General features: G+C 37.9%; 1 protein-coding gene and 1 long non-coding RNA gene across 2 annotated transcripts; both read right to left on the bottom strand.

Annotated features, from left to right (window-relative positions):
• Positions 1-34,786: 34,786 nt before the first annotated feature.
• ek1 (eph-like kinase 1) lies at positions 34,787-98,275 on the bottom strand. The gene is made up of 17 exons (XM_084103287.1): positions 97,998-98,275; positions 84,959-85,023; positions 83,194-83,863; positions 69,670-69,825; positions 69,202-69,555; positions 66,294-66,406; positions 64,266-64,428; positions 61,546-61,654; positions 52,832-52,899; positions 52,053-52,178; positions 51,730-51,915; positions 46,324-46,385; positions 44,977-45,186; positions 42,436-42,585; positions 41,096-41,289; positions 39,714-39,851; positions 34,787-38,670 (listed from the first exon to the last, which is right to left on the bottom strand). Exons 1-17 carry the CDS (start codon positions 98,083-98,085, stop codon positions 38,568-38,570), a joined length of 2,955 nt encoding a protein of 984 aa, XP_083959413.1. The 5' UTR covers positions 98,086-98,275; the 3' UTR covers positions 34,787-38,567.
• A 10,605-nt stretch (positions 98,276-108,880) lies between these two features.
• On the bottom strand, positions 108,881-110,048 carry LOC311075739. The gene is made up of 3 exons (XR_014604572.1): positions 109,906-110,048; positions 109,662-109,761; positions 108,881-109,507 (listed from the first exon to the last, which is right to left on the bottom strand). It is a non-coding gene; the product is annotated as an uncharacterized lncRNA (long non-coding RNA).
• Positions 110,049-113,399: the final 3,351 nt, after the last annotated feature.

The following is a 113,399-nucleotide window of genomic DNA, read 5'->3' as shown; positions in this document are numbered from 1 at the left end:
CAGTGTCACACTCATTCTGATATGCTGATCAAGAAACATTTATCAACATTGAAAACGCTTGTGCTTCTTAATATTTTGTGGACATTTTATTTAATAACATTTTATTTGAAATGGAAATCTTTTTTAATATTTAAGATAACGTTGAGATCTTTTAACATGGAGATCTTTTTTATACCATTTAACAAATTACTTTACTGACATTTTTTAAAATTGTATTGCATCCTGCCTGAATAATTTTTTATTTTATTTTTATCTTACTGATGCCAAACATTACAATGATAGTGTGTTTGTGTGTATGTATATATATATATATATATATATATATATATATATATATATATATATATATATATATATATATATATACACATACATATGAATATACAATACATAATTTTTATATATGAATCATCTTATAATTAATTCAGTAGGGCAGATGTTCATGTGTGACCTATTATTAAATTATATAAAGTTTTGTCATTTTTATGAACGTTTTTATTCAGTTAAAGGGGCTATGTGTAGTTTTTCTACTAAAATGAATCCTTTTTTTTTATTGCCTGTGTGTGAAGGGGTAGTAATCTCACATTAAAATGATCCACTTGACGGGTTTTGCTATTACCTCTGAAAGTAAGTATTCCTATTTCTATGTGAAGGCTCCGGGTCGGATTTACCGCAAAATCCAGTGACGTAACTGAGACCTGCATGCCCGCTCCCGAGCCTCTCGCCTCGTCTACTGACTTTGCACTCAACAGCGACGACACTGCAACTTATGACATGGAGTCTGCTAACACTAAGAAATGACCTGCACAACACAGACTCCAACACAAACTCCACATAATGATAAAAAACAAAAAAAAGTTGTATCTGCTGAAGCTGTGAATCGGATCAACTTCGGACGAAAACACGGATCAACATCGGCAGGGCTTTTGAATCAAGGAGAAACCTCCACTTTGTATTGGTTGCAATCTGAAACATCACCTCTAGAGGCCGCTGAAAACTACATATAGCCCCTTTAATTTTTATTGTATAATTTCAGTGTACCCTGTAGTGTAGGTGTTTTGTCTTTGTGTGGATAACAATGTGCTCTGAAGTATTACTAATTCTGGAATATTAACATTAATTTAATGAAATTCAGTTAGGACTCCATTTACAACACTCTTTAATGCGTCCCCTAAAACACTTTAATCTCAGGAAACCCAACAACACTGTATGAAAGTGTTGGAACCACCACAGGTTTCCGCTCCGTGTGTGATTCTGTTTTGAGTTTATCAGCAGTTCTCTCCTGAGTGTTAATTATCTTTTGGAGGATGTGTGACTGTTGGTGTTAGTGTTCCATGAACTGTGTTATGACTTGAATATTTCCTGTGGAAGACAATTTTGTTTGACTTTCTGCCTGTCTCAGATTTCAGTGACAAACAGTAAGAGACTCAGTTAAGAGTCTAGACTATATTAGATATTCAGTCATGTTACAAATTTGTTTTTAAGTTTGAGAATATCAGTTATTTATTTGCCTGTCCAAGACAAATTTCTCAGAGCAATCTTACCAGGCCAAATAAAACATTGTTATACTATATAGTTAATATATAATGATTATCATTCAAAATCACCTCAGTGAACAAAAACAACAACATATAGTCAGATGTGTGCTTTTCGCAACAACAACAAAAATAAAGAAATGAATAAACCATTGCAAAGCTCTTTCTCCCTGGCGCCAAACCCGTCTCTCTATCCTCCGTCACAGTTTCTCTTCCCCTGAGAGCAGAGCTGAAATCATCAGCTGTTCCTCTGAGAGTTTCAACACTCACTTCTGCACTGAGATGCTGTAACCACAGTGATCCAGCCCAGCAGATGCACAGGGATGACCACTTACCTCACTGTTCTTTATATTGTTCTTTGTGTTACCCGTGGGATTGGATTTTGTGTTGTGTGGGAAACAAAAGACCAACATGGACTTCACAGGTTAGTTCGGACTGCAGAGGACGCAATGTTGCTGTCACAGTTTCATCACTTCTCTTGCATATGTCCATTAAAAGAGCAGGAGTGGACTAAGTTAAAGGCAAAAAGTAAATACAATATAACTAATCATAAAATAATTAAGCATTTAGTATAGAATATGATCTTATCTTTTAAAAGGTAAAACTGAGACCTACACTATTGCAGGTTTGATACTGTGTTCCCAGACAGCAACATAGTGTCGGGCCAGATCCGACCCACATGTGGAATCCACATGTACCAGATGTGGCCCGGATCTGGGCAGACGCTATGTTGCAGTCTGGGTTAGGCCTCCACTTGATGTCCGATGTAAAATTCTCAAATCTTGATGCAAAACTACTGTATGGATATTAAAATAACAAATAGATGGAGGCTGGAGCTGTGATAGTGGGTAGTGCATTTGTTCAAGACACATACTGTGCTCATGAGTGTTGTTAAAATTGAATGTTATACATTTAATGTGTCATAAATTATTTATGAGGATAATATTTGAAGGTTTGGGGTAGAAAAGAAATTAATACTTGTATTAATACTTTTATCAGGATGTCATTCAAGCCAACCAAATCCAGATCTGTAGTGCTAAAGAAGGGCAGGATGGTGGAGAAGTTTCGTTTTATCATCTCAGGAACTCAAATCCCTACACTGTCTGAAAAAACAGTAAAAAGCATGGGAAAGATCTTCGACAGCAGCCTCAGAGATACAACATCCATCAAAAACACCTGCGAGGAGTTGGAGAGGTGGCGAAGAATGTGTAAGAAAATTTAAGGCATGGGTGTACCAACATGGGATTCTGCCAAGGATACTGTAGCCTCTGCTTCTGTACGAGTGTCTGATTTCCACCATCTCAGAACTACGGCGGCGGTGGTGGAGGAGAGGTCCAGCAAATCAATGGGAATGGCACGTCAGGGTGCCTGGACTAGATGGGAACAAGCTGTGGAGAGGAAGATCACGTGGACTGACCTCTGGCGGGCAGAGCCACACTCTTGAGCACATTTTAAGCTGCTGCCCAAGAGCTTTGGGGGAAGGTCGATATCGCTGGCGGCATGACCAGGTGCTCAAAACAATTGCAGAGAGCATGCAGGTTACTATCAGTAGCTGCCGGAGGTCAAAGCCCTCCAAGCAAACCGTCAGCTTCCTCAGGGTCAGAGAGAAGCCAGAAAGATCTTCCAGGATAACATCAGGGCTTCTGAACACTGCACAGGATTGGCAGCTGAAAGTGGACTTGGGCAAACAGCTTAAGTTCTCCCAGCACGTCGTCGAGACCACCCTGAGACCTGACATTGTCTTGGTATCTGAGGCAACAAAGAACCTGGTCATGTTGGAGCTCACTGTGCCATGGGAAGATCGTATGGAGGAAGCCTTTGAGAGGAAGAGGGAGAAATATGATGGCCTCGTCAACTGCCACAACCAAGGCTGGAAGGCAAGGTGCTTACCTGTGGAGTTGGGGTGCAGGCTTTGCAGGGAAGTCCCTCTACGGGGCCTACACTGCACTCGGCATCACAGATGAGAGAAGGAGAAGGGCTATTAGCAATAGCACAGAGGCTGCAGAGAAGGCTTCGAGGTAGCTCTGGATCAATAGAGCGGATCCGTGGTTAAATGCTAGGGCACAAGCTGAGGCCTGATCAGCCTTAGCTGGGTCGCCTGAAGGAGGGTGTCTGATGTTTCGAAAGACCCGAAACACCCAATGAGATCAGGAACATCACTGATGATGTGCCCTAGCTTAGCATCAGAAGATGTATCATTAAAAAAAAAAAAAAAAAATCATAATTAAGTGATGGTGCCTTAAATTGATTAATATAATTGATCAATATAATAAATATATTGATATAATATTCTATTTCAAATAATAAATGCTGTTCTTTTGAACTTCATCAAAGAATCTGAAAGAAAAGTCTCCACAAAAATATAAAGCAGCACATTGTTTTCACTGATAAAAAATGTTTCTTGAGCAACAAATCATCATATAATACATTAGATTGATTTAGGGTCATGTGACACTGAAGACTGGAGTAATATGCAAACAATTCTGGTTGTGCCATCCTACATTTAAATATTAATAATATTTGACAATCTTACTGTTTTTACAGTATTTTTGATCAATTAATGCAGCCTTGGTGAGAATAAAGACTTCTTCTTCTTAAAAAAAAAAAAAATAATCTTACAGACCCCAAATTTTGATATAGGCTGCACACGTTTAGAATAAATAAGCAAAAATCCAAGAAATGTTACAATAATACCTGTTTTCCTCTATCCAAGCACCAGCTTTCTGTCAGATAGGCCTAGGTAATGTCAAGTCAAGTCACCTTTAATTATATATAGCGCTTTTTAGAATATACAGATTGCTTCAAAGCAGCTTTAAAGTGATAAATTATTCAATGATGCAAACAGTTCCTTTCCGCTGTACAACAGCTTGAAAAAGAAAATAGTGTCAGCTGAAGTCAGTTCAATGTTGTTTCAGTTCCGTTGATAATGATCATCAATAGTGATAAATCAAGTAGAAGAAAGGGACTGATATGAAAGTGAAACTAAGGGTGTAAGAAAACACGTTCACAGAGGGAGGAATATTGTAGCAGTGTGTGTATATTTAGCCCCTTAAATCATATTTGCCTTGTTTTCCTCACCAGAAGCCTGCCGGCTGTGGCGTCCCACGAAAGATTGAATTTCCTCACACAGATTTTGTTTTAGCTTCAAACCCCCTCAAGAACATAAGACTGCAGAACATCTCACTTCTCCATTCAACACAACCAAAATGGGCTGTTTCAAGCCATTGGTTAAATTGAAATATATATTTAAGCTTGAGTGGTTCTGCATGTTCTGCACACTTACCGGTGTAATGAAGTCAGGGAAAACTTACTAAAACAGTTAGTTCAGAATCATGTGCCTGCACTGATGAGCATCAGACCCACGAATTTCAACCCTAAACGGAAAAAAGCTGTGCTCTTTACGGACACTAGAGGGCACTAGAGGACAAATAATGGAATTAATTCTCATGTCATGATTGGTTTGTCGTCATTTTTTCTATTGTTAATCTTTTATCTGAATGTTTGTGAAGGTACACATCTGTATTTGTCAGGTTTCAGTCTATGTATATATTTGTGTTGTGTAGGAAAACAAAGCATCTGAATTCCTGCACTCTCAGAGAATGAACTTCTCAGATGTTGATGAAATGTAATGAATAGCCTACTGTCCATTTGTTTCCATACATCCGCCATCTTTGCTTTGTCCTTTGATCCGGATATTCTATAGCCTAATTACAACCACTAAAAAAACTTTTGGTTATAAAAAACAAGTAGACCTACACCTTAACTAGGATCAACAACCTACCTACCTACTAATACCTAACAAGTAGCCTACCTACTAATGCTCAACCAAATGTTTCGGATCTGATGGCTTCTAGCTTCCATAGTCACATGGGATAGCATAATATCGCTGGAAGAGTAGGTTATTTCAATACTGCAACTCCTAATTATCTAACTTGCCATACCGTGTAGTAAGTATTCATATGCAGGGAGTCTGTATGGGTTTGTGTGATGTGAAAATTAAGACTTTCACTTCCTGGTATTGAATTGAATTTAGCCTACTTGACCACACAATTCTAGATGGACGTCACATGAGTTCAATTATGGTAACTTCCAGCTCATGTAAAGACAACTATATGATTGTTTGTCTTGAATGTCCATAAGATGGCGCTGTATGTTCAGTTTTGCCGTTTTTCTTTACTTTCTTTTGTCATGTTCTTCACTTACACTGTCTCCTTGGTTACCAAGTACTTTTGATAAAACCTAATAGACTTAAAAACTTAGGTTTAATGTAAATGATTGAGGATGTATTGACTCATTTTGAACATAAGTTACACAGTGTACCTTTAAAGGGATAGTTCACACAAACATGACCAAACAGTTGACGGACCCCATTGACTTCCATAGTATGGGGCCATTGGGGGGAAAAAATACGGTTACACTTTATTTTAAGGTGTCATTGTTACAGTGTAATTATATATTTAAGTAATATTAAGCAACTGCATGTACTTACTATAGGGTTAGTATAGGATCAGGATTTGGTTGAGGGTTAGTTGCATGTAATTATGCATAATTTATTGTCATTACTATGGTAAGTAACAAGGACACTGTAAAATAAAGTGTTACCAAAAATACTATGGAAGTCAATGGGGCACATCAACTGTATGGTTACCAACATTCTTCAAAATATCTTATTTTGTGTTCAACAGAAGAAATTCAAACAGGCTTTGGCATTGGAAATTTCAGATTAATTTTCAGTGAATTGGTTCGTTCTAAACATCTCACACTCTCCTTTTCGAAACTGTAATACATAGCCTACTTTGGAAGATTTTTTTATTATGTGTGAGGCAGTGTGTTTATAATGTAGCTATTTAGTCAAACTATCTAGTTTGATACTGCCCCCCTCTTTGTTGATTTATTCAAAACCCATCAAAATTTGGCTCTAATTAAATTATAAATTATATAATTGGATAGTTATATTTTTATTTATTAAAAAATAATTGCCCCTTAAACAACTTTTAATTAGCTAGCAAGGCTGAAGATTTAAAGGATAATCAGCAAACACTACAGTGCATTTTCCCATTTGTGAATAAATGCCCGGTCCATCAAAAAAATCAAGGACACTGCTGCTACCACAAGTGCATGCTATTACTGTACACCTGCAATTGCATGTTGATCTCAAAGCTAATTCACAAATGAGCCTGCAGGACTCCAGACTTGATACAGGACTCCAGAATGATACATGTATCTTCCCTCGATGGCTCCAGTATCTGTGGTCTCTGTTTGTAAACCTGCTGGGTTAATGAAGAATAAGACACGGGAAGATTCATCAGCGCTGTTTGTGCTTATCAAACACTATTAGATTAATGTGGTCCATTCAGCTGTCCATGTCTGCGATCTGCACTCCCACTTATTTAAGAGGAATTTAAAGCCTCAACCAAGCTATGTTATAGAAAAAGTGACAATGCATTCATTTTCATAAATCTTGGATACTGGATAGTGATTTAAATGTCATATGGCCACACCAGGTAACAGATAAATGTCTTAGCTTGTATGTAACTGTTAACAAGCATGAAACGTGAATCAGTATAAGTGCAATTAGAGTATTCAGTAAAAGAAAAACTGTTGTGAATAACTTGACTCTCACATTTAATGAAGAAAACATGGGTGACATTTACATGCAAAATCCATTACCATGATGCTAGGGATTTGTGTGTGGTTTCCAGGGCGTTAGGTCATGCTTAATAATGTGTTTGAGTGTTTTTTTAGCGTGTTGATTTTAGGTTGCTATGGTGTTACATACTGGCAAAAGACTGAAGTGCAATATTGTGGCCCTTAGGCCCCATTTATACACAAGAAAATAATTCATGATCAGGTCAACAATTAACAATTTAAGCTAGCTCTTTAAAAGGGTTAGTTAACCCAAAAAGTGAAAATTCTGTCATCATTTACTCACTTTCTTGTTCCAAACCCCTAAGACTTTCATTTATTTTCAGAACACAAATGGAGATATTTTTAATGAAATCTGAACGATTTCTGTCCCTCCATTGACAGCTATATGCAACTACCACTTTGACGCTTCAAAAAGTTCATAAAGAGGTTGTAAAACTAATCCATAATTGAACAGTTTAGTCCACATTTTAGAGACAGGACTGCTTTATCTGATGAACAGATTGAATTTAGGCTTTTATGCACAGCACATCATTCAGGGTTCGAAATGAGGGTCCCGGACCCTCCATAAGTCATTAGGGACCCCCCATAAGAATTTATTTTTGGATTTTGGGGGGTCCCCGACAAATATATTTTAACATTAAAAATGATTGTGAAAATTATAGGTCTTTAGTGATGCTTTATATTTATAACAGTAATTTATTTATTTCCTAGCGCGAGGCAGCAATCAGGGCAGCTATTAGCCGAGTGAGTTCCTATACAGCGTCACAGATTGTTGTTGTGGTGCTCCCGCAGACACGTAGCCTACTGTAGCTGAACGCGGCAAAACGAAACCCCACAAAGAGTGAAATCCTGAATGAAAATCCCGTAAGTGCTTCGATTATCTCCATAATTGCTTAGTAAAATATTAGGAGTTCAAGTTCCTATATCAAAAGTTGCATTAACTAGATACCCAGTGTAATGATTAGAAGAGTACGTTTGTCAACGTTTCTTGCTAGCTGTAAGTTATGTGTATGAAGCCAAATGATCTGCCAGCTAACAGCAGACCTAGCAGCTAGTTATTCAAAGCTAGCTTAACAACCTACTTGTCCAGTCAGTTATTACGAAAGATAACCAGGACTTAATTCAAGTCTGCGAGTTGATTAAAGTGAATGTGATTTGAGCATGAATGAGTATGTACATGAGAGCTTGGTAAGCTATCTAGGAAGCTAATATTATTTTTCTTAATTTAGAATCCTGCATCATGGAGAGAAAAAGAGGAAAAAGAAAGATCACTGACTTTTTTCAAGGGTAAATTGTGCTTATGTCATAACATGGCTGTTGTTGGGGGAAATTGAAGATATATTGGTCAACACTTATTATTCACAGATGTCTTCAGTATATAGTGTAGCAAGGTAGTCTTCAGAATTTTTAATAATTTAATAATTAAATTTTAGGGGACCCCCCCAAGAGTCCCAAGTCATTTCGAACCCTGACATCATTCATCAACGCACACATTAGTTATGATAAACAGAAGCTCAAGCATGTTAGCTTGGAAGGACTTGAGGGTGAGTAAATAATGACAGAATTTTCATTTTTGGTGAATCCCTTTAACTGTAGTTTGCATTTTTCTCCATTCTATTATGGAATACTGGCATAAACATGTGGCCGGATAATTGTGGCAAAACACTGGTAAAATCTTTATTTCGGTCTAGACTAGCAGTAGCTGATATTCTGGTCAAACGTGTAATGAGGCTGAGCTCGCCTCAGCACTTACCTCTGGATTCAGACCTGCATTACTCACATTTCAATTACAGATCACATTACTCCCATCATACCTTGCTAGAATACCAATTCATGGGATGATTACCTTTCTTCTTGCCTATCATCTGTATAAATAAAAAAAAGAGACTTTCAGACCAAACAGCTACTCATGGAGTTTCTTGTCTCCTGAGTGTTGAATGGTTTAGCATTTTTTAGCAGCCATATAATGGTACATGCACTTTTACAAGTTGATTGTACTGAAATGTGTGTTGGCAGTGCCTGTACACAACCATCATAAAATGACAAAAATCCATCCAGTGTTTTTTTTTTAAATCTTCTTATATGTATCCTCCTGTCTCAAATCAAGCTGTTCGATATTGTGACGTCACAATATCGACGCCCTTCCCACGATGGCTGATTGACAGCAGCGTTTCAAACACAGACCCGCCCTCGTGAGCGAGCTGTCAATCATAGCACGCGCCGACTGGTGCGTTCATTGTTGATAGCTGGAGTGCTGAGCAGAATGGCGTCTAACGATTGTGGTGTTCTGTTCTTGGGTGTAATAACGAACACAGCAGTCATATTGATGATGTTTCTAAATCCGTACAGCTGAAGACGCAGTGGCTGAGTTTGTTTTCGAAGGGAATATTCCCCACGATCAACGTCAATGCTGTCATGTTTGCGCGAATCATTTCACCAGACTCAAGACTGCTTTACAAACGAGGGACAGTATAAAGCTGGTTTTGCTAAGAAGCTGCTCCAGAAAAAAGGATCAGTACCAACTATTCGTGTTCCTGCTGAACCTCCAGAAGAACAAGTGAGTGTAACGCTTTATTGACCTTTATATTAATCTTTGCAAATAGCTTGCACGCTTCACGATGAATGTGGCTATTTTTACACTCAGTGTACATTATGGCATGTTTTCTATGTACGACGTTCTCAATATACTGTAATTCATAATCCCACGTTTATAATGAACAACGCATTATGGTTATTGTGTTATTGTGTAAAAAACGGTGTACGCACAGAACAGAGGGGCGGGGTGAGCAAAGCTCATTATCATTTAAAGACACATGCACTGAAACGGCGTGCTGAAAACAGAGCTGTTTTTGACCAGGTAAAATGAGTGTTTTCTTACAATACTAATGAGAATTTTTAATTAAAGTATATTACAAACTTTTAATTTAGACCCTAAAGAATCATATTAGCTTGTACAAAAATGACATTATATGACTCCTTTAAAGACATTAAAGATGAGGGACAGAATGAGAGAGAGAGAGAGAGAGAGAGAGAGAGAGCTGTTATGTATTTTAGTCCTCATTCTGAATCTCCTCAGAGAACAAGAACTGAATTACAATGAAACCCACATAATGAAATTCATGTAGAATTCTGTGATATTACAGTATCAAGAACTGTATTATAGATTTCTTGCAAAGATAAACACACACATTTGTGCTTGGTCAGTCTGATGAATATAACTGGATCTACTGGACCAATACAAACTGCCCAACAAAATTCATAAAGTGTTCTATTATATAAAATATGGCTGAATTTACATAAAACAAATCGAAAGCACTGTTCCAGACCACATTGTGGTTCCAAATACATAAAATGTGGTGCATGTCCAGTCAAATGCATAAAATTAAAATTAGATTCTTAGATGAAAAAAAAAAGTATCATGGTTTCCACAAAGAATATTATACTTCTGCTGCTTAATATTTTTGTGGAAACTGTGATGGGTTTATTTTCAACACTGATTTAAGAAATGTTACTTGAGCACCAAATCAGAAAATTAGAATAATTTCTGAAGGATCATGTGAGACTGAAGACTGGAGTAATGATGCTGAAAATTCAGCTTTGCCATCACAGGAATAAATTACATTTTAAAATATACAGTAATTTTACATTTTAATGATATTTCACAGTATTTTGATCAAATAAATGCATTGGAGAGCATAAGCGACTTTAAAACGTTAAAAAGAAAATTGACCTTGACTTCAAACGTTTGTGTATATGCCTGCATGAATCAAAGGTTTTCTTTTAAGACAAACCTCTGCACCAAAAACTCAAAATATTTAAGGCAATATTAGAGGAATAAGTGAGTGACAGCAAGACATTTCAAAGAGATTCTCCTAGAAATTAAGGCACAAAAGAAGACATTCTTGAAAACGACTGTTGTTGAATAAAGAGTGAGAGGATGTGCGAGGTGTCAAGAGTGTCGCCTTATACACTGCATGCGGAAGATGATGGTGGTGACAGATCGGAAAATGAACGCTCAGAGTGTGTGTTTGTGTGTTTGTGTGTTTGTGTGTTTGTGTGTGTGTGTGTGTGTGTGTGTGTGTGTGTGTGTGTGTGTGTGTGTGTGTGTGTGTGTGTGCGAACAGCAGGTGGGTTCATGATGAGGTCTGGGTCAGCTCACTGTCTCTCAACGGAGAGCTTAAGTTTGCCTTTGGGGAAAGTACAAATCTCTCCAGCACCCCAAGTACATTTTACATAACTCATTCATTCTGACATGAAATGCCCTTCTGCAAGACACTGAAAACGTCTGCCACTGCTACAGGTCTATCCGTGACAAGCATGATTATATTTCAGTTATATTTACAAAAACTCAGTTACTTATATGATAAATAATATATGAAATGCATGGAGGGATTTCACTGCCAAAAAAGAACAGATCTACAACCAAATATAAACAAACTAAATTTGTTTGGTTTCATCAAAGTCAGTGAGGTCTTGCTGAATCTGTGTTTGCCATGTTTTCAGAAGGTTTTTATTTTGTTCTTTGGACCACTGGGGAATATGACCGTATGACTGCGTGTGTTTCTTGACATTGATATGCTCAATAATTTATTAATTTGGTGCTGTTATTTTTGTTCACAGTTTGGGGAACACATATTCACTATTAACTATGACTTTTGCCTCGATGAACTCCTAATTTACTGCTTATTAATAGTAAGGAAGTTGTTGTAGTGGTTTATGACACTTATGTTAAGTTTATGCCACAAATGTGGCTGTTATGAAAGCACAACTCAGGAGAGTATAACAAAAACTGTCTTTAATTATTAATATTTCAGCAGGAGAATGACAAAAATCCACTTGAAACACAACCACATTACACAAAGACAAACCGTAAACAGACAGAACTACTGATTCAAATATACAGTAATCAAGGTAAAACAGAAAAGGTGAAGGAACTAATTAACAATCATGGGAACAAACAAGGAACTAGAGCTCAGGCACCTACAAAACTACCACCCACCTCCTCTTAAAAGTCATCTAAGGATCAACTTTGTTGATGCTGGACCAACATCCCAGCAGGCGCACCATGTCATAAGACGTTGATTTTTGGTTAAATTTTGGTCGCAACGTCGGTTGGGTCAACATCATTTCAACGACTAATGCTGACGTCAGCTGACGTTGATATTTTGTTGTTTTTAGGTTGTGTTGTAAAGTTACCAAAATCCAACGTAGAAATCCAAAATCCAACCTTTGACGTCATAATAACGTCCACACAACGTCAAATTGTAACATCAAGACGCTGATCTTTTCTTGGTTGTGGTAATAACTAACCAAAATCCAACGTCAAGCCACCGTCTTAAGCCAACATCATATTGACGTCAAAAACTGACATTTAGTCATGAAGTATTGTGACCAAAACACGTCTCCTAAACTTCATAATGGTGACATCCACACAACGACAAATTCTAACATCATTAGACGTTGATCTTTTGTTGGTTTTAGGTTGTTGTAATAACTAACTAAAATCCAACAAACATCTCAAACCAACATCATATTGACATCATATACTGACATTTAATCATGAGGTACACTGTGAAATAAAAAAATATAATTTTTACATAACCTTCTTTTTTTTTTACTATTAAAAAAAAAAAAAAAACTATTTTAAATTAGAAGACAAATGTAACTTGTATGCAGTTATGGCAGTGTTTGCAATGAGTATTCCTATAATCTTTATATTGTGGAATGTAAATATATCTGCATAGCACAGTACTACTTAGTTGACATTTTGATAAAGTGCATGAATGAGGAATAAAGAGCGGGACATGCATGATGTTAAATTGAGTTAAGAGCAATAGACACAGAAGTCCGGATGTATCATTATTGTAAAATAAAATGTCTCATATTGGGAATTGTGAAAAACACTGTCATGAACACTAGTTCAACAGAGAGGACATGAAACCCGATCGTCAGAAACCAACATCAGATTGACGTTGGGTTCTGACATCAACTCGATTTTCAATTTCAACCAAAATGCAGCATCGGTCCAATGTTGGATGTTGACGTCAGAACCCAACGTCTGTCTGACGTCAGAATTATGAAAAACACTGTCATGAACACTAGTTCAACAGAGAGGACATGAAACCCGATCGTCAGAAACCAACATCAGATTGACGTTGGGTTCTGACATCAACTCGATTTTCAATTTCAACCAAAATGCAACATCGGTCCGATGTTGGATGTTGACGTCAGTCTGACGTTGGGATCTGACGTCGACCCAACTTTTATTTCCAGTCAACTGGAATTCCACTGGAATTCCAAACAACCAATCAGATTTGAGGGACAAGTTTACAGTTTATTTAAATTTTAGGCTTCCAACCAGGGTTAGGTGATTCTACATCAGTGTTATTCACCTTTCTTTTCCCTCTGATTTTAGGGATAAGTTATGGGTAGGGTTAGGATTAGGGCTAGGGACAGGGTTAGGACTATATTTTTGACCAGGAATGTTGTTCTAGGATCAACAAAATATGTTGATCCAGGAACATGTCTTACTTGGCAAAATCACGGTGACCAATGAAACACCTTGAAATGCTGAAGGGCAAGAATAAGGTCAAAGCTCCATTTCCCATGGTGGAGTATCAGTGTTGTGTAGAGTTAACTTCTTTGAATATCATATTTATGAATATAGGATTTATGCATTTCTATGTCAACACTAGCAATGCCAAAATTAATTTGCAGCAGTCAGGTGGTACAAGCAAGAGCTCTGTAAGTTGTTTACCTTGATTATTATTGTAATGTTATGTGCTTTGAGACATGAAGTAATTTAGCGCCATCTCTTGTGATGCTTTGCAGAATCTGCTGTGTGCTTTCCTGTGTTTTGGAGGAGGCATGGCTTGGGAGAGCACTCTGAAGGGAGGGTGGGATCTCATGCTTTCAAAGCTAACTTGCTATTGCTAGCCTCTCCGCAATTGCCTATCCTACCTTAAACTCTACATCATGTTAATGGAATGAATTATCAACATTATATTGAAATGTTTCTGGAAAGAAGCTGTAAGGAAATAAAGACAAATAAAATAAAATAAATAAAATAAAAAAAACACATCAGGGGAATAATGAACAGATTCTCTAATGGTTATTTTAGAAAACCGCATGTGCCGTTTTAAGGCATGGGTGTCTGCCAACTTTCCTACAAGATGGAATTTCAGCAGCAAGTGGCAAATGTCTTTGTTCTGTCATGATCTGACAAGCCCCACTAAAATGGTTTTAAATTACAACATGCTCGAACAACCTGTGAAAAAGAGGTGATGTGGCTGACAACAATTTTATCAGCATGGTTCCTTCTCTGCGGTTCCTCACAGAGACCTTATTGCCATGAAGAGCATGTGGCAGAGAGAGTGGACTCGGCAGGCGGCCCCATCTGAGAGGAGGACGGGTGGCAGGGATGCCCATCCTTTGAGATGAAAGCCACTGCTTTACTGATTAAACTTCGCAGGCTCCAGTTCGGTCTCAGTGACGCCATGTCAATTACCCACAACTCTTTCCACCACCTGCCGTCTTCTATCCTCAAATTGCTTGTAATTAATGCAATTTTCCTCATCTGGCAATGAGGAAGCCTCACATCATTAGCTCATGCTCAGAGAATTGGGCAGTGGATTTAGGTAATGTGCCCTTTGTGACTAGATCTGCTATTCAGTCCTGCTGTGTTACCTACATGCCGAACAAAGGTAATTTAATCAGTCGAACACATCATTGTTTGGTCGTTTTTTCCACTCTTTGTTGTTAGAAGCTGACCTAAAAGCCTCTATTGATTTGAAAGCTGATGACGGTTTATTATGCCACATTGTCTAATGGGTATCACAGCTGTCTGGCGTCTTGCGTTTTAGAATGACATGTTAAACACATTGATCACAAGCTTATTGATCTTGTTTGATCAGTTTGCCCAACAAAGCAAAGCAAAAAGTAGCACATGGTGTTATATTTAAATGAGCAGTATTGAAATTACAACACCAGGAGAACAGCTTGAGTTTTTCTGTGCCTATAGGATGACCTATGACCCTGGCCTTGCGTTGCAGTGTTTCAAGGCACTAGCATTTGCCTAAGTTGCATATGTCCTTTACAGGCCAGTGGTCTCAATACTCATCTACCTTGGGTCAGTCAAACAATAAATCAGGAGCAAGATTATTAAACTGTTATTAAACTGTATTAAACTGTTTCTGAAGATTTTAATACAGTTAAACTCTTCAGAAACAGTGCCAAGGTCATGAGTTTGATTCTGAATGCTTGAACTGATGAAATGCATTGAATGCTATTTAAGTCACTTTAGGTAAAAGTGCTTGTCAAATCTGTTGAAAAGTTTAGGCTCAGTAAGATTTAATTTTTTTTAAAGAAATGAATACTTCTATTCAGCAAGTATGCATTAAATACATAAAAAGTGACATTTATAAGGTTAAATGTTTGGAGGTCTTTAAAATTGCTGGTTAGCAGGTTTTTTCTTTTCTTTTTCACAGCATAAATAAATGATTAAGCTAATATGCTAACTGCAGAGGCTGTATGAGTTGAGACTTAATCAGTGGAGTTTTTTTTTTTTTTTTTTAACAAACTGCCTCTCTTAGATCCGCAGAGACAATGAGCATATTTACCACACTGAGATGGAGGATTCCCTCTGAGCTGTCTCAGATGACAAATCAGGTTCAGACGTTCTCCACGGGGCCAGACACGAAGCACTTCATCATGCCAAGAATTACAGAAAATAACAAAAAGAAAAAGAAAAAAGAAAAACAGAGAGTGAAAGGACACTACCATATTCAAAATCAAGTATAAAGTGAGCTGTGAAAACACTTTAGTGTCGGCTGAACTATTCATAAAACGATGTAATGACATTCTTATTCAGATGTGTAAGCTCTCATTTTTAACATCAAAAAGAACAAATAGAGAATCTAATTGCTTGAAATCCCCTTTCTAGACTTCCTAAAATGTTGGATTAATAGTGCATATAACCCTTTTCATCTTTCATTTTATAAGTATTTTACAAGAGTAAAACGGCAGGGATCATTTTGAGATGATTATGTTCATTTAGGCTCAGACCCACTGAAGATTGTCTTTCATCAGTGTAAAGAACTGAGGTGTCTTTAATGTGTTTCTGCATTTAAATACATATGGACGGAACACAACTGAATAGAACTACTAGGGTCAAGACACATTTTTAAAAGATAAAAAGAAAAATCACATTACGATTACTAAAGATTTATATATCTTCACGATTCAGTCAAACACTGCAACAATAATATGAGTCCTCCGATGAATACATACTGTACATAACTCCATCCATTTCTTGTTTTCCCTTAATCCAAACATGCACACACCTTTTCCTTTTAAACATATCCTTATTCACATTCATGACGTTAGAGCAGCTGATAACCGTCTGTATCAGTGTCAGAGGGAAAGGTATTGCATTTCACCTCTTGATAAATGCAGTCCTGCATTAAATTTTTCTCAAAGGCAGAAAACTATTACACATCAGCACCAATCATCAAGGTATCAAGGGATGACTGAGAATGTAATTTCGAAAGAGGTAAATGTTTGGCATTATCTGAGCTTATCCAAAGGGATTCATCTACAGAGGGAAAAGAAGCCCTTCTAAAACAGAAAGCAAATATTGACATTTTCAAGGGAAAACACTGATGGCTGTCCAGGTGTTTGATTTATGCTTGACTTGCCTCTGATCAATGTGAGATGTCCCCTGTGTCTCTGTGCTTTGTTTCCTGAAAAATGCCATTATGACTTCCAGCACCAATCACAATCAGCTTCTGTATTTATTGTGTTTTCAGAACCAGCTAGAACTTTTTTTTTCTTTTTTTAAATGACCTATTATGCTTTTTTACATTTTCAACTTTCTTTTGAGTGTAATCCTTAGAGTGTTGCTGTTTGAGCATGAAAATGGTCTACAAAGTTAAAAAGCACAAAGTCACTCCAAAGGTAGTTATTCTCTATATCAGTGCGCATTGTTTCTGAACTCCCTGAAACGCCTCGATAGTCTTGAGTTTTCTTCTTTCGTCACAATATTCCTCATTTAAATAATTCCCGCCCATGCAAGGCATAAGCAAATAAGTGTGTTGTCCCCATGTCCAAAATATGCTGTTTTTTTCCACCCTGGATCTAATGCAGTTATGGTAAGGGGTTGACCAATCATAACACACTGGTCCAGCTGACCAATCAGAGCACACTGAGCTTATCTCAAGGATGGGCTTTATAGAGACAGAAACTAAACAGAGCGTTACTGTCAGACTGGGAAGAAAGGTGTTGCAACAGTGTAAAAAAAAATGTAAAAGTTTTTTTTTAAAGCATGAAAAGCTTAGCCTAGAAATCTAGACGCACCCTAGCGGCAGCAAAATGTATTTTGCAGCCAGGGCAGTCTAGCAACTCTCCATTGACTTTCGGAGCTGCAAAAACCTAAATTGGGTCAGGCCAATCACGTCGTGTATAGAGTAGGCGGGGCGGGCTTAACATATGACGACAGAGTTGCAACGGTTACCTGCTACTTGAAAAAAAAGAATGACGGCTGCTGCTGGCGAACATCTTTCGAATCGGCTTTGTCCGCGACTCTGGAGGACTTGGAGTTAAGTTTTTCTTTGAGAAAAGAGCATAGAACGGCACTTAAGTCATTCTTAAAAAAAGGAAGATGTGTTTGTAGTTTTGCCGGCCAGATATGGCAAAAGTTGAATCTATCAACTAGCTCCGCTGTTGGGAAAACACTCTGGTTGGTTGAAGCGCTGTCCTATTGCGTGCAGAGGGTATCTGAAAGACAGCAGTTTATCCCGCCCCTCGGATTGAGCCGTGTCTATGGTGAGTTGCCAGACCCAACATCTTGATGTAAGTCTGGCTTGCCAGGCTATGAAAAGCTAGTAGACCTCAAAAACATTTTTTTAAAAGATGCTCATGCGCAAGATGCTGAAATAGTAGTAACACATGCACAAAAATGCATAGCACATAAAAATAAATACTTAAATACATTTTTAAATAAATACTTTTTTATTACATTAATTACACCTTTATTATATTACCGTATATTATATCCTTTCTGTGTTTTTATTTGATACTTTTCAGTTCTGAATAACATTAATTAATGTTTAAAACTATGGCCTATTTATTTATTTATTTAACTTGACTCGTTGCATATTTTGGATGATTTAAGATGCATTGCAGATGAACAATACAAAAATTATATCTCACAAAAGAAAACGCTCACATCGCACATGTTCTATCAGGGAACAGATGTCTGAGCAACATCCATTTTTTTTCTGTCAAGGTTTTAAGATTACCTGTCAATTCCACGGATTCTAAACCTATCTGGAGCATATTGTGGACAATACTATGTCCTGTCTACAGACAAAGCTTGATGAAAAAGCCAATCCAGGACAACAGATTGATGAGGTTCCTCCCACAGGTTCCCACCAGCTCCCTGAAAACGCTTTTATCAGACAGTGCACCGGTGGTCTGACAGGGACAGACAGCTCTTCGGCAGTCAGCCTGGGAGGCTGATGAAAAGGTTTGTGAGATGACAAAGGCAGCGGAATAATATTTGATGCCCTAGTGACAGCCAACAGTGTGTCCTGGTGAGATTTCAAGGTGATTTCTGCAAATGAGGACTGACCGAGAATTTCTCCATCTTGAAATAGCCTGGAGACCAACTCCATGGCTGTTTGTTAGCTGAACACCAAACACTCACTTGAAATACTGGTTTCACTTTATTTTGATGGTCCCTTTAACACATTCTGTTGACTATAAGTAACGTTGCACCTACATGTCTACTAACTCTCATTAGAGTGTTAGTTAAGTATTAATAGACTGGTAGGGTTAGGGTTAGATTAAGTTGACATGTAGTTGCAAAATTACTTATAGTCAGTAGACTGTCTGTTGGAGGACCATCACAATAAAGTGTTTGCAGATATTAAGCAGACAGTCTACTTATACTCCAATGAAAGTTAGCTGACATATAGTTGCAAAGTTACTTATAGTCAACAGCATGTTCAAAAGGGACCATCAAAATAAAGTGTTACCGAAATGTATGAATACAAATGGACCAGCTTTCTTGTTTTATTGCATCTTATAGCATTTGTATACACATGACCAACTTGCTGACTCTCTGTCTGGTGTGTGTCTACAGGTGGTGTCAGTCTGTCTGCAGTAATGTAGCTCATCTATCGAGGCCAGATACACCAGTCTGAGACAGAAGATATAATCTAAGACCTTCTGTGTGCACTGATGGACTGAATAAGCAGAATGGATCAGCTCCAAATGGAAAGCACAGCGATGGAATAAACCTGCCAGCCCTGCACCCATCAGATCTGGAGCCAGGACATTAGTTTGATAAGGCCTGGACAGAGACACATGTAGATAGATTGGCAAGGCCGAAAAAAAAAAAAAAAGTGTTCTTCGGCGATGGACCCAAGAGATAGTAACAGAACATTTCCTGCATCATAATTATCTGCATGTAGCTGTAGCATAGACCAGGTACAATTAAATACATATAATAAACAACAAAATGTTCAAAATATGGTGACAAGCACGTGCCTTGTCTTTTCTGTCATAAAAAAAAAATCTAATATTCAAGAAACACTGTATAAAATGCATTTTCCATAACCTTTTATTATGTTTATTAAAGGAATAGTTCACTTAAAAATTAATATTCTGTCATCATTTACTCACCCTCAAGTTGTTTCAAACCTGTATGAATTTATATCTTCTGCTGAACACAAAGGAAGTTTCTTTGTAGAATGTTGGTAACCAATTTTTTTTTTTTTTTTTTCAGGTTTGAAACAACTTAAAGGTGAGTAAATGATGACAGAATATTAATTTTTAAGTGAACTATTCCTTTGAGGATTTTTAACTTTTAACTTTAACTTTTTGGTTTTGAATTTGCTATTTGTTTGTATTGATTTTTAAAATGTAATTTAGCATTAGTGCAAAGTCTAACAAGAGTGAAAAAAGCTAAACAAAATAGAAATAAATTAAAGTATACTTACAATTTTTGTTGTTCGTGTTAGCAAGGTTAACATAACTCATCATAAAAACATAAAAAGGGAATGTACTGTGGGAATGTACTTTCAATGTCAAACTTCAGTGTAAGAAAAGGCACAAGGTGATTTTCTTGCCATGGTAAATAGGTTAATTTGGTCTATGAAAAATGTTTCTGGTGTTATGCTGTTAAATGTTCATGCAAAAGATTTCCATTGAAAATCTTTTCATAATGTATTTAATTGAATCTGATACCCAACCCCTAAAGGGTGGTGTAAAAAAGCGTTCTCTCGCAAAAAAACTATTGCATTCCCCCAAGAGAGGTTTGCGAGCGAACGCAAAGTTTCTCTGGGAAACGCAAACATTTTGCGAGCGAACACAAAGTTTCTCCAGGGAACGCAAAACATTTGCAAGAGAACGCAAAAGCATTGAAATATAATTTTTCCTCCAATCTCATATTGTAAACCCGAATAAGTTGATCGATTGCCTCCATTTTATTAAGTTTTGAAATTCAAAGTTTAAGTAAGCAGAACTGGCAGATTTTAAGTTTGTACTTAAACATTTAAAGTTAAGAACAATTAAAATCGGAGTACACTAGTTTATACATTTAACTTAAAACCTTCATGTAATCTCAATGTGAACACTTTCATTAGTATAACTTAGGCCCTGTCCCAAATGGCACACTTCATGTGCACTTTCGGTCTTGTGGACTTACAATGGCTGCCGCGTACACGTGTCCGTTAAGCCCGTGAGACCGCAGTGTGTCCCATTTCTCATTTTTAGATCTAAGAAGGGTGCTCGCGAGCGCCCCCATGTGGTCGATTTGCACCCTTGATGTGCACTTTTGCCAAGCCCGCGCTGATGCGGGCTCCGCAGCTGACTTCTTCCGGACAGTCAAAGCGGCATTACGTCACGAAAGTGCGGATTCAGAGGAAGACCGCGAGTGCTTAGGGTTCCATTTGGGACAGGGCCTTAGTTTTAACAAGCTAGTTTGCTAACATACTATTATGTTATCATGCTAACAATAGTATGTTATACAGCACTTGCTGCATGAGTGCAACAATATAAAGATTTTATTTGCTCTCAAATCAAGCCGCATGCACCACTTGTCACCATGATGGTAACTATCCTAAAACCAACATTAACAAAAATTCTTCTAAATTAGCATAACAAAACAATCAATATTCAATCTCCCACTTAACATTAATCTTGCACAAAAAACACACATTATATTACACTTAATTTTAGCATTTACTCTCCCATTCAAGTGCCATCGGCAAAGCATGCTGGGAAATAGACATCCCAGCCGTTTCAGTTAAACTTAAGTTTGTTTAAATTAAAATAAATCATTTCATAAAACTCAAAACAATGAAACAGTTCAGTTTACTTACAATATATCAGTTCTGTGAACTTGAAAGAAAAAGAAAGTGCTAAATACTCATAAAAGTTAATTTGACTGAACTAATTAGTTTAATTTAAGTTTGTCCTACTCAAACCAATTAATTATTTTGAGCGAGGGCTCCGTAGATCCGTGGTATGCATTTTGTTTAAATAAAATATTAAAACTAAATGTTTTCCTTTCCTTTTTTTGGGAGAATGACCCTAATATTACTAGTCAGATTTTGGACACCAACTCATTGTTATTTTGTAAAAAAAAATCCCATTGTGAAATAGAGCAGCCAACATGAATTTTCATTAGATACAGAAGTGATAAATATCCCATTCGAATTAAGATTCCATCTCTAGCTAACGAGTTTAATATAAACCCCAGCAGAGTAAAGATCTGCGTGTGAAAGCCCTGATCTCTGCGCTGGATCAGAACGAAGGCCTCCCATCTCGTCCCTCTAATTGCATCAGTTTTTATAATCACGTTTAATGGGCTGTAGAGAGAGTCCTGTCACTGACCTTCTCAGACCTCCTCCCTTTCTCATTAAAGCAGACAGAGAAAGAATAACCAAGTCTCTCCTCTTCTCCAACACACTCTGCCAACAGTTAAATTTAGCAGAATGTTATTAAAGCCTGTCATTCAAGTTCTCTGTTTGTTTTTAGAACTGCATTCCCATCAATACTGCTGACATGATGATATTATATTATCACTGAGGTAACAAAATTGATGTAGACTTTATCATGTTTATAGTCCAAACAAGAGAACGCATGTCTTGAGGATCACGCTAATTGTGAATAGCAGCTGCTGAAACAGTGATTTATTGCCAACCGTGGACGACCACAAAACAATAACCGCCATATCCACGGCTCCTGCGGATTTTATGGAAGACACAAAACATGTTCTCTACATTTATATGGATCTATAAAAAAAACACATTCACCTTCAGAACACTTATTATTCACACAGAAGCAATATTCTGGTTTTATATGCTTACATTCACCAGTTATGTAAGATAGTTGTCACATTTTTAATCCATTTATTAAGTAGGGTCCATTAAAATATTACATTTCCCTATTTGGCAGACTCTTCCCAGACAGCAACATAGTGTCGGGCCAGATCCGGCCCACTTCCGGTACGTGTGGAATCCACATGTATGTGGCCCGGATCTGGCCTGACACTATATTACTGTCTGGGTTTCATCCAAAGCGTTTTCATTTTTTAGTTCAAGTTTGTTTTTGTTTTTCAGTTAATGCATTCCCTTGGATTTTAATCCACTGCCTTGTCATTTTAATGCCATGCTAGTCTACTATTTGAGCTACAGGAATACATTTATGCAAATAATTTTTTTAAAACACGACAACATGCACCTATGACAATATAAAAAACATGCACTTGCATGATTAGACGTTTGACTCAAAACGACCAATAAATGCTAAAATATAGCCCTTCTCAATGTGATAACTAGCCCCAGTCTCTGGTAGTGCATAATGCTAGCAACAGCACGGTCATGGGTTTGTCATATGATTAATCACAATTATTTCACCCTGTGCAACTAATTGAGGCCCAACTTGCTCGGGTGTCTAACTAATACTCAGACATAATGTTCGTTTTTTGAAGACACATTAGCTCAAAAGGAGCTTTTTTTTATGGATAATTGCTTTCAGGCTAGCTCTGTGGGCCGATCCACTAAACACCCGCACACTTTCATCCATCACATCACAGTCAAGATCCTAGTTTATTATTCCCCCTTTTCTAATTTTCCCTTCACCTGAGGGGTTAATCTCCTTCCGTAGTTCTAATGGAATCCTAACAATTACACAGTCTGCCCCCTACCAACAGCCACCTCTGCGTTTAACACTTCATGGCTTCAAGGTGACTGTTGATTATTTTCTGTAACCCCCCCTTCCAGCCTTTTCTTTTATGTGTGCGTCAGGGCGAGGAGAGAAAAGTGTCTATCATATGAAATCAGTTTTCCTCCTCCCAGTTTGCGGGTCAGCAGTCCCACTGGAGCGGGCGTATTACATAAATTAAGTTTAGGCTCAATTTTCTTTGCCCTACAAAGAATAGGTCACCTTGAACAAATTCAGCTCAAACTAGCATGCAAGCTAATAATCGGCGTGTCTTGCCAAGACAAATGGAACGCCAGTAAACTCGACTTTATCCATTTCACCGCCAGTCATAATTCCTCAGCCAGGGTTTACCACCCGAGGTCCTGTCTGACATTATCTTCCTTTTATGATGACTGAGTATTCAGGTTGTGAGCTACACCGACGGAGGAAGGATGAGATTTCCAGATGTGTCATATATTTGTGCTGTTTTCTCATGGGTCTTGGAAACCTGAGACCTTCTCATTAATTTTGGAAATACCAAATAAATCAGCTGGGCAGTCCGGAAGTTGCAGTATAGTGGACAGAGAAATCCGACTGACCTTTATAGTCACCATGCTTCATTGCAGTGAATGACTTGTGACATTAATCTGCCGAAAGTCTGCTAGGGAAAAATTGGATGAGGTAAATCATTAAAAGCTTACAGTGATGGATTTCTGAAGGGGCTTTACTCTGATTCGTCACACTAGTAGAGCATCCTTGCCTTGGTAAACACGTTAAACAGTGAGTTAGAGAGAAAGAGAGCGATGGACAACAGGAAGAGATGACGGCTTGTGTATGCATCTCTCTCTTCTTTACTCGAACAGTCATCATAGTTCTAGAACTCCATATTATATATATATATTATTATTATTATTATTATTATTATTTTATATTATAAAACATAAAACATATATTATTTATACTGTATATATACTGCCATTACAAAATGTGGGGCCAGGTGTATTAAATTGATCCAAAGGGACAATGTAAAGTGGATGTGTAAAGTGTGTACACTTTTGCAGGTCAAATACTTCATGCTGCACAGGATGTAAGATTACTGTCTTACTGATTCAATAAAGTGAACATCCCTACTTTATTACATCCATGTTATTTATTTGTTTTGAATGATAACTGTAACTGCAGAACAGGTACAATAAACCTGATACGGGCACAAACAAATCCAAGACAATAATATCACAAAGCAGTGACTAAATTCCCTCTGCCGTACAGAAGGCTCAGACAATGACATTTCAGAAGTACGGTCAGTGGATTAAGAAGAACAGATATTGCATTTTACAGCGGTTAAAAGAGGAGAGTGCTGTTTATGATTTCCATAAATATATCTCAAAGGGGTCACTGTAATATCGAATGAGGCAAAATATTCCTCTCGTGCCTTAGAATGCCTAAGTAACTTCGCTACAAGTTTCGATCAACAAGTACTATAAGAGTGAAAATGCTGCAGAGCGCATCACAGTCACAGCCAATCAGAACTTATTTGATGAATTAATTTGGGCCAATGATATTTCACTGTGGGCGGGGAAATAGAAACCAAAGGCAAAAGGCAACAAACAGAACATTGTGTTCTTGAGTGAATGTTGCTGTAAAAAAAAAAAAAAAAAACTCCATACTCAAGGGGGCGATAGAGTAACCTTAAAATTTTTGAGCAATTACACTGAATGAGTTCTTATATGTTGAGTTCAAATAATATCCTAGCCAGCTATGAATACATTGTTAACCAACTTTAATTTAACAGCAGTTTTCACTTCAAACATTTGCTCTAGCATGACAGTTGTTGACGTGCAAGAAAAAACTGACTGTAGAAAAAAGCAATCAGAGCTAATGCTTGCTGATGCAACCCATTCAAATAAAAAAGCTAGCCTTTCTCTCTCCCTTTATTAATAGGGTTTTTGTTTGCAAACAAATCAGTATATTTGAATGAATCTAAAGTTAATTATTTTAGTTCACGCACTGAGTCATATTATTCGTTCACTGAACCAAACCGAATGAACAGCAACATTTCATTTGTCAAAAAACTGTGAAATATTGGGTCTCATTCATAATTGTGTGGATTATTCCATATTTGAACATGCAGGAGATTTTCCAATTTTTTTTTATAAAATTTAATAGGAAAGTACACAGTATGCGTGCTTAGTAAATAACAGCCATTGGATGTGAATGAACGGGATGAACTGCTTTATCTTGTTTATAAATGAATCAGGCATCTAGTTTATGGATGAACATCTACATAAAACTTATTTCCTCAGCCTCAGTGCATTCACACAGAAAAAAAAAACTGCAGTTCTAGTGCAGTGAAAAGCCATGGTATGTCTCTATCGACCTCTGAGAACTGCAATTTGACAGACAGGTAAAGATGTAAACAGGCTTGATATTTGCTCATGATTCATTCTTCAATGCCAATACCAACAGCTTGTGATTTTTAGCAAGCCAGTCGTCTTGGACACAATCATCGCCTTGCACATATACGGACCCCAGATCATGAAAGCGTTGAGCCATGTCATATGCGAAGCAAAGGCAGCCACACAGACGCAGACGCATGCCTCAATGGTGTATGAGAAGGGTGTTTAAAATGCAAACTTTTAAAAGGGCAGCACAGTAAATATCCTCTGCGGAGCGCTGATAAGGTCAACTGTCAATCTTCAGGCACCATGAGGCAGAGAATGTGAAAATGGGACAATTCATATCCCCTCTTTAAGCTGTCATAGCAGGGCTTGTCATGCATGCCATTACATGGGGCCAGACTGTAACAAGCTCCCTGGGATGTAAAAAGATATGCACATAATAAAAGCGCCCTCGCCAGTCTGCCAGTGATTGACTGTGAGTGCAGCCGTGGGCGACACAGGGCTGTGCCCACCTATGGCTTGTGAATAGTTTTCTATTTATAACGATATGGAGCCTACTGTTTTACGGCCGTGTAGAGATGGGATTTGGGGCAGGATAGCGCACAAACACTCACAGGACCGTCTTGCAGGAGCCGTGAGAGAGATTTCGATCCACAGAGGAAGAAGGGGCAAGTTCTCGCTTGAAAACGTTCACTTCTTTTGCCCTTTTAAACACACGCTCTAACCGCGTGCTGTAAACGTGCATGGTTAGAGAGGGTTCGAGCTTTGAAAAGTGAAGATGATGAAGATTATTCATGCCTGCTGAAACTAATTTGTCCAGTGGATATGAAGGCCACAGATCTGTGATTTCTAACAGGGCAACCTGTCTGGCCAAAATAAAGCTGTTTTAGGCATCACTGATTCCTTTTTTACTTCTGCCTTCTCACAATGTCCAGCTGAGGCCCAATCTTATCCATTGTATTTCATATGTATATCCATCAACAATATTCAGATAATAATTGCATATATTAATTTATTAATAATAGACCATGGTGGGGGTGGGACTCAAATTCAAATGTGTCAGCAATCGTACTGGTTAAAAATGTGTGTACTGACGCCTAGGAAGTTATAAAAGCCAGCCAATAACAGAGTTTGAGAAAGTGCTTGGCTGCATCCGAATATGCATACTTCCCTACTATATAGTAGGAAAACATTGTGTGAAAAGAGTAGTATGTCCGAATTCATAAAACTAGAGGCGAAAAGATGATCTGCAATTTGGCGAGATTCTGAGGTTCGCGTATAGAACATACTATTTAATGGTCGTGAAGTAAGTACTTTTTCAAAAGAAGTACATACTCATGCAATTTTAGTTTTCAATGCAGGATCCATCAGCGAATGGATCAAATTTAGCTGGTTAGTATGGCCTTGTTAGTGCACCATGATAAAAGTTGAAACTATATAATTTGGTTCTAAAAAGCATTTTTGTCCATTGACAACCATTTAAAATTAGCCATTCAAATTTACATTTGGCAGACTTTTTAATCCAGTGACTTGTATTGCATTCCAAGTATATTTTCTCAGGAATCAAACCATGTGAAAAACTGTTTGTATTCTCACTAAATAACTGCATCACTATTGCTAACATTTCATTATATTATAGTAGATGTTTTACCAGTACCTGATTCTTTTCTAAGGCTTTTAAACACGAGAAATGAAGCCATCCAGCATTTTCATGACACTGTAGCTAGTTTTCACATCTGGATGGTTATGAAAATAGCATATGTTGAATATGCTTTATTGTTTAGAATAGCATGCACCAATGAACTGTGCACAACAAGATGAAGGACATATGTTAATGTAAATAGGGTCAATGATTTCACAATGTCTTTAACTTTGAACTTTCGTCTAGTGTCAGATTTGCACGTTCAGGCTCAGTGGTCATGCAGAGGCGCAATCTGTTAATTCCTCTGTAATGTGAAAACGGCTCCTGTTGTGGCATCAGACCCCATATATTTCATTAAACTGTCATCAGGCTTGAAACACAAGCCTGAATCGCAAGGCGCCGTCTAATTCTGCCCCCCTCCTGTCTCCACTGTCTATACTCGCTGTCACTGATATTAAACAAATATTTTCACTCTGGTTGAGGGAAATCTAGCAGCAGCAGGCCGAATTCAATGCGGCTTTGTGTTGGAAGAACGAAAGCCAAAAGAAGGGAAATTAGTTTTTAGGTGTAAAAACAAGATGGAGTGAATTGGCTTCCAAGGATCACTGTTTTAATTTGTGCAACGGTATTTATATTGCATTTTTATCATTGCATATGTTTCCCAACACACCTTGGATTGGTAGTAAAAAAAAATGTGCTTGCTCTCTTTTAATTAGAGCTGCCAATCAATACAAATTTAATTTAATGACAAATACCAAATTAAATATATTAATTGCCACCCAATAAAGATGATTCAAAGACATTGCATTACTGTGGCAGACAAAAGCATTGAATGGACATTGCAATTTAAAGTATTATCTTTGTATATATATATCTTCATCTTTATTGATGCGTAACTTAAGCAGCATCCGTCTTGAGGAGCCCTCCAGCAGTCTTCCTCACGCTGTGCATCACCAGCAGACGATTGTGGCCCTATCTTTATTTATTTAAGCCTCATAATGAATTCTCGGATGGAAGAGACACAAATGATGATAAATTCCTGCCTCTGACTTTGTGGTAGTGCCGTATTTACCAGAAGTCAATCAATTTGCCATAGCAGCGCGTCGCGGAGGGAATGCATTGTGGGAGAAGGAGCAGAAATGGAGATTGATTCTTAAAGGGTGACGCTCTCTCAATCACCCAGCTGTTGCAGATACAGACTAAAGGATGATGGATGACACTGCGTCGTTGGCTGGCCGGTGTGTCCAGTTAGGGCTAAAGAAGCACACCTGTTCTAGTTTTAATCCTCCCTGTCCAAGGAAATTGATTGTGAGGTTTTCTGTTTATCCACGAGGAAAAAATGGGACAGACCTTAAAACGGTGGTCAGCCTCCATCCTCAGTATGTCAGACTAGGATTTGTGACCTTTGTTGTCACATAAAGAAACTAAATGGCAATGTTAGCATTTAAATGGCAGGTTTGCAGTTAATAGGGAAAATCATTTTCAAATAAAAAAATATTTTTATCAAACTTTGTGCAGGGAGAAATTTCAATCTTTTACAGTCTCTGAAAAACGTTAGAATAATTTTTTTTTATATCATGCAATGTGGCCAAAAGTGATGTCCGGAGGGGATATTTGTTTTCAATGAACCTGCAATTTTGATAAAACCACCAAAATATGAGGAAAAACTTATTTAAAAATGATCTGACAAAATTATTTGGCAAAAAAGGCAAACTACTGCTACAGGGTTTATTTTACTATGCAAAACAATGCATAGAAAATGACAGCCTGGCCAAAAAATTATATCCACATAATTTGGCATGTTTCATTGCGTTTTCACAAATAAAACAATTGACTCCAAGCGCAACTATACACAATACGCTTACAAAATCGTTAACACATTTTTAATTATATTTGAATGAAGGGTGAAGATGTCAATTTTCTAAGGCCGGACATCACTTTTGGCCTCTAACTTTGGCTTATTGGTTTTATTTGCTAAATAAAATGCAATGGTTCTCATTAAATGAAAAATTTGTCAAATGGAACATAATAATTGGAGCCTTATTTTAGCATGACATTTAATCCGTTATTAAAGTGTGTTCCACAGAAGAAAGTTGGTAACACTTTATTTCGATGGTCCACTTTAGTCATTCAACTTACTACAGTATAAGTAACTTTGCAACTGCATGTCAACTAACTCTCAGAGTATTAGTAGACTCTAGGTTAGGGTTCAAGTTAGTAGAATAAGTTGGCACGTAGTTGCAAAGTTACTGTTGGGGGAGTATCAAAATAAAGTTTTGGCAGATATTAAGCTGATAAACTACTAATACTCTATTCAGAGTTAGTTGCAAAGTTACTTATAGTTAGTAGAATGTCTCAAGTGGACCATCGAAATAAAGTGTTTCCAGAAATTCATGGTTTGGGAAGGAAATGAGGGTGAGTGAAATATATGAGAACTATCCCTTTATGCCAAAATGAGCAGAAAATATCACATGGCAGAGCAAGACAGACTCTAACAAGGGAAAATATGATCAATATTTCCGACCTCCTGGACTCGCGTCAATTCTGAAAGGTCAGAGATCAAGTAGGCTTGAGTTCTCTCGTTAAGACGTCATTAGCACTTTAAGTGGAGCATCATTGTCTTGTGTCTCTCCATTTCTTTAAGGTTAATTGAGTGAGGGCATGTCCTGTCACTGAGCTCAACATTAATATATTCTTTTCTTAACACCGCAAATCTCTTGAGGAAGAGAGCAGGCCCTCCAGCACACATTTTAATTATATTAGAATAACTGTGATTGATGCTTTTTTTAAAATTGAGACCCACGTCGAGACTTAATGTCAACATTCATTAAGCAGCCTTGCATTTCAATAAGCAAATATTTAACCTGGGATACGCTTTCATTATTAACTAATTCTGACCAATCTAATGAAACATAATTTGTTCTTATTCCTCCTTTTCTTTTTCCTTTCTCTTCCTTTGTAATTTTGTTATGTTTTCAGGACACTGAAGCATCTAGCTCTCCAAGTTCTTCAGTTGTACAGTCTGGATTTGTGGTTTAATGGCAGCAGAAACAGAGGCAGCCTAAGGCATCACAGATGTGTTATAAGCGGCTCCAGAGAGCCAGACCACTGTCAGAGCCCACCCAGCCCGCAGGTGCACATCCACAGACACACACACAGCTGCCAGAGAGAGCTGTCATTATGAGAGAAAAGAGAAAGCAAGAGAGAGACATATGGAGAAAGAGTGGAAAAAGGTCTATGTTCACGATGAAATGGCATACCGTTCACAAAAACCCACCAATAAAACTATTCTAACTTATGTACATACACGTACCTTGAAAAGAGACATGAACATTTAGAAATAAATGACAAGTGAAATCATTTCATACTAAAATTTTATTAAATAAATATTAATCTAATATATTTAAAAGGTGTTAATATTATATATACAACTCATACACGTACTGTATGTACCGTGCAAAGACACATGAAAAGTTAAATATTACTGAGATTTTCAGTTATTCTAATATAATTAAAATATGTGACACTGGACCACAAAACCAGTCACATGGGTTTTTTTATTTTTTTATTGAGATTTATACATCACCTGAAAGTTGAATAAATAAGCTTTCCATTGATGTATTGTTTGTTAGGATAGGACAATATTTGGCTGAGATACAACTATTTGTAAATCTGGAATCTGAGGGTGCAAAAAAATCTAAACACTGAGAAAATCGCCTTTAAAGTTGTCCATTTATGTGTGCGATTGTGCTGCATTCACTCACAAAAATAAATATTTGATATATTTACGGTAGGAAATTTACAAAATATCTTCATGGAACATGATCTTTACTTAAAATCCTACAGATTTTTGTCATAAAAGAAAAATCAATAATTTTGACCCATACAATGTATTGTTGGCTATTGCCACAAATATACCCGTGCGACATGTGACTGGTTTTAAGTTCCAGGGTCACATATCAATAATAACTTAATATAACTATAATATATTTGTGTGTGTGTGTGTGTGTGTGTGTGTGTGTGTGTGTGTGTGTGTGTGTGTGTGTGTGTGTGTGTGTGTGTGTGTGTGTGTGTGTGTGTGTGTGTGTGTGTGTGTATTAAATGTGTGTATTAAATATTAAATGTGTATATGTATATATATATATATATATATAGGCTATATATATATATGTATATATATGTATATATGTATGTATGTATGTATGTATGTATGTATGTATGTATGTATATATATATATATATATATATATATATATATATATATATATATATATGTGAAGAGTTCAGATGCAAAAGCCTCTAAGTGCCATCTGAAATTTTCCTCTAGAATGATCATTTTTATCAAGCTTGTATATTTAAGTTCAATAATTTCACTTAAATGGCAATGCAAATTACCTATTAATTGTCATTTACGTGAAATTACTTAACTTAAATATACAAGCTTTATAAAAATTATCATTCTAGAAGAAAATTTCAGATAGCACTTAGAGGCTTTTGCATCTGAACTCTTCATATGTGTGTATGTGTGTATATATATATATTTGTGCATACTGTATTCTTATTTTTATATGAATATATGTAAGCATCACTGTATAACCCACTCTGTACATTTTATAGTAGAAAAATAGACGTGCACTACTGAATTAGGGAGCTGATACACCCATAGAAAATAAACATAACAATACAGATGGTGCGAGGACCCTATTTGATTGGCTCCATTTATTCACATTTTAAATTGACATCTGGATAAAAATGCCTAAACCTTTGGCAATTTAATTTAATCAAAACTTTAGTCAATTGAATCAAATGCAGATTACATTGGAGTATTCTGAGCAGTGTGTTCTGTAGTATACTGTATATAGTGTTCTATGCATACAAAAAATGCATAGGCTACTCTGCACACTATACTATATAGCCCTTCTGCAGATATGGGTCTAGTTTGCTATTTTGAGCATAGCCAAATAGAAGGTTTAGTATTCTATGAACAGACTTTGTTCACAACAGTTCTAAATTAAACATAGGAAATTGTGTTGTCTTACAGACTAGACAAATGAAATACACATTGTTACCAGATATGTCAGTCTGATGCAATTTTATGCAATGTGTGTGTGCACTCAGCAGTCGAGAAGAGCTTTTTTTGTGCGTCACCTGTGAGGACAAAGAGTGGACTGCTTAGCTCACGCTTCACGCTTATATTGGTTTTAATCCCCATGACTTGATGGACACTGCGAGATGAAGGCAACTCTCACATACACAAGAACACCACTGGATACAAAACACGCTATCATAAATCACAAAGTCTCAGGTTGCTTTTTTCAGCTAATCCTAGCCTATTCTCACATTTGTATTCCCTTGCAGTCACACAAACTGAATTTATTCGATTGGTTCTTGCCATACATGGAGTTGCTACAGATTGAAAAATGAGAGACTTGGGTGTCTTTGTTGTAACCATGGCAACATGTACATGTCCATGCTGTTAACATGTAGACACTCTTCTTGTGCTTGTTATTGTTCAGACAACCATGTCTTATTTTCAAAGCAACTCTCTCTTAAATTTCGACTCACAACTTTCTATTATACAAATACGTTTAACCCAAAATCACACGTTTTCAGGCTCAATTTACATTTATAGGCATCAAAGTATGCACCAAGTACATATCCACACAATTTGAATAAAGTACATATACATCATTTTAATCATAGGCATACTTCTAATGCAAAGGCTGTTCCAAGAACCTTTTTGAATTCGATGTCAGCACCACATGTATCCTTTGCAGGTAAATCAATCCCAGAATGCACTGCAACATGCACAGTAAAAAAAGTGAACTTTCAATATATCACTGTTTAATTCAGTACAGCAAAGTATAGGTAAAATATCTGTATCTAATAACAAAGTGGTCTGTTTCACTGATTATGTGTACTTTGTATTTTTTTGTGGTAACTAGAGTGTGTTGTTGTTAGCTTAGCAACATGCTAACATTAGCCAATGCAACTGTTCTGTTTGTAATCATAAAACCAGGAAGACAATCAGCATTTCCAAGCCTGGATCCTCTGGGTTTTCAGTTGTTTATAATTTATAGCGGCTAATGTTAGCATGCTACACACCAAAAACATGAATTTTGAAGCTGCTGTATAAAAAAAATGCTAACAAGTTGTTATAAAAAGGACTGAAATTACCACAACATATGTTTACATGCTGGGTGAATCAGACAAGCGTTGTTGTCAGTGTTTATAGCAGCAACCTACGCATCCAATTCCGTAGTAAGTGATTAGGTTGCTGACTATATGCTAGGATTTGGAACAGAGATATTGACTCTATAGCTGCTGGTTTTATTTTGCAGCATTAATTAAACACTGTGCTGTAATCAAATAAAAGGTGGAAATCATTGGCTGCAGTACATGACAAAACGAAACAGCTGTGGAGGAGCTTAAACTGGGAGAAGTTAAGGAGGCAAAACCCTCACTGCCATTCACCGAAGCCCCTCCAGATGGTGGCCCACTGTTTGAGCAGAGCATGATGGGAATAGCAAAGACCTCTGCTGTGTTTGCTTTCAGTTAGCATGGATCTCACGAGCGTATATTGGAAGAGGTAGAAGGGAAGAGAAGAGACAAGCGTCTGACAGTCTGTTTACCTGTGTGTTGATTCACTATCGCTCTGGGGAGTCCAGGCTCAGGAACCATTTTCTGGTGACAGATGTTCAATGTTTTCTTTGAAAATGACCTTTCATTTCATTCCTTTCATTCCTGATTTTTCTGCATGGGTGATGCTTTAAATGAAACAAAGTATTATAATTGCATAAAATATACACTGTAAAAAGTGATCAGTTGACTTAACTTAAAAAAGTGAGGAAACCCGTTGCCTTAAAATTATCAAGTAAATAAACTTCCTGTGTAATTGAAAAAAAAAGAAGTTATGTGGTATTGTCAAATTTACTTCATAATTTCAAGGCAACAAGTTTCCTCACTTTTTTAAGGTAAGTCAACTTATCACTTTTTACAGTGTATATATATATATACACTGTGCAAAAGTCTTGGGTACGTTAGTATTTTCACAAAGAAATGTGGTTTTAAGTCAGTTATTTATAACTTTTGCTGTTTTGTGTCAGTAGGAAATATTTCTAAATGGCACTTGGATCAATATTTTGTTAAATAATAAAAATAAAAAAACATTAATAGCTTTATAAATGTGGTCTGAATGTCCATATATATATATATATATATATATATATATATATATATATATATATATATATATATATATATATATATATATATATATATATATACACACTAACATATACTAATACATACATAAATTCACATTAATTACATTATAGACACAAACGAGAACAAAAGGCTAAAAATATTAACATATTTATTGGACAATGTTCAAAATGCATACAATTCAACAAGAGCTTTATGAAATAATAACCAAACCGGTACACAAATCATCACAATTTTGAAAATTCTAAACAAAAGATACACAGAAAATTAGAGGTAACATATTCAGGTACTGACTGAGGAGCTGGTTTGCTAAAGTCAATGACTCAGTGACCCTTCATCGAGTTATCTGATCGTGTATCCATTACTGACCCTGTACAAGCCAGAGAAGCTTTTTACACTCAGGGCTGAAGTACTCCAGTTTAGAAGTGGGTGGCAAAGTGCATCACATGTGTACACCTCAGCGTAAGTATACCAGATATGATTCAATTATGTAATGCACGGTGCGGTTACTCGTACAACAAAGCAACAGTCCTGACTGGCTGAGTTATAGAGGCCGACTGAAAAACCATCCAACGATTTCGTAATACTGATACTTTCGGACAAAAGAGAGTGGCCTCTTACAGATTAATTGACGACTTCCAGACACATCATTAATATCTTTCAAACAGCGCTGCACGTCTCGACCGCTGAGTGACATATATTTATTATTCTCAGTGCTAATCCTGGCTGATATTCAAACCTGGCAATCAAAGTTTAAGAAGTTGGGTGTTCACTATCGGTGATGTGTCTTGGCTAAAAATGTCTAACCAAGGTCCTGATGCAATGTGCAGGTATAACTCGGTAACAGTAAGTGTGGACTTTGTAAACTGCCAGACCAAAGTTTGCATGATAATAACAGTACTTCAACAAATGGAACACAAACAACTGCATTTATTATTTAAAAAAAAAAATCAAAAGGAATGTCAAAAATGCTTCAAGACAATGTTTACTGCATCGAACTGCAAAAGTTTGTGTGCATGTTTGTGTTGTGTAAATAGTAGGCTATAAACTAAAAACATGAAAAATGAGAACTCTGAAATCATTCCAAGAAACCCAGGATTCAAAGTGTATCGTTTTGGGTTGGAAGAGGCTTTTTGCAATGCTTCATTAAATTATTCGCTGTTATTGTTGCCGCATGGGAAATTACAAATCTGAATAGGCACATATGTTTCAGTAATCTGACAATTAGGAATAGCTCCTAATTAAGAATTACTAAAAGCACAGAGCAGATGTGCCCATTATTACAATTATAACCTTGACTTGCATCAATAAATATTCGGAAGAAATAAACATTCTTCGTTATCCTTTCAATTAAACTGAACTCAATGAGCTGAAGGAACACTTTCCCGGAGAGGTCACAGAATGAGAGAATAACACTGTTTTTGTTGCCTCTGCATCATTTAGAATGTGTCTGCCAACATTATAATTACTGTATATGAAATAAATATTATTTAGCATTTTACTTACCAGAATGCTCAAGATTGGCTTATTAAATCATTACCGTTTCATCTAAATACTTTGCAACTGCACTGCAAAAAAAAAAAAAAAAAAAAAAAAAAATAAATTAACTAATTCAGTATTGTCTTGTTTTACAATAAATTGGTTGATTTCATAAACATCCTAAACCCAGATATATTAATAAATATAAAATAAGATACACTACCATTGAAAAGTTTAGGGTCGGTAACATTTATTATCTTTTTGAAAGAAATATCTTATACTCAACTAGGGCTGCATTTATGTGATCAACATTACAGTAAAAACAGTAACATTGTAAAATGTATGCAATTTAAAAATCTGTTTTCTGTTTTAACACGTTAAAATGCAGTTTTGATCAATTAAACACAACCTAGCTGAATTATAAGTATTCATTTCTTTCAAAAAATCTAGTGGAGATTGTAGAAAATAGTGTTTCAGGGGATATATCATGAATGAAACATTTTTTACCCAATTGACAAACTTTAAGCATAGACTCCACTAAAGTTTCTTAGAATCATGCAAGAAATTTTTTTTGGAAAATGAGTCTTATATTATTCTTATGTTTAGTCTTTTTTTCTTTCTTTTTTTTACTGGAAAACAAGACAAAATGTAAAAATACCAAAGGTAAATGAAGGACTTATGATGACAAAACATAAATATGAACACTGAAACTGAAAGGCATCAAACAGAAAGTAAATCCGTAGACGACAGAACCGAGTAGGCAGTTCTGTCTGATCTGCTGCCATTTTGAATTGTGTATCAGTGAAAAAAAAAAAAAAATCCTGAGAATGCTTAGCTTTACCCAACACCATAAAGCTAAATTATCCATTACATTCTACAGCCTCACAATCCTTGTCTGTTCAAAGCTAGAGTTGAAGGTTAAAATAAGAGTTATCACCTTGCCATAATTTACAACTGACAAAAACCTTCAAAACACTAAGTCATTACTGTACAAATACAATAACCAACACTGTACAATGTCTCGATTTCTACTGCAATACAATCTTTTCTTCTTCAATCACACCATTTCCAAGTGCAAAACAAAGCACTGCCAAGAAACATGGGGCGAGAAACCAGAAAATGGAGGATGAACTTATTTTTAGAGCACCAGCATCTGTTGCGGACAACTTTTTACACGGGATTGTGAACATGGTGCATGGAATTACATGGAAATTGTATGCTAAAATGTTTAAGCTCCACCATTTTGTTATCAAATCAAATGGAAATGTAATCTGAAGGTACCAAGCACTCGGTAACCATCAGAGCGCTACGCTAAAAGGGTTCCAACACAAATACAGGTTCAACAGTCCACCGAGTGCAGCTCCATCAACACCAGGACGATTTAGGGATAAAGTCTGCCTCATTAAATGCTCAACACATATCCTGTCTCCTTCCAACAAAGATGTCCATAACGGCTTACGTTCGTGATGAAATGCATTTAATGAGGCGAAATACTTTAAATATGCAATGAAATTAGAAGAAAAGCCACATCAAATGGATCAAGTGGCTCCACAAAAACGTTTTGAAAAAGTCAGAAAGCTGCTGCCAGTGTGAAGGAAGGACGACATCTGCCCTCTTCATGACATCGTCACGCTGTCCTGTCTCTGGAGCCACAATTACTTTGCATTCCTTAAACGTCTCTCGTTTCTCTGTTGCTATGCATCGGATGTCAGAACTTGTCAAAAGTGACAAGCGTGGGCTCTCGAACCTCTGGGTTCTCTGCGGTGGAATTGACATATTCCAAAGACGCTGCCGAGGGCTTGACGGGAGCAGGCCGGAGTGGCATTTGGGGTCAAGGAGCGGCCCTTCTACGTACTGTTTAAATGTGTGTGTATGCGTGAAAGAGAGATCAGTGCTTCATTGCTTTCTAAAGGCGAGCTGTCTTTGCTGAATGCTTCTAAACTATTTCCACATACACAAGTCTTCAAGGACATCTCGCTGAAGGTTTCCTCATCCTCGCGGTTCACATTAAGTGTCTTATTGAAGTAAATCGTACTGATATCACTCGCAAAAAAAGATTTACAAGACACAATCGGTGTTTCTTCTCAAGGTCTTTCTTCTGTACAATGAGGAGTGGAGCGTGATGTTCACAGTGCTGTGCTGTCACATGGTGTTGATTCTTGTCCTTACTTCACTTGGATCAATAAATATCCACTTTTAAAGTCCACAGTCTTTGAACATCCAGAGTGATCTACTGCCTTAGAAGATTTCTAGATGCTGATCACAAAAGGGAAGGTACTCGCCCATTCTCCTGTAGGGCTGAGGAACTTCAGTGCTGGTAGAGAGATAAGACGGAGTCATTTTGCAGCAAGACGCTTCCATTGTGGCAAGATCGCTCCCAATCTCCTCTTCGGTGGAAGCGGAACAAGTCGAGGGCGTTGAGGTGAGGCGCTATACCTGAACTTGAGTCCCATGCTGTGCCTGAAGACACTGGATACTAGATAGGATCTTTTTCTGATGGCCTGCCAGTGCTACTCCTATCTTATCCAGTTCACTGTGAGAGAAACGGAGAGACAGAAGAAAATACCTTAGCTAAGGGTGTCTATGTTTAGAATACACAACATTACTCAAATTGATATCTTGCACTCTTAAAAAAAATAAAGGTTCTTTATTGGCATCTATGGTTCCATGAAGAACCTTTATCATCTATGGAAACTTTCCATTACACAAAAGGATATTTACAGTGGGAAAAGGTTCTTTAGATTTTTTTAAATGTTTTTTACACTAAGAAAAAAATGGTTCTTTTGAGAACTGTTCTCTGAAAGGTTCTTTGGGGAACCAAAAATGTTTCTTCTATGGTGTCACTACCAAAACCCCATTTTGGAACTTTAATTTTTGAGAGTGTACATGGAAGCAGAGCACGCATATTGTACTGAACGATACCAATGCATACCACTCAACCTTCCATTTCCAGTGTGATTAAACATAACTACATTGATTTTACATACAATTCAATTCATACAATACATACAACATACATTTTTACATACAACTGAATTAAAATGTATAACAACTTCCAAGTTCCTAGTCAATAACTCGTAATGAGGTCATGTGACAATGTGGTATACTACTGCTGCATACTTATTTTTGATCATACTGCCAAAATGTAAATAATTATACACGAAAACGCAAAACAATTATACTTATTTTTGAGATAACTGGTTGCCACTTTAACATTTTATGTTTAATGAAGTAAACATGCAGCGCAATGAAGCCATATCACAACATTATAGCAAAATATTGTTTGGAGCATTTAACATTACATATATTGCATACTCTTTTACATAATTCTTGTAATTCTTGACAGTATATGGTGTATAATTAGCAGTAAGTAGTTATCTAGTACTCAATTTCAAATATAGCTGGTATTATCGTAACGCCATACTACTGAACTATTTTTTTTGCATTATGTATACTGTGCACAGTTTGATTCTCAGTATGCAGTAAGCTGATATACCATTGTGAACAGTCTCTTGAAATGCAAGCAAACATCTCATAATAACATAAATGTGAGGTCTATGAGTAGGTGTTGTTTACCTGGAACTGACATACAGAACCGACTCCAGGGTGACGTAGCCGGCACTACAGAATTGTTCCTTATATTGACCCATTTTAATCAAGTCCAGCCAGTCTTCCACTGTGTTGACCCCCGTGTCAGGAGTTACTGGGTCCTCCCTGTGGATGGAGGAGGAAGTGCAGTTAGAATAACAGCCTTATATACTGTACCCATGTCATTTCACATCTAGCATAACATATGCCAGAACTGCCTTGAAGAAAGCCTTCTATATTGATCTGTGGTGATGTCTGATGTACACTACTAGTTTAATGTTTTTAAAATGCTCAGTCACCAAGGCTGCATTCATGTGATCAAAAATACGGTAAAAACAGTAATATTGTGAAACATTTTTACAATTTAAAATAACAGTTTTCCATTTAAATATACTTTAAAATGTAATTTATTTCTGTGATTGCAAAGCTAAATTTTCAGCATCATTACTCCAGTCTTCAGTGTCACATGATCCTTCAGAAATCATTCTAATATGCTGATTTGTGAGCATTTCAAAAACATTGACCAGTAGTGTATGTATCCATTTTTTGCTGTGTTTTTGGTAAAATTTCATTTAGATTTCTACAAAATCCATGCTGTTTTATCAGCTAATATTTTTAACAGAAGTGTTGCCATGATGTGAGCATTTGTAAAATCACTCACAAACACAAATTACAGTTTCAAGAGTAAGAAACCAGCTTGTTTTCTATGTTCGAGTGTGTGTACTTATCAAGCTTATCAGAAGCGTATCATTGCCTGGACATGTAATGTTTTCCAGATCCAGAAGGGAGGCAGGTTGCACCAAACCATGTCTCTGTCACTCTCTCCCTCTCTGCTGCATAGCGTCCAATATAGCACACACATTGTGTAGCACCAATATAGCACTAAACCCATTTAATTTAATGGTAGGGACATGGGGCAAGGGCTTCCCAGTGGTTTGTGGGAAAATTCAGTTTGCACATCCGGCTTTAATTGTGGCAAGCACAGTCGAAACAATCCAGCGCCCATCTGCCTCCTATTTGGCAGCCCTCAAAATGCAGCAGAAGGATAGACAAGCAATCAGATATCAGCCAATATCACCTCAAACCCCCCTCTCGACTGAGAGAAACATGCACTGGAAGGAAGAAGTTTGTACAGATGTACATCTGGCTTCAATCTAGATTAGCCGGATATCGGTTTCATTTATTTTGAGCTTATTGGATTTCTGCAAAAAACACCTCAGATTTTATCACACACCTGAGAAACATCATAACACTCTTCATCGTGAGCTATATATTACACGCCGTTTGTGCCGAACAAACCGAACTGCACACATCCCAACGGATCACCTCTATTGAATTTCGATATAATTCGCGGAGGGCATTTGGCTCACCAGATTGCAGAGTTGGCCAGCTGTTTCAGGCTGCTTGGATTCCGGATCAGCCTGTCCAGGGTGTTGACAATCTGCTCGAATTTGGGCCGATCGCTGCGGTTCTTTTCCCAGCAGTCTAGCATGAGCTGGTGAAGCACCACCGGACAGTCCATTGGAGCCGGTAGCCTGTAGCCTTCATCTATTGCTTTTATCACCTGGAGGGTAGAAGATTCCACATTAAAACTCATACATTTATTAGCAGCGTATATGCTTCATGAATACTGAGCAGATTTATTCATTCGTTTAATGCATTTGGTTTTTATGTGGGGTTAGATTAATTCATTTTTTTACCCATCTGTGACTTGAACTGAGAATGATATTTCGAGCGAGACCGTCTTTGTTTGCGCAAAGAGGAGCTTTTTAATTTAGTCTCTTTTATGAAATGATACCGCCGTAAGGAAAAGAATAAACTATCCTGATGCAAACATTCGTATTAACTCTTGCCTGGAAGACTGTAACCGTTGAAACGCACCATTGCCTGTTACCATGGCAAAGGAAGGAAGACAGATGGATTTTGTGGTTTACGCCATGAATGGAACTTTCGAAATTCCCTTCCCTCGACACAATAAAAGTGCATCCGCTAACAAGCATGTAAATGTTTTTGTGCTCCAGTTTAACATGACGAGTATACAGTCTCGAATCATTCCCAAATGTCTCAATCTCTCTCCCATGCAGCTTCTTTCCAAATCCCAATCAAATCTCTTCCCAAGGTGAAGATAAATAAATGAAAATGGTTTCTGGTGTGGAAAATCTGCCAAGAACTCACTGACACGGATTCAAATTCCCTCTTTTAAAGCGGCCTGTGAATTGAAATCTGGAAATGTTCACCCTCCAGATGCATTTCATCTTTTTACCTTTTTTTTTTTTCTAGTCCCACTGAAGTTCTCTGGCAAAGGTCTTTTATTACAAATCGATGAGGATTGTCACATTAGAAAAAAAGAAGAAAAAAAAAAGCTGGCCAATGGCAATGGTTACCAGTTAACAAAAATAAAGACTCTTTGTTAATTGAAAGAAAGCTTAAATAAAACTTGAATTTATGAAAAACTAAAAAAAAAATCTAATAAAAATGCAACAACAAAAAAAAGTACATGGCAAAATTCCAAAAATTGTAATTAAACTTAAAATGAAAACTGAAAAAAATATACAAATAAAATCTTATTCAAAAAACCTATAAATATTATAAAGGTATATAAATAATACTCTAAAATAACACTGATGGTTATACCTCCTGATGTTTTTATTTATTATAAGACCTTTGTGCAATGCAACTGTGGTAACATTTAAATTCAGAATTTACTCACGTCCTGATTGGACATTTCCCAGTATGGTCGTTCCCCATAGGATAACACCTCCCACATGACAATGCCGTAACTCCACACGTCACTGGCTGATGTGAACTTCCTGTAGGTGATGGCCTCACTGGCTGTCCATCGAATGGGAATCTTACCCCCCTTAAAAAAAACAGAAAATCAGAGGTTAGCAGTTTTAGGAATTAGCATCGCTACAAATTGCAAAACTATTAAGTGATCACCAGGGAGCTACTAGCATTGCTAGCATTAAAATCATGCAGCTTTACAGTAGTGAAGCTATTTTATTTATTAAGTTGTAGAACAGCTTAAACATAAGGGGCCCTATCTTGCACCCAGCGCAATTGACTTTGTACACTGACGCATGTATCATTCCTATTTTGCACCCGCGCAAAGCGCGCTTTTCCCTCCACAGAAGCACGTCGCTAAACTAGGGAATGAACTTGCGCTCCCTGGGCGGTTCAGCGCAAAAAAGGAGGCGTGTTCCGGCGCAAACGTTCCTTCATGCTATTTTGCAGGTTTAGAAAACAATTGCGCCACTAACCAGGAAAAAATAGTTTAAAGTCAGTGGCGCGTTGCGCATGTTATTCATATGCTATTTTAAGGGCGCATGCTTGGCCATAATCAATGTAGCGTGTGCACAACGCGCATACACTTTGATTCTCTCATCTACACAGAAGCAGCAGTTTTCATTTTTGCAAATCATACATTATTATGATAGATAGATAGATAGATAGATAGATAGATAGATAGATAGATAGATAGACAATTTATTATAAAAGCATACATCTAGCTTACACATTTACCCAAATTATCATACGCCTTTTTAACCGAAGTTAATTTGGGTGGGTTTCTCCATCCCCAACGTCCCTGACGAGAGCGTTGCTCTCCTTGGCTGTGAACCGCTCCTGGCGCGCGTCTGGCAAATCCGCCGTTATAATAGGAATCCGCTTTAGAACAAAGCGCGTCTGCTCTTAAAGGGAATGTGAGATGACGCTCTGATTGGTTTATTTCACGTTACGCCCAAACCACACCTATGAATAATGAAGCTACTTCAGACCAACCCATTTTAGATTTGCGCCTGGCGCAAGAGTCATTTATCCCGCTGGGAAAATAGCAACAGCGCCAAGACCCGCCCACAAAGTTACTTGCGCTTTGCGCTTTGACACTTGCGTTTCAGATCGTTAAAATAGGGCCCAAGCTGTTTTTTTAAATGTAAATATGCAATATGGCCACTGTGGTAAAGGAAGTCCTGTCTTTCAATTAAGGGGTATTTGTCATGCTCAAACAGCAACATTAGACACTAAAGAAAGTTTCAAATTTTAAAAACCACATTGAGGCTTCTTTACATTTTTTACTGTCTTTAGTGTGTAATGTTGCTGTTTGAACATGAAAAAGTTCTGCAAAGCACAAAGCCACTCCAAAGGGCACTGTAAGCACTGTTTCTGAACTCCCTGAAACACATAGATTGTAATCTTGAGTTTTCTTTCCGAACATACATGTCACAATATTCCTTATTTAAATAATTCCCGCCCAAGGTATACGCAAAAAAAGGGGGACGAGACCCGGTTGAGTTGTGATAGTAGTGTGTTGAAACTCGTGGTTATGGTAAGGGGAGTGATTTTTCTGAAACACGCTCAAAGCGGTTGACCAATCACAACACACTGGTCCTGCCGACCAATCAGAAAACATTGTGCTTTTCGAAAAAAGGGGTTTCATGGAGACCAGAACTAGATAGGGGTGCATTTCCCATACAACGACGTAACTCGCTGCTTAACTACCATAGTACAATGCAGTGTTGAAGAAATCAACTAGCTAGTCACGACTGTTTCCCGAAACCATATTGTCGCAAATTGGTCATTCAACCACGGTGGTTAATGATGTCACGCACCTGCTGGAGTAATAACTTCTTTTAATGAACCTGTTTGAGATCGAATAAATACTAGACCATTTGCTATAAATTACGGACATGGCATAGTTGGGTAACGATGCTTTTGGGAAACGCACCCCAGAGTGTTAAATGTGTGAAAAATAAGGTGTTTTTTGAACATTCAAGCATGAACACCTATTCTAGTAGACCCAAAAACAAAACTTTGAAAAAAGGGCATAATAGGTTCCTTTTAAAAGATACATTTATTGGTAATTTTGCTCTAGAATGCTGGTCCAAACTTTATTTTTCATTTTATACTGATCTTCCAGCAAAACCATGTACAAATGCATTCATAAGCAGTAACACACACACACACACACACATGCATACAAACACACTGAGTGGATGTTTAGCCATCCATCAGTCTGGATAGCTGCTATGACAGTCCTGCGTGACCTCATTTCCAGACTACAGGTCAGCAAGAATATATCTCACAGAGTCTGTTTTTTTGTTTACACAATCAAATGATATTTCTTTAAAAAAAATAAAAATAAAAAAATAAACCAGTTAACATATCACAACAAAAACATTGCATAGTAAATCCAGTTAAAATGAGACCAGTACCCAGAAGAGCAAACATCCAGAGCAGAAGCATGATCTCTCACCCGTGTAGTATACGCCGCCTCTGGATCGTCCTCCAGCACTCGTGACAGCCCAAAGTCAGACACTTTACACACCAGGTTTCCGTTCACCAGAATGTTCCGTGCTGCCAAATCCCGGTGCACGTAATTCATCTCTGAGAGGTACTGCATCCCCGCGGCTATCCCACGCATCATTCCCACCAGCTGGATCACCGTGAACTGCCCGTCGTGTTTCTGAACAAAATCAAGAGTTCTCATGTCAAAAACTCATCCCTGTGGCCTTATTTTCTGCCGTGTTCAACCTCTGTGGATCCTGGCACAGTCGGTCAGGTTGGAATTTGTCTCGTGAGTAATTCATAATTCATTGGCTCCCTAATTAAAAGTGTTGCTCACATGTTGCAGGGCATGAGCGATTAACTGCAATGACTGTATAATCATTCAGGCTTTTTATGTGAGCAATGGCAAGTAAGTAACCAACTAACCAAATTATGATGTTTCATTAAACCCTCTGGCAAGAAAACAAAATGTTTTGATTGTTAACTACTGTTGTATGGTAATATTGGGGCAATAACAGGATGCTGTTGTGTTAGTGCAGTGTTTTCAAAAAGAAATTGAGAGAATGGTACTATATAATAAAAGAGAGAGAGAGAATATTTTTATATATGTCAATTGACAGAATATTTTGAATCCAATTTGACATTATGGCTTCATTCTGCTTTTTAAAGATGGGTATTTAATTTAAACCTAACATTAAGTGGGTGGAAGAAAATATACACTGCCAACCTAATACAAAGTAAATACTTTCAAAATAATATTTCAATAATTTGCTTTGACTTTAGTATAATGATAAAATAAAGCCAATGATTTAATTTCAGAAATAATGTTGCCTAATATATAATATCGTTCTTAACATTTTTCTCACATAGTATAAAAGGGTTCATATACACGGAAAACATACATCTGCCTTAATATTATAGGAAGGGATATTTTCATAAACTATTTGCCATCAAAAAGTTTAAAAACCCCTGTGGCTATAGTGTCTCCATCAAGCTTCTAATCTAGCTTGACCAGCTTTATCAGAAAGACCATGCTGGTCGACTATCTCCACCAGATAAGATTTGCTCGTGAACATCATGGTGCACCAGCAACACAAACGCCAAACCAGCATAAATCATGGTGGTCTAAGCTGGGTAGGAGAACACATGCTGAGGGACACAAAGAAAAAACAGGCATCGAGAGGTGTGAACACTCGAGTTGTCAAGCCTGATCTGGAAGAGCCAGACGATTGCTTTGTGTTCCTGTGATATTTCACAGCATTTCCTTTGGTGCAAATTGGCCTTCATCATTCGCACCAAAATAGAGGATGCTCACCTTCAAAAAAGTGTCCAGAGATCCATTTTCCATGTACTCTGTCACTATCATCACAGGCTTACCTAAGGGACAGAAAACAAGGAGACAAAATGGGAAGTGTGAAATATTGCTGAAAATAGAGAGAGAGTCGAAGCGAGAGAAAGACGTTTCATTTTTTTCACGGGCGTGTTAGAAAAGACACAACGGAGAGGCAGGAAGAGGCTGGCGCTTTGTGTCCTATATTTAATTCATTTCCAAGTTGACAGAGAAAAACATGCAGATAAAGAGAGCGGACACCTCCCCCACTTCCCGAGACTTCACAGACCCTTGTCCCAGCTTTCCTTTGCCTCTACCTGCTGCCTGTTACTCATAGTGACAGCCCCTAATCAAAGCTCTCAATAACAGTCAGGCAGATAATTAGAGCGAGCTGTCCACTGAGAATATCTTTGTCCAGAAATACCTAAAATGGTAATGAGTTCCTTTCGGAGGAAGGATGATGAAGGGGGTGTGGTGGGGGTTCTAGGGAGTGCTGTGATTAATTGCCCTGAGGGTGGTGGTGGGGGGGGGGGGGGGGGGGGGGGGGGTTGATGAAAAATAAGAAGGGGTGTAAAGATCTGCTAATGGGAAAAGTGTTCACCTCTCCGCTATGTTGCAGACACAGCTGCAAGAGGCACATATGGGGATTTCGCACCTGCGATGCTCAAAGTGATTAAAAATTCTCCCCTGATTCCACCCGAATAGCACACTGTCAATCAGAGAGACCCCCTTCTCGCCTCGCATGCTAAAGAGTGCAGGCTAATCTATCCTGATTATCAGAGACGCTTGATGGATGTTACATACGGCAGAAACATTCACCTCGGGGCACCAGGCACACATCAGTGTGAGAGGACGTTTAACCCTAGAGATGCTCACCATTTATTTGAGAAGCCCTTTATGTTGTGCCTATGAGTGGACTGGTAACAATGTGGACTGGTAACCAAAAGGTTAAACGGTAGGTGATCCTTGACGTATAATCATTATGATATTGAGGGAACAATGTAGCCATAATTTGCTCCATGAGGATTGTTTCTGTAAATTAGTGTAAATTTGGACAAATATCTATATTTATTTTTGACTTTTTTTTAGATAAAAAAAAAAAAAAAAAATTCAGGTTAATAAGTTAATATGCATGCATTTTCTAAATAAAAACAACTTAAACGAATAAATGAGTAAAAACAATTAAATTTAAAATAATTTTTTATTTTGCTACTTTATTATTGAGGTAAAAGGTGACATTTCTTCTTATTTATTGCATATGTTATTATTATTATATGTTATATTGTTCCTGTAAATTTACAGGGTATTTTTTTTCTTTTTTTTTAGCTTAAAATAATATAAATTAAATAGAATGAAAAAATAACAGAAAATAAAATCATGATGGTCCAGTTAATATGCATGCATTTTCTTATTAAATAAATACATTCTTTATCAAAATAGTATAATAAAAGTATATTAGCAGCTGTGCTTTAATTATTACGTTATGCTTTAACTATTAGACAGGATATGTTTAATGGAAACGTTGCATCAGCTGTTACTGCCATTGCGCTGTGACGTTTGCCCATTTCTAGCTGCAATACACGAAGTAAAAAGAAAATGTGAGTAGAAGACCTTGAGGACAAAGTTAACAAGACATCAGCCCTGTCGATTTCAAGACACAATTTAAGCCTGCAGACTGGAGATTTGCGGGTGAGGCTACAAGCAAAGAGTCAATGGTTTCATTATGGCTTTGTAATTTCTACTTCAGCAAAGCACAAAGAAATTGAATCCAATAAAACCCCATTCAGCCTAACAAGCTATTTATAGCACCAAGGCTTAAGATGTTACTGTTTGTGGTTTCAAGCGAATGGGGCTTGCACTGTGTGTCCTCACTGCCACTGTAATTTAATCACAAATGTATTGGTCACGCCCTTTAGAAATGATGTCACACGATAAGCGTGGTGAAGGATATCCGAACAGATCGCGCGTTAGCTTATCAACGTGGGACAAATTACTTTGACAGTGAGCTAGTTGGATAACATGGCTTCCTTGCTTGCCTTAACCTACAAACCTTTGGCCAGAAATGAAATACAGACCGCATTCAAACATAAACCACAACATCTCTCTGACATTGCCGATGTTCGCACTATCAGATCAAACTGGCGTGTATTTCCGTACTCTAGCCATTCAGCTTCTTAAGAAATGGCTGACGGTTCTACTGATAAGTTTGTTAATTAAATTACCTAACTTATCCATGCGCTCACATTTAAGGGTGATTGATGTTGCAGCAGTTTTAGGAGCGCTCCAATTAGACACCATTCACACACACACACACACACACACACACACTCAAAATGCCATGATTAAAACAAGGCAATGAGCATATTACGTCCTGCGGTGGGCCAATCTACTCTAAGCGCCTAACTGCTGTTGAAAGGTTGTAATTATGGTCATTATCACAGGAGCAAGGAATGCATTCAAAGCAATCTGAAAAAGGTGATTTACATTAAAAACCTGCAGCTTCAGAATGTACTCTGTACTTTATCTGTAATCACATGCTGTGGGGGCTTTTGATGAGATGACAGCAATTTGCCGTAAAATATCTGAAGATAAAAGGAATGTTCCGGTTTAAAACAAGTTAAAAGCACACATTACTCTGAACAAATCAATACATTCGATGATTTAGAAATGACATTCTCTGGTCTATTGTTACCCCTGTTGACGGCACAAAAACTTTTCTTGAGAACTCAGCTGGAATGAACCTGAAAATACAGCCGTGGATAGCGAACGTTATCAGATAGTAGACTGGAATCCGCTAATCGGATGGTTAGATCCACAATGGGTTTATAATAGAGATGATGACAGCTCTGTGTTTTTGTAAAGATGGGGGATAAAGAACTGAATGGGGCATTAAGGTCTATTCTGATTCCATTCTCTGAGCTGCTGACACATTTGCATCACAAAAAACTCAATCACGGTCTAATTTTTTCCGTCTGAGGTGGTAATGATAGAGCGCCTCTCTGAAAGCAGTGTTACGTGACAGATGCTTTTCATATTACAGCGCAAAACTCTTTGTCTATCTCGCCGTCGCTCCATCAGGCAGCATAAACACTCCTCAGCCTCTTTAATGGAGGATGCCTCTCTCCGCTCGGCTCCATCAGCACCGTGATTAGTCTGTGCGTACGAGGAGGGGGCTGGATTGACAGCTGCTTCTGTAATGCGGTGCGAGGGGTCGCTGACCTCTCCTATCCCCATCCCCTACGCCATCAGGCTGATCTGTGGCCTGTGAAATTACTCCGGCTATCAAATCTCACCCAATCAGTGGTGAAAGAAGACACGTTCGCAAACCGACACAAGCACGCACGTGTGTTATATTACTTCAGTGGCAGAAAGAGCAAGATGGAAGATACGTAATCTTATAGTTTCATTGAGCTTCAATCGCTAATAATTAAATACAAGTGTGTTTTTACATGTGTGCGCAGGAAAGGTTCTCATGCAACTCTCCACGGGTAAACTCATACATATTTATGTTTTTATTGTTATTCGATTGTTTTTGAACCAGGATTGTTCTAAATGAGGGAGTGCATGGCTTACAGTATGTACATTCCTTACATATATTAGCATAATACATGCCGTTTCAAACAACTTTACCTGTTCAGCCATTTGTAACCATCCTAGATATAATAATAATATATATTTATTATATAATAATACATAAAATTGTATGTGTACATATAGAGGATTGCAGATGGAGTGGGTAATGGATATGACAATGGTAATGTATTTGGTCTTGGTGAAATAGATCTGCTATGCTGCTGCTAAATTGCTTCTGCTGTTGATTATTGCTGCTGCTGCTGTTGATTATTGCTGTTGTTGTTACAGAGCAAGTACAGGAACTCATACAGTACAGGAAGTACATGAATACATACACCGATACGCTGCTGTGAGTATGTAAGATAAACTGCTGCTGCACAAATAGCATATAAAAATGACCACTAGCATATTTATGCATGTGGAGCTGGGGAAGGTGGAGGGTTTTGGAGGAAAGCTTACTGCAAACTGCTATAGTAAATGTGAACCGGCCATTTAAATGTTGAGCAGCCAGCTCATTGGCTGCAGATGCAACATAAACCAATCAGCTTGTGCCAAGTAGTCAACGCTGTGAATATCATCAGTTTGCGTTAAGGACCCATCAGCCTGCGCCATCTAGAGTTTCATGACAGAACTTTGCATATACATTTTGTTTGTTTGTTTGTTTTTAATTGGCCACTCCAGTTTCAACCCCCCTACATACAGAAGTAAAAAAAAAAAAAAAAAAAAAATACTTTTTATAAATTCCTATTTCTGTGTAAAACTCACTGTGCACCTTTGGACATTCCAAGCCTACAATAATGAAAGTCTTATACTGACATATTTGTTGAATGGAGACTTTCATGCCTTCATTATTATGCTCTAACAGCACAGAATTAAAAAGGAGAAAATTACAGTATTTTTACTTAATAAGATGGGAAAAACTGCTCTCTACTGCCAACATTGATATTAACTATTTGAACCGAATCAAACTAAAGGCCACCATTAGCATTTTGCGCAAGTAAGAGGAACTGGGAGGAAATGTCGAGAGGATTAATGTTAATATTTGTGACATTGAATATTCATGATCCCTCCCAAAACTCACATCCAATTACATGTTTGTATTATCGATATTCATGCAGCTGGCATGAATATGGATGGTCCTTTTGTTACAGCGCCTGCCAGTCTAATCCACAGAGGCTTGAAAGAGGAAAGAGATCTGTAGAGGAAATTACCACTCAATAGTGACCCAAACACCTGTTGCAAGACACTGCTTTTTTAAACACAGACAATAGGAGCCCTGAAACACACAATAGCGACAGCATTCTCAATAAGATGGCAAATTATAATTAGCATCCTCATTATCAACCGGGAGCAGCGAGCATCAATGTTAGATTCTCAGTAGTGGCGATACAAGCAATCAGAGGTAATACAGCCCTAAAAACAGCCCTAAAAACAGACAAAACAGTGAGAATTAATGGCTTCTTCCATTTATCTTTCTTTAAAAAAATTACGCTATCTCGCCATGATGATGTGTTATCTATGACTTTTTTGAAGACATTATCTCACCAGCTAGTGTGATAATTCATTGCGATAAAAGCTAATTCAAAGGCATATTGTCATAGCACATTTGTATTCTGAAGAAGTAGGGCAGGAAAGCACAGATATAAACATTGTCATACATATTTATTCAAATGAATATTCATGATCCATGCTATTTTGTTTTTGTTGAAGATAAGATTGTAAGGTCAATTATCTCTGTGTGGAAAACACAGGGGGTACAAACTATTTCCAGCAATAGACGTTGCATGTGTCAATGTGATTCTGTATGTATATACTTACATCTGGTGACGACTCCCTCCAGTCGAATGATGTTGGGATGGTCGAACTGGCCCATGATGCTGGCCTCACTCAGAAAGTCACGTCTCTGCTGCTCTGAGTATCCGGCTTTCAGACTCTTGATGGCCACCTGGATCTCCCTTTTACTGGGCAGCCTCAGACGCCCACTGCAAACCTCTCCAAACTCACCTAGGAGTCAAACAAAAGCCTGTCAACTAATTGAATTTACACTAAATCCCTTATATCATTTCATTACATTCCCATGGTGAGCTGTTCAGGTGGTTTACACAAGTTGGTCATGTTCTTGAGTCATTCATTTGACTTACCAGCCCCAATAACTCTCTCAATCCGGATGTTGGAAACTTCGATTTCTTTGGCGAAGTCTCGCACCGCCTGGTTTGGGTCCTCGTACGTGTGCGGGTGAATGTACATGCGGGTTTCGGGAAGTTTGACTGCAATGCAAAATGGTAGGAGTGAGGATAACGGTCGGGTTGTTTTACAGTCACTTTAGTTACCTAGACTGAACCATCCATTTTTCTAAAAGGAGGGGAGTGCCACATTTTCAACCTCATTAAACATTGTCTTTGGCAGGCAGGAAAAGTGTCATTAGAGAAAACACACATTAGGCAACTAGAGCGATCAGAGACATCATTTATCAGCAGATGCATCAGAGACACTGTTCACTAACCAACTATTTCCTGGAAAACATGCACTTTCTTTATCCATCCATCCAGCCAGCCAGAACGAATTATGTTCAACGTCTGACTGGCCAAAAATACATACAACCCCTATTTTAAGGGTTCTCATCTCTAGTCCTTGAGGTCCATTTTCCTGCAGTTTAACTCTGACCTTGATCAAACGCATTAGCTTGTTCAAGTGTGTTTGATTAGGGTTGGAGCAAATCTCTGCAGGAACGTGGACCTTGAGGGCCAGAGTTTAGAACCCCTGCCCTATTAGATGAGATTTCTTGAACTATTTTCTTCGAATGAAATACATCAGACATCTTAAAAAAAGTTCAGGTTTTCAACATTTGCCGGATATTTTGCTGATTACTCTTAAAAAGATTTGAGTTCTTTTCCAAGACCAAAAAACCTGCATGCATTACCTCGTCCATGCTGAAACTGCATTTTCTCTTCCTCGGGGTCTTGCTTTGCTTTAATATATCCACAGCGCCTGGAACAATAGGATAGCAATAGGATAAGCACAATTAAAAAAGGCCGACACAATAGAATACATGCTTTCTCTCACATTAATTCAACCAACCAATTCCCCAAGACAAAAGAAAATGTTGAGAACTGTAGAATCAATTCTACAGCGGCCTGATACAGTCACATATATCATCTTTTAACAGTATAGTTTAAAAATAATGTGTCTTTAGAGTCCGGTTTTCCCACCTAGTAAAGATTTCACTGCACTAATCCACTCTTTAGCACTGGGAAAATGCAATCCTGCCACCTCTGACTTTATCATTAACTACATCATTCCTCTCACAGTGGGATCATGAATAAGGAAATGCCCCAGATAATGAATATTCCAATACACTGGGGAGGAAAGGTGGCCAACGTAGGACTGATAATTATGTTCATTATTCATTTAATCCTCTTAGTGACACACGCTCACACATTCCCTTTTCCAGTCATGTCTTTAACAAGAACGTACTGCCAAAAAAGTAATGTCAAAGGCTGTCTAGCCATAGTAATTATACATTATGTTGAAATGTGGAGAATGGCTGCAGAACGTCCAAAGACTGGAACATCTGATGGGGACCAGGTGGAAAAAGCTTTCCTAATGGATTTCTAGGGGACACTGGCTCAATAATATAGGTGAATATCCACTTATGAATAGAAATACATGCCGGAGTCTCTATTGTACTATAGCTGATGACAAAATGCAAGGCATTTTTTCTAACTGCAGGAAACGAAAGCTAAGATGTCAGCAACAGAGAGAGATAGTGTTATGAATTATCACATCAACACTATAATCCAGCTAGAGTTGAAAGCCTTTGGGCGAATACACACAGGATTCTTTCTTGCATCCAAAAACCAGCTAGAGTGCAACAGAATTGAACAGATCACAGGGGTCTTGAGGTGCATTTTTAAAAGTTAATGTTTTAAAAGTTAGACACACAGTTTAACATGACACACCTTTCTAAACAACACAACAATCAATGAGGTATGACACAGTGCTTGTCTGATGTTTGTGTACATAGAAAACCAGAATAAAATCTGTGTGATTGCCCCTTTATAAAGCCTATAATTCAGGGATGAGTACCATTCAGAACTGATTTGAGAATGCTTTCTAAATTACAATTCAATAGCTGAATTTGCATTAAACCACCAAACAGGAAGCAGAATGATAATTAAATTTTTGATTTAAAGAAATAGACAGACGGACGGATGGAATCTTAGAATGATAGAAAGACAGATAGAATGATAGACAGGTAGACAGACAGACAGAACAATAAATAGATCAAACCATAGAATGACAGAAAGACTGAAAGACAGATAGAATGATTGATAAGCAGAATGATAGAACTATAAAATGACAGACAGACAGACAGACAGACAGACAGACAGACAGACAGACAGACAGACAGACAGACAGACAGACAGACAGATAGATAGATAGATAGATAGATAGATAGATAGATAGATAGATAGATAGATTTCTCTAACTCACACTCAAGAATTTCGCACTGCAATCAGACCACAATGACAAATCATCAAAACTCTGCAATCAAACCGCTAAGCTAGTAATACTCCCGTTAGCAGCTGCTGGGAAACGATCATGTGATCAGTATTTTGGTTCTGGCATTGATTTTATGCCCAGTTAACAATTCTAATCAATACAGGAGTCCCCCTCTTTCAAGAGCCAGAGCGTGCTCAGCTGCCCCAGAGCAGTCAAAGCATCGGGGCCTGAGGCCAGGGTTGGGGCAAGAGCAGACCTGGGGGTCTATTACATAATGGGAAGACCACTGGGTTCATTCATGCCTCCTCTAATCCGGAATGTTGCATCTCCCTGTGGAGCTGCAGGGGGTAAATCTTTCCCTTTCAGCTGTTGTACATCCCCGTCTGGTGGGGGGTTCAGAGGTACATGTGTGTCGTTTCCTCTCTGCTGCTTTTAATGAGACTTGGGGTCTCAAGAGAGACCCCACCTGTTCATCAGCCACACATACATACACACCCCCCAAAATAAATGCTCGAGGCCTAGTGTGCATCTGTGCACAGGTACAGCCCCCTCAACCCCTTCGATCTTTATCCGTCCCATGTGCAAAACACAGTCTATTAAACGAAACATGTTTGCAGGGCTGGAGGGGTTTGCGGAGGTGGGCCGCCCGACCGAAGCATGTGGTAATCAGGGAGTAAATCGACTCTCCCGAAACCGACCCCACTTGCTCTCTAACCTGCCCCGCCATCCCTTGAGGTCCCGCAGACAGATCCCTCCCCCTTGCACCTGCTACAGCGCCGCACAACACGCTGATGAAACACTTCCAGCGCCTCAGCGGGACATCCAGGAGCTTCTAAAGTGAAGCATGATCCCACCCTTCAACCTTCTTGTCGCTCATTTAAATGTAATATGCACTATTAACATATTCTGTTATAACGGTGTATAAAAAGCGGGGAAAAAAGTGACAGACTAGTGTCTAGGACTCTGCAATTAACGCATTTTTCAACTGAAGCATTCCTCAAATCCCTTTTGTGCGGTGATAAAGATGTTTTGCAGCCCTACACCGCTGGAAGCCCTTTTGTCTATGACCCAGTTTCTTTTTCCTTTCTTCTTCCTCTTTTTTGTCTTTCTCCCGCTCTCACAGTGTGAAGCTTGTATCTGCAGGTGACAGTGAAGTGGTGCAGCTTTGTATATGCTGACAGGGCTCACATCCTTCTCTGTGCCTTTGAGAGAGGGACATTAAGACCATGTGGAGACTGGTGCAAAATTAGAGGGATTCTTAAACTGTCTGGCCTGCTTGAGGGAACTAGGAGTGAGAGCTGACTCAGATAGTCTGCCATAAGCATTAAGAGAAAGGTATAATGGAGAGAAAGAGGAAATAGACATATTTGGTGCTTGTCAAAACAATATTATTGCTCATAGTAATTAAAACCTTTAAAAAAAGTAAAAAAAGTATTAAACGTTGGCATGCAATTCGTCTTAAAGCGATTATGTTACATAGCCTACATTAATGATACCTCAAATCTACCTCCTTGAGAATATAAGGAAATAAAAATAAAAAGCAGCATAAAATTTCACTATAGAGTAGAGGTTATACTACTTAATAAATATATTTTAGAAGATCTGTTTTTCTATGGATTAAAAAAATATCTTCATTTATGTAATGAAGATGAACAAAAGTCATGAGGGAGTGTAATTAATGACAAATTTCATTTTGGGGTGAACTAACCCTTCATGTACATGATAACACTGTGACAACTGATCATGTCTATCCACATTTCCCTGTTGTAATATTGTTATTGTTTGATTTTATACAGGCGTCTGATGTTGATGAGGTCTGGGCACAAGTATCTGTTGGGGTGCTGACTGTCATATGCTATATTTGGATTGCCAAACATTCGGATTACCCTAAAGCCATGAAAAACTTTCAAAGAGTGATGCTTGACTTGGGACAGAACATTGGGACTCGGAATTTACAGTGTATGAGCATAAAACACGGTCGTCTTAATGTGGTAACTCTCTCCTCTGACCCTCAAACTAGTTCATTACATAATGATACTCCAGTGCATTGAGCTAATGAGGTAGAGCAGCTTCCAGCTGGGTCTTGAGGTCTGTTCAGCATGCAGTGGAAGGCAGGCGAGCTCCAGCTTTCAACTACCACAAGGACATGCCAAGCTACTGGCATGGACATTATATCCCAGCAGGGTGGCATGCACAACAGAACAAAATTCAACTGATGTCCTTGCATGTTGCCATGTGCCTGTTCTCCAAAAGGAAAGTTCTAATTTGGCATGGTTCACTGAAGCAAGTTAGTTAAAGCATACGTAAGCCCTGACGTTTGCTGTCAAATCATAGAATATCAATGATTTCTCTCCAGAAGTAAAACATTTCCCAAGCCTTTTCGGAGAAGGACATGTTGACACATATGATGAATACAAACCGAACAGACCAATACAAATCTATCATTACCAATAAACAGTTTAATTATATCTGCTATCATTTAATAAAACCATCCCGATAGGTGATGAAGGACATAGTATTATCTTATATATATAAAAAAAAAAATATATATATATATATATATAAATATATATATATATATATATATATATATAACTTTAGAATGAAGAACTAATGACAAAACAAGTGGATATACTACTGGAATTCTCAATATCTAAATATGCTGGAAACAGAGGTGATAAAGCTGACGATTTCACATGGCGGGGCATGGCGGTCTCAATTCAAACTACTTGAGGAAAATGGTCATGAAAAAAAATGAATCCTGATGTAAATCTTAAGGTAATAATTAAAAAAGTAAATGTTCATTGTTAAATGTTACTTTAAATATTAAATACTACATGTGATAATGTATTATGCAATGTGTATCAGAAAATATAGAAAGCAGTTTAATCTGTAATATGTTAATCTGTAATATTTTCCTTTGTCCAACTTCATCAGAGGCATATTGGCAAAATGAGACCGGGTGATACTGGTAAAGAGGTACAGCATATAAAGTGATCTAAAGAGGAATCATGAGTTTATTATTAACTTATACAGCAATAAGGAATGGAAATGGAATCATCTCTGTAAACATTTCTCCTACCTGAGAAAAAAAAAAAAAAAAAAGATTTACAATCAAGCTAATGATAAAAAGAGGAAATGATTGTGTGTTTGGAGGAAATGGACAGTCATAAATTCTTAGCTCCTCTGACAGGCATTTTAAAAACACTGACTCCGTCAGTTGAGAAGGGTTCATTACGCTAATTGAAATCCAGAAGAAAATCGAGCTGATTGATGGCACATCCTGGTCTCATCTCCATCCATTGCACATGCATCCAACATATCATCCACCTCAATATTCCGGAATGTTCCGCTGATGCGTCCAGGCACATCTACAGCTGGCCTGCCATCAAACGAATGGAAATGAAATACTAAGTGAAGCAGCATGCTGAGAGTGAGCGAGTCATGATGTGCTCAGGGGCTACAGGGACAGCGATTTCTGCTCGGAAAGGCATTGGAATAGCCAGATGGAACTGTTTGGAAAAAAAAAAAACGCTCTAACACGCTTATGCAACCATTACGGAATGGCACAGTTATTCCATTTTGTGTTTGTACTTGGATGTGTTGCTATATTTCTGTTAACCCACATGCAAATGGACTGACTAAACAGTCACGGTACTGTATCAAACCCAAGGGCGAGATACAGGTAATGTCTGCACTAAATCAACCGAACAAGACCCATTAAGCCCTCGGCTGTGCTTTGAAAGCACGATCTACACTACTCAAACAGCCTACAGTACATTCACTCAGGTTGGTACATTGATGACATTCACGGGAAGTAGATTTCATTCACAATTACACCACACTGTGGGTTTCACTACACAGAGAGAAATGTGGCCCTGAAACCTCTCAGTGTGAAACCTCTTTCTGATTGTTTTTTTCTGTTTTCAGCTCCTTTGTCTCAATGGTTGCAAAACGATTTCACACACCAAAATGTTTTTTCTCATTGATGGTTTGATACCCTAGCCAAATCCAGCCCAGAGAAACGCCCCATCTGTGCACCATTTTTTTAAATTTTTACTTGTAATGATGTTTTCAGCCTGAATTGGATCATTTTGTGGAAGTAATTTGATAGAATTGAATAATTTACTCTGCCATTACATTTTAGAAGAGTCCCATAGAATATTCAACCATCAAATAGCAGGTGTTAAATAGTGTGCATTTATTTTGTTATGTAATATAAAATTTGCATAATGTTATGTAAGCAATTGCATGCTTTAGCACACTACAAATCTGCCAAATCTTAACGTGATTTGAGTAAGAGAGACAAGGGGAAAACACATAACCACTTTAAATGCAATAAAGCCAATAATAACCAATGAATTCATAATTCCAGCAGAAAACAGGTGTGTGGCTTCTTGATTTCATCATTAAGCTGCAATAATTTCATGCAACATGAGCATTAGTGAATTGCTTGGTGGCAGTCCACCAGGAAGTCAAGGAAACTGCTTTAATATCAGAAGCCTGAAGTTTTTCAGCTTATTTTCATGGCTGGCATTCAATGCTCCACAGGCTTGCAAATGTGCACGTATTTGGCTAGTAGGCACCTGCTATACTGCGGCATCTGTCATTGTGCTGAAATGTTCCACAGATACAAGCATGAGGATCTTTAAAGTGTGTCCACCATTTTTAATTGCTTTTCTGGATATAAGTGGGAAAATAGAGGGGGAATGAAAGACAAAGGAAGACCATCTGCCAACATCATCACCAGCCAATCAGAGCTGTTTTTTCCTTGAAGCACTAGAACACCGTCCAACTTCAAATCACTGCCAGCCAAATTCGGTCCAAAAACAAAGTTGAACACACTAAACATGTCTGAACTCTTCATATTTCTCTGACCAGCCTAAACTTTGTTGTGCAAACACACGGGCCAGAGTTCCCATTGCTTCTAAACAAAGCATTTCTACGAGTTTTTTACAAGATACAGATGATTCATTTTAAATCATTAACACAAAAAGTTAAAAAAAGCCGCATGAACAAATAACAAATTCTAGAGTATGTTTTTAAAACGGCTAGACTAGAACTAGAAATGCTGAAAAGAAATGTATTTCACTTTTCTTTAATGATTTCCACATTTCTAAGCCTGGAAATCACAAATGTAAATTTGTGAAAAAAAGAAAACAATATATCTCTTCAGATTCTCCCATGACCCTACTAAATCTAGGCATTTGAAACCATAACATCTTGCTTAAGATTCCCACTAGAGGCAAAATATGTTTTGTTTTAAGCTCAGCAAGAGAATCAGAAATCAATGACCTCAAACTGTCATTAATGGAAAAAGCTCAGCTGAGGTTCTGAAAGCAGTTAAAAGAACCGATGGCACTGTGAAACGAATACCTTGTTAAGTCCAGTATATATAGCACAGTATAATCCAATGCCAAAGGGACCGAATGCAATTAGAGAGTTTAGCTTCACTCACCATTACGATTCATTGGCCACCACACCACACTAGAAGCACGTCATTCAAGATCAACATCAAAACTGTTTTTATTGCTTCCATGAGGGTCTTCCCACAAGCAGTCACAAATGCATTGAGATGGGGGGTTTTGGAAACCATGAATAAGAGGTGGCAGCACCAAGGTTTTGGCTTGCAGGCATAAACTTGGCCGACATAACACATCCTACGGGAACGTTCTGTCACAGTGCATTATGGGTTACAAATTGCAAAGCAGACGGAAATCTCATTCTGTGTTACAACATACTGGATCATATATCATCCAACAAAAAATCCCTACTAAATCAGCCTTTGAAATAGGGATGTGATTACCGGTCAATAATAATAATAATAATAATAATAATAATAATAATAATAATAAAAAAAGCTGAAATGATGCCAGTTTTTCTGTAGTATTGGTAGTACAGAATAAATTTGGTACAGTGTAGCTGCATATTGTCCTTGTATCATTTCATGTTTTAGCAACAGACAGGAAAACTAATTTAACTATATATATGTTGGTAAACAATATTCCTCTTTTTGATTTTTAAATGACATTATATCATATAAATACTTATATAATAAAAGTGTATATATAAACAATAAAAATTGTAACGCTTTACTTTACTTTGAAAGCCTTTACATATATTATGCATTATAAATGTATTCTAAATGCATTAATTATGCCTTGTAATGCAACTTACAATGTATTTTATGGTCTCATGAATATAACAAGGACTCAATATGCAAATATTATAACATTTTAACTTTGGTTACAATTCTTTATGAAAAGATATAATGCATTACAACAATGTACATTATGAATACCCTTATAATGCATTTTACATAAAGGTTTTAAGTAAAGTGTTACCATAAAAATGAATTAAAAATAAATAAATAAAAAATATATATAAATATATATATATATATATATATATATATATATATATATATATATATATATTTAAATAATTATAATTATTTATAATATATAATTAATAATAGCATTTTCATTTTTGCTGTTGTACTGAAACAACCTACATGAAAGACCAAAAAGGGCAAACATCTACACAAAGATCATGACTCATTCTGACCATTTCATGTCATCAAGAGCAGTTTATTTTCTGCTTTCTGTTCCTCGTCTCCTCTGATCCACCCATTCCTTTCATTTCCATTTCATTAGCTCCCTCTCTCTCAGCCGTACAGCGCCTCTACTCTTGCTTTTCTCCCTCATGTCTGTCTCTTCAATTGTTCTCTCAAGTGTTTGCTTTCATCTCTACAGATCACGCTACGCAATCAGAGGGCTAAACAATTTTGTGTCCTTTTGATTTTGTGTAAATGCACACATGCACAGATACAAAGACATACAAACAGAGACAGACGCACAAAAACACCTAATTTGCTCGATTCTGTCTTTCTATATTTACAGTTCCACTCTGATTAAATGAAATATGGTTTCTTCATCCTTCGTATGGATTTGTTGACAGCTAAAGAACCCAGATAAGCACTGATTTATCCAAGTCTGCCAATGTAGAAGTCGCCAATTAACTGCTTTTTCATAGATTCCATACTTTGGGTCTGGATATTTATAAAGAAAATGGTGCAGTCTAAATCTATAAGATGAGAACGATTAAAGAAAAATAGTAAATTGCTCTTACCGTCCGCTCACAACAAAACAGGCCACCAGCAAGACCAGAAGCACTGCACCTCCAGCCACCGAGATGGCCAGTATGGTTTGCTGGTTGGGATCTCCAACTGCTAGCATATCTAAGAGGAAGAGAGAGAAACCCACATTAAAGCAGATTTCATCTTCAGTGGTTCAATTTAGCACAGTTTTGGCATAATATCCATAGTTATTTTCGTAGTTGTTGAACCAATATGTGTTTAACAAGATTTTAGGTTAAAATGTATAAATGTATAAAGGAAAGTATATTTTAGGTGCTGGTGGTCACCATTTCTTTCAACAATTTTCAAAAAAAAATAATTATTTTAATTAATAAATAAATTTTTTTAGAACAAATTGCAAATATAGTACAAATAGTACAGACATGCCATGCAGTTTTAAAATGAATTAACAAATTATATTTCCATCTACCAATCTGTGTCCAATAGTAGTACATAGTAAACACATTTAGAAATGGTTAAAGCTTCTTTATCCATGGCAAATTTCATAACAATTTTCAACTTTTCTGACATCATTAACTCTTTCCCCGCCATTGACGGAATTTTCTGGCTTTCCCTGTTTTCACTGTTATACGGTAGGGGGCGCTATTACACATCTTCTGAAAGAGTAAATAATCCCTGGATCAAAACACAGGCAAAAAAGGAGCAGAAACAAAAGATAAAAGCATTGCTTATGCACACTGTAATCTTTGGGGAAAAAATTCAATTTTCTCAGCTTTTTGTTCAAAATGTTGCTTTTTTTATTAAACTTACCCACATTCAAGAAGTGTTGATAAAAAACAATGCATTAAGCTAGAATAAAACTTTTTTTTAGATGCATGTTCAGATATTCATGCAACAAAATATTATAAGGGTCATGACATTTTTGTAAAAATGATCTAAAATGCTGGTGGTGGCTGGCAACTTTTTTAAAAATTTTTATAAAACTGGTGGGAAAAGAGTTAACGTGTGTTATCACAATGAAAAAAAATCGTTATTAATATTTTAGTAGAAAAAAACAAAAAGAACCGACGTTAAATAAGCTGAATTTCTGCAGATAATGTTAAAATAAAAAGATTTAAGAAAGCGTCTCCCTCTAATTATGTGCACTGAATGGTGGCGGGTACCATATGGTACACAAACTATGAGACAAACACAGCGGGGCATCTGCCTACTTTGAGCTAAAGCTTCTCACACTTCAGAGGAACATTGACAGAAAATCTACATGCTCAGACTTCAAACACCGCAACGAGAGAGCAAACTGCAGCGCGTGAGGAGCCTCGTCTATCTCAGGGGACTAATTGAACGTGTTCACATGTATGAATATTTCACAGCCTCTTTCTACGCGCGCGGCGGATCGGAAATTCAATCAGCGGCGTGTGATGGAGAAATACACGGGTGTGACACAGGTAAGAGTTTGGCCAAAGCAAAGTCCTTTCCCAGAATGCCCTTGAAAATTTGAAAATATTATGCTTTGAATTAGAAATGAAGGGTTTGGTGGCACTTGCACAGTCAGAAACAGAATAGAGGTATCTAAAATCAAGGACATTGTGAATGGGATTTAATAAAGCAATAAGCCACAAAAGCAATGTGCATAAACCCCACTTAACTGTGGTAAAATGGCTTATTATTTTACAAAATATCAAAATCTAATTAAAATGCAAATGTTCAACAAATTATTGTGTTTATTAATAATATACATAATAAACAATTCTTACATCAAGTAATGTAGCCTAACTGTAAGCTAGCAACAAAGCAATTTTTGACAAACTTCTGTAGAGAATTGATGTGTCTAATTGATTTTATAAAATATTTACTTATATAAATATTAAGCATTATTCACCCTCATGTCGTTCCAAACCCGCAAGATTTTCATTCATCTTCGGAACACAAATTAATATATTTTTTATGAAATCTCAGAGTTTTCAGTCCCTCCATTGGCCGCTACGAGATTGGCCGCGATGAGATTCATTCTTGTATGTTACGAGGCACATTTGAGCTTCCGCAAGAACCAATGAGATTCATTCACGTTTGAGTTTCTGCAAGAACCAATGAGATTCATTCACGTTTGAGTTTCTGCAAGAACCAATGAGATTTGTTCACGTTTGAGCTTCCGCAAGAACCAATGAGATTTGTTCTTTCGCGTCAAGCAGGTTCGGTTGAGCTTCTGTTTATGTTCACTGATCAATGTTTATATGTGAATAAAAGCCTAAATTCAATCTATTCATCATATAAAGCGATCGAGTCTTGCTCAGAAAATCTTGACTAAACCGCTCAAAGAAATCATAAAACGAATCCATATGAATTATGAACTTTTTGAAGCATCAAAGTGTCAGTTGTGTAGCTGTCAATGAAGGGACAGAAATATATACATTTTTGTTCCGAAAATGAATGAAAGTCTTACGGGTTTAGAATGACATGAAGGTAAATAATGAAAGCATTTTCATTTTTGAGTGAATTAACATTTCAGCAATATCCTTTCGCTACTGGATATTTTCTGCAACATGCAAATCATTTCAGCTCTACAGTGATATGGAGAACAACCACTTTGTTGAATGAAATTATATTGTTCAATTTGGCATGGATGGTATTGATCAATCAGCATACAGGATCAGAAATGTCCATTTCATAATGAGAATATTAGGGTCCGATTTTTCAGTTAGTTCTCTGAGACTAGAGGAGAATATTGTGGCTAATGGTTTGGTTTTCCACTCACCTTCATGGCTTGTCTCCAACTCAATCTCTCCCCTGTAGTTCCCATAGCCACCATCCGTACGGGCTCGAACCCGGAAGATGTATGTGGTTCCCGGCTTGAGTCCGTCCACCGTCATGCTGTTGGATTTGGTCTTCAGGACAGTGTAGTTCTGATCCTGCTGGTTCTATAGTGGGAAAGAATGGAATGATAAATGAACAAGGCAGCATTCTATGAAGACGGATGTCTCGATCCATCACACTGATACCTGAATCCCTTCCTGTCCTGCAAACCCCAGGAGGCAGCGTGAACTTTGTCGAATCATCCATAATGGATCGACTCGCATTCACAGAAACAAACGAGGAACAAGAGAACAAAACATGCAGATCGGATTCAAATCAGTCAATTGCCAATTAGCAATTAGCTCAGATGGAATTTAGTGCTCATTCAAGCACCTCCTGCCAACAGCTAACACAATGCTTTTCACGTAGATGGATTGAACTGAAAAGAAACTGCAGATTTCTACACATTTTTTAGGGGCCTAACAGCTTTTCGGTTTCCAGTAACTGGAATTTCTCCAGATAAATGACATCAATCCTACTGACGCCTCATTGTCCAATTCTCATTGTCCAATCCTAAGGAGAATTCCATACAGTGTGCTCATGTTAATATTTCACAGCTTATCGATATCCATTCATCTTCCATCATGTAAGCCTTTCACTAAAGTGGCACATGGCGTCTCGCTTAGGGAAATCTAACGTTCCAGACAGGAACGCCACACCCTGCGAGAGAGGGACTGCCATATTTCCTGTGGTGCTATTAAATCTAAGATGGGCCAAACAGGCGGCATCAAACGGATCGCGGACACAGCGGCAGGCAAGCCTGTCCATCTGTGCGCGCCATCTAAAAGCCACATAGCCCATAATCACCTGAATAAATCATAATAATTACCCATCTTCATGCCACACAGCCAAATACTGCGGTACAGGAGGGTGTCACAGAGGGATCTAAACAACTAACTGTGCCAAATCACTTACCCTGTGTATAGAAATGTTACTGTAGAAAGCAGTTCACACTAGAGATACACGACATATATTGGCTGATAATAGAGATATTTTGTGTATGCTCATTTCTGCTAAATTTAAAAAGAGAAATAAATGCAATCTTTAGCAAATCTCAAAATGAATATGTAATTTTGATATACTTTATAATTGTGATGCCTAAATTTACCTTTTTGGCATTTAAACTAATTGATTCAAGATTTTAGATTTATTAATGAATTTAATTATACACAATAGTATAAAATAGTATTTTAATAAAAAAATATATTTAAATATATTATAAATATGTAAAAAAATAATGAATTATTATTATATAACTATATAAACAATATATGTATATATGTATATTCTTAAATATATATTTGCTTATATTTAAATATATACATTATTTATTTGTTATAGACCATACAATTAGTACTTGTATATGTATAGTATAGTAAATGTCACATACATTATTGTACACTTTATGACATTACATAATAATCACATCTCAAATAACAAAAAAAAATTAAATCAGATTTCACCATTCAGAATGAGACTTGTTCAAAAAAAAAATGTTTTTATTCGGATTTCAAACCACATCTGGATGAGGTTTTGATTCGATTTCAAACATAATCGCATATGGATTTGTAAATATATAAGATTCCATGTGTTTTTTTGCTGTCCAGACCATCAATCTAAACAGATTTGATCAGGATGATGTAAAAAAAAAAAAAAATTGGCTGCCTGTCTGAAAAAAGCCTAGGTGATTTGTTCAGGACAATAATGTCATCAACTCTAAAATGTGACAACCTTGAAGGTTTTTGGCAGACGGAACATCTATGAATGTTAATTTGGACCGAATGAAGCATGACTGTGTTAACATTACAGCCTCTCCCCAGGGTACGATAAAAGTGAGCTGCCATATGTCCAATCAGTGCAAGGAGAACTCACATAGGGCCAAAAGGTCATGGAGATTTGAGTGTGTTGAAGAAAGACCAAAGCCTCTAACCTTTTCATAATAGGTGACTTCATATTCCACCACGGTCCCGTCGGCAGGTTCTGGACCCTGCCATGCCAGCGTTACACTGTCCGTGCCCTTCCTTTCCTTTAAGATGACGCTCACTGAAAAAGAAAGAGAGATAGATGAATTGAGATTGATTTCCATGTAAAAGAGGAGGATTAATTACATTTCTAATTAAAGAGTATGAGAGGGCTGGCGGAGCGCTTCTTGTCTTTTTCGGGAGTGATAAATTATAAATTTTCACCCGTACTACATAGCTGGCACGCAGCCAGAGCACCTCAGCCCGTCTATTCACACAACAGCAGCGTTCGAGAGCCGGCCTGAGCGGAGAGAGAGACAGAGGTGCTAATGATGCTGTCAGATCCGGAGTACAAACGAGGGCCTCCCGTTTTGGGCCCCGGCAGCCAGTGATGAATGAAGGAGCTGACGTTTCGATCTTTAATGAGATGTGTGAGTCTTAACTCTGCATACACTATTCTGATCTGCCACGCAGCGCTGACACAGTGACACCGCTAACTGCCGTACACACACAAACACTCTTAAGCTGATAAACAAACAGCTACGCTCATATCTCAGCATGTGTTTGGTTCACAGATAAAGAACAAACACGCTTCAGTTCAGAGTAAGTGAAAAGAAAGGTGTCTCAAAATATCACAGGAGAAGATGTAGCAGATGAGTTAAAAACAGGACAAAAAAAAAACATCTGTATATAATAGACAATATGATCAGACCATCATGTAAACACATCAATCTGAAATAAATTAACTGATTTATATGAATTCGAATGAAAGAGGTGGCACAGATCTTAAATAGTCTTGGCAAAAAAAAAACATGGCACTCATACATGGTATGAAGAGCTAGAAGGTGATCAAGAAATATTTCTTATTATTATCAATGTGGCAAAGAGTTGTGCTGCTTAATATTTTTGAGGAAACTGTGATGCATTTCCAGGGTCATTTGATGAATAAAAAGTTAAAAAGAACAGCATTCATTTAAAATAGATTTTTTTGGTAACATTATCAATGTCTTTACTGTTACTGTTGAAAAAGTATTAATTAAAAAACTTACTGACTCCAAACTTTTGAATGGTAGTGTAAACAGTGCAACTTTCACATTTTATTAAGAAAATAATAGGGTCAATTGTCAATTTCTGCATTAACTAACTTGCATTATACATTCATATGTGTAGCATAACAACACTCTGCATTCAGTTCTTATGAAGTCATAAATCTGTCAGCTTTGTTTGATGTTTTCGTCATTTTATGTTTCCTTACAATTTGCATTTATAAATATTCTGTTTGCCATCACTCGCACACCTGCCGATGAAAGATGTGCCCTGAAACATCAGTCGATTTCCGCATCATGCAAAACATGCAAATACAGGCACTACATCATCCCAGAAGCCTCCTCTCGACGCACGGCGGATTGTCTCTTGAATATTTCAAGCGGTGTGGACCAGAGGGCAAGTACTCGAAATATAAACCAATCACAGTTACGTATACCTCAATCCCTCCCCTCCCACAGTGGCGTTTCCACGGTTACAGGCATGTCAGCTCTCATAAGAGCGAAGGGCTGTTGATCTGGGCATCCAGGGTGACTCTCCTCTCAGGCTTCTCATTACGCTGCCTCTCTCTCCTGTCTATTTCTCTCTCGCTCTTGTTCTCTAAGGGGCTGAATCATACTTAACCACAGGATCAGGAGAGCTCGTCTCTCCTCTCGACCAATGACGGGCTTCGAGCCGCACACAGAGTGCGGGTTTAAAGGTCAGGCGAGATATAAGAGGACCCATTGAAACACAGCATACCAGTGTAAAATTCAAAAGCAGGAAGCTGCAGAGTTTTAAGATTTAAAAATGTGTAACTGAGCTTTAAAGCTGTTGAAGGACTACATATCCATGACTCTTCTGACAGACAGTTATAAAATAAATCTACATCACAGCATATTTTTGTATGAATCAAATTAAAAGGTCAAACAAATAAATTATGTGTTCATTACATTTAGAACAACGGTTTCAAATTTTGCAAAGGACCCCCAAATATAACCATTTCCATGCAAGGAATCCCTTCATAAAACATAAAGATAGCTTTAAATTTTCATGTATTAAGGACTCATTTATACTGTATATGAAAAATATTAAGTGTGATATTATATAATAGCATTTATATTATATATTATTCCATTATGTTTTATATTATATTTATCCATGAAAATATTATTTTATACATTCATAAATTATCACATCTATATTTTATATTGCATTATATTATTGATATTATATCAATAATAGTGTGTGTATATATATATATATATATATATATATATATATATATATATATACACACACACACACACACACACTATTATTGATATAATGATTATTGAATTAATTAATAATTATTGATATAATTGATATATGTGTGTGTGTGTGTGTGTGTGTGTGTGTGTGTGTGTGTGTGTGTGTGTGTGTGTGTGTGTGTGTGTGTGTGTGTGTGTGTGTGTGTGTGTGTGTGTGTGTGTGTATGTATGTATGTATGTATGTATATATATATATATATATATATATATATATATATATATACTCTATATTATATAAACAAAAACTTTTAAAAAGTTAGATTAATCGATTTGACAGCACTACATATAATATAAAATAAAAAATACAAAACTTTATAAAGATTTGGTTTCTTTCTATGACGTAATGTTAAAACTCAACAGTCAACAGAATAAAGTAAATGCCATTAATCTTATTTCCAAAAACAAAACAAACAAAAAAATAGGGTCGAATTAGGGTTCCTGGACACCAGTTTTGAAAACCCCTCATTCAGAGGCTTCTAAGGAGTCTTATCCTCTAATTAACAATAGAAAACCCCTTCTTGAAGAAACAGTGACATCTCACCTGTCTGACTGGTGGTGACGTTGACGGACACTAGTTGACGTGGACTGGGGCTGAGATCTGACACTCCGTTCATGGCTTCTATGCTGAAGGTGTAATTGGTGTGAGGCTGCAGTTCTGTGACCAGAATCCTGGGGTGTGTCAAGCCAAACTGCCTGGGGTTGAAATGTGGACCACTGCCGCAGGGAACACACTTCTCACTGTCCCCTGCAGCCCCTGTTTCTCCCGAACACTTCCTGCAGTGGACACTATAGGTAACATCTCCACGTCCACCACTGTCACGAGGGGGACTCCATTCTAGAGTGACTGCAGTCTCGTTCACCATTGAAATAGGGTTGCCGGGTGCCGAGGGGGGTCCTGATGAACGTACATACAAGTAAAACACATTAACTGTACAGTTATCTAAATAACAACAAACTGGATGTTTGATTGATTGATTTTAGTTAACATTTAGAAAGACCCTCAGCTTACTTGTGCACGCCATGGAGCGAGGGTCAGATTCCGCCCTGTAGAAGCCTCTCTCACACACACACTCGGAGGCTTTGTCCTGGTGGGAGTAGCTGTGTGGAGGGCACTTCACGCAGTACGCATCCATGGCAGAGGCCTTGTAAAAGCCTGACCGACATGCTATCGAAGAAGAAAAAAGATTAAACAAATTATTTTATTTATTGATATGAGTTCTCATTATACAGTATATTTAAACCAAAACAAGGAAACGAATCAGTTCAACGTGGCCACAATTTAGTAAAATGAGAGAAAATCTATCTATCTATCTATCTATCTATCTATCTATCTATCTATCTATCTATCTACAGTATCTTAAATTCTTAAAGGTACAGTGGCAGAAACAGACAAAAATGTTGTATTCTAAGGGAACAAGAGAGGATAAAAAAACTTTCAAGTAAAATTACATTATGACATTTTAGAGCATGAAACCTTATACTTGAGGACTATTGAAGAAGCAATGTGAAGAGAGGAGTTTTGTGATGTTATGAGGGAGATTTCCCCTCAGCTCTCGTCACCTTCTTCAGTGAGGCATATCTAACATCCCACTGCAGCATTAGCCTGACTGGAGGCACGTGGCGGCCGTGTGTGTGTGTGGGGGGGGGGGAGCTGGGTTAAGTTGGAGCTGAGTGAGTGAGTCTGTGTGTGTGTGTGTGTGTGTGTGTGTGTGTGTGTGTGTGTGTGTGTGTGTGTGTGTGTGTGTGTGTGTGTGTGTGTGTGTGTGTGTGTGCATCAGAGCACTTCCCCTCAGGGAAGCTGTGCCAGACTCCCATGTTGCCCCTAGAACTAAAAGCAAACCCTATATTTCTGCTAACACATCCCAAACATGTCAGTTCTTATCAGCCACAGCACAATGCCTCCAACATATTTCTCTTTTCAGAGTGACTAATACTGAACTTTAGACTGTGCTAATGGAGTGTAGAGTGACGGCAGTTAAAGGTGGATGTAGTTTTGAGAAGTGTTGCTTGTAAATTTAACCACGCTAAGTGACTCAACCTGTGCTGTAATTAATAACTCAAACACTGAGAAATGTCTTGGGCTCCAAGGAAATTTCATTACAGAAGTCATGCTGTAATTCCTATATACACCATCCCAGAAAAATAAAAATGTATCATTTCTTTTTCTCTATTTTTTAATAAACTATTCAAATAGGAATAGGCCGGTAAATGTGATAAATGTTTGATTCTAACTTGCAACATTTCCTGCTTCCATTTCCTTAGGATACTATCATAATATCAATAAAAGTGGCATAAAACATTATATTGTAATGGTAACATATTATATTGTGTTGTATTTAATATCTATGTGATGAAGCAGTATTATATTGTTAATTAGGGATAATTGGGACATATTTTCCCAGTTATCTCATTAGTAAAAAGTGTTCCACTTTACCTGAATTCACCCTAATAATATTTCATTACAATATAATGTGTGTAGGGCTAAGTATTGCAATGCACGAGCCAAAAGAATCACATTAATAATCATTATGAGTAGAATATGCATTACATTGCACACTTTATAATTTACACTCAATCACATCAACCTCCTCAATCCATTAACAGACACTCTGATTTACCACCACATTAAACTTTAGTTAATAGCCGGAGATGTTTCATGATCAATAAGACAGCTGTCCCTCTAAATTAATGAATCACTATCTTTCAGTTCCCCACCAACCAATCAACTGTGGTTTATTGCACTGTTATGAAGCTTAAAAGGTCAAATGGGTCAAAACCTTAGCGGAAGAGTCATTTAATGTGATATAAAACCATGCAAAATGCTGTTTTCTTTCTGACCAGAATGGTTTCTTCTTGCTATTTAATATTTCCAAGCCTATTTTTTGGTCCAAAATTAAAACTACAAAACATTATGTACCACAGGTAGGCTTTGTACAATGACAAAGACAAAGACAAAGATTTATCCACCTATCTCAATCTAACACCATTGACACCACCACACACACATACGGCTACACACACACACACACACACACACACACACACACACACTGTGTAATGCTTCAGTAAAGATAAGACCCTCTCAGCGTGAGATCTTTCCGAGAGATTAAAGGAACAAGAATTTGCTCTAAATGCTTTTACTTCAATCTGCCGAGAGGCAGTCGAGACCAGCAGAATTAATACTCTCTTAACAGGAAAACGTCGTTTTTTTCTTTCATTCTTCCATAGTGTTAAATTACTAAATCCTTCCTTTATCAGTGTCACACTGACTGTGTTTTGTTATCTAACAATGTTCTCCTTTTATTTACAGAGATGTCATAATCCACATGACCACAGATACATTCAAAGCCATCATTGTTTTTTAATACCAGAGCTCAGAGCGTTGCATAGTTCCTGTTTTTCTGCTGTATATAATACAAAAGGAGAAGATACACAGATGTGGAAATACACACAAAAAAAGCCATTTTCCCAAATGGTTACACTGCTGTACTAACTAAAGCTTTATGCTAACAGGCTTACTGAATTCTGGCACAAATCCGGGAGTATTCACTGACCTAAATAATTCTGAGCTAAAATGTACAGTTTTCAGGGTTATTAGGTGAAGTTCTGCTGCATTGGGTATAAAAAACCCCCATGATTCCAGCGTATTTAGCTAAGACCTACAGAAGGAACAATTGTTGAACGTGTAACTAACCTCTGGTGGTCAGTGTGAGGTAAGAGGTGTAAAGTCCCCGTGGAGGTTTGGAACGAGGCCTGAAATGAAACAGCATGTGTGTATTGTGGTTTTGCAACCTCTCGGTGCCCAATGCCAAACCAGAAAGCCGTTGGAAAGCCTGGCCTTTTGTGGAACCCAACTGGTCTAGTGTCTCATAGCCAGCCAGCAACAAGGCAGATTTCAACTACGCCTGCTATCCACAAAAAAACAAAAGTACGATAGAGGATATGGAAATGCTGGGAAGGAGAGATCCAGAAGATGCAAAATGCCCCTGAGTGGAGAGCTGAAACGTTCCAGATTAATTGGTCTATCTGAGATCATTAAAGCCTGAAAAAAATCCTCCAGCAAGGTGTCTACCATAATGAAATCTTAACATAAGTGAACGCATGATGGTTAATGCTGGTTTGGTGCTGGTATAGCCATGCTATTCATTATTCACAAATACATTAAAGATGGAATTCTCACATCTAATTATTAATGTACACACACATACACAGTATTTATTAGTATTTGATAGTGTTTTTCCCACGAAATCAAAGTCATGAAAGCAAACTTGCAGAAAACAACATAAAAATCAGGAAATGACATCAGGCAACAAAATGTTAACACAAATTATTGATGGGCGAAGAAAATAATCAATGTAAAACAAAACATATTAAGAATACCTTTGCTCATGAGCAGAAGACAGAGAAAAGTGGAACATCTCAGAGATCTAAAATGGCTCCCTTATCAAATATTTACATTGGTGTGATTGGTGTCCCCTTGGCTCTAGATAATCAATAGCTTTTATATATGATACCTTCAGACAGAAAGACAGAAAGAGCAGCACCATCATGGGAATAAAGAGAGAGAGAGAAAGCAAGCGAGAGAAAAATGAACAGCGGAGAGCTTGTATTTTTTTTTTTCCTTCCTGCGAGGCGGAGGTTGAGAGACATGTTTGGAGAGTGTGTTTAATGCCCTGGTCCATGGGGACGAATGGTTGCTATTAGTGTATTTCTCATTCTGTCTGCAGTCTCTGGTTCATATTGAATGAGGCAGATCAATAGACATCAACCCACCACCTCAATAGAGACCCTTCTCCATCACATCAGGGCTCAGGGACAGCGCCTAACTATGGTGAGAAAGTTCAAATGAAAACTAAATGATATTAAAAAAAACTGAAAAAAAAAAAAAAAAAAAAAAAAAAACAGGATAAACTGACTGAAACTAAACTAAAGTTCAAGGCTATCTAAAATAAAATTAAATCTGGCAGCCTTAGAATACAAAAATATTAAACTAGATCAAACTAGAAAACTCTTTTAAAAAACTAACAGTGAAAGTGGAAAGTGGAAAGTTTGAAACTTGTGAAACCTAAACCAAACTATTATATATTGTATATTTGAAAAGAGAGTATATTCGAGAGTGACATCCCTTCTTCCAGCGCTTCAGGTGCCCTTTTCAATTTAACAGCATTGCGGACCCACTCAGAAAAGAAGAAAAAAGGTAGGGTCAGTCAAGCAGTCCCCAAACCCACAGAAACCGGGCCTTCTATTACCTAGGGAGAGAGGCTTATGTACTAGTTTCCATGGCAACATAATTTCGAAATGCTCCCTTCATTGATTGTGAATCAAGACTTAAATAGTAGAACTCCTAGGAGAATATAGCCTAAGAGTGAAGTTTGATCCACCCACAGCAAAAGGTTCATACTAACTAAAGCAAAGAAAATTGCTTGAAAATACAATAACACATCTCAATCTCTTTCAATAAACTTTTAATTCTATAGCCAACCTTCAGAGGCATGTTTCATGTGCTTGGCCTTCAAATGAACAAATATGGGCTAGCTATGGGCTAAAATATGGACTAGCTTACATTTGAAGTATAATCATAAGGCATTCTCTTTAAAGCATTTACAACATGAAAATTGATGATCAAAATGGCGCTAAAAACGTTGGCGTTAGTGATCAGTGAAGCTCAGTTTCTTACAGTTAGACTTTGCTCTTTGCTCACCTTAAAGTGGATGCTCGACTTACTGATGCTAAACAGCCAATATACATCAATGTCATACCGTCATTTTCCCTATGACATGCTAACCTAGGCTAACAGTTAGCCTCTAAGGTATTTCAACACATTTGTCTTTGGATATCCACATTCGCATTTCTGTTGGTAAGCAAATGACCTGGCTGAGCCCTTCGACATACAAGAATAAACAAGGTTCTTCACATTAGCAGAACTCGATCTCACCTACAGGAATGGAAGTGTTCTAGTGATTATAGCGCTCTATTGATTTAGCGTCCAATTGCACAGCAGAGACTTTTTAAAGTCTTTTCAGCCATTTTTACCCTGGCCATTAGGCATTGTAGCATTGATTTTTGGAGAAGGAAAAAAATCCAACCAATCCCGGCTGATGACAGAGCTGACTGGAGAACGGTAGAGCCAGACTTTCCAGCCAGAGTGCTAAAAGGTTGTTCGCAGTATTCACACAGAATCAGCCTGTTTGGGGCCTGAAGCACTTCTTTAACCCCTTCAACAGGAGTGAGTTGATCCCAGAAGCAATTGAGGAAATCAGACTGCTTTTCAGAGGTCGGACCCTTTCCCTTTTCCAATAACCATGGAAAAATGGTTGCACAAATGGCACTCACGTAACACACTCACATAACACAGCATTTACCTGGCCTTCAACATCCGAAATACCTGTCCAATTACCTCAGAGGTGTCAGGAGAGGGTTTAAACATCTCTACTGCTGGATTTCTCCTTTGTCTCAATCTTCTCTCAATCTCCCTGGAGTGCCCTTCCTTTCCAAAGGCTATTTCCTGCTTTCCATCCATCATGCACATCGTGACAGAGCCAATCTCCCAGGCTTTGCTGGTAGGCCTAGTTGGAACATCCTATCAACCTAGTGGCATATAATGTCCACTTGAGCCGGAGACTACTTAATCCCATGAAACAACCGAAAGAAACCAGGTGGACAACTTTATCACGACCCGAAAGCGGAGCTCTACAATTTTCCTCAACCATCAATTCCGCCTACAGCAGATTTTCCAACTTTCGAGAAGAATCACATAAAACAGAAGCACTTGTGAATGATTTGACTGCGCAGCCTATGAAAAAAAGCACTTGTGGAATAACTAGTAATGAATAACTGAGTAGTACTTGTCCATACAAAATTTCCCAGGTTGCTGCTTACTGACCCAAGTCAAATTTGCTCCATTTGGTCCTTAGATATGGTTGCTTCAATGTAAGTCTATTCGAATTTTCACTTGCTTTACAGTCCAACAGTAAAAATTAATTTAAAAAAATAAAAATAATACAATTAATAAAAATAAAAGTAAATGTACTAAATATAATACAGTACAAAAGAAAATATAACATAATACAACAGTAATTGTAGTGCTTCTAAGGAACTAACGCACAACATTTTTTAATCTTAGAAAAGCAGGAATGACATATTTGGATGTGGTTTGCATCCAGACTGTTCTACTCAAACTTACAGTATACTCAATACTTCAGTTTTCCTGCAGACTTTGAAATCAGTGGGGCTGAAATGAAAAGCAGGTGTGTTTGGAGACCGGCGGTCTTGCTGTTATTTCAGTGGGGTGAGATACAGAGGGAACAGGGGGAGCCTCTGACCGCAGCTCTTGGGTGGAGAGCTATAAAAAAGAGATTATCCATGCACGCGAGAAAAGTAGCAATAAAAACGAATTCTTCTCCACTTACTCGTGACTTTTTTCTTGCTGTCTGTTCTAGCACACAAACTATAGTCTCACTACATCAATTTAAAATCAAAGGAACCTTAAACTTCAAGCTGAGTCTCCAAAGCAAATGCATTATTTCTGAACATAGAGTGGCCATTAAAATAGCTGCTGAAGTCTCCCTCTTACTACTGTTTTCCTGAATAAAACAGATTTATTCATATTGATCTATTTAAAGAGCCTCCAAATGCCTTGTGGATTTTTGAGAGAAGCTGTTGATCACTCTAATCATACAGGTTGATAGCAAAAATCCTGATTTGCATGGGAGATGTGAGGTTGTGCAGGTCTGTAATCATGAACTGTAGATCAGGTCTGTAAACCAGCCAGCGCCAGACTTAGAGACAGCACTGGAAACTGGCTCCTCTTAAAAGACAGTCTCTCGTTTTATTGGCAACATTTCATTACACATGTGTAAATGCTATTGGGTATCTCATTCCTGTCTCTCCTGTTGCTCCGCCTGTTTTTTAAATGTGGGAATAACTTTTAAATGTCTGACATGATTGTGTTCTAACAGAGAGGGATTTGTCCGTTAAAATTGCATGTGAAAAAACATTTTAGCTCCAAAAACTGGTTTATTTCCACGAGAAACAGGTAATAAAAAAAGTAGCATGGGGCTTCATTTTATCCATTGGGAATTGACTGGATCATAAAAAAATGAGCTTTCCATACCAGAATGAATCCAGACCTGAATTAGATTTTGATAAAACTAGTTATTCAATAGCTTGTGCTGCTTAAGGAAGGAATATATATATATATATATATATATATATATATATATATATATATATATATATATATTCCTTCCTTAAGCAGCACAAGCTATTGAATATTATATTATTATATTATTATATATATATATATTTTTTTTTACATTTGGAATAATGTTCACTAATAAGTCATTGACAATAAGACCAGGAAAAAGCATTCAAGTAAATAGGGTCCATACTGATTCATGTTGATTTCAAGTCTGAGCCAGCCAGCAGACTGTTTCTCCTGGTCGTAAGGCCCTCTTGTCATCTGCAGTCTGACAGATGAATTATTAAGAGAGTTTGGAAAAAAATAAAATAATGCAAGACGACTGCTGGATGCACGTGTCGTTGCATCCACGTGCCTTCTTCCTCTTCAAAACACACAGAAAAAAATATGTCTGAGTGCCATTAAGAGACAAAACAGTTGTAGGAACAAATCCCATTACAACATCACTGTGAGGCAACATTAGCAAAGGACACTCAATAGAAGGTAAACATTGTAGTGAGAAGTGTAGAATTCCCATTCTTAACAGAAACAGTTTAAGACGTTTCTTTCCCCATTTTAAGTGTTATTTTGACCACACTTTGTGAAAAATCACACCACTATTAGTCGTCATAATGCGAGTTGTGAACATCTCTACAAAAATAATGATGTCAATATTTCAAACGGGAATGATAGGCCTATTGTGACTTTTAAACTGCGGGTGAAAGGAAGAAAATATGAAGAAATGTCAAGTTTCCTTAACATTTTTCCTTTTCAATAAAGAAAAACTGTGAAGCCAGCCTGTCAGTTTTACAGACCGAGAAATACAACTTCTACTAAACGCATGCAAAAACATTCATAAATTCATCCTGTAGACAGAAAAGGAACATTCAACGATGTGCTAAATTCCCTGGATGAAATTTTAGAGTTCTGTAAGCTGTCAATGTCCCTGTATAATTGATGGCGTGCCGAGTCTTTGATGATTTGGCTGTGGAGACTCTATTCCAGCTCATGTCTTTCCGACAGGGGTCCACACCCAAGACCCAGGAGCAAGAGAAGAAAAAAAACACCGGCTACATCTGGTAGCCATCCTGACGTTCTCCAGCAGAGCTCACAACGGTCGTGTTTTAACTGCTTTCTGAGAAAGAAATCTCAAATATCCCCAGCACCTATGAAGACTAAGACTAGCTACGCACCATGTAGGGCTAATTGTCATTAGTGACACCATCACAGTGTTTGATTTGCATGTCATTTCTATTTTACTCTGCCCAGATCTCAGCATGCCAGCAATCTGAAACTCACTGAAACTGTTCTACAGTTTCCTAAGAGACAACTGCATGGCAAAGAAAACAAGTATCATGAATCGTCTGTGTTTTGACAGTTGGACCGTGAACCTAAATTGCAGATTGGCACTTTGCCATCCACTGACAGGTTATTCCATGTTGTTTACTATCAGCTACTAAAATGTTATTGATCCAAACAGCAGCTGGAGGTAAAGAAATGGGCAGACAGTATGATGGAGGGCTGAGATGGAGAGACGTTTTAGTCGGCAGCTGACTAACTAGATGCCACTAATAAAAGCAGCATAATTTATTATTATTATTTTTTACACATTGTAAAGTAATTGTTAAAATGAAATTAATCACTAAATATATTTTTTTAATATATGGTAATTATGTAGTGACCAAAAAAAAAAGACTTATATTTTAGCCTTTTCAAAAATATCCTTTTCGATTACAACTCTGCACGCTCATTGATTGATTGATTTTTTAATTAATACATTTTTGTAAAGAGTTTTGTAAAGAATTTCATATGCAGGCACAATTTATATTTCTCCACAAAACTAATATCAAGCATTTAAGCATATGGTTATAAAGGAACAATGTCAGTGTCCTACATATGAGCAAGCATCTTTTTCTCCTTTAAAAATTTGTTCCAGAAATAATGTTATTATCAAGGGTAAGTGAAATGGCTATTGCAGATGTCTTGCGCTGTCTTCGCCGATAAAAGCTTCTCGGTTGGAAGAAAAACTTGCACTTGATGCAGCTCATACACACACACACACACACACACAAACTGGCAATGAGTAGCTAGCAGAGAGCTAGTAATATGCTACGGAGAAAACAGCTCAGTTTACCGAGTTGGGCTGAATGTTGAACAGGCAGCTTTATGCTTCACTGATCTGTAGGGGCTATCAGTAGGTACCAGTGACGCTTAAATGATTCAGTATATGTATGTCCAGAGTGCAGAAACTGTATATCACGCTTCATGTGTTATGGGACCTAAATATCCACAGGCATGTTTTGTGGTTGGATTCCCTGGAAGTACCAACTAAGCAGTTTCTTTTCACCAAATGTTGTTAAAACATGATATCTCAAGGGTCCCTCCTTCTATATATTATATAATATGATATAATATAACATAATATGTAACACACACACATACAGTACATACATACATAGTGTGACCATATGTTCACACTTTAGATTAGGGTCCAATTCTCACTATTAACTAGGACTTTTACCTCAAACTCTTAATTACTGCTTATTAATAGTTAGTAAGGTAGTTGTTAAGTTAAGGTATTGGGTAGGATCAGGGGAAGTTTACACAACACAGTTTTCAACTGAAAGCAGAAAACTTTTTATGCGTTTTGGCCGTTCATTTACACGACAATAGCGTTTGGGGGGCTTGAAAACAAACGCTTTTAAAAATGGGTTTCAAAGTGCAAGGTTTTGAAAATGATGCCTTTACTGTCTCTGTGTAAACAAAAAAAACTTGAATTTGTGAAAACGGTGACGTTATGTGCATGTGTATTACATGTTCAAGCATGCCTATTACGTGTTCGTGGGGTGTTTCTTGACAAAGTGACATCGCCAACTACTGGCCTGGCATGCAAAATACAGCCTTTTTAGTCATTTTCGCAGATCCATGTGAACGGAGATCCATGTGAACGAAAATCGTTTCGACAGCATTTATCGTTGTCATGTAAACATACACTAAGGGATGTAGAATATGGTCATGCAGAATAAGCCATTAATATGTGCTTTATAAGTACTAATAAACAGGCAATATCCAAGTAATATACAACTAGTTCATAGTGACAATTGGATCCTAAATTGTTACCATATACATATATAAAAGAAAAGTCATGGGGCTTTCGAATATTGTTGTGGACAATGGCGGGGATTGGAGTCAAAAAGGTAAAAAACCACTGCTCTAAACTGTTCTGCCCATAAAAGGCAAAATGACTTCCCAATTTCATAATGCCCATTTACAGTTTAGCTAACAAAACAGAAAAGATGGTTTATGTGGGTGAGCTGAATGGTGACTGTGTCCTTGGTACATTTAACAAAATCACCGTCCGAAGATAAACTCCTGTAATTCCAGCGTCATGCTGTCACCCAGCAGGCGTGCATCACATGGTGGGGATTACAGATGTGGAAATCAAACTAAATGTCTAAGTATGTGATTACTAGAGCCCCTATAAAGACGAACAGCCGCAATGTGTGGAAAGCTCAGGTCTCTTAACCGTGTTAACCTCTCCAATCTACACTCCAAAATTCCGTTTTGGAGCACACACACAAGCTCATCCCTTCAAGCTGCCTCCACTGTGAATCTCCGTTGGGGTGCTGACAATCCCATGACCCAGTTTCTCAGCTCAAATCCTGTGGAGGAAGACACTCCAGAGCTCCTCACAGCGAGATTACCGTCACAAAGAGCTCATTTCTGCCATTCCTGCCTCAATGAAAAGCACTCCATTCAGCCACACTGTGTGAGCTTAGCGCTGTAGAAAATACGCCTCAGGAAACAGAAGAGAGTGCCCATCTTCAGCTGACATGCTAACAGTCGAGGGGCCATCGGGTCAGACCTTATGCCAGACCCAAACTCAGAGTCTGGTGTGCACCACCAAGCCACTCGAAAACCATTTACATCCAACAAAAGGGCCGTGATTGTAAGCCGAAGTGCTCCATGCTGAGAGATACGGATAAGGTCTGAACAGCCATGGTAAAAAGACTTGATACAAGAGGGTTTATTATCAGAGTTTACAACACACATTCACAGTATAAAAGGTTAAGGGAGGATATAAAAACAGAAAAAAAGGATGAATCTACAGACGGCAAGACAAAGTGTTGAACAAGAAGAGATGGGGGGGGGGGGGGGGGGGGTTCTGTTGGAGATCGTTCGAGAGCTGCCACAATAAGACGAAAGGAAAAGAATAGAAGAGATAAATATAAGAGGCAGTTCACTGAGCCGAGGTTGTGGGAGAAGACGTCCGTCTCTTTCTATTTTTTACTCTCTTCTATCACGGTGTTGTGTGCCGACGGTAAATGGTGAGTGGGATAAACTGAGGCACTGTTGGCAGATTTAGTTGACAAAATATGACAGGAGAGAGAAAAAAGGAAAAAGAAAAGGATGGGGGAATACAAAAAAGGACAGAATAGAATAATAAAAAGGAAGAAAAGACAAGAAAGAAAAAGAAAGAAAAAGGAGAGGAAAGGAAGATAATAAACAGAGTAATTTCAAGAGGGTCCTCGTGCCCCAGTTTTCTGTAAGACTTCTGTCCTTCTACTAATGCTGTTGTTCAGTGAATATAAAAGCCTTCGCAGCATGAAAAGTGGAGAAAGCCAGCATCAGCAAGTACTTCCAGAACCCACAGCGAGACCGCAAGGTGAAAACAGACCACGAGCTGTTTCACTTTGTCTCATTTCGCATGGCAATGCCCTGTTTCTCATGGAGCTGTCGGAGCCAGAGAGCAATGAATGTTTTGTCAGCTGACCGGGCTCGTATGAATTAACCAATCTCTTATTGCAGTTAGAGTAAGTCTTTTATTTTGAGGTTATTTTTGAGTTACAGCCCAGTCTCCATCACTCACAGTAATGAATAGCTGTTAAAATGTTAACCTTTTTCCAGTGCTGGTGAATGTTTCTTGCGGCACTGAGCTGTGCCACAAGAAATTATATTTTTCCTGAGCGAGTTTAAAATGGAGTAATCTGAATTGAAAGTAATGAGATAAACTGAGTACTATGACATAATATTAAGACAGTTAATAGCCCTTTATACCACCCTGATTCTGACTAGCAATTAGTAAATAAACAAATTCCAAGAGGGTCCTCACACCATCGTTGCTCGGGCCCTAATTAACAGATCCAATAATTGAAATGAGCTGTAGGACTCTATTTGCTGTGGTCCAAACCAAAGGGCACTGAATTGGTTGTGATGGATTTCCCACCCCCATCTCTCTAGCCTACTTTCTAGTCACTCAAAAAAAGTTCCATGTAACCCTGTCCAGACCCCCTCCTTCCTGATCTATACTTTCACCCACAAGAAAACAGTCCAGAATGGCTAAATGAATATTTAAAAGCTGCAGCCTTCTCAGTCCTGGGGTGGTGTACAGGCAAGTTCCTCTAACGTGGGCTGAGGAGTGACGGGGCTTTGAATAACCAAAGGCGAAGAGAGAAACAAAAGCAAAAAATAAACAATTACAGTGTAGCCATCATCTTGGCTAGAAAGCAGGCTACATTAATAAAGCCATTAGTGCCTTCTGAGATTAAAAGAGCAGTGTAAAGACCTGAGTCTAACCCTGTTTCCATGAACATGTGGTAATAAAGCGTGCAGTCTACTTCAATTTCAAGTGGGATAACTTAATGTGTCAGGTTTATTTAGCATTTTCTCTTCATAATGAATCTTTTGTTTAGAACTATTAAAGAGACCAAAGTGCAAAACACTACCAGAAGGATTGCTAGTTTTTGATTGAGGTATGTGGTTTACACAAAAGGTTATTGCTTCATTACACAATAATGGTGGCAAAAAAATGTCTTTCTATACATCTACCTTCTATCTATCATCTATTTATCTGCATTCCTACAGGTACATCTATAGCTCAACTATATCTATTTACCTTCTCATCTATCCACCCATATATATCCATCTATCTACCTACCTACCTATCTATATCTATCCATCTACCCATCCATATCTAAAGCTCAACTAAAGGATCTGGCCCACGCTGTCATATTTCAATATTAATCTAACAATAATCCTTCTTAAATCTCTTCCATCCAAACATCAGATTGGAGTAAGACATAACCTTCAACCCCATCTGCTACAGTTTCTAACTGTGTATCCTCAAGTTTCTGTTTCACAACCAATAGCTAACACAGCAGGACAGCTGAGAGAACATATAAAGAACCTCTGAACCTCTGGACATGCTTGCCATTTAAAGCCACTATTGTGGTCGCAATATTTGTTTCAAAGAGAATTGTTTCCGATCAAGAGCATGTTTACCCAGTTAGCCAGAAAAAATGTGATGTATATTCTAAGGCCATCATTTGAGACAGTAAAAGAATTAATACTTACGTTGGCAGTGTCCATCCACCTCCTCGAAGCCTGGCCGGCACACACAACGGCCGATGGGCACCAGCCAACCTCCGTCAGCACTGCAAAACATCCGTGGTCCCTCCAGCTCTTCCGCATCCTCCACACAAGTGCCACGCACTTCCACCAGCGCTGAATCGCCGCCCGTCACCGTGTCCGGGAACCGGGCAAGATTGAGCACCGCCAGCGGACATCGCTTATAAAAGACTCTCACCGACACCAAAGCAATGCAAGCACCCAGGTCCTGAAACGCCAGGTACAAGCCTCTCTTACTGAGACCACTGATGTCTCGCACTTCCGTATTCAGCTTCATGACACGATCCCCGACGTCCGTCTGCGTGAAGCTCTCGTCGGCCGCTATAGTGTCGATCTTCACATACTGGCTCTCGCGGATGTGGCGCAAAGGCGCTGCGACTGCATTATTGGATTCATGGTAGTACACATTAAACGTCTCCTTGCAGGTTCCAGGGACGCCCGGCAGGCTGTTGCAGTCACGCAGAGTGAATTTGATCTCCACATAGACACGTTGAGCGCCCTCTCGCTGGATCAGTCCAGTGCGCAACCAGTTGTTCTGATTGGCTTCCATTACGTTGCACACCTGGTACGTCCTCATAGGTATGTTCCTCTCGTCCATAACACTGATCTCCTCCCACTAACAAACAGACCAAAAGTCGATCAATTCAAAAAGACAGACGTCCTTCAATGCTTTGGTAATTGTCCTGTGTACTTTGGCTCTGAACTCTCTAAGCTCTTACAGTGGGTTTTGAAAGATTTTGACAGATGCATGATGGGCGCATTACGAGAAAACGCTTCATTTAACTTTCATCAAGAGGAAAGTGCATCTGACAGGCAATCAGCTCAAAGTTACAAACTGAATAGTCTCAGTTGTTTTGTTCACGCATAATTCAACTCATTGCTGATGCAGAGAAAATAATATAATTGTGCCTTGGAAACTTCCATTTTATATACGTGAAAATCAACAAAGGCTAACGAAAACCATGAAAAATAACATGGTTTGTTGGTTTGGCATTGACGTCAGTAAGTTTGTGGGTTAAAAATAATGGCACGAAAAGCAGCAATGTTCAAACTGTCTTAATGTTTTTCACACAACATAAATCTTTCATTTCAGAATTGTAGCATGCACACTGTTGGAAATGCCAAACCTTGAACTCTTCCCCTGCTTTATCAGCAGCACACAAAAACATAAGATATTTCTCTATACAGGCACTCATGAATCTGAGCGTGACTACTTGTGCCAAGGCCACTATTACAATCCATCTTCATCTTGTGAAAATGGATTTGAATGAATGACACAAAACCGTGGGATGAGAACCAGCTCCCACAGAGGAGATCGTTACTCAGCGGGTTGGCAAGGTTGTTCAAAACGAGATACTCTCCTACGACAGGAAACTCTAAAGAGTCACAGGCTGTATTTTTACAGAGGGGAGAAGTGGACCATTCAGGGTCGAGAAGATCAAGCACTACACTTCGGGGTGTAACAGCACTAGTTGGGGATGAAGTAGCAATTGAAAAATTGGGCTGGTAATTGAAAGGTTTTAGGTTCAAAATACCCCTACAAGGGAAAATCATTAGATGTTACCAAGATTGTGTGCCATTCAAAATTCAATTGAGAATGCTTTTTAAAATCCAAATCAATTACTGAATTTGAAATGAGGTAGCGACTTGAATATAAAATGTACAAAAAATTACATTAAAAGGAGCTGCACAGACTTTCACAGGTACTTACCCCCTCTGATGGATACGCTTCCCAACCCAGATCACCTGGGGCGGACATAGAGTCGAGCAGAGTAACTGTAAAAGAATGAAAAGAACAGAGATAGAGTTATTTAAAGCCACAGTGGTAGTATACTTATCACAGAACCACATTTTAATCATTTGTTCAGATTTTTCACAAACAACGGTGGGGTTTTTACACAGCATGATGCCATGTAAAGCATGAATCATTCAAGTCTGCAGTCTTTCTGAATAACATAATAGAGCTCTAGAAATGTCATAACCACTTGAAACAGCCTAATCAACACTTTGCATTTGAGGTTATTCATTCTAGCTTTATTAATATGGCCAAGGCATAGTGGATTTATTTTATTGACCTAAACCTCAACAACTTCTAAGACAAATCCTAATAATCTAGTCAGGTGACATTACATCAGTTGTGACTATGAACACGTGATTCACAGCTCCTTACGCAGTCTTCTTGAAATCTGTTCTCACATCAATATTTTCAGAGGTTGATGGTGCTATTTATAACAGTCTTTCAATCTCCCAATGGTCGGAGCCCTGAACTTCCCACTTTGAGCTCCGTTCCAAACCAATTACATCCCTGGCAACCGGGGTGATTAATTCTTAATCACATCCAAACCTCAGATGTTCCTCCTCTTTCACGCTGAATATCAACCTCTCCCGCTCCTGGCACATGTGTGTGTGCCCTTTTGTGATGATTTAAAAAGAAAAGGAAGAAGGAAAATAGGAAAATCAAAGACCATCTGGATCCAAATTCTAATTAAAACTGACTGCCAATGGGTTTGTGTGACATGCAAACAGTGTGCATTTTTATATTGCGCTTTGATGGTTGGTTGATGTGGAAACAGGGATTATGTGTGGTTTTATGGGTTGTATATAGAGCAATTGGGCAAATTTGATGACTTGACACTCGAAGAGAAAACCATATGCTGAGTCAAAGCAGGATATTGCTTCTACTTAACTGAATACAGATTACAATGCCATTAACCGCTGGTGCTCGTGTGGCTGTTTTCTGATGAAGGGGTAAAACCAGACAGGCCAATATATCAGTCCAAACGATCTGGAAATCATTCTGCTCTGCCTTTTCAAGACACATTTAATAAAACAAACAAATTAATACAGCCACAGGCCTTGCACAGCCCAATAATACAAGCAGCAGGCAACATTTAACTCACAGCAAGGCAAGATTTATTCCACCTGAGACATCAGTTCTGGCTCAGAGAGCATTCTTTAAACAACTGCCACACAGGCCTTGATGAAATGACTAGCGTGTTGTGTTTTGGACACCAGGCTGCTTAATCACAAACAACTGATCTGCTCAAACTTCTAAACCAGCAAGATGGTGCAAGTTGACTCTTGAACAACCAAGGACTTTGTTTCACAAGCTTAACCACCAAGACTACTTGGCCAACCAGTTGCACCTGAAAGATCAGGTGCAAACAACATAACAACTGACAAGGTTTTGCAGGTAAACATATAACTGTTGTGTTCGCCTTTCAGCAAGATAAGTGCCAAAAACAGGCCCCAACTAGAATAAACTAGCATGAAAATTAATCCTTTACAGAGCCTGGGCTCAACAGTTGGGAAGGTAGTGCAGATTTTTATTGTCACAAAAAAATAACCTATAATTTATGAATTTAAATCTATAAAACATGACAAAACATGATTGCCATACTTGTCAATAATCCATTCTTACCGATGCTACCAAGATTATCACAAACAATTTAAGCAACTTCAATATTGTTATATTCAATATTCAAATTCAATATTATTATTACCTGACTGACAAGTTTAGCTAACCTTACCAAGTTGACAAGCAGAGTACGTAACAAAATATCACAGAAAACTAAATGTTTAAGGAGTCTATTTCTCTTTCCCACTTCCTAGTTCAGAGATTCTTTGTCATTCAAAAGGTGAAAGATCCCTTTTATCTACCTCTCAAAGAAAAAGAGAAGGAAGTGCTTCACGAAGTTGGTGTTCCTGCTACCCTAAGGAAGGATACAATCAGGCTTACTAAAAGACAAGACACTACCACACACAAAAACAAAACAAACAAAAAAACACGATTTTATAACAAAAACCCTTTTAGGTAAAAAAGCAGTCTACATTATGGCAAAAGAGATTACTATTAAATTCACTTTTCAATCACTATTACAGGACCAGTGTTGTAACCACCAGAGACCCCTCAAATATTCAAATTAGTGGTTGAATTATATGTTTCCTTTTCACAGGCCCACTATATTTAGACCCCATTATCCTGAAAATGGTAACAGTCTTGAACAGGTCCAGGCCAATACATGTGATGTTTACAATAACAGCTGCTCAGACAGAGAATGGGGCTTTTCTTCATCATTAGCTCTCAGCTGGCAACTCTGGATGTGGCCAACGCTGGAATCCCCTCGGGGTGGCCACGAGATTTCAGCACCTCGGGGCAATAGATGAGATTAACCATTAGGCCAAACTCTTAAAACAGTGCAGTGGTCAGCAATCACAGCTCCAATGTATACAGGCAAGGGAAGCAAAAACTGAAAATGGAAAAAGGATAAGAGTAGGTCAAGAGAGAGGGAAAGGATAGACAAGCTGCTGGATAGATGCCCTCAGGGAATTGAAAAGGACAATGGGGTCACTCTCACTCATGCATAGCCACTGTCAGGTACTTCTCAAGTATACTACTTAATAGGTAAATCAATCTATGAGGATGCTATTCTTAACTCCTTAATTTTATTAATAAAATTTTATAAGATTTAGAGCTATTGTGCATTTAAAAAGTTTAAAAGCTGCTACAACTCAACTTACAATGTGTGTAGTTTCTGTGCCCTTGCAACACCAATTGAAAAACAAAATTGCAAAAATCAGGATATTTTACAAGTACAGGTTTCCTTACACAGGTCCGTTAGCAAAGGGAACAAGCAATGGTCACTTCAAACAAGTAATTTAAGCATTTATGGTCATGTTCTGCCCTTCGGAGTGAGTAGGGCATAGGGATGCTCACTTCTGATTGGAATTTGCCCTTTTGCTGTCAGGTTGATCTGAATTCTCAGTATTCATAAAATAGCAAGTACTTTGATAACCTACTATTTCCGTCGAGATTTCAAAGTGTGCATCAGATGGATACACTACTACTCCATGAGGCCACGGGATAGGAATTGTGAACGGCAGTGAAAGTATGCAACTGAGGCAGTAAGTCACTTGACAATGACAACATGGCGGATGTAGTAAGTCAGGATTTCATTCTTACTATACAAACTCATATTATATAAAACATACTTATTTAAAGGCAGGGTAGGTAGGAATGGTCTAAAAAACTTCTTTTTCAAATTTGTTTAAACTTTATGTACATATCAATACATAATTAAAATGTAAGTACTCTGAAAAAGAAAGTATAAAAATCGAGTGTCTGTAGACCTCTCAGGACTGTTTTAAAGACAGTTCATTATTTCCATTCACTCCACCCCCTCCCTTCTGGGCTCCTTCCAAAGCCACGCCCCCAAAACACATGAACGCGCGACTCCAACCGCTGAGCTGAAGACGCATTATTTACCTGAGAGAAGCAGAGAGGAAGGAGCACAGTGCATGTAGTGACATCATGTCAGAATCACATGTAATAAAAAAATCTAACGCTAATTGCTTATGAATATAAACAAATAAGATGTATTTTAGTACTCACTATCAAGCTAGCATATTGATATTGGTAAATTTAAAATATATATATTTTTTGATTCGCTAACGAGCTAGTTATATAAGCTAAAAACAGGTTGCATTGATACACTTTTTTACATTACCATCAGTTATATTGTGATGAAGATGAATTTCGTGTAAGATTCATAACATATATGGTGTTCTGCATGTAGGGGTGGGAGATATTGACAAAAATGAATATCTCAATATTTTTTTCCAATATCTAGATATCGATATTCAGGCGATATTTTTGCCATCCTTCAAAGAAATGTGAGCAAACTGGCAAAGAAGGTCCAGTTGGTCTTTTGACTTGCTGCATTTGACCTATATTATTCTAGGCTATAGAAAAAAACAATAAAGGAGCTAACTAAACAGAATCTGTGGCAGCCCCTACTTTTTCCACTTACAAAAAAAAAAAAAAAAAAAAAAACTTAACTAGGCACTTCTTGCAACAGTGATTATTAAATCAAACAACAATATTGTTGATGATCAATTCAAAGTAAAAAAAAAATAACATTTTCAAAACGGTATAAATCCATTCATTTTTCCCCCAAAACGCTATAAATCCATCTTTTTTTTTTCTTCTAAATTTATGGTTTGTCTTTTTAAAAAAGTTTTTGTCTTTTATTTTTCGTGTTTGCATTTATGAGGAAAAAACAATATTACTTGACAGTTCTCCATTATGGACGCGAGCGCTCTGAAAGCTGCACTAAGACTTTCAAACTTTAACAGAGACCTCAAAACAGAAAGCACAAAGCCTTTCTTTAAAACGAATTTCGTTTTGTATTAATTGTATCTTAATTTTAATATTTTTTTTTTCATTAATTCATTAATATTTTCATTCCTGGATTAAATACATAAAGTAAATATAGGCTATCAATCACAACATAAGGTGCTTGAACTGGAGATTATATCATCGTGAACCGAACCGTAGCCTCGCCTCACAGGCCTAAAAAATGTGGAATATATTTACAGAAATCTGGTTCTAAACAAAACCATCCAAAACAAAATAAAACTATGTAGCCTAAATGTGCATTTCTCCGGTGCATGCGTTCACTAGCCTACTGCGAAGATCGCGAGTCAAATATCGTCAACTTCATCTTTGCAGCCGACACAGAAATTAATAAACAATTAAAATGTCTTATTGCAATATTTTACACATTCATAATCATTACTTTTGCTGGTTCTTTGAGGCAGCTTTTTAGGTTTATGGCGTTTTGGAAAAGAGCTCTTCACGTACGTACAAACACCGTTTCACCAAGGCACAGCAGCCTTCAGCACATAAGAACAAAAAGAGAAAAAGCACGGACTTACTAATTACGAAACTTTGATGTGGTTGAACAGCTGAAACAGTCACAAATTCCTTTGCAACTCAAACCTTCTCAGTACGAGTTATGATGGAAGAGAACAGCATTACAGTTTTCAGCGCGTCCTCCTTTGATTGCTGTGTTGTGACTGGAAAAGTGCATGCAGGAGCACATGCGCAAAATGTAGGTTTGTAAAATGTCCTTTTGTAAATTAAAATAATTTTAGGGCGAAGCAGAGGAGGTCGTGCAAGAGGCCGTGGCGTGCAACTAGGGTCCGAGGAAGTAGAGGCTGAGGACGGGGTGGTCGCTGGAAAGCCACGATGATATTGACACGCGTTTTATTTCTTTGTTTATCCAAAGACTTTTTGTTCATTACCTTTTCTTGTACTGTCTTCTTTTTTTGCCTTGTTTGCCTTCACTAACTGCATGCCGGTAATGTGAATTTTGATTGCTCTTTCTCTGCCATTGTTTTGCTATTCCTAGGTTCCGTGCCTCTCGAATTCCTCAAATCAAACGTGCGCGCGCAAGAGGGCAGATCCCGTGGCAAAAGGGTGGTTGCCATGGTTGCGAGAGAGAGTGACAGTCGCCTAAGCCAATCCTTTGATTCGTCCCGAATCGAAATAATGAGCTGTGTTTAATACAGATTAAACGGTCTAGAGTCACTTGATTTTTATACTCTTTTTTTCAGAGTACTTACATTTTAATTATGTATTGATATATATAGAAAGTTTTAACAAATTTGGATCTTTTATTTTTATATAGTCCTACCTACCCTGCCTTTAACATTTACAAAGTAGTTCTTCAACAAATGTAGTTCAATATCTAATGCAGCTATAGTGTTAACACTTTTCACCAAAATCAACCATAGTCAAGTTTTCCCTAAATTTTAGGATAGAAAAGTATTTTAAAATCAACAAAATTACACACTTAACCTTTAAATCTCATAAGCCTTCCACATTTGTTATGTGTTTCACTGGTATGGGTCCAAGAAAATGACTCTGGGGTGACTGAAGCACAAAACACAGGGCTTGCAAAGACCGATATCTCAGTTTCCACAGCATCCACTCCAAGCACGGAAAGCATATCTATTGTAAGAGATTGGTATCGTACAGCTGTCTGGACAGAAGTGGTGGAGTGTATTTGAAATGCAGTCAGCAGTTCCTGTCAGTCACTGCTCATGTGGAGTCAGAGGTCTGCTCTACAGGGAGGTGGTGAAAGAGCCTCCATTCGGCCTCAACTGACTGATGAGACCTGCCACAGAGATCCAGCCTGTCCGGCACAACCATCACACTCATCTGACTCAATGCCCAAAAGAACAGCCATCCAGTTACAGCCTGACACCCATGAGTCATCTCATAATATCCACTGACAAACCTGTTTAACACATGTGAATGAAGATGTTTTAGTATTTTCTAAGCAGGCATATTTATGTGCATCCAAGCTTAGGTTATGTGGATGGATTTTTTTGTTTTTAATGCTGCCTTCACATGCTATCGGAAATGATGGTAAATACAAGTTTCATGGTTGGAAATAGGACATGAATGGTCTCTCAAGTCAAATACTTATGTCTGGAAACTCAAAGATAATTTTGATACCCGAGTTACTGAGTTGGACTTTGAACATGGCGGAGGAGAGAACTATTGCTGTAAGTGACTGTTAATTAGTTTTATTTGTTTTCCCACAACATCAATAATCGCTTTCTCTTGCCATTTCAGTCATGTATATTTACATATTTAAATGTGATGCATGTTGCATGTATTTTAGACTGTGAAAACAGTATTTATTTTGACCAAACAAGCTGACAATCTAGAAAACATGATCTTTAGACAGGAAGCACATCAGATTGGGAATTACATTTCCCAGTCTAATAATGTGTGTAATGTGTGTCAGGCACGACTGACTGGCCATGCCAAGGTCTGTTTAATGATGAGAGGTGTAAACAGTCTGCTGTCAAGACATGGCATGAAATGGTGACCCGTGTGTGTTAGTTAGTGGAAGACAGCAGGGAAGACACTCTTGGGATGCCTCATTAGAAGCACAGACACGGACCGGACCACACCTGCCGCATCGGTGAGAGTGGATGTGTGTGTGCACAAAAGCATTAAACTGCACCCATGCTGGACATCAAATCCCAAGGGCATGAAACAGGTTACAACAACACAACAGCACAAGTCATAATTAGAGAGATCAGACCGAGCCGCACCCGAAAAGGATGACATCACCTTTGAGCTTGTGGTTCATAACAAACCTTTATAATTAAGACTGATTAAAGAGATTATAGTTTCTCAAAACACCACTGATGAGTAAGATGCTCACTGGAGCTAAAACCTACAGTTTGTCAACCAAAAACATTAAATATTAAAATACAAACTAGATTTTAGAGGTTTTTGCCCACTGCTAGGGTGGTAGCTGAAGCATGCTATACAGTCGCATTTTAGATGCTTGCTACGTGATTTCTAAGCCCAACCATAAAGTGAAAGTTCACTAATAATTACAATTAATTTATTCACCCATGTTGTTCTAAACTTGACTAAGACTTTCTTTCTTCTGCAGAACACAAAAGAAGTCATTTAAAAAAAAGAAAGTGTCTCAGTTTATTTTTTGTCCTTATAATGAAAGTAAATGGGGTCCAATTTCTTTGTATCCTGTTAAAATGCTGTTTTGTTGTGTAGATAGACACTAGGGGGGTTGCACAGGCAAGTCGACTAGTCGAATTTAATGCTCTGCCATGACGTTTTAAGTTTGACGTCGTATAGATGTAAGTTAATCGCCGATCTAAATGCACTGCTGCATTGTATCGCACACACATACAGAGAGTAGCTTGCACACCATGTGCAGATCGCGTGCACACAGAAACATTCAGTAGCGCAGAAATGTATTGTCAATACTGTTCTGTGATTTATCAATAAAAAAATAGCTTAGAAATTAAGAAATTCTAGCATATATTTCTAAGTAACTAAAACCCAAAGCTTCACTATTAATAAGAGAGACAGCCAGGTAGAATTAATTCACATGCAATCGCTCTCTCACTAATGTATTAATTTATATATTGTTGTTTATCTGTATCTGATTTAGAATGAGCAGAAATCTGTGAGAAATTTAATGATTCAAAGACAAGAGAACTGATAAAAATAAGCTGCTATGTAGGAGTGATAGCCTTGTGGGCAGCGCTGTGTCATATGCCATAGCTGTGCACAAGGCAACCCGAGTCTCAGCTCGAGGTTCAAGCTTATTTGTTCATTAATGACGCCATCAGCGACTAGTCGACATCGACTTGACTTTAGATTATTTTTAAGTTGACATTTATGTAATTAAAGTTATTCAGCCCCTATTAGACACTACAGTTTGAGGCATCAATCATATCCATAGCATAAATAGTTCAAGTTAAGCATCAAAGTTTAATACTAAGGTTTAGGGTTTTGCTTAAATCCCAAATTTCTTAAAACAAAATGTAATTTATTTTAACATACTTATTTAACTTTAATCAAAGGAATAAAGCTTGTCGTAATATGCATGCAACAGCCGTTTTCAAATTCGGAATGAGTCTCTGAGCAATTAAGCCTTGCATTAACGAAATGCAGGGGTCCAATCTAATAAAACCTCACAGGAATCATAGCGCACAAGCTTCAAACCCCCAGGAGAGCAGACTATCAGTGATAAGCGTAGTGCTGTTAATGAGATACGCACAACAGAATTTACACCGTCTCAGACATTAAAAAACATTAAGGCCGAGTCCTGTGAACAGAGAGTAGAGAGCATGTTAATGAAAGTGAAGGAGTGGGCCGCACAGTAAGGACAGATCAAAGCTGCTGTCGGCTAAAAGGGTCTCGTGCACATGAACACACAAGGGATCTGTTTTAATCAAGTCTCATTACTTTACCACAACCAGAATGTCCTAAATGCAAAACACGCAAAGTCCTCATACAAATGGGCGGATGATAAAACACAATGACCTTTGACCCCTGAAGGAAATGTGGGATGTAAGTTGATGTTCTGACTCTGATTGACAAGGGAAAGTTTTATATTAGATTGAAATGGAACAATTATATTCTAGAGATTTTGATAAATGTCTCAATGTTTGTTTGTCTATACATTGAAAGTCAGTGAGCTCTAATGTTGTTTTGGACTCCTTTGACTTTCAGTGCAAAGACAAAATAAGGGTTAAAAGATATAAGGGTGAATAAATAATGACAGATTTTTCTACAGAACTACACCTTCAACAAGACAAGGAAAAATAGATTAGGATTACACTTCACCAGCTCTGCGATAAAACACAGATGCAATAATGTCACTGATACGCTCAAGTCGAGGTAAATAGAGCAATAATGAATTGTGTAATTGAGGACATTCACATGGCGTGTTACCCAACAGAAAGCACCCAGCTCTCCAGCCCGATTCAAAGCATTCGTGTGCCTCCATCATGAAATGCCACAGGCCTCGAGACTCATTCTACCGCATGAGGCGTCTGGTCTGCAGGAGTTTGGATGCAGCCGGTGGTGTTAAGGTCTAAGGTGTGCCATTCAGAGCAGCAGGAGACAGAAATAGTAATAGCTCTCATGTTAATTGTTTTTCAAACAAAGGATTACATGGAAAGATTATCAATTAATAAATACTTATTTTTGTGCAGTTCCCAAAACAATACTATGCTATATGAGCTCAAAACAACTTAACCATAGTGTATGATTTGTAAACTAATACATTTTATGATTGCATCACATAACCAGCTCCAATTTTATGGATTTCTGATGTAGTCAACTTGCTCGGTGCGAATCCTGTGAAACAAGTCACAATAAAAACGAGCTTGAAGACACATAGTTGCTTCAGGAAATGCATTTTATTTTATGTTTGCTTTTGTTAAAACTATCGGTTAGGTTTAGGGTAGGGTAGAGTTTAGTGTAGGTGGTACGTAATTTTTAAATACAGAGAGCATTAACCTTTTAGCACTACTTACCAGACATTTAATTTACATACAACAACCAATGTGATAAAATGTTGCCAGATTCACGTTCATCACTTTCAGATAAAACTGAACACACTTTTAGCACCACTCACTGGACATTTCTCTTTCAAAGTGACGTGAAACATGCAAGAAGCAACGTAATATCTTTTTGCAGAAATTTTGCCACATGCACATATTTCCAATGAGCCTGGGTTGGAATCAATACAGCTTGTCTCTGAGACTTATATTAGCAAAAAGAGCTTTTAGACACCAGATCGGACCATAAAAAGTCATATGACCATGCAAAATTTGTTTTTGTAATACTAACTCTAAGTTTCCAACCCAATATCTTAAACCGAGATGTCCTATAATTTAAACAGCATGGCAGATACAGAATGACAGTACTGTTGCAACTAATTAAGATCTTAAGTAAAGTAAAGGCCTACCAGTCTTGAAGTATCCATGTATAAACCCTTCTTTTTACCAACTAGAGGGGAAAAATAACCAATATCCTTGGAAAACAAAAAGAAGGCCACAGGTTATACTAATCAACAGACTTCCTCAGACAACCCTCAAACAAGAGAGATGCAAATTCAAGCTTCTCTCTAAGTCAGTAGCTAAGAGATGGTTAGAGGGAGAGTGAAAGAACGAGAGCAAAACAGAGCCTCTGAGCACAGCTGAATTGAACATAAAAGTGTGTTTTCTCATGCTAATTTCCCTGCCGGAGTGCCAGGGAGGGAAACAAAAGCAGACGAGAAACCGTCACTAAATGCTGTAAGAACGTGCACAAAGGACGAGCTAATGAGGGGGACCTTAGCGCTAACTAGAAAAACAAGAGGGCAGCAGAAGGCACTTATTAAAAATAAAAAGATCCTTATACAGTGTAAAAGGTTGTCACTGGTTCATTCCTGTGCTATAAATTTACAATAGTTAAACAACCCTAGATCAGTGCTTCTCAACTCATTTGGATCCAGCTTCCAGATTTTACAATTATACATCAACTCTGCGCCAAAACTGTTTGCTATACAGAAGTAAATGTATTAATATTACCATAAATTGCTTATGCCCAACAATATGCAAAATTATAAACATGTTTGGTTTCCAAATATCTGTATTTTGGTGGATTGTGCTCTTACCAATAATTCAGATGTTATGCATCTGCCTAATTTGGCTAGCATCTACCAAAGCCAATTTATTTATTTTTCTATCAAAACTATGCTCAGTAATATATAATTAGTTTATTCGATTATATAATTTGTAATTTTTTGTATTTTTGTACAGTCGTTTCTGTGGGCCATTTTTGGTCTACGACCAGCCAGTTGAGAAACACAGTTATCGATAAACAGTTTTAGGCCTACTACATGTGGTGCAAGATTTAGCTTGTGTAAATGGACCTTTTTTTAGTGATTTTAAAAATGTTTCTGCAACATCTTGGTCTTTATTATCTCCAGAGGGGTGTAAATATCCAAGCGCTGCAGTAATGTCTAACAAAAACTGAAAATGTGCTGAGGAAGTCAGTCATTTGGACCCTGAATAAAAAAAACGTAGTCATTAACATTAAATATGTGCTGATGTGTTTTAGTTTGGCCAGAAGACAGATATCAAGCATATGTCGATATGGGACATGTCTACCATCCTTAATGTAGAAAATGCTTACAAGACACAAAAACTGCAGAACAAGAAGTTAATGAACAGTTCATCAACACTCGAACACAGATGTAGATCTGCTCACAAGTCGCAACACAAACATTCACAGAACCCTGTTGTAAAATCACCTCAGGGATACCACCAGCTGGCGGTTAGAGGAAGTGCACACCTCTATAACATTACTGCAATTTACACCACCACAAATGACAACCCAATGTGAAGCTGAAAGATGTATTTAAACCTAACGATTATTGAGACAAACTAATGTAGCAACAAAAGAAAACCTCGCACAACCTTATTTAGATTTGACTCCCACTGTCAAATTATAATTTCCCAAAAGCCTCCAGTAAGCCAAAGACATCATGTCTAAATGCTCTGCACAAAATCCTATCTGATAGATTCCGCCTAAATGTGTATTAAACCCACCATTGAACCTTCCTCCTGACAACAGCACAATGGGTGGCTTAATCCTAATCTCATAACAATATAGAGTAAACCCGTTTTAATCCAGTGAGGTTAATTTATTGTCTGATTTTTGAAGGCTCAGAGTGAAATAAGTCGGACTGTGTTGTAAACTGACATCCTGCATCCTTGAACATATAGTCTAAAAAAAAAATCATGTCTGTCATTTAAGATGCTACACAGCATTTTAAATCACACATTTTACTGGGTCACTTGACAAACAAAAGGGGAAAAAACAGAAAAATAAAAATAAAAACCTATTTCTTGCTGAGTAACTTTGTCTGATGGCAGTTTCAAAGTGAGATCACTCACAGGGGTCAAATTTGATGTATAGGTCTGGAGAGGTTAGAATAATAAAGTGTCTGTGCTGTGGGAGCCACTCTCTGATCTCTCCTAATTAATTGTTTAATTAAGCAAATAAGTGTCTCACGTCAATTTGTCATTGCTCACGGCATTGCCTGTTCAAACCATCCCTGGCAATGCTAAATGCACATCAATCGACAACACATACAGTTTGATTTAGCCTGAATTGTCTTAAAGAACCGACAGTTTTCTTTGAATTTTATTCAACGTTATTTGTGTGTTTCTATACGGTTCTGTGACAACCGCTTTGGATAATTTTTGAAAACAAAGTACCAAAAACAAAGTCCTAAAAATAAGCTTTTAGGGCAGCATTAGATCATATTGTGGTCAAAAACACATCCTTGTTTTCATTCCTTTCAACTCAGCAATGAAAAGTCAAATTAACGGATCACACACAAAATAACATTTGTGTTGCTCCTAAGCAGATAGAAGTGATCATCATTCATTTATTAATGTTTTCTCACTCTAAGGCATGTTCTGTCTTTAAACATTAAATTTTAATGCGATTTCCCCGGGAGATAAACAACTGTAGCCTGCATGCATTTGCCTTGATTCATTTGTGATTCAAAGTCCAACGGAATACATGAACATCCAAAGCGCACGAATATGACAGCGACTGTATGGCTTACCTTCATTATCCGGATAATTCCTCAAGGCTTGACACAACACTAATATGTGAAAAGAAGCAAGGAAAGAGTAAATCCTAAAGTGAGCCATTTTCAGGCGGCTCCACGCGCCCGCATCCCTGTGCGTAAACTTGGGCTGGTGAGCCTGTGGCTTGCGCTGGAGAACTGAACTGAGCAGAGCTGAACTGAATTGAACTGAGCCGGGAAAACAGCGCGCCTGCTTGAAGGAGGATCCGACTCCGGCGTGAGATGCTCTCTCTGCCCACAGCGAGCTGGATGAAGGAGGCGTCACGCGTGTGTGACCGTGGCGTCAAAAGTAGGCGTGTGTCTGTGTGTGTGTATTAGAAAGGAGATCATTTTTGATAGATAGATAGATAGATAGATAGATAGATAGATAGATAGATAGATAGATAGATAGATAGATAGATAGATAGATAGATAGATAGATAGATAGATAGATAGATAGATAGATAGATAGATAGATACTGAATAAGCGACAGTGGTGAATGACTTCAACTCAGGTGGACACCATGCACGATCACATGACTCTTTTCAACGGTGCAATGGAGGATGAAGGCTCAAACCAATGTTATTCTGACCTTTAAAGATGGTGCGGAAAGCAAAAGTTTGTATTATCATTTCATCCATGTCAATTTCCAGCCTAAGCTTTTCCGGGTCAGTACATCTATACAGTAACTTGGGTTGTTTCACTTTTAAAAGAAGATGTAAGCTGGTCGTCAAAAAAATGTAGTCAATAAATCGGAATTGGGCAACAAGACCTGCAGTGTAAATGCAGCCATAGATAGATACCTAAGATACTTACAGTACATCACCCATTGTCAGTGGTAATTACTTATGGACATCTACTGTAGATCAGGGAGTTTGGTTTGGGTCAAAGTCACTTTACACTAAAAAAAAAATGAACTAGGAAGGTTGTGCACTTTACATAATATATTTATGTTTAGTTTACTTATAATAATTGTGTTTGTTGACTTGAAATGTTTTTTTCTATTAAGGTCCACGTAATTATGTCTCAACTTAACAGTACAAAATCCTAACATGTTGTCTAAACACAAACCATTTATGTTAAGTAAAAATTTCTTACATCCAGAAGGTGGCAGTATAGTGCGACGCCAACTGCCATTTTGGCCTAACTTAATTTGATTGTGTTCAATCTGCTTAATATGTAAAATTTAAGTTTACTTAATCTGTTTTTGTTGGATTACATGAATGATTTGTGTTGCATTAACTGAAACTGGGCAGTGCTTGTTAGTTCCCAGCATGCTTTGCATATGGTTGAATTAAGGTTAAAAATTAAGTGTTATTTTATGTTTTTTTGAGAAATTGAGAAAAGGGAAGACTTGATAGTGTGTAATTGTGTTTAATGTTCAATTACATTCGAATTATTAGAACCATTTAAATTACAGTGGGTTACCATTGTGGAGAAGTGTGGAGCATTTTGTTTGGCTGTGGACTGATTCAGTTACTTTTAACTGCTTTGGTTGAAGGAGCATGTAAATCTTAGCATTTAAGATGCTAATATGTGCTACTGTTAGCAAATAGCTAGCTATAGTCTATCAATTTAATTATGTGTCACTAAAATAAATGAAATATTAATAGATGAATGAAAATAACAAACACATAAGTTGAATGCAAATTAAGTAAATTAGTTGGTCCAAAACATTGCAAATTAGTTGGGCTGACACTATTAAATTAAGCTGTGTCCAACCATAGTAAATAAGTTGAATCAACCTTAATAAATTAAGTTGACCCAATGTAAGTACATTAAATTGGAATAACAGAATTGCATAATGCTGAAATGAAGCAAGTTAATCATGTGGAAATCATTTCCATGATTTTTTTGTTCATTCAAAGAGTTATTTTTTTGAGTGTACTGCCCTGATGTTCACATGACCACGCAAGTCATATCACAGGCATGGGGACGCAAACTAAACCAACACAACAGAGAACATTGGATCAAAACCTTAATGTTTGGTATTTAAAGATGAAGGTCAAATCAATAGTCTAACTGCTCTTGGAAAAAGGCCACCATTTTCCTCCCTCTGCCAGCTGGTTCCTCCCACGCAGGAGCCCTCAAAAGCTCCATCACCTATCAAAAACATGACATCAAATTTCATGTGGCTGAATGTGATGGCAGGGAGCGTAAATGAGATGTCTCTGCTGTGTAAACCCTCTCCAACAATGGCTGACAGACAATCAGGCACACTGCCCGGGGTGTGTGGAGGAGTGCCGGGGGTGTTTATGATGGCTCAGACAAGCCTGTACACACTAGAGCTGAAAAATAAATGCAGTGAGGTTTCTTAGTGCCACTATCTTTTTATCTGCATGTTTCTATCTTTCTCTTGCTGTCTATCACACTATTGTGACAGGCAGGACAGTCTGGAGAGAACATGTGCATGTAATGCATTTGTGTGCTTTCCACAAAAATAAACCTCCCTTGCATGCTTTTTCTTTTGCATGTAAGGAATAGTTCATTAATACCCCTTTTCCACCAAGGCAGTGCTGGTGCCGGTTTGGAGCCGGTGCCTACTCGTGAACCAGTTCTTTGTGTTTTGACAGCCAAAGAACCGGTTCTCGGCCAGGAAAATTGGTTCCAAAGCGGCACCAACTCTTTGCTGGACTAGAACTGTTCTTTTACCACGTCATGCTTACGTCAGGGGCTGGGGACAGGGTTATTGTCGAACTTCTTCTCGAACGTCTATAGTAATCCAGACGAGCAGCACAAATGTGTTCTAAACGTCTTCTTCTGACCCCAATATAGGATCGCAAAGCCAGGAGAAACATTTGCAGAAAGACGATGTAGTCCGCCATTGTAATTGTTATGCTTGAAGTTGGCACAAGCGTTTCTAGGGAAACAAAGACGTAGCCTATGTCAACGTACATAGTGACGTAATGACGTCGTTTGCTGGGCTCTCTAGTCAGTGGAAAAACAAACAGGTTCTGAGAAGGTTCGCAAGTTGAACCAACTTTGAACCAGCACCAGTTCCGAACCAGTTCTTTTTTGGTGGAAAAGGGGTATCCTTCACCCTCATGTCATTTCGAACACTTAGTACTCTCTTTCTTCTGTAGAACACATAAAAAAACTAAAATATTAAACTGGTCATTTGGTTCTATGTGATTACAATGAATAGGGACTGAAGCTTTCAAGCATCATAAAGCAATTAAAACCACTATGAAAGTCTTATAAATGTGCTCATACAATATAGACATCAAGACTTTTGATGCCATTCAGTAGTGCCCAGTGAGAAACTCATAATTCACTCATAATTTCCTTTTCTATGTATTTGAAAACCACCATATGAGTCAATAAGTTCAAAACAAATTGGTTTTATGCAATGGTTTTGCATAATTTTTAAGCTTGAAAGCTCCGAAACAACATAAAGATGAATAAATGATGACATAATTGTTCTTTTTGACTGAACTGTCTCTTTAAATGTTGTATCTCCTTACTTTAAAATAACCAAGGACCTGCTGAATTTATAAAATTACCCCCCTGCATGCATCAGTGATCTGTTAAATGAACCTTCCTGTTTTGGAGAAGATGCGGTCACGACGTGTCTTCCACAATGTCTCACATGCACCACATCCCCAACATAAACCTGTTTCATTATTTATCAGAGGAGTGAGAATCTGTACCCATCCGAGATCTCCAATGCCCGCTCTTATTAATGAAGTGGGAGGGACTTTGACAGGTGTAACAGGGCTGACAAATACATATCAACCTTCAACCTAAGACCTCCCATTGGTTAGTGCAGATAGCTCGAGTCTAATGAGGCTTGCTGGCAAGCTCCAGAGGCCAGACAGAGCACGAATGATCATGTCAGCTGCAGCCGAGAGCCACATGCTTTCATATTTGTCTATCATGGATGTGTAACCATGGTGGAGGAGGCATAGGAAGGGGGGTTCACGGTGGAGCTCTTGAACTTTGAGCAGGGGCCCCTCCGGATCTCCAGAACCCCGCTGTTGGTGCATATGGAAAGAGCATTTAATATGGAGAAAAATACCTATGAATGGTATTCAGTGACCTAACTGTGATGAATGCATTCTTAGAAAAAGCCGTTATCCTTCTGTAGGCACCCATACTTGGGCTATGAGTTCAATGCACTTAAGTTTTTGTTAGTGAGATAGTTGTGGTAAAAAAATATATATAGGCTATTTAGATATTCATATATATTTAGATTTAAATATAATACTACATATAATTTTTATATATATATATATATATATATATATATATATATATATATATATATATATATATATATATATATATATATATATATATATATATAAATCAATGTATTTTAATACTTTATATAAGTATACTGTATGAATAATAAAATCCACGGAAATCCACACACACAACAATAATAACCCACAACGATTAAGCATTTTGGTGATGCACAAGCAAGTTAATTTCCTTTTTAAAAAAAATGTATACAAAGTTCAAATTAAGTAGTTTCGCTTTCAACATTGGCTTTGTTTCAGAATACTATTGAAATAACAGAAGTGAACATTCTTTATCATTAGATTGCACTTTCATTTCCTGTTTCTTTTATTTCATTCAGACTCTCACAGTGAAACTGAGAGTAAGACACTCATGCATTTAGTTATACAACATCCACAATCCTTCAGGTAGTGCCAATGAGTTAAGTAAACACAAAGGACTGAACTTTACTCAGCTCAGCCATGCATGTGGCCTTACATTGCTTGCTTTTACTGAACTCTCACTGTGTTTGGCCTTTCAGAGTGATTCATTCAGGGGGCGTTTACACGACACTGTGTACTGAAAAAACTGAAACCTTTTTATACGTTTTGGACGTTCGTTTATACGACAGCAGCATTTTGGGGGCCTGGAAACACAAACTTTTGAAAATCGGTTTCAAAGTGCAAGATTTTGAAAACAATACCATCATCATCTCTGTGTAAGCTACAAAAATGTGAATTTGTGAAAACGGTGATATCATGTGCATGCATATTAAGCGTTCAGTCTATAGGAGCATGGTGTTTCTTTACAAAGTGACATCACCAACAACTACAGGCCTGGCATAATACAGTGTTTTTAGACGTTTTCGAGGATCTGTGTGAATGGGGATCGTTTTGACAACGTTGTCGTCTGTACGCGAAAAGCGCAAAGATGTAAAGATGAAAGACGCTCTATGTATTTTACTAGAAGTAGTTTAGCCATAGTGCATGTTCAATGCAACTTTACCACATAAGAAAAACCTGCAAGTAGCAACTTCCAGAAACCTGTAGCAGACAAGCACCCCTTTCTCTTTCTCTGCACCAGACACTTTTGTAGAGCTGCACAAAACCAAACAGAAACAAAAAAGCTCTTTTGTGCTGGCTTGCGGTGCATCAGGGACCGCATGCTGGCTGATTGACGGGGGTCCAGGCTCCACCCACCAGAGGTGAGCAGGAGTGTGGGAAGAGGCAAGTGCACAATGCTTGCTCTCCAGAGGGGCGGGAGGGACCTAAGACCCGTCCCCCGCTCCATGGCAGACAGGGCATGGCTTTCTTTCAGTAGACTGAGCCCTAGGGTCAGTATATGGGGCCCTGTAGAAGCAGATCTCTGTGGAGCGGCACGGCCCTCGTTTAACCTGTCCCAGATGGCTGTGCTCTGTAGGCACCACACAAGAGTCACAAGGAAGTTCAGTGTAGGACTTAGAGAGCTGCCAAGTTCAAAGGATAAGTTCATAAAACAAATGTGGAAGTGGACTTATATACATTATATTTGGGAAGTGAGAAATATATATGTTGGTGTTTCCAAACTTTTGGAGGGCGTATAATATGTATATAGAGAACACACATATTACAAATATTAAATATATACATATGTCCTCCAAATATGCACACAACTGTTCAAAAGTATGGGGTCAGTAAGACCTTTTTTAATGTTTTTGAAACAAGATACCATGTTTTGTGTCATTACAAATATATTTACTGTCATTTTTTATGTATCCTTGCAGAATATAAGTCAATTTCTTTAAAGACAATCTTACTGACAACAAACTCTTGAATAATTTTGAGTATATACACTCTCAGAAAATAAAGTACATAATTGTACCTTAAGGGGTACAATGTCTTGTCACTGGGGTTGTACCCTCAATACTGCTGGCACAATATTGTACCTTAACTTTTAAAAGAAACGGTACATACACCTTTTAATGCTTTTTGACCCTCAAAAAGGTACATATATGTACATTGAGGTCCAATAATAAGCCCTATGGGGTACGTTAGTGTAGATTGTTCCTTGGGGGACAGAAATGGACTCTTACTGTACCCATATTTCTGACAGTGTATAAATACATATTGTTTATATTTATGTTGGTCCTTGTAGGTTGCGAGGTGGAGCCGCTGTTGATCTTATTTGTTGGTCCAGCACATCCTAAAGATGCTCAATTGGTTTGCGATCTGGGGAATTTGGAGGTCAGGGGAACACCTTGAACTCTTCATCATGTTTCTCAAATCATTCCTGAACAATGTGTGGCAGGGTGCAATATCCTGCTGAAAGAGGACACTTCCACCAGTGAACACCAATGTCATGAAGTGTCACGTGTCAAATTTACATCCACATGAATGGCCGGACCCAGGGTTTCCCAGCAGAACATTGCCCAGAGCATCACACTCCCTCCACCAACTTGTCATTGTCCCACAGTGATTCTTGGTGCCATCACTTCCCCAGGTAAACGGCGCACACATATGTCCATGTGATGTAAAAGAAAACGGACTCAAAGGACCATGCAACCTTTTCCAACACATTTTTGCCGCATTCGACGGTGGACAGGTCATCACAGGCACTCTGATTGGTCTGTGGTTATATAGCCCCATTCGCAGTAGAGTGTGATGCACTGTGTTGTGACACATTCCGGACAACAGACCGGATAGCCTTCGTTGCCCTCGTCCATGAATAAGCCTTGGGAGCTAAACACCCTGTCGCCTGTTTGTGGTTTGTCCCTCCTCGGATAACTGTTGGTAATTTCACACCATGCTGACCAGGAGCAACCCACAGGCCTTGCTGTTTCAGAGGGACTCTGACCCAGTCGCCTTGCCATAACAATTTGGCTGTTGTCAAAGTTGCAGATCTTTATTCCTGCATCCAACACTGATTGTATGCTTACCATCTAATCTACCCAGACCTTAATATGTGGCCTTGTTATGAGATGATCAATGATATTCGCTGATCATAGTTTTTTGGCTCATTATTGTGTATATAATATATATATATATAAACCTCTTAAATTTTTCCATCACTTTTTCTCTGTGCTTCCTCAGACACTTACACAACACATCCCTGGAAGAACAAAACATTGTCAGAGTTGTTTATTTTGTCTCGGAATATGTCTTCTTCTGCAACACTTTAGAGGGCACTGGATGTCTCTTTTAGATCACAGAGGAGAGAAAAAGACTCCCATCCCTCTGGCGTGGTTACATAATAACCAAGAGAGAATGTTTTTTTCAGCGCCAGCTCTGTGATGTTGCACATCACTCGGGTTTGTTGGGATTCTGCTTCCATCGTCCCTGTCAAAGAGGCACCGACAAAGAATCCCGCTTCTCTCCATTTCAAGGCACAGAAACGGATCAATCCGTAATGCTTCGGTGCGGATTAGTCTTTGTAATTATTTGAGATCTCATTATCAAACAGCTGCTCTGCCTAATTTAATCAATATTTAGTGATAAGGCTTCCCGCATGCATTCAACTGCAAAAGCGGGGCGACATTAAACAGGCTATAGCTGATTCTTACCGTCTCTTTAAGTAGGTCAAGATGCAGGGTTTTCCTTTAGAGTTATGCAACTTCAGGCTTCTGGACTACAGTGATTCAAAATACTCAAGAGAACGAGGGATATTTTTAAGAAAGCATACGCCTGGATTGTGAACATCACATTTTTATTGCTGCGGCAATAGGATTAGATAAATTGCTTTGCATAGCAGATATTTCTTTTGCATCCACACAGCTTTTATTGTATCTAGCTAAATTAACTCTTATCTTTAACACACGTTATTTGACTTCTCTTTCCTCTTGGGATGACAGTGTTTTTGGCCGTATGTTGACTTTATTAACACCATCTCTTCCTAAACACACGGAGTCCCTTGACAGAAGCGCAAATCCTCAACATATAGACTGTTTCCTAATCAGAAGCACACAGCTGGGCTTTCTGCCCCAAAATGTCACTGGTCTGCCATGACCCTAGTTAACCTTTCTATTCAAAATACCGAAAATCCCTTAAGCAAACTCCAGTCTCCTATCTCTTCGGCGCAGCCTCTAAACAGCAGTCTTGTGAAAAGGACTCAAGAAAAAGAAAGAAGGAAAGAAAGGAGCTAAAAGACACCATGATGTGAATCTAACCCTGAAGGTACATTACATTTAGGAGTCGTTTGTACGGCAATCACACCAAAACGTTGTCTAAAGATATGCCTTTTAGTCAATAAGACTGAAGCTATGCTGCCGTTTTGGATCAGATCCTGAAATTAGACATGGGATGTAAAGTGTTTTATTAAAGATGTTTGATGAAGGCCAATGTTCGCTCCAAGACATTTGTGAGACATGGATGAACAGAGCGCAGACGCCTCTAAGTCTCCGAGTTCCACCTGAGTGACCTGAGAGAAAATGATGGAGCGGCCTCATCTGTGCTGTATTATAACTGTGGTCTATGTGAAAGGTCTCTGTATCGATCTACAGTACATAGTCGATATTCATAACCGGCAATGATAATACTGTCTCTCCAGAGCCCGAGATGTCAGAAGGGATAAGGTCAGCCTGTGTCCGTCTGGTGTAATGCACTGCAAAAAAAAAGAAAAAAAAAGATTTTTTTAGTCAGTATATGAATTAGAAAAAAAAGCGTAAAATTTTGAAATGTAAACATGAAAAAAAAACTTAATATAATAAATTTATACATAATAAATGTAATGTGATATTGTATAATATTTAATTATTTAAATTATTATTATAATGGATTTTAATAATATGATATAAAATATCATCACAATGATATTGAAGCAATATCAAGCAGCAGACGGGCTACAGCAGCAGAAGACACACCGGTGCCACTCCTGTTAGATAAGAACAGGAAACTGAGGCCACAATTCACACCAAAATTGAACAATTGAAGATTGGGAAAACGTTGCCTGGTCTGATGAGTCTCAATGTCTGCCGCAACATTCAGATGGTAGGGTCTGAATTTGGTGTAAACAACATGAAAGCATGGATCCATCCTACCACCAATGGTTCAGGCTGGTGGTGGTTTAATGGTGTGGAGGGTATTTTCTTGGCACACTTTGGGCCTCTTAGTACCATTTGAGCATCATTTAAACGCCACAGCCTACCTGAGTATTGTTGATGACCATGCATCCCTTTATGAACACAGTTTACCTTCTTCTGATGCCTACTTCCAGCAGGATAACACGCCATGTCACGAATCGTGTCAACGTGGTTTCTTGAACATGAAAATGAGTTGACTGAACTCAAATGGCCTCCACAGTCACCAGATCTCAATACAGTAGAGCAGCTTTGGGATGTGGTTGAATGGGAGATTCGCATTCTGCAGCAAATGCGTGATCCTCTCATGACATTATGGACCAAAACCTCTGAGGAATGTTTCCAGCACCTTGTTGAATCTATGACATGAAGAATTAAAGCAGTTCTGAAGACAAAAGGGGGTCCAACCTGTTACTAGCAAGGTGTCCCTAAAAAAGTGGCCAGTATATAAACTGGAAATGGTGGCATGTGGTGAATATCATGGTACTGTAAGATTACCATATTCATATCAGGTACTCTTGGTATTTTAAATAAGTTTTGCAATCATAGTTGGATGATGTAAAGCCATGCATTAATCTCTTCATTTCATTTGAGCATTGTCTCATCACAAGACTTTCTGTTACGTCTTACCTTCCGGTGTTGGAAATAAATCTTTTGACCATGTGTGCATTTTTTTTTTCCTGTGGTAAAGTGTCTATGACCAATCTTGCGAGTGTGGCGGCCTTTTTGTCCCTGTGTCAGGGAGCAGGTGTGTTTTCCACCGCATTACACACACCTCTGATGAGAGCACAGCGAAGCAGCAGGTGCCTAATTTCACCCTGTCTTCCTCCTACATTCGCTCACATCCTTCAAAACACTACACACACTACTTTCATAACAATCCCACAATTTCACACAGCTAAAGGACATATAAAGACGGAGAGAAAAAAACAAGATAAGAAAAAGTGGTATAGAGTTGAATGTAAAACTGAGAAGTGCTCACTGTCATAAAGAAACTCACCACAAACCAAAAGCAGAAACCATGAGTTGCTTCAAGTTCCTGTCCAGAAAGACATCTTCTCTGAAGAGGATGTTACATAAAAGCATTTATTTTTAGCACTTAAAACTGTATAAGATGAATATGAGCTGTATCATTGTATCAATTAAGTTTTATAGCATGCCTATGTTTTATTTTCTTTGATTTTGAAGGCATTTCTTACAGGAGAAGTGAAACAACTTCAAATCAGGCATACAAAAACTATTATCATTTGTGAGCTGTAAGTCACAAATTACATTACTTTGACTTGCTACCAGCTGAAGAGAATTGTTTTATATCAAATGTAAAAGATTCAAGCCATGGGGGATATTTGGTGCATCTCCTGTCATTTAACCCCACCTAGTGTTCGATGTTAAAACAACATAAAGGTAAGTCCAAAAATCCAGGATTATTAATGAACCTGACAATTAACTAAATGCCTGAATGCACACTGTGTTCTGTGTATTTGTGTGTTAAGACGCCAATACTTCTTTCTGCTTCTTCTTTTGAATCTCTCTTCAGAAGATTCGATTCCTGCTTGTTGAAAAAGAGTGTCAGCTGTTCTTGAAACAGACCTGAAACAGTGTGGCTTTGTGGTCAAAGCATTCATTCTTTTATTATTAAATTACATATGTTATTTGAAAACATAATATCATAAATATACATGAAAGTATTTTTTTTTTTTTTTAGTTTACTTTTTTGCCCTTTCTTACTATAAATAGTGTGCAATACAGAAATCAAATTCCCAGTTTTATATTTTTTTTTACATTTATTCAATAATAATTCCAAAATAATAATACATTCATATGCAATATATATTTATTTTATGACATTGTATGTTTTTTTTTTTACTATAAAAATTTTGAATAAAAAAAAATAAAAAATACATTCTTGATAAAAAATAAAATAAAAAACTTCTCAAAAGAGAGTGTCAACATTCAGCATAAAACAGTCATATATTTGACTTATTTATATAATATATTTAGGTTTATATCAGTTGGCACACAATGAACATAAAAGCAACATAAAAAAAAAATAATTAAAATGTTTTCTTCTGTTTGCGTCCCTTTCATCTTTTTCTTTTTCCATTTTGACTTGGTGAGGCTTTTGGATCAGAGTTTTGTTTTGACATTTTTTTCTGGTCCACCATTTTCATAATACCTTTGATCCACTCCGAGTCTGGTTCATAACACAATGCTTTGCCTCTTTTAGTCCTCAAGCTAGAGAGATAACAAAAGGGGGGTTGAAATGTTTAATTCAACATGACTTGAGTGCTAGATTACGTTTTAAAGCACTGTAAGATCCAGAAGATGTTAACTTTGTTTTTAACTGGTTCAACTTAAGGTCATGTAGAGAGAGAATCTGTTCACTTACACAGTGGCATCGATATGGCAAACTCCTGCTTTCTGGACACTATAATCCACCACTCTGTTTTTATGTATTCTCTTGTTGTTAGTCTTCAAACAGCAAGTTTCTGCAAAAAAAAATGTAAACATTAAACGGTCTCAAAACTTCATAAATAGTTTCCCACAGATTTGATTAAATGTTCACATTGAAAATACAGTGCCGTTTCCCACCTTCATGACTGGGTAGCAAAATAGGAAAAGTTCAAACTCACCTGCAGTACGACAGAGCAGAAACAGCACCAGGCAGAACGAAAGATAGACAAGCGACCTCATCATAGCTGTGCAGACAGAGACTGACTGAAACTACTCTTTACACAACCTTTTTATTTCACACTTTCACTTCCTCTGCTCTTTTATGCACACACACACAAACCTCAACCCCCTACAATGGGGAAAGTGCATGAGTGAGAGAGAATGTGTAAGAGAGAGGCGAACCTCCATCCGATGAGTGGAAAAAGACACTAGTGATGATCTCTCGGTTTGGTCCTGCACCCACATAGCTCGCCACAGAGTGGGTGCATGCAGGCCTACTGTAGATAAATGGAGTTCCATTGCAAGAATAGGCCTACGTGCCCAAAAGAATTGCTCAGTTTTATGACACGTGAGAATGCATACAACTTTAGACTTGCTTTATTTACAGATGAAATGCTTCACATAAAAATATGTATCTCGTGATGCTACTCCACCAAAAAGACCATATAAAATACCCCAAAATAAAGTTATTTTTAAAATATTGCCAAGTCCCTATGGGGTCCCTATGGAAATTTAAAGGATTAGTTCACTTCCAAATAAAAATGTCCTGATAATTTACTCACCCCCATGTCATCCAAGATGTCCATGTCTTTCTTTCTTCAGTCAAAAAATAAATTATTCCAGGATTTTTCTCCATGTAATGGACTTCAATGGCAACCAACCATTTGAAGGTTCAAATTAGAGGATGGATACCCGACCCGAGCCCGAGGGGTCGGGTTCGGTCACATCAGCGCGATAAGGCATTGAACATTTTAAATTTAAAACAGCTTTTTATGTAGGTAGGGGCCTAATCTCACGCACACTTGTTTAGAGACAATTCCTTCCCGCTGCTCCGTGTTCGAATTCAAAAGCTTCAAGTTCAAAATAGACAGCATGGACGAGGAAAAGAGCACCTCTAGTGCTTCAGATATAGGCCTAAGCGCTTCAGATGTAAGCACTTCTCTAAAGAAAGGCACATTTACTACAAAAAAAAATCACGAAACCTCAAATCAGACATTTGGCAGTCTTTTTCGGTTGTGCATGATGGAGAGGGGAATCAACTACCTTTTGCCTGCTGCGATAAATGCCAAAAGGTGTTAACATACAACGGACACAAATCGCATTTTTTTTCCAAGACCTTTCGTGAGACAGAAAGTGAACATACATCCTGCCTGCCGTCTTGCGGGCATTTGCGGGCGGGAGCGGGACATAATATCACAGATGCGGGCGGGAGCAGGACTAAAAATGACAAATCTTTGCGGGAGCGGGACTGAACACTGCGGGAGCGGGCGGGAGCGGGACTGAAAATTGTGTCCCGCGCAGGTCTCTACTCTGTTGACATTTCCGAATGCCTTCCTACAGTTGCTTAATAAAAGCGGGCTTTCCACACAAACAAACGTACATGTGTCTTTAGTATGAGAAAAAAATGGGATTTTAACTGTCTGTCTCGGGTCGGGCTTGGACATAAATATCTTTATGCCTGTTGGGCTCGGGTCGGGTTCGGTTACTGCTCTGTCGGATGCGGGCCGGGCTCGGACAGAAAAATTCGGCCCGATCCGCACTCTAGTTCAAATGTCCGTCTCAATGCAGCTTCAAAGTCTCTACACGATCCCAGCCGAGAAATAAGGGTCTTATCTAGCGAAACGATCTGTCATTTTCTAAAAAAAATAAAAATTATATACTTTTTAACCACAAATGCCTGTCTTGATATGAAATATCTATGAGATGCGCCACGCATTACGTCATCACGTTGGAAAGGTCACGCGTGACATCGTTAAACATCCAGGATATGCACATGTAAGGACCATTTTAAACAATAAACTGACACAAATACATATAAATATGTGTCACTCAACATACAATAACTTTGAACGGTCTTCCTACTCCAAACTTGTAAACACTGGGTCGGTACTTCCGACTACGTCACACGTGACCTTTCCGACGTAATGCGTGGCGCATCTCATAGACAGTACAAGACAGGCATTTGTGGCTAAAAAGTATATTATTTTTATTTTTTTTAGAAAATGACAGACCGTTTCGCTAGATAAGACCCTTATTTCTCGGCTGGGATCGTGTAGAGACTTTGAAGCTGCATTGAGACTGACATTTGAACCTTCAAACCGTTGGTTGCCATTGAAGTCCATTATATGGAGAAAAATCCTGGAATGTTTTCCTCAAAAACCTTAATTTATTTTCGACTGAAGAAAGAAAGACATGGACATCTTGGATGACAATGGGGGTGAGTAAATTATCAGGAAATGTTAATTTGAAAGTGAACTATTCCTTTAAATGCCATAGCCACTGAACTGTGTTACAAGTGTTGGAGACTCAGATGCTGGCAAGCTGCCACATGCCCTTTTGGCAACTGCTCTCACAATGCCGTAACCTACCCAGCGCCCCAAGTAAACTCGAGGGGTGGCATGGATTTGACTCTACATCCAGGATAGCCTACATCACGTATCATCCATCCATCACCCTGGTTCAGGCGCATTAATCCACGCCTGGCTTTTCTGAATGCCAGCAAGCATATGAGTTTATTACGATGCTTTTGCTCAAAACTCACTTTGAGTGTTTGTAGTACCTTCCTTTTGTGAGTTTGCAACCTATTGTGAATTTTTGACATTTTATGTGAAGAACTGCATCTGTAAAGAACACACACGGATATTGATGTGCGCATCCCCAGTAAGCCCTGGTAGGACAATCATGCAGTAGCTGTATCCCTTCTAGCCCCAAACCTGCAACGCTCTTTTTTTCTGTCCCATGCTTACGCTGTCTTACGCTGCTCGACTAAATCTCATGCCAAATAAGACAATGGACAATAAATCTCAATCTGCTAACATAATTAGACTTGTTTGGTTTAATACAGTGACTGAACTGATCTAAAGCGATAAAAAAAATCTCTTCTCGCACTTCGTAGTCACTACAGACCAGAGCTATAGAAGAAACGTCAACGATAAGAGACACATGTTTGTACCCCGTTTGTCCCGTATTTAAGACATCCAAGTCAAAGCCACTTGAAGGCAAGCCTGCAACCTTAGCTGGAAAAAAGTGTAAAGACTACTAACGCTGCGATATGAAGGGAAGGAGACAAGAGGCCTTTTTTTTTAATGGATGTCATTGGGGGAGGGGCTATGCTAAATAAACCACTTTTGTGAGGAAATAGTTTATTTAATGAATCGACAGCCCATCAGCTAATCTTCAACATCTTTGCTCTTAAACATCTGTCAAATACGCAAGCGTTTTAGTCGTTGTCATGTATCAACAGAAACACTTCATTTAACGCTCTATAATATAGGCTATACTATTTCAATAGCAAAAAGTGGGGTCTTTGTTTTAGTAGTTTTATTTAGATAAATTTGACACAATATGAGGTAATGATTAAATGAAAAGTGTTTTTACTGTTATATAAACACAGATTTGTCAGATTCGCCTCCTTCTTCCAACAACTAACCCTTTCTATATGGAATTACTTTTG

Source organism: Abramis brama (genome assembly GCF_963993115.1).
Source record: "Abramis brama genome assembly, chromosome: 24".
NCBI classification, from domain to species: Eukaryota; Metazoa; Chordata; class Actinopteri; order Cypriniformes; family Leuciscidae; genus Abramis; species Abramis brama.
Note: the sequence above shows the minus strand (reverse complement) of the source record. Positions and strands in the feature narration are given on the sequence as shown.

Bases quoted from the DNA above. Each gene is read 5' to 3' on its own strand.
- ek1 (XM_084103287.1), bottom strand. From the start codon at position 98,085: ATGGCTCACTTTAGGATTTACTCTTTCCTTGCTTCTTTTCACATATTA. The intron at 83,864-84,958 runs GTAAGTACCTGT...TCTGTTTGTTAG, and splicing joins AAGCGTATCCATCAGAGGGG to TGGGAGGAGATCAGTGTTAT. The intron at 64,429-66,293 runs GTTAGAGGCTTT...TTCCCACTATAG, and splicing joins AAGTCACCTATTATGAAAAG to AACCAGCAGGATCAGAACTA.